At 41.8% G+C, this 116,246-nt stretch overlaps 1 protein-coding gene and 1 pseudogene across 3 annotated transcripts; both read right to left on the bottom strand.

The window, feature by feature from the left end:
• Positions 1 to 11,167: 11,167 nt before the first annotated feature.
• Positions 11,168 to 43,446, bottom strand: LOC139383598 (gamma-aminobutyric acid receptor subunit gamma-1-like; annotated as a pseudogene).
• Positions 43,447 to 52,484: 9,038 nt separating this feature from the next.
• On the bottom strand, positions 52,485 to 73,363 carry LOC139383319 (gamma-aminobutyric acid type A receptor subunit alpha2a). 3 transcript variants are annotated; one of them, XM_071127808.1, is made up of 10 exons: positions 72,856 to 73,363; positions 72,401 to 72,486; positions 71,643 to 71,764; positions 68,545 to 68,612; positions 65,667 to 65,887; positions 65,294 to 65,376; positions 63,573 to 63,716; positions 60,459 to 60,611; positions 55,422 to 55,624; positions 52,485 to 53,750 (listed from the first exon to the last, which is right to left on the bottom strand). In XM_071127808.1, exons 2-10 carry the CDS (start codon positions 72,469 to 72,471, stop codon positions 53,445 to 53,447), a joined length of 1,371 nt encoding a protein of 456 aa, XP_070983909.1. In that variant the 5' UTR covers positions 72,472 to 72,486; positions 72,856 to 73,363; the 3' UTR covers positions 52,485 to 53,444. The 3 variants fall into 3 exon arrangements, with proteins under 3 accessions (XP_070983909.1, XP_070983908.1, XP_070983907.1); XM_071127807.1 differs by having other exon boundaries at positions 52,485 to 53,753; XM_071127806.1 differs by lacking the exon at positions 72,856 to 73,363 and having other exon boundaries at positions 52,485 to 53,753; positions 72,401 to 72,528.
• Between the last annotated feature and the right edge of the window lie 42,883 nt (positions 73,364 to 116,246).

Genomic DNA, 116,246 nt, shown 5'->3' on the forward strand with positions numbered 1-116,246 from the left:
GCTCAAGCAGTGGGAGGCTCATCTAAATCCTGTGAAATCCCATCAGCTCTGAAAGACACACTGAATGAAGCTTGGAAGCTGAACTGTCACCGTTAAACAAGCGTTAAACGAGTCTTGGCATCCAATCTGCCAATGGAGGGATCGTCAAACCGAGAGAGAGTTGTCATTGGAAAGGCACTTATTAGTTTCCCACTAATCTGAACAGTGGAGCTGATTTATAGGGTGGAAATTCTTCTAAGTGTATTAGTCAGGTGTGTTGCATGCCTGACACTCTAGATTGTGTTCATCTCTTTGTCCATCTCTATTTCATTCTTGTCATTCTTCCTATTATGTCTAACTCTCCAGTCTTCCAAGGCGTGGAAGCATGAACCTGTTGAGCCCTGTAGATTCACAAGAACTAACATGTACTAAGTATGCCTGTTACATCCTGTAATGGCATTTTCATTATTACTTAGGTTTTGAAAAGGGCATAGACAAGATCCCTTCCAAATAAAGCAATGTTACCTTTGGGAAACAGACCCACTGTCTCAGTCATTATTTGACCCCTGGTGAGGTTCCATTTCTATCTGATTCAACAGCAGATATGTTGATATGCTGCTCAGGCACCATCTGATCCCCTGCCGATAATTCAGTCTGTCAACAAGTCACTCTGAACCCAAAATGACAGCCGTGATTTGTACCGTTTGGTTGAATGTTCTCTCTCTCTCTCTCATACTTTCTTGCTTTCTCTCTCTTTCACTCGTTCTCCCTCTCCCATGTCATGAGTGAGTCATGTGTTCTAAAAACACTGGGATGGATAAATGGAGAGAAGAGACTGACTGAGTGGCTGAATGGGTCTGTCATTGCCAGGATGGAGATGCATATTTTACAGGCAGGCCCCATGTTAAATTCATCCCAAATTCATCCAGCTCATTGTCCTGCTGCACACATCCACTCTGGGTTGCAGTGGCTTTCCTTTCCTGTTGTCTCTGATTCATCTGTGAATGAGAGATGGAGAGATGTTCAACTGTGTATTCAACACATTTAACAATGTGCCCGTCTGTGTCTAATGACTTGAGGCTGATAGAAATGAAAGCAGTATTATGAAGCAATGGAGCTGAATACTCTAGAGGAGGTGCGGTGGGCCTGGAGTGGCTGGTAGTGAATCATTGGTATATTATGAGGTGTAATGCATGTACAAGTGCACAATTGGAGCTGGACGAAGTGCATTGCTGTTGGATGCTGTGCACCATGGGGCTTATATTGAGGTTATACACAGGTCTGCTAGCCTCTTGCAGTGAGAAAGTATTCATTCTCTTTAGCTTCTAAGATATATTTTACCCCTCTGACTCTGAAGTGTGTTTTCGTGAGGCTCTATGGCTCAGTTTACACAGACAGCAGAATCATCCTGACCTTTTTTTTCACTAATTGGTCTTTTGACCAATCAGAATAGCTCTGAAAAGATTTGATGTGAAAACATCTGATGTGATTGGTCAAAAGACCAATTAGTGGAAGAAAATTCAGAATAAGGCTGCCTGTGTAAAAGCAGCCTATATGTGACTGACTACTTACCCTGACATTTCGTGCAGAGATAACCACAGAATTAAAGCACATTATCAGCTAGGAATAACATTGTCCAAGTAATAGGAATGAACAAGCCAAAATCTGACTGAATAATACATAGAAAGCCATATAAACCCTACAGTCGTGGCCAAAAGTTTTGAGAATGACAAATATTAATTTTCACAAAGTCTGCTGCCTCAGTTTGTATGATGGCAATTTGCATATACTCCAGAATGTTATGACGAGTGATCAGATGAATTGCAATTAATTGCAAAGTCCCTTTTGGCCATGCAAATGAACTGAATCCCTAAAAAACATTTCCACTGCATTTCAGCCCTGCCACAAATGGACCAGCTGACATCATGTCAAGGATTCTCTCATTAACACAGGTGTGAGTGTTGACGAGGACAAGGCTGGAGATCACTCTGTCATGCTGATTGAGTTCAAATAACAGACTGGAAGCTTCAAAAGGAGGGTGGTGCTTGGAATCATTGTTCTTCCTCTGTCAACCATGGTTAACTACAAGGAAACATGTGCTATTATCATTGCTTTGCACAAAAAGGGCTTCACAGGCAAGGATTTTGCTGCCATTAAGATCACACATAAATCAACCATTTATCGGATCATCAAGAACTTCAAGGAGGGCGGTTCAATTGTTGTGAAGAAGGCTTCAGGGCGCCCAAGAAAGTCCAGCAAGCACCAAGACCATCTCCTAAAGTTGATTCAGCTGAGGGATCGGGGCACCACCAGTACAGCTCAGGAATGGCAGCAGGCAGGTGTGAGTGCATCTGCACGCACAGTGAGGCGAATACTTTTGGAGGATGGCCTGGTGTCAAGAAGGGCTGCAAAGAAGCCACTTCTCTCCAGGACAAAACATCAGGGACAGACTGATATTCTGCCAAATGTACAGGGATTGGACTGCTGATGACTGGTATAAAGTCATTTTTCTCTGATGAATCCCCTTTCCGATTGTTTGCGGCATCCGGAAAAAAGCTTGTCCGGAGAAGGTGAGCGCTACCATCAGTCCTGTGTCATGCCAACAGTAAAGCATCCTCAGACCATTCATGTGTGGGGTTGCTTCTCAGCCAAGGGAGTGGGCTCACTCACAATTTTGCCTAAGAACACAGCCATGAATTAAGAATGGTACCAACAGATTCTCCGAGAGCAACTTCTCCCAAACATCCAGGAACAGTTTGGTGACGCACAATGCCTTTTCCGGCATGATGGAGCACCTTGCCATAAGGCTAAAGTGATAACTAAGTGGCTTGGGGAACAAAACATTGATATTTTGGGTCCATGGCCAGGAAACTCCCCAGACCTTAATCCCATTGAGAACTTGTGGTCAATCTTCAAGAGGCGGGTGGACAAACAAAAACCCACAAATTCTGACAAACTCCAAGCATTGATTATGCAAGAATGGGCTGCCATCAGTCAGGATGTGGCCCAGAAGTTAATTGACAGCATGCCAGGGTGGATTGCAAAGGTCTTGAAAAAGAAGGGTCAACACTGCAAATATTGACTCCTTGCATCAACTTCATGTAATTGTCAATAAAACCTTTGACACTTATGAAATGCTTGTAATTATACTTCAGTATTCCATAGTAACATCTGACAAAAATATTTAAAAACACTGAAGCAGCAAACTTTGTGGAAATTAATATTTGTGTCATTCTCAAACTTTTGGCCACGGCTGTATATTAGTCATTAGGATCCTGAAAAGTATTGTTTTATTAATGTCTGCAAATAAATCTGAATGAAGAATGAGAAATTCCAAGCAATTTTATTACATTAGTTTCTAATTGCTTTTGAGAATAAAATGTTAAGTCACTTTTGAAGTGAAAAGTTGAGGTGTTTTGATCTCGTTCATTATAGCTATAATGTCCCCTGGGGAATTTCTATCCTCTTTCCACCCACTGCTTTGACTCTTCCTGGCACATCCATCGAAGTGTGGGAGGATGTCATGCCTGGAAACAGTCAACTTTGAATACGGTTGGAAGAATCTTTTGAACAATATGCAAGTGTTCCTCAATCCGTTCCTCTGGGAATCCTAGATGGTGCTCATTGTTGTTCTATCCCAGCTTTAGCACAACTGATTCAACTAATCAAGGGATTGATGATTAGTTGACGAGCTGAATCAGATGTGCTGGTGTTGGAATCATTTTACAAAAATGTGCACAGGCTGGGGGTCCACATGCATCAGCACGGACATACATTGTCAGTGGCAGTCTCTTCTGTCAGTATAAGTCTTTCCTTCTCCCCCTCTTCTCTTCTATACCTCTGACTTCCACCTTTACATCTCACATGTAGTGACGATTTTTGCATGTAAATCTTGGAGGAGGAAAAAAAAGAAAATGTGGGATGCATGCCAGCAAAGCCACAACACAACACTAAACAATAAATTAATTGCACTATACCACTGCTACACCTGGCTATCAGCGGATCCTTGTCTGGTTTGCGAAACAGTTAATTCAGCCTCATTTACTGCCTTTTAAAAAAACATAGCTGATATGGCTGACTTGCTAAAACATATGTAGTTTCTACTGGCAATTGAGATGTACAAACTATGGCATAAGGGGACATTAATGAGCGAGCTAGGACGGACGTAGTCAATATACGTAGCTGTTTGTTCAGAACTTTTGAAATGTACAGCGCCAGAATTCAGAACATGAACCATTCTTACAGTGTTCTCCCTGTACACTAAGTCAGAACCATACAATAAATAAAGGGGACATAAGCACACAATGAAAGCTCTTGCACCACCAAGTCAGAATTGTAGGCGAAATTAAGAGGTGAAAATAGACCAAATTATTAGGATGAGGCACATGGGCTACTAACAGCTTACTACACAACATACACTTAGTATTACTTTCTTAGCTACAGAATACATATCTCCCTGGCACATTACATCATTTATGCAGCAGCATTCAATACATTTTCAATACTCACCATTGTGATGTGCTCACTTGAACAGGAAGATGATGCTGCAGTCCTTCGTGGGCAAATTTTGTCATGCTTCGTTGACAGTATGGCCAATGTTGAATGTTTATCATTTTGAACAAGGATAAGAGACACTTAATCTTAGACTTGGGACCACACAGCCACAGCCACTCCACTGAATAGCAGACTAATGATTGCTTTGCAATGCTTGCAGTTAACCATTGATTTCTTCCAAACCACAAATTGTTGAATTTGGATTTCCAACTTGTTGTGTAATGTTTATGTCCAATGGCAGATGGGTACTGATACATTTGATCTATAATTTCTCTTCATTATTTCTCTTCATATTACAAAGATTAAAAAGGATTTGCCAGTAGATTGTCGACTTGATTAATGATGATGACTGCTAGTTAAGATTGGTCATGGTCATCAGTCCAATCAAAGCTACTGTATATATAATGTGATTTGACGTAATTTTATCTGTGGCCAATGACCATGAGTCTTCTTGGATGGAAACTAATGTAAATCTATGGCAGCACCCAAGGGGCTAGAATTTTCGAGGTTTACCCTTAGACTTGGCGGTAACGTAGTGTCCCCATGAGTAACAGAACACTGAGCCAATCACGGCGCAACGCTCTGTATTTTCTGCTGGCTTGCCCCACCACAGAAAGAGCTAGGCTGAAACACTTGCATTTTGGAGGTGCCTTACTCAAGAAAACAAAAAAGAGACAACGTTTGTGTGTGACTTTATTAACTCAGTGATATATATATACAGTGCCTTGCGAAAGTATTCGGTCCCCTTGAACTTTGCGACCTTTTGCCACATTTCAGGCTTCAAACATAAATATATAAAACTGTATTTTTTTGTGAAGAATCAACAACAAGTGGGACACAATCATGAAGTGGAACGACATTTATTGGATATTTCAAACTTTTTTAACAAATCAAAAACTGAAAGATTGGGCGTGCAAAATTATTCAGCCCCTTTACTTTCAGTGCAGCAAACTCTCTCCAGAAGTTCAGTGAGGATCTCTGAATGATCCAATGTTGACCTAAATGACTAATGATGATAAATACAATCCACCTGTGTGTAATCAAGTCTCCGTATAAATGCACCTGCACTGTGATAGTCTCAGAGGTCCGTCAAAAGCGCAGAGAGCATCATGAAGAACAAGGAACACACCAGGCAGGTCCGAGATACTGTTGTGAAGAAGTTTAAAGCCGGATTTGGATACAAAAAGATTTCCCAAGCTTTAAACATCCCAAGGAGCACTGTGCAAGCGATAATATTGAAATGGAAGGAGTATCAGACCACTGCAAATCTACCAAGACCTGGCCGTCCCTCTAAACTTTCAGCTCATACAAGGAGAAGACTGATCAGAGATGCAGCCAAGAGGCCCATGATCACTCTGGATGAACTGCAGAGATCTACAGCTGAGGTGGGAGACTCTGTCCATAGGACAACAATCAGTCGCATATTGCACAAATCTGGCCTTTATGGAAGAGTGGCAAGAAGAAAGCCATTTCTTAAAGATATCCATAAAAAGTGTCATTTAAAGTTTGCCACAAGCCACCTGGGAGACACACCAAACATGTGGAAGAAGGTGCTCTGGTCAGATGAAACCAAAATTGAACTTTTTGGCAACAATGCAAGACGTTATGTTTGGTGTAAAAGCAACACAGCTCATCACCCTGAACACACCATCCCCACTGTCAAACATGGTGGTGGCAGCATCATGGTTTGGGCCTGCTTTTCTTCAGCAGGGACAGGGAAGATGGTTAAAATTGATGGGAAGATGGATGGAGCCAAATACAGGACCATTCTGGAAGAAAACCTGATGGAGTCTGCAAAAGACCTGAGACTGGGACGGAGATTTGTCTTCCAACAAGACAATGATCCAAAACATAAAGCAAAATCTACAATGGAATGGTTCAAAAATAAACATATCCAGGTGTTAGAATGGCCAAGTCAAAGTCCAGACCTGAATCCAATCGAGAATCTGTGGAAAGAACTGAAAACTGCTGTTCACAAATGCTCTCCATCCAACCTCACTGAGCTCGAGCTGTTTTGCAAGGAGGAATGGGAAAAAATTTCAGTCTCTCGATGTGCAAAACTGATAGAGACATACCCCAAGCGACTTACAGCTGTAATCGCAGCAAAAGGTGGCGCTACAAAGTATTAACTTAAGGGGGCTGAATCATTTTGCACGCCCAATTTTTCAGTTTTTGATTTGTTAAAAAAGTTTGAAATATCCAATAAATGTCGTTCCACTTCATGATTGTGTCCCACTTGTTGTTGATTCTTCACAAAAAAATACAGTTTTATATCTTTATGTTTGAAGCCTGAAATGTGGCAAAAGGTCGCAAAGTTCAAGGGGGCCGAATACTTTCGCAAGGCACTGTATATTATTTTACATTGTTAGCAAATTGATGAGTGACACGTATTTACGAAAAATGTGGGGCTCAAAATCTGGGTTTGGTGGATGCCAGGAGAAAGCTCCCTGCCCCAATGCATAGAGTCAACTGTAAAGTTGAAGCATGGTGGTGGCACCAGCATGCTGTGGGGATGTTTTCACCGGCAGGGACTGGGAGACTAGTCAGGGTCGAGGGAAAGATGAACGGAGCAAAGTACAGCCAGATCCTTGATGAAAACCTGCTCCAAAGCGCTCAGGATCTCAGACTGAGGCAAAGATTCACCTTCCAACAGGACAACGACCTTAAGCACTCAGCCAAGACAACAAAGAAGTGGCTTCGGGACAAGTCTCTGAATGTCCTTGAGTGGCCCAGCCAGAGCCTGGACTTGAACCCAATCTAACATCTCTGGAGAGACTTGAAAATAGCTGTGCAGCAACGCTCCCCATCCAAACTGGCAGAGATTGATAGGATCTGTAGAGAAGAATTGGAGAAACTCCCCAATTACTGGTGTGCCAAGCCTGTAGCGTCATACCCAAAAGACTCAAGTCTGTAATCACTGCCAAAAGTGCTTCAACAAAGTCCTGACAAGGCCTCCTGGGTTGCATAGTGGTCAAGGGCGCTGTACTGCAGCGCCAGCTGTGCCATCAGAGACTCTGGGTTCGCGCCCAGGCTCTGTCGTAACCGGCCGCGACCGGGAGGTCCATGGGGCGACGCACGATTGGCCTAGTGTCGTCCGGGTTAGGGAGGGCTTGGTTGGTAGGGATGTCCTTGTCTCATTGCGCACCAGCGACTCCTGTGGTGGGCCAGGTGCAGTGCGCACTAGCCAAGGTTGCCAGGTACACGGTGTTTCCTCCGGCACATTGGTGCGGCTGGCTTTCGGGTTGGATGCGCGCTGTGTTAAGAAGCAGTGCCGCAAGGTTGGGTTGTGTATCGGAGGATGCATGACTTTCAACCTTCGTCTCTCCCGAGCCCGTACGTGAGTTGTAGCGATGAGACAAGATAGTAGCTACAACAATTGGATACCACAAAATTGGGGAGAAAAAGGGGGTAAAACATTTTTTTTTTTTAAATAAAAATAAAATCCTGACAAAAGGGCCTGAATACTTATGTAGATGTGATATTTCATTTATTTATCTTTTATATTTGCAAAAATTTCTAAAAACCTATTTTTGCTTTGTCATTAATGGGTTATTGTGTGTAGATTGTTGTGAAAATGGCTTTTAACAAAATGTGGAAAAAGTCAAGTGGTCTGAACACTTTCCTAATGTGCTGTCTATACATACAGGTTTATATTTTCAAAAAGAATAAGGACAATGCAACAATAGTATATTATAACGAGTGGGTTCATTTCAGTTTTCAAGCCTCTAAAGTAGTGGAATCAACTGATATCATCAGTTGATCAGTTGAATTTACTTAATATTTTTTCATCTAAGGCATACTTTATTTTATACCTTCTGTAATTTAGAATAAGTTACAGGTTACAAAACCAGGCGGTAGGAAAACACAACCTTTGGTTCCTAACCGCAGAGGTTAGGAACCAAACATCATGCAATGGCTGGTAGCAGAGTATATGAGCGGAGTGGAGCTGGAGCGAGGAGCAGAGCGTGCCCAATTGGACTGGAGCACAGAGCAAGATTCCAAAACGCTGGAAAGTTTGCCTTCTCCTCCAGTAGCGATTACTTCACGAGCTCAGAGGATGGCCAGCCCAACATGCATTTGTTGTCTACTTGTGTGCTGCTATAGCCTTTTGCTTTAGCTACTGTCATGTTCAATAAATATTTTCATAAAGTAACTGAACACTCAGGTGCTAAATCAAGGTGACTAACAAAGATGAGGACCAAGAGGAAGAGAGGGAGTGTGGTGATGTAGTGTCCACAACTAAAGAATCATTGTGGAATCTGAAAAGTATCCTGAAAGCATGATGGTGTACTTACGACGTGCACATGCTAACAGATAGTAATGCGGTGGAAGATAACTAGGTGTGTCAATGTAGCAAAGTATTTATAAACAAAAAATCAGATCTCTTAAAAGTTTTGTTCATTTTTGTTCTATGATTGATACAATGGGCCATAATTGATTTCGGCCCAATGGGCCTGGCAAATGCCCATGTTCAAGGACATTTCCATTTTGACTGGGTTGTTTTGCCTAAAAACCTTTAGGCCTACCTATAACAAAAAATATATAAACTCTGCATCTCTGCCCAGCCTGGCAAGAGTGGTCAAAAGGCATCCCCAGTGGCTCTGCAAGTGTGTAGAGGATATTTCCCGCTGCTGACCTGCTCTCCTGGCACCATCCCATGAGCCTGAAATCACAGACTGGCCAAACTCGTATTATTTAAAATGAATTCCAAAAGTCACCCGACCTCAACCCAATTGACATGGTTTGGGATGAGTTGGACAGCAGAGTGAAGGAAAAGCAGCCAACAAGTGCTCAGCATGTGTGGGAACTCCTTCAAGACTGTTGAAAAATCATTCCAGGTGAAGCTGGTTGAGAGAATGCCAACCGTGTGCAAAGCTGTCATCAAGGCAAGGGGTGGCTACTTGAATAGAAGAATATAAAATATAAAATATTTTTGGGATACTACATGATTCCATTTGTGTTATTTCATAGTTTGGATGTCTTCACTATTATGCTACAATGTAGAAAATAGTAAAAAATAAAGAAAAATCCTTGAATAATTAGGTGTGTCCAAACTTTTGACTGATGCTGTATATTCAAATACTTTTCATTAAAATCCATATGGTTTGGTTTCAATATTTAAAAACCAAATGATAGGTCCAGGAAGTCACACATATAGATTGATGCTGGTTAAATGGTGATTTTAATGATTGGAGCAACACAAGAGTGGTTTTTAGTGGAGACAATGAGCGGGATTTCCAACTACACAACTCCGATCACATGCTCTGGCTGGTAGGAAGGCCTAAGGTTGCAAAGGGAGGAGATATTACTGGAAACTTTCAAAGTTTACCAGTAAACTATCAGAATTTTGGAATCTTTCGAGTATTTTATGTCATCTATCAAATGTCATCTAGTGGCCCTTTTGGGTACTTCAGATTATCACAGGTGTATACAATTATTTGTGGCCCTCTTTGTGTCCTTATCACATGTAAAATATTTGAAATAATCAAACAAGATGACTTTAAAATAAAATAGAATGACCAAGCTGTAAACATGATCCTCAATATAAACCATCAACTTACTGAATATCATTGGTGTTTATATGAGGGTTTCAGCATGAAATATATTTGAATATTTTTATTTTATTTTACCATGTCAATATGTATTTGCTGTAAATGTTTTGGCGTCAAACTGGTTTCAGTTGTGAAAAAGTCAACAATTGGAAGAGTTAATTGAAAATAATGCCATTGTTTATTAGATGCTTTTCAAATTAATGAGGCTATTTTCTCTTGAAACATATGGTGTCAAGTATGAAGGTAAGACCCAGATGCAGACCACGTCAAATAAACAATAGTTTAATGATTCAATAGGGGCAGGCGATAGACTGGTCAAGACAGGCTGGAGTCAGTAAACCAGAGGTGAGGCAACGGTATCGGATGGCAGGCAGGCTCAGGGTCAGGGACAGGGACAGGCAGAGTGGTCAGGTAGGCGGGTTCGGTGTCAGGACAGGCATGGGTCAAAACCAGGAGGGTGAGAAAAGAGAGACTGGGAAAAAGCAGGCACTGAGAAACAAGACGAACTGGCAACGGACAAACAGAACACAGGTAAATATACACAGGGGATAATGGGGAAGATGGGTGACGCCTGGAGGGGGTGGAGACAATCACAAGGACAGGTGAAACAGATCAGGGTGTGACATATGGTATATCTACAAAACTCATGGACACAGATATAATAAATGAATATTGAATAAAACAAATGTAAGTTATCCAAGTATAAATTACCAAAGTTACGATAGATTGCCATAGATTTTCTGTTAATTACCAAAATTACAGAAGATTCCAGTAACTTTGGTAAATTACTGGTACCTTTGCAACCCTAGGTAGGCCTATGTTCGACCCTGCTGCCTTCATCTGTGAGCTATTGCCTAGAAATATAGTACAGGTACAAACATTGGAGCTGCTCAAATATTGGTGAGAAGAAGCAATTTTACTGGCTTCAAATTATTCACTGGCTTCAAAGTGCAAAGAACTACACCCTCCAGTCTTATCGTCAACAGTGCCAAGAATAGCAAGTAAAGAGAATCAACAAACAATTTGACCTGTTTTCTCTGAAGTAAAAGGCTATTGCTTCTCTTTGCTAAACTCTATTTATTTTATAAGTACAGATACCCGATCCAGTAGACCAGGTTGAAAAGCCCAAAGGCGGTGGGGGAGAATATCCGTGAGTAGGAATCGATCTTCGAGACTCGGACATGCATCAGGTTTTTGCGCCAGGCTCCAGAGCGACAGTCGTCGAAGCAGCAGAAGAAGCTGGTGCAGCCCTTCCCATCTAAACACACATAGGCGTAAACATCCTCGTCTTGGTAGGGGCCGATGTTATTCATCTGGAGCAGTGACGTCACTGGCCTAATGTTCACCAAGCTGCTGGATTTCTGTAGGTAAATATTACAATCATGATTCAGTAATTCATATCTTTCTGGGAATATGCTTCAAGATAGGACTTTTATTTACCATTCACTTTAAATTGTATATATAGCACGTGTGGTTATCTTTCTCTCACAAAATAGCTGCCAGATTTCTGAAGATCATTACCATAAATGCAATATTTCACATTTAAATTCATCACGTGGCTGTGGGAATATGCTAAGAAGAACAGAGTGGTCTCTCCTAAGTAGGAAATTTGGTCTTTTTCACTGCATTTCACGCCGATTGCTTTTCGGAATAGACGGCGTTGCCATTTGTACGGAGCTTACAGGGATTTCCTTTTCTCTGCTCAATATCACAGCAGACCCAGTTGAAGGGATGCGTGATCATTCACAGTGATGACACATGCCGTCTCTGCACTACCACTCCTCTGCCAGGTGTGTGTGTACTCTCCCATCAAAAATCCTTGCCTCACAAAGTCTTTCAAACCCAGGTAAATAATATTAAAGACCACAGGCACTCTGACATTCTAAAGGAAATCTATCTTAATCCCTTAGTTAATGCAAACAATATAATACCTTGAGTTAAAGGCAGCATCATGACTAACAAATTTGATCTTTGAAACTGGAATTTTCAAAGTAATGATGTTAGTGTCAGAGAAAGAAGGTACTGCAGCTCCCTTTCTACTTCCATTTGTTTGGTTGATGTATGCAGATTGACTCATTGTCAAGGTTATATGCTGTTACGCAGTATTTCACAGTTGATTACAAAGAAATGGTATGTGCATGTTCACACAACTTTCATGAGAATCCTCCATTTACATTACTGTAATTTGATTACTTGCCTTGTTTTTAAAACTGGAAAATTGATACATTACCTTTAAAAATGTGCATCGATAAATGAAATGGCAGAACCTACTGGGAAGCAACAGTGGCATCTCTACCTGCTGAGAATGTTTGTCCTTATTCTTCTTGTTCTGCCTGTTGCTGGTGAAGTAGTGTAGAGTCCCATACTCCATCAGAGCAGCAAACATGAAGATGAAGCAGACAGAAACAAACAGGTCCATCGCCGTCACATAGGATACCTTGGGAAGTGACTTCCTTGAGATGGTGCTCAGCGTTGTCATTGTAAGCACTGTGGTGATTCCTGCACAGGAAGTCACAAAGACAGTTGAACAATTTAGCTGGTTGAACTGACTTTGTGTGTTCAACTGACTGAGGCTAATGATTTATCTGTTACAAAAGCTGTTCTTTAGTCTGACATTATTAAGGACCGTAAGAAACTATAGAGGCTTGATCATACCTAAAGAGGTCCTGGCGGGGTGTTACGAATCTCTTTTGGCCCGACAGTCTAGGGGGGAATGGTAGTGAGACCCGTAACATAACTCATGTAAATTATAATAGTGACAAAGTAAAAGTGAACGAAATAACCACGACAACCGAAATAATACCGTCAAACTCAGGGTTTATTTCTAAACACACGGTAATGGGGGGAGCAGGGAAAAGGGCTGAGCTGGACCCAAGGAAAGAAACAAATATGCAAAAACACCCCTAAGCTAGGCTAGCCTATTTCAACAACAGCTAACTAACTAACCAAAAATACAGTGGGTGGTCCGCCCAGTTCTAACTAGTGTGTTTTAACAAAGTTTACCTACGGGTAGTGTATGCCCATGGGCGACTTGTCTTGGGTTCCCCTTTTTCCCACCAGCAAACACCATAAACAAAAACAATACTCACAGGAGATGACAAAGTGATTTGGAGGTGCTCAAACAAAAGAAGAGGTTAATTATTACACAAAGAGCGAAATCTACATACATGGCATTTACAAAGAGATTGTGCTACTGAAATCTATCAAGAGCAGAGATCTACCAACATGTCATTTACAAAGATTGAGCTCTCCTGAAATCTATAAAGAACAGCTATCTACCAACATGGCATTACAAAGATTGAGCTCTAGAGCAAACAAATGATGGGGTTTTTAAACCATGGGAAAGGAACTGTGATAGGGTAGGAAACAGGAGGAGGTGTGTCTTCTGATTGATGGGTTGATTGTTGACTGATTGGGGAGTAATGATTTTCACCTGTGAGGGGAGAAGGAGAGAAAAGAAACACACACAGGATACACAGACACAGGATACCTGTATCCGTAACACTCCCACCCTTAAAAGAGCAACCCTAGGGATTGCGACCACAGTATTACAATTAATACTTACAACAACAACGTCAACCTTGCCAAAACATACAAAAATCATTTTACACACGAGACACAAACTGGTTACCCAATTTTGTCTTCGGTAACGGTCCGACACAATCAACCACCACATGCTCAAATGGTTCACCCATTACAGGTATGGGACAAAGAGGAGCGGGAGGAATAACCTGATTTGGTTTTCCTGTTATCTGACAGGTGTGGCATGTCCGACAGAACTGAGCCACATCTTGTTTTAAACCCGGCCAAAAGAAATGTCGAAGGATCCGATCATACGTCTTTGTAATTCCTAAATGACCAGACCACTGGTGATCATGAGCAAGGGATAACACATTTTGTCGAAAGGCTGTAGGAATCACTATTTGGTAAACAGCATTCCAATCTCCACCCGCGTCAACATGGGATTTCCATTTACGCATGAGGAGATTACCATCAATGAAGTAAGCCACATTCTTCTTCTTCACCTCTTCTAACGAGACAACACTAGAAAAACATTTAGCAAGCTTGTTGTCAACCTTTTGGTTAGCAATCAGCTGCTCACGAGTGACTGGTAATTGTATTGCATCAGCAATAACTTCAACGTACTTTGATTCTTTCCTGGGCTGTTTGTCAGAGGTGATCAGCTTCTCAGAGGTTTCACACAATCCATCCTCTTGATCATCCTCTTTGAACAGAACAGTGTTCGACAAATCTATCACGTCACCCTCTTGTAGTGCCTGAGCACGAGTGACAGCACAAGCGGGGAACACATGTGGATAACTCTGTGCCAACTCATTCGAGAGAGAGTGGTCACTTTTATCCAATACTTCCAATACGGGTACTACCTTTCCTCCGGCAATATCGTTACCCATTATAAAGGTCACACCTTTCACTGGCAACTTAGGACGTACCCCCACTCTGAATATTCCACTGATTAACTCAGAGTGTACTTTCACAAAGTGCAACGGCACTGGGACAAAACCCATTTCAATACCCTGCACTAACACACTGGAACCACAGTATGTATCGTCAGATAAGGGCAACACATCAGACAATATAAACGACTGCGCCGCACCAGTATCTCTAAGGATTTTAACCGGACGCTGAGACGCTTCGTCATTCTCTAGGGACACAAACCCCTCGAAAATGAATGGTTCATAACTGCGGTCGGGGACTGGGTCTTTCAAACTACAGTTACCCTGAGGCACCTGTTTTGTTGCAGACCTCACAACCGTACGAATTAGACCAACACCTGTTGGTGGCTTGGCACGAAGAGGCATCCCTTGTTTGCGTTTAAGCAGGAAGCAATCATTAATCATATGTCCCACTTTATGACAATAGAAACAGGAACGCTCATTCTTCTGGCGTGCTTTATATACTACTGCTGGCCGACTAGGGCTAAAGGTAGGAAACTCAGTGGTTCTACTCTCAGTTTGAGCCGAAAACACACTCTTGTGCGTCAACACAAACTCGTCTGCCAACACAGACGCTTCTGCCAGGGAGGATACTTTCTGTTCGTTTAGGTAAACTACAATGCGTTCGGGTAAGCAATTTTTAAACTCTTCCAACAAGATTAACTCCCGGAGAGAGTTGAAATCAGTTACCTTACTAGCAGCATGCCATTTATCAAACAGATTTCCCTTGTCTCTAGCAAATTCCACATAAGTCTTACTAGAAGACTTTCTATGAGACCTAAATCTCTGTCGGTATGCCTCAGGCACAAGCTCATAGGCACGAAGAACAGTAGCTTTGACCACTTCATAATTCAAACTGTCCTCCAGAGGTAGCGCTGACAAAACCTCTTGGGCTTTACCAGTTAATTTACACTGAAGTAATAGGCACCATACCTCTTCAGGCCACTTCAATGCTACGGCTATACGCTCAAATACACAAAAATAGGAGTCAACCTCCGACTCTCTGAACAAAGGTACTAAGGCAATCTGCCTACTAATGTCAAACGTGTTTGAGGACACAGCAGGTGAGGACGGCTCACAAACAGGCACAGTAGGAACGAAGGCTAGCCTCGCTGTCTCTGCCTCCAGTTCCATCTGGCGCATTTTAAACGTCATCTGCCGCTGTTCTCTTTCTGCCTCAATTTTACACATCATCTGCCGTTGTTCTCGTTCTTTTTCTGCCTCCATTTTACCCATCTCCAAATCTAAATGCCGCTGTTCTTTTTCTGCCTCAATTTTACCCATCTCCAAATCTAAATGCCGCTGTTCTCTTTCTTTTTCTGCCTCAATTTTACACATCTCCAACTGGAGAGTCTCTCGCCTAATTTGGGCTCTCTCTTCCACCTCTAGTTGGAACTGTGCTAAACGGACATCCCTTCTGGCATCACCGTTTGATAGTGGGGAGAGTGGATCAAAATGGGAGAATGTGGCTGGTGTTTTAGCCTCACCCTCATTATCAGATACCAATGGGCTTATAGGAGCAGTTACATCCCCTACAGGGTTAGTAGACTCAGGCAGCGGTAACACAAGCACCTGCTCTTCCAACAATACATTTAACACTAGCTGTTTAACCTCCGCCTTAACTAAACTCTGCGAAAACGATACTGAATAATGGTCAGCCAAGGTCATTAAATCAACTCTACGACATTTATCAAAAACCTCCCACGAAGGATTATCCAAAAAGGACTTCAAATCAAAAGTAGCCATCTTACACTACTTCACAAGAGCCAACGAAAATAGCAAACACTAATGCTACTTCAGCTATGACGCTCAACACTGAACTATACCACTACAACAATCTACATGAGCGGCATGGGTGTCAGTAAAGACAGATCCCGGATGAGCCCCCACTTATGTTACGAATCTCTTTTGGCCCGACAGTCTAGGGGGGAATGGTAGTGAGACCCGTAACATAACTCATGTAAATTATAATAGTGACAAAGTAAAAGTGAACGAAATAACCACGACAACCGAAATAATACCGTCAAACTCAGGGTTTATTTCTAAACACACGGTAATGGGGGGAGCAGGAAAAAGGGCTGAGCTGGACCCAAGGAAAGAAACAAATATGCAAAAACACCCCTAAGCTAGGCTAGCCTATTTCAACAACAGCTAACTAACTAACCAAAAATACAGTGGGTGGTCCGCCCAGTTCTAACTAGTGTGTTTTAACAAAGTTTACCTACGGGTAGTGTATGCCCATGGGCGACTTGTCTTGGGTTCCCCTTTTTCCCACCAGCAAACACCATAAACAAAAACAATACTCACAGGAGATGACAAAGTGATTTGGAGGTGCTCAAACAAAAGAAGAGGTTAATTATTACACAAAGAGCGAAATCTACATACATGGCATTTACAAAGAGATTGTGCTACTGAAATCTATCAAGAGCAGAGATCTACCAACATGTAATTTACAAAGATTGAGCTCTCCTGAAATCTATAAAGAACAGCTATCTACCAACATGGCATTACAAAGATTGAGCTACTGAAATCTATCAAGAGCAGAGATCTACCAACATGGCATTACAAAGATTGAGCTCTAGAGCAAACAAATGATGGGGTTTTTAAACCATGGGAAAGGAACTGTGATAGGGTAGGAAACAGGAGGAGGTGTGTCTTCTGATTGATGGGTTGATTGTTGACTGATTGGGGAGTAATGATTTTCACCTGTGAGGGGAGAAGGAGAGAAAAGAAACACACACAGGATACACAGACACAGGATACCTGTATCCGTAACACGGGGACAGCATCTTTGTTGATCCAAAAAGAGACCCATGACAGCACCATGATCATGCTACAGGGGATGTACGTCTGAATAGTAAAGTAGCCCATTCGCCAACTCAGGTCAAAAAATATTGTCAAGATAACATATTCACCTAGACATCAAGAGAGAAACATACACACATGTAAAAGTTAACTTTTGTCGCATAATGTTGTAAAACTTTAAACCCACTCTCCTCAAACCAGAGGCAAATGTGCACTTTAAAAAAGGATGGATGTCATCCATATCCCTTACCTGACTGTGAATGTGCCACGTCTGATGTGTTTCGTAAACCGACGAAAGCAAACTGGTAGAGTCTCCAGTACCTTTGGTCGGCCACTTCCACAGAACGCTTTTGCCAATGGTACAGAATCTCATTTTTAGGAAGCCATCTAGAGAGGGGTGTACGGTTGAACACACACAACACACACACACATGTAACATTAAGAACCTCTCATTGTCCAGGCTTGTAGAAGCCACAAACCAGAACACAACAGTGAATCTCAGTTCACCACAGAGGGTATACTATATGGCCAAGCAGGGCAGCATTCAGGATGGAATATGTCCTTTAACCATGGGATTCCCTTCAGTCTACGCTGGGGGTTAAGATCATGAGAACGAGACATGAGACGCTGAAGCACAATGCAAGATGGATGGAGAATGTCACAGATAGAGCATTAATCAGTTTGGCGCGTGGGGCTGCATAATTCATTAGTCTGTCAGAGAATAGGGACTTTGTGACCTCCCATCTCCCCTGGTGGAGGAGATGATATACTTTACAGGCTGAAGGGCCAACCTCAAGCAGATGGGCTTGTGGGGTGCTGTGACTCAACTCCTAACGCTGGCCCACTCTGACATTTTGTAATGTGTTTTTTCCTTCCAAACAGAGTTGATCATAACAATTACGAAGTGTTTCCCTCTCCTTTATCTAAACAAATGCCAGGGAAAGCTAACAATGGCTTCAAGATCATGCTTTGACAAATACCTGGTGCCTAAAAGAGGGCTACAAGACAAAAGTACAGATGCACAAACTAGAGCTGAACATAGAACGAGTATTAAACACAGAGTCCTCGAGAACACAGAATGGCAGCAGTCATACTCCTACCTCAGTGTGTACATCACTCTTCCGTTGTTCCACAGTCGCAGCAGACTGTTTGGAGTGGTGATCCAGTTGTCGTCAGACTTTCTTGAATTCCGAAAGAAGGTGTCAGGAATCCAGATCTTTCCCACCATATTGCTGTTGAGCATCAGGACTTTCATGGAGCTGTTGAACTTGAGGCGACTGTCATACCACGTCTGGGCAAAGAAGATGTCTATGGTGTACTCCTGAAACAAGATGGACACATGGGTTAACCCTGCCATGAAACAGTTATTTTACGCAAATGTATTGTGCCACTGCCATGACTATCTACACTACATGGCCAAAAAGTATGTGGACACCCCTTCAAATTAGTGGATTCGGCTCTTTCAGCCCCACCTGTTGCTGACAGGTGTATAAAATCGAGCACACATCAATGCAATCTCCGTAGACAAACATTGGCAGTAGAATGGCTTGTACTGAAGAGCTCAGTGACTTTCAACGTGCACCATCATAGGATGCCACCTTTCCATCAAGCCAGTTCGTCAAATTTCTGCCCTGCAAGAGTTTCCACGGTCATCTGTAAGTGCTGTTATTGTGAAGTGGAAACATCCAGGAGCAACAACGGCTCAGCCGCGAAGTGGTAGACCGCACAAGCTCACAGAACGGGACTGCCGAGTGCTGAAGCGCGTTCTCTGTTGCATCACTCGCTCCCGAGTTCAAAACTGCCTCTGGAAGCAATGTCAGCACAAGAACTGTTCGTATGGAGCTTTATGAAATGGGTTTCCATGTGCGAGCAGCTGCATACAAGCCTAAGATCAATATGCGCATCAGCTGGGTCCAATGGGTCCAGCCAAGCGTCGGCTGGACCCATTGGACTCTGGAGCAGTGGAAACGTATTTTCTGGAGTGATGAATCATATTTCACCATCTGGCAGTCCGATTGACGAATCTGGGTTAGGCGGATGCCAGGAGAATGCTGCCTGCTCCAATGCATAGTGCCAATTGTAAAGTTTGGTAGAGGAGGAATAATAGTCTGGGGCTGTTTTACATGGTTCGGGCTAGGCCCCACTACAGCACACAATGACATTCTAGACGATTATGTGCTTCCAACTTTGTAGCAACAGTTTGGGGAAGGCCCTTTCCTGTTTCAGCATGACAATGCCCCCGTGCACAAAGCAAGGTCCATATAAATATGGTTTGTCTAGATTGGTGTGGAAGAACTTGACTGGCCTGCACAGAGCCTTGACCGCAACCCCATCAAACACCTTTGGGATGAATTGGAACGCCGACTGCGAGCCAGTCCTAATCGGCCAACATCAGTGCCCGAGTTCACTAATGCTCTTGTGGCTGAATGGAAGCAAGTCCACGCAGCAATGTTCAAACATCCAGTGAAAAAACTTGCCAGAAGACTGGAGGCTGTTATAGCAGCAAAGAGGGGACCAACTCCATATTAATGACCATGATTTTGGAATGAGGTGTTTGACGAGCGGGTGTCCACATACACTACAGGGCCAAAAGTATGTGCCACATGCTGGGTGATGTATTCGATTGTTGCTCTCCTGTAATCATTATGTTTCAAAGAAGAGCATCAATGCACTACATACTGTACAAACCCTCATTGAAGTGGAACAACCTATTCAAAAGCACATGACAAGACAGATTTTAAGACAGGATCTTAATTTGACCAGTTTCTCACAGCAGAAAATGTATCCTGCAGCAACAGGAAATATACATTATTGTGTAGATTATAATTAATGGACATTTTTGTACGTGTTGATAAAGTACATTTTTTGTTAGGGCAAATGTTCAAGTGGAAATCACAGACTTTAGAAGCCTTTTTTAACCTTGAATATGCTACAAGTTTACATTAAGTATTTTGTTCGTTTATTGGATAGAGAGAGATAGAGGTGAAAGGTAGGCAGATAACTGCTGAAAGTTGGCTGAATTCAAACCCATGCTGGCAGTGGTACATCGTACTGTACACGGTGGCGACCCATCATTCAGGGCAGGTGGGGCAATTTTTTAAATTAGTTTGTTGCCTGTTTTGCATGTTATTTTGGCATTAATACGTGTGACATATCAGTCACTGCAAACAATGAAAATATATATATATATTTAGTTAGTAAAGCCTCATACAAACATGGTCTCTTTTTGCTTTATTGAGAAAGGCAGTTCCAAAATACAGGTGTTTCACACTAGCTCAGTGCTTTCTGTGTTGGAGGGGCAGCCAGAAGAAAATACAGAGCGTAGGTGTTGGTAATCTTCCCTAGTTGAGCCGCGATTGGCTCAGTGTTCCGTCACTCATGGGGTCACCGCAAAATCTACAGGGAGAGATAGGAAGTTCAAGCCCCCTTGGCTGCTGTCATATATTTACATTAGAAGTGCCCATAAAGAAGGCTCAAGTAATTCGCCACAGATAACATGATGTCAAATCACATTATGTTATCTGTAGCTTTGATTGGCCTGATCATGTTCACATCAAACTTTCTAAATCTTAGCTAGCAAGCTAGACAAGCAGTAATCGTCATGAATCACGTCAACAATCTACTGGCAAATCCTTTTCAAGCCTGTCAAATGAAGAGAAATTATAGATAAAATGTATCGGTGCTTATCGACCATTTGACATAAACATTACGCAACAAGTTCGAAATTGCAAATTCAACACGTGTGGTTTGGAAGGAATCAGTGGCTAACTGCAAGCATTGCTAAGCAATCATTATTTTGCTTCCCCTGCCTGGTATTCAGTGGAGAGGGTTTGTGGTCCAAGTGTGTCTTTTCCTAGTTTAAAAGGATAAACATTCACACACAACACCTTGGGCGTCGGGAACTCTGGTCTCTTTCTAGAACTTCGACCTGAAGACATTTTTCTTATTTTATTTAACCTTTATTTAACTAGGCAAATCAGTTAAGAACAAATTCTTATTTACAATGACAGCCTAGGAACAGTGGGATAACTGCCTTATTCACGATTCATGATTCAACATTGTATTTTCTTAATGATCCCAGTTGTCTTGAAAGCCCCATTAATCCAGAGAATGACATAATTTGATGACAAAGTTTTATGATAAACTTTGCCCACAAGAAGAAGCGCCACACCACCTTCCTGTTCAAGTGAGCACAGTACAAAGGTGAGTCCAAAAATGTCTTGTATGCTGCTGCATAAATGATGTAATATGCCAGGGAGATATGTACACTGCAGCTAAGAAAGTAATACTAAGTGTATGTTGTGAAGTAAGCTGTTAGTAGCCCATGTCCTCTCATCGTTACCTTATGCCATAGTTTGTTCATCTCAATTGTCAGTAGAAACAGCATTTGTTAAAGCAAGTCAGCCATATCAGCCATGTTTTTTCAAAAGCCAGTAAATTAGGCTGAATGAACTGTTTTCCTGCAAGACAAAGCACCGCTGATAGCCAGGCATAGCAGTGGTAAGGATTCACTCCATGGTGCTGAACAGAAAGCTCTGCTGTTGGGACAGATTTATGTATGGGACAGCAGTGGAGAAGGTGGAAAGTTATAAGTTCCAGGGCATACACATCACAGACAAACTGAAATGGTCCACCCACACAGACAGTGTGGTGAAGAATGCGCAACAGCGCCTCTTCAACCTCAGGAGGCTGAAGAAATGTGGCTTGTCACCCAAAACCCTGACAAACTACAGATGCACAATCGGCAACTGCACCAACCTCAACCGCAAGGCTCTCCAGAGGGTGGTGCGGTCTGTACAACGCATCATCAGGGGCAAACTCCCCGCCACCCAGGACACCTACAGCACCCGATGTCACAGAAAGGCCAAAATGATCATCAAGGACAACAACCACCCGAGCCACTGACTGTTCACACTGCTATCATCCAGAAGGCGAAGTCAGTACAGGTGCATCAAAGCTGGGACAGAGAGATTGAGAAACAGCTTCTATCTCAAGGCCATCAGACTGCTAAACAGCAATCTCTACCTCAGAGAGGCATTGAGACATTGAGAACCAATCACTGGACACTTTAATAAATGGATTACTAGTAGAGGTCGACCGATTATGATTTTTCAATGCCGATACCGATACCGATTATTGGATGACCAACAAAAGCCGATACCGGCCGATTTTAATTTATTTATTTGTAATAATGACAATTACAACAATACTGAATGAACACTTATTTTAACTTAATATAATACATCAATAAAAATACATTTAGCCTCAAATAAATAATGAAACATGTTCAATTTGGTTTAAATAATGCAAAAACAAAGTGTTGGAGAAGTAAAAGTGCAATATGTGCCATGTAAAAAAGCTAACTTTTGAGTTCCTTGCTCAGAACATGAGAACATATGAAAGTTGGTGGTTCCTTTTAACATGAAACTTCAATATTCCAAGGTTTTAGGTTTTAGGTTGTAGTTAATATAGTATTTATAGGACTATTTATCTCTATACCATTTGTATTTCATATACAGTGCCTTGCGAAAGTATTCGGCCCCCTTGAACTTTGCGACCTTTTGCCACATTTCAGGCTTCAAACATAAAGATATAAAACTGGGGGGATGGTAGGGGACGCCATGTGTGACTGACGTGTTCTCCGTTTGCTCCCGTGGTATTCTTAAAGTTTATGTGAATTCTGCAGCAGAACCGTATTTATTTTCAAATATTAATTTGGTGATCCCTTTCCGTAAAAACCAAGACTACTTTGCTTCCGAATGTCAGCATGTCGACCAAACATAAGGCCAAGAGCATGACTTTGAGAAAATCCGGCCTACAAGACCCGCTCTCATCACCGCCCTCTCCTGAGTCTGAGGGCCCGGGGACGCACACTTTACCCGGGGGCGCGGCTTGGCCTGGCGGCGCTGAAATGAACATTCTCGAGGCCATCAAACTACTACGCTCTGAGATAGTTGAAATGAAAACACAGGTGGTTGCTACGTTTGAGGCCAGAATACAGGAGGTTTCTGATACTTTAAAAGCAGATTTAACCATCCTGCGGAACGAGACTGTTCCGGCAATTACATTACTCAAAACAACAACTGCGTCACATACTACAACGATTACAGCACTGGAGGCCTCCGCTACTAATGTCTCCGATTTAACTACATCCCTGGAGACTGAAGTTAAACGCCTAGCTGCGGATTTGAAAAAGGTGAGGGAGAGCTGTGTGAGTTTAGAGGGATTCTCTCGCAGTAATAATCTGAGACTTGTATCAGTCCCAGAGTCCGCGGAAATGCATCGCGCCACGGATTTCGTTTCAGGGCTGCTGAAGGATGTTCTTGCCTTAGATGAAAAGCCCCTGATTGATCGAGCCCACCGGTCGCTGCGCCCAAAGCCCCGGGATGGGGAGAGGCCCCGTGACATAATTCTTCGAGTGCACTTTTTTCATGAGAAGATGGAGATCCTCCGAAGAGCCCGCAATACCACTCTGAGCTTTCAAGGACAGAGCTTTTCCATTTACCAGGACTACTCCCCCACTGTTTCCAGGCAGCGCGCAGCTTTCGGACAGGCCAAACGAGTACTTCCCGACCATCCAAGTGTGAAGTATGGACTGCGATTCCCGGCCCGTTTATGGATATCTCATGAGGGTAAAGACCACACATTTGAATCTCCGGATGAGGCTATGGCTCACATTCAACGTCACATCAAGAAGTCTTGAATATGCTCACAGTGTGGATTGTAAGTACCCCACTTGTGGTACAATTATGTTTAGATATAACAGGCTAGTCTTGTATAGTTGGTGAAACTATTCAGGCTTATTTGATGTGATCTAATGTTTTGATTATCTAGTGTGCGTGCCTTATCTCGCTCACCTATTTAGTTTGTTTACACATTGTCTCAGTGACTCAAAATAGTTTTGGTTATTTGTTTACTGCATCCGTTTGCATTGACCCAGTAAACAGTAAATGTCTCCCGAGGCTACACGGTTTCTGGGGCCTCACTTTAATTTTAAAAGTTTTGAGCGTCATTTATGCCCAGCAAACGTTCAACGTTGCGCACACGTAGTTTTTTGGTATTGGTTGTAAGCTGTCTCAGCTTCAACTAGACTACTATTATAATTACTATTATTTTTGATTGTCTAACTACGATTTCCTTACTTCAAATTAGATTTTTGCTGAGAGCCTTTATACATTTCATTTTCTCTCTCAATGCCTGTTATAAGACGGGGAATACAATTATATACATCTACAAGTGGTGCTTTTGTCATTCCGTTTGCACAAGGGATTCGCCTTTTTTTTTTTTTTTTTTTTTTTAAATACATACAAATCTTTCTTTTTGCTGCTTGATCCACTAACAAAACGCGACTTTAAAGAGCGGGACTGTGGGTTTAGGTTTAAGACCGCACTCTCACAGACATACTGTGCGAAGAGAACATGTTCTATTTAGGCTTGTACCTCATTTGGGGAGGTATTGTCTGGGATGGGGGGAGGGGGTGGAGGGGCAGGTTGAATTGTTCAGTTCTAATGTTGTCATTCTGTCTTTTTAGTTTTTTTTTCTGTTTTTTTTTCTGTACTTTTTTCAAACATTTACCACCGTACATTATTACTCTGAGACAAGTTATTCTGGGGGTTTTGGGCGCTCATTACTTTTCCATTCTATGCTCTAATGACAGGGTTGAATAACGGGAATGCCCAGAGGGGCCGAAATAATACGATCAAGTACATTTCTTGGAATACCAAAGGGGTTAACAACCCGGTGAAGCGTAAGAGGGTGTTGACACACTTAAAGGGTTTGAATGCAAATATTGCATTTCCACAAGAGACTCACTTGAGGACTGGTGAGCATTTTAGGATGCGTAAGGACTGGGTTGGTCAAGTGTTCCACTCAAACTTTCATAGTAAATCAAGAGGTGCTCCTATTCTGGTTGATAAAGCTACTCCCTTTGTAGCTTCTGAGGTTATTGCTGATCCTAAGGGACGATACGTCATAGTAACTGGTGAACTGTTTTCTACCCCTCTTGTTTTGGCTAGTGTTTATGCTCCCAATTGGGATGACACAAGTTTAATTTCTTCCTTTCTGTCTGCTATTCCCAATTTAGATTCTCATTTGTTGTTTTTTGGGTGGGGATTTCAACTGTAAAATGTCCCCAGTTCTGGACAAGTCCTCACAAACAAATACAGGCCCATCTAAATGTGCCCTACTTATTCAATCCTTTCTTCAGAAATATGCTATGTTTGAGGCCTGGCGTTTCCTACATCCTACAGATAGACAGTATTCCTTTTATTCTCATGTTCATCAAACATACTCCTGGATTGATTACTTCTTTTTGGACAAAAAACTTCTGCCTAATTTTCGGCAGTGTACTTACGAGAGTATTGTTATCTCTGACCATTCACCATTAGTGCTTGAACTAGAGTTTCCCCAGCGACCTCCTAGGTGTTATCAATGGCGTCTCAACCCCATTTTACTCTCAGATAAGGAGTTTGTCAATTTCATTTCTTCTGAAATTGCCTTATTCCTAGAAACTAATTCAACACCAGGTATGTCCTGCTCTACCATATGGGAGTCTCTCAAAGCATACCTACGTGGCCAAATTATTTCTTATACAGCCAACCAAAACAGAGTTCGCTCCCAGCGACTTCGGGACCTGAGCGAGTCCATAGCCACATTGGATGAGAAGTATGCTACGGATCCTTCCTCTGATCTGCATAAAGAGCGCCAACTACTCCAATCTGAATTTGATGAGCTTTCTACCAGGCAAGCTGAACAGTTACTCTTGCGAGCTCGATACAAAGTCTATGAACAAGGCGACAAGGCCAGTAAACTCCTTGCACATCAGATCCGTAAATCTGAGGCCTCACGGCTAATCCCACAAATAAGGACCCCGTCTGGTGCCACCACAGTTATACATAAAGAGATCAATGATCAATTTAAACAATTTTACTCTGCACTATACACCTCTGAATCCCCTCAAGACCCTTTGCTGATTGACTCCTTCTTTAATGGCTTGAATATGCCTTCAATTGATACAGACTCCCATGACTGTCTAGAAGAAGAATTTACGCTTGAGGAGATTGCAACAGCAGTGTCCGCAATGAAAAGTGGGGTCCGGACGGTTTTCCAACCGAATTTTACAGGACGTTTTCTGGTCTGCTTTGCCCATTCTTGTCCCGACTATTTGCAGAGTGCCTCAATACTTCAAAGCTGCCGCCTAGTCTTTATCAGGCTTCAATTTCATTACTACTAAAGAAAAACAAAGACCCCCTGGATTGTGGATCCTATCGCCCAATCTCGCTTTTAAACTGTGATTACAAAATCCTAGCTAAGCTTTTAGTCATCCGTATGGAAGGCTCGCTACACCAAGTAATACACTCTGACCAGACTGGCTTTGTGAGAAATAGGCATTTATTTTTCAATATTAGGCGCCTTATGAATATACTGTACTCCCCAGCGTCGGGGGACCCAGAGGTGGTGGTCTCACTTGATGCCGAAAAAGCGTTTGACCGCGTTGAGTGGGATTACCTAACAGCTGCCCTTTATAGATTTGGCTTTGGCCCCAAATTCATTGCGTGGATAAAGATTCTTTATTTTTCCCCCATGGCTTCGGTACGGACTAATAACTTGACTATTTTCCCTTGCACCGCGGATCCAGACAGGGTTGCCCACTCTCCCCCTTGTTGTTTGCTTTGGCAATCGAGCCTCTCGCCATTGCACTACGCTCTGATGATGCCATTCAAGGCATAATCAGGGCGGGCTGGGAACAGAAAGTCTCGCTATATGCTGACGACCTCCTTTTGTTTATCTCCAATCCCGATACCTCATTGCCACGTGCCCTATCTGTTCTTAAAAAGTTTGGATCAATCTCAGGGTACAAGCTGAATCTAGGCAAGAGTGAGCTTTTTCCGGTAAACAAGGCTGCTTTAAAGTGCTCTTTCACAAGTTCTCAGTTTAGGATTGTCCAGGATCAATTCACTTACTTGGGAGTAAAAGTGACAAGGAAATATTCAAATTTGTTTCAGGAAAACTTTGTTGCTCTAGCAGACAGATTGAAACAATCTTTTACTTTTTGGAATTTGCTACCCCTTTCTCTTATCGGAAGGATTAATGTCATTAAAATTAATGTGTTGCCCAAATTTTTATATTTATTTCAATGTTTACCCATTTTTATTCCAAAATCTTTTTTTATTTCACTGGATCAAACATTCATGCATTTTATTTGGGATGGCAAGGTACCACGGATTGGTAGAAAACATCTACAGAAGCCTAGGTCATTGGGGGGTTTAGCTCTACCAAATTTTCAGACATACTACTGGGCTGCAAATTTTAGAGCCGTTCTGTACTGGCTGCAGACTGATCCTACTGGCCCTAGACCACTCTGGGTCCAGATGGAGTCTGAATCGTGTAAACCTGCAGCACTTTCCTCTGTGCTGTGCTCGTCTCTCCCAGTGTCCCTAGGCAAAAGGTGTGCCAACCCAATTGTAAAGCAGTCTCTTAAAATTTGGAATCAGTTCCGTTTAGCCTTTAGCCTCCGAGGCTTTTCTCTATCAGGCCCAATCAATCAGAACATTTTATTTCCTCCATCTTTGAATGATGGGGCTTTTGGCATTTGGCACTCACTAGGCCTTTCCTCGCTAGCCCAATTATTCTTTGATGGTACATTTGCCTCTTTTTCTCAGCTGCAGGAAAAGTTCAATCTCCCCCAATCCCACTTTTTCCGCTATCTCCAGACTAGAAACTTTGTCAGGGCTAACACACCTGGATTTCCCAATAGGCCTGCGAATACAGCTATAGAGAGCATCTTGGAGCTGAACAAGCTTCCTAGGGGCGCAATTTCAGATGTATATGCAATCATTCATGACTTACAGAACCCTTCTTTGGTGCCTTTAAAGACTCGATGGGAAAAGGATTTGGGGGAGGAACTTGGGGAAGACGTCTGGGAATCTGTACTGCACAGGGTGCACTCGTCCTCTTTTAGCACTAGACACAGCCTCATCCAATTCAAGGTGGTTCACCGTATCCACTGGTCGGGGGCCAAACTTGGAAGAATATTCTCTGATTTTGATCCTACCTGTGTCAGATGTAAGGTGGAACCAGCCACACTGTTGCATATGTTTTGGGGCTGTCATAAACTGTCAGGTTTCTGGGAATTAATATTTAAATGTTTCTCTGATATATATGACACTGTTATAGAGCCGTCTCCCCTTACAGCCCTTTTTGGAGTACTGCCCATGGGTACCCCCCCTATCAAGAATCCAGTCGGACACTGTTGCTTATACAACTCTTTTAGCTAGACGGCTAATACTACAGAACTGGAAGATGGCAGCTCCCCCATCTTATAAATATTGGGTGAGGGATGTGTTGTGCTCTCTGAAACTAGAAAAAATTAAATTCAATTCACGTGGGAACCCCAAACTGTTTGATGAGGCTTGGGCTCCATTCCGGTCTTACTTTAAACAGTCCATCCTCTGATGGCATTCCAATTAATACTAAAATAAGTCTGTGACTTAAGGGTTGGGGGAATTTCTCTCTGTGTTTTTTGCTGGGGGGGGGGAATTAAGATCCATGTGCTTATTGATTGTGGTCCGCAGATGCCTTGTTCATCTTGCCCAGGCAGAGACTGAAGTGTGAGCTTGTTTTTCCCAGTTATTTTTACATTTTGTTCACGCCTACATGAATAATCATTTTTTATTTTAAAGCATTGTAAACTTTTTTTTTGTCCAGTGGATGGTCGGTCTGTGGCCATGACTCTCTGTGAGTGGTTGCATTTCTCCACCCTTATCCCTTGAACAATGGTGAGATGTTTGCCCTGTCCCTGTACTATAGATTGCCCCTTTAACCTCTGTAGCCTTCTGCCCGGTGTGTTTAACTTGTCTAAAGTATGGTATCTTTAAAGCTATTTTTTTCTTTGTATTTTTCTTTGTATTTTTTATATTATTTTTATTATTTTTTCTAGTTGAGTATATTATTTATATTGCTTTGTCTTGTCTGTGTGTGTGTGTGTGTATGTTCAAAACTTAATAAACAGAGTTAAAAAAAAAAAAAGATATAAAACTGTATTTTTTTGTGAAGAATCAACAACAAGTGGGACACAATCATGAAGTGGAACGACATTTATTGGATATTTCAAACTTTTTTAACAAATCAAAAACTGAAAAATTGGGCATGCAAAATTATTCAGCCCCCTTAAGTTAATACTTTGTAGCGCCACCTTTTGCTGCGATTACAGCTGTAAGTCGCTCGGGGTATGTCTCTATCAGTTTTGCACATCGAGAGACTGACATTTTTTCCCATTCCTCCTTGCAAAACAGCTCGAGCTCAGTGAGGTTGGATGGAGAGCATTTGTGAACAGCAGTTTTCAGTTCTTTCCACAGATTCTCAATTGGATTCAGGTCTGGACTTTGACTTGGCCATTCTAACAACTGGATATGTTTATTTTTGAACCATTCCATTGTAGATTTTGCTTTATGTTTTGGATCATTGTCTTGTTGGAAGACAAATCTCCGTCCCAGTCTCAGGTCTTTTGCAGACTCCATCAGGTTTTCTTCCAGAATGGTCCTGTATTTGGCTCCATCCATCTTCCCATCAATGTTTAACCATCTTCCCTGTCCCTGCTGAAGAAAAGCAGGCCCAAACCATGATGCTGCCACCACCATGTTTGACAGTGGGGATGGTGTGTTCAGGGTGATGAGCTGTGTTGCTTTTACGCCAAACATAACGTTTTGCATTGTTGCCAAAAAGTTCAATTTTGGTTTCATCTGACCAGAGCACCTTCTTCCACATGTTTGGTGTGTCTCCCAGGTGGCTTGTGGCAAACTGTAAACAACACTTTTTATGGATATCTTTAAGAAATGGCTTTCTTCTTGCCACTCTTCCATAAAGGCCAGATTTGTGCAATATACGACTGATTGTTGTCCTATGGACAGAGTCTCCCACCTCAGCTGTAGATCTCTGCAGTTCATCCAGAGTGATCATGGGCCTCTTGGCTGCATCTCTGATCAGTCTTCTCCTTGTATGAGCTGAAAGTTTAGAGGGACGGCCAGGTCTTGGTAGATTTGCAGTGGTCTGATACTCCTTCCATTTCAATATTATCGCTTGCACAGTGCTCCTTGGGATGTTTAAAGCGTGGGAAATCTTTTTGTATCCAAATCCGGCTTTAAACTTCTTCACAACAGTATCTCGGACCTGCCTGGTGTGTTCCTTGTTCTTCATGATGCTCTCTGCGCTTTTAACGGACCTCTGAGACTATCACAGTGCAGGTGCATTTATACGGAGACTTGATTACACACAGGTGGATTGTATTTATCATCATTAGTCATTTAGGTCAACATTGGATCATTCAGAGATCCTCACTGAACTTCTGGAGAAAGTTTGCTGCACTGAAAGTAAAGGGGCTGAATAATTTTGCACACCCAATTTTTCAGTTTTTGATTTGTTAAAAAAGTTTGAAATATCCAATAAATGTTGTTCCACTTCATGATTGTGTCCCACTTGTTGTTGATTCTTCACAAAAAAATACAGTTTTATATCTTTATGTTGGAAGCCTGAAATGTGGCAAAAGGTCGCAAAGTTCAAGGGGGCCGAATACTTTTGCAAGGCACTGTACACCCTGACTCTGCGTGTAATGAACGCAAGAGAAGTGACACAATTTCACCTGGTTAATATTGCCTGCTAACCTGGATTTATTTTAGCTAAATATGCAGGTTTTAAAATATATACTTCTGTGTATTGATTTTAAGAAAGGCATTGGTGTTTATGGTTAGGTACAGTCGTCCAACGATTGTGCTTTTTTCGCAAATGTGCTTTTGTTAAATCATCCCCCAGTGTTGCATCGATTATATACAAAGCAGGACACGCTAGATAAAGTAGTAATATCATCAACCATGTGTTGATAACTAGTGATTATGATTTATTGATTGTTTTTTATAAGATAAGTTTAATGCTAGCTAGCAACTTACTTTGGCTTCTACTGCATTCACGTAACAGGCAGTCTCCTCGTGGAGTGCAATGAGAAGCAGGTGGTTAACTGTAAGGTTGCAAGACTGTTTCCCCCGAGCTGACAAGGTGAACATCTGTAGTTCTGCCCCTGAACAAGGCAGTTAACCCACCGTTCCTAGGCCGTCATTGAAAATAAGAAGGTGTTCTTAACTGACTTGCCTAGTTAAATAAAGGTATAAAAATAAAATAAAAAAGATTTCCGATTGTTATGAAAACTTGAAATCGGCCCTAATTAATCGGCCATTCCGATTAATCAGTCGACCTCTAATCACTAGTCACTTTAAACAATGCCACTCTAAATAATGCCACTTAATAATGTTTACATATCTTACATTACTCATACCACATGTACAGTTGAAGTACGAAGTTTACATACACTTAAGTTGGAGTCATTAAAACTTGTTTTTCAACCAATTCACAAATTTCTTGTTAACAAACTATAGTTTTGGCAAGTCGGTTAGGACATCTACTTTCTGCATGACACAAGTCATTTTTCCAGCAATTGTTTACAGACAGATTATTTCACTTACAATTCGTTGTATCACAATTCCAGTGGGTCAGTAGTTTACATACAATAAGTTGACTGTGCCTTTAAACAGCTTGGAAATTTCCAGAAAATGATGTCATGGCTTTAGAAGCTTCTGATAGGCTAATTGACATCATTTGAGTCAATTGGAGGTGTACCTGTGGATGTATTTCAAAGCCTACCATCAAACCACCATCTCTTTGCTTGACATCATGGGTCAAAAAAAATCTGTCAAATTGTAGACCTCCACAAGTCTGGTTCATCAGTGGGAGCAATTTCCAAATTTCTGAAGGTACCATGTTCATCTGTACAAACAATAGTTCGCAAGTATAAACACCATGGGACCACGCAGCCATCATACCGCTCAGGAAGGAGACACGTTCTGTCTCCTAGAGATGAACGTACTTTTGTGCCGAAAAGTGCAAATCAATCCCAGAACAACAGCAAAGGACGTTGTGAAGATGCTGGAGGAAACAGGTACAAAAGTATCTATATCCACAGTAAATCGAGTCCTATATCGACATAACCTAAATGGTCGCTCAGCGAGGAAGAAGCCACTGTTCCAAAACCTCCACAAAAAAAAAATAGATTACGGTTTGCAACTGCACATGGCGACAAAGATCGTACTTTTTGGAGAAATGTCCTCTGGTCTGATGAAACAAAAATAGAACTGTCTGGCAATAATGACCATCATTATGTTTGGTGGAAAAAAGGGGAGGCTTGCAAGCTGAAGAACACCATCCCAACTGTGAAGCACGGGGGTGGCAGCATCATGTTGTGGGGTGCTTTGCTGTAGGAGGGACTGGTGCACTTCACAAAATAGACAGCGTCATGAGGAAGGAAAATTATGTGGATATATTGAAGCAACATCTCAAGACATCAGTCAGGAAGTTAAAGCTTGGTCGCAAATGGGTCTTCCAAAAGGACAATGACCCCAGGCATACTTACAAAGTTGTGGCAAAATGGCTTAAGGACAACAAAGTCAAGGTACTGGAGTGGTCATCACAAAGCACTGACCTCAATGCTATAGAAAATTTGTGGGCAGAACTAAAAAAGCGTGTGCGAGCAAGGTGGCCTACAAACCTTACTCAGTTACACCAGCTCTGTCAGGAGGAATGTGTAAGGGCGTTCGTCTGTAGGAGGAAGAGAAGCGGACCAAAGCGCAGCGTGGTGGTTATTCATGTTTTAATAAATCGCTACACATGAACAAACTAACAAAAACAAGAAATGTGAAAACGCAAAACAGTCCTATCCTGTGACAACAAACACAGTGACAGGAACAATCACCCACAAACACACAGTGAAACCCAGGCTACCTAAGTATGATTCTCAATCAGAGACAACTAATGACACCTGCCTCTGATTGAGAACCATACTAGGCCGAAAACATAGAAATGCCCCAAAACATAGAAAAACAAACATAGACTGCCCACCCAACTCACGCCCTGACCATACTAAATAAATACAAAACAACAGAAATAGAGGTCAGAACGTGACAGAATGGGCCAAAATTCACCCAACTTATTGTGGGAAGCTTGTGGAAGGCTACCTGAAACGGTTGACACAAGTTAAAACATTTAAAGGCAATGCTACCAAATACTAATTGAGTGTATGTAAATTTCCAACCCACTGGGAATGTGGTGAAAGAAATCAAGTCTTAAATAAATCATTCTCTCTGCTATTATTCTGACATTTCACTTTCTTAAAATAAAGTGGTGACCCTAACTCACCTGAGACAGGGAATTTTTACTAGGATTAAATGTCAAGAATTGTGAAAAACTGAGTTGAAATGTATTTGGCTAAAGTGTAAGTAAACTTCCGACTCAACTGTATGTACTGTATTGAGACCCAATCACTGGACACTTAAATGACTAGTCACTTTAAACAATTCCACTTTAAATAATGCCACTTTAATAATGTTTACATATCTTACATTACTCATATCCCATGTACAGTGCCTTGCGAAAGTATTCGGCCCCCTTGAACTTTGCAACCTTTTGCCACATTTCAGGCTTCAAACTGAAGGTGTGAGCTCAAAGCACAATGTGTGATATCAAAGTGGTTTTACTGAAGTATAAACACTCAGGCTCATGCTCATACTTAAACTCACGCTCACACACATGCCCCCACTTCCCCCGGCCCACCAACCACAAACTCCACACACACACCAATGGCACTGTCGGCACATTAGTGAGAATCCTGAGCCGAACTCTGTTTCAGCTCAATCTTTTTTGTTGTACTGGTCAGATCCTAAAACATTCCTCTTCAGTCGTTGACTTGACCACCTCTCACGTGTCATCATTAAAATCTCATAGTCTCAGAGTCTTTTCTTCAAACAACTGAACCCAGAGGGCTACAGGCTGGCGAATGGCCTCCCAAAATGGCTTCCAAAAATAAGTTCAGCTTGTGTTGTGATCAGGCCGTCATGACACCAACAACACAGAGTTCAGAGATAGGGCAGTTAGCTAAGACACAAGCGTGCGCACACACCTGACTAGTGCACATGTAAGTAAGCATACAAACAACAAGGATCTCTTATACTGACTTTTACTTTTTTAATTGATATTGAGTGACATATCACATAAGTAGTACATACAGTGCCTTGCGAAAGTATTCGGCCCCCTTGAACTTTGCGACCTTTTGCCACATTTCAGGCTTCAAACATAAAGATATAAAACGGTATTTTTTTTTGTGTAGAATCAACAACAAGTGGGACACAATCATGAAGTGGAACGACATTTATTGGATATTTCAAACTTTTTTAACAAATCAAAAACTGAAAAATTGGGCGTGCAAAATTATTCAGCCCCTTTACTTTCAGTGCAGCAAACTCTCTCCAGAAGTTCAGTGAGGATCTCTGAATGATCCAATGTTAACCTAAATGACTAATGATGATAAATACAATCCACCTGTGTGTAATCAAGTCTCCGTATAAATGCACCTGCACTGTGATAGTCTCAGAGGTCCGTTAAAAGTGCAGAGAGCATCATGAAGAACAAGGAACACACCAGGCAGGTCCGAGACACTGTTGTGAAGAAGTTTAAAGCCGGATTTGGATACAAAAAGATTTCCCAAGCTTTAAACATCCCAAGGAGCACTGTGCAAGCGATAATATTGAAATGGAAGGAGTATCAGACCACTGCAAATCTACCAAGACCTGGCCGTCCCTCTAAACTTTCAGCTCATACAAGGAGAAGACTGATCAGAGATGCAGCCAAGAGGCCCATGATCACTCTGGATGAACTGCAGAGATCTACAGCTGAGGTGGGAGACTCTGTCCATAGGACAACAATCAGTCGTATATTGCACAAATCTGGCCTTTATGGAAGAGTGGCAAGAAGAAAGCCATTTCTTAAAGATATCCATAAAAAGTGTTGTTTAAAGTTTGCCACAAGCCACCTGGGAGACACACCAAACATGTGGAAGAAGGTGCTCTGGTCAGATGAAACCAAAATTGAACTTTTTGGCAACAATGCAAAATGTTATGTTTGGCGTAAAAGCAACACAGCTGAACACACCATCCCCACTGTCAAACATGGTGGTGGCAGCATCATGGTTTGGGCCTGTTTTTCTTCAGCAGGGACAGGGAAGATGGTTAAAATTGATGGGAAGATGGATGGAGCCAAATACAGGACCATTCTGGAAGAAAACCTGATGGAGTCTACAAAAGACCTGAGACTGGGACGGAGATTTGTCTTCCAACAAGACAATAATCCAAAACATAAAGCAAAATCTACAATGGAATGGTTAAAAAATAAACATATCCAGTTGTTAGAATGGCCAAGTCAAAGTCCAGACCTGAATCCAATCGAGAATCTGTGGAAAGAACTGAAAACTGCTGTTCACAAATGCTCTCCATCCAACCTCACTGAGCTCGAGCTGTTTTGCAAGGAGGAATAGGAAAACATTTCAGTCTCTCAATGTGCAAAACTGATAGAGACATACCCCAAGCGACTTACAGCTGTAATCGCAGCAAAAGGTGGCGCTACAAAGTATTAACTTAAGGGGGCTGAATAATTTTGCACGCCCAATTTTTCAGTTTTTGATTTGTTAAAAAAGTTTGAAATATCCAATAAATGTCGTTCCACTTCATGATTGTGTCCCACTTGTTGTTGATTCTTCACAAAAAAATACCGTTTTATATCTTTATGTTTGAAGCCTGAAATGTGGCAAAAGGTCGCAAAGTTCAAGGGGGCCGAATACTTTCGCAAGGCACTGTATATAGCCTAACTGTACAGGCCAGCATCACGGAGTCGCCACTTCACTGTTGATATTGAGACTGGTGTTTTGCAGGTACTATTTCATGAAGCTACTAGTTGAGGGGTTGAGGGGTCTGTTTCTCAAACTAGACACTCTACTGTACTTGTCCTCTTGCTCTGTTGTGCACCGGGGCCTCCCACTCCTCTTTCTATTCTGGTTAGAGCCAGTTTGCGCTGTTCTGTGAAGGGAGTAGTAGACAGCGTTGTACGAGATCTTCAGTTTCTTGGCAATTTCTCGCATGGAATAGACTTCATTTCTCAGAACAAGAATAGACAGACGAGTGTCAGAAAAAAGTTATTTGTTTCTGGCCATTTTGAGTCTGTAATTGAACCCACCAATGCTGATGCTCCAGATGTAACAGTATAAATTTAGACCGTCCCCTCGCCCATACCCGGGCGCGAACCAGGGACCTTCTGCACACATCAACAGTCACCCTCGAAGCATCGTTACCCATCGCTCCACAAAAGCCGCGGCCCTTGCAGAGCAAGGGGAACTACTACTTCAAGGTCTCAGAGCAAGTGACGTCACTGATTGAAACGCTATTTAGCGCCCACGCTAACTAAGCTAGCCGTTTCACATCCGTTACACTCACCCCCCTTTTGACCTTCCTCCTTTTTCCGCAGCAACCAGTAATCCGGGTCAACAGCATCAATGTAACAGTATAAATTTAGACCATCCCCTCGCCCATACCCGGGCGCGAACCAGGGACCTTCTGCACACATCAACAACTGTCACCCACGAAGCATCGTTACCCATCGCTCCACAAAAGCCGCGGCCCTTGCAGAGCAAGGGGAACTACTACTTCAAGGGCTCAGAGCAAGTGACGTCACTGATTGAAACGCTATTTAGCGCCCACGCTAACTAAGCTAGCCGTTTCACATCCGTTACACTGATACTCAACTAGTCTAAAGAAGGCCAGTTTATTGCTTCCTTAATCAGCACAACAGTTTTCAGCTGTGCTAATATAATTGCAAAAGGGTTTTCTAATGATCAATTAGCCTTTTAAAATGCTAAACGTGGATTAGCTAACACAACGTTGCATTGAAACGCAGGAGTGATGGTAGCTGATGGGCTTCTATATGCCTATGTAGATATTCTATTAAGAAAATCTGCCGTTTCCAGCTACAATAGTCATTTACAATTTATTCATCAAACATCAATTTTATGTTATTTTAATGGCCAAAAAAAATGCTTTTCTTTCAGACAAGGACATTTGTAAGTGACCCCAAACTTTTGAACGGTATTGTACATCTCAAACTCAAACAAAAATAATTTAGGCTACTATGCTTAGAAGTTGAATATTAATTTGATTTGATCCTCCCTGTCAGTGTATAAAACGTTTTTTGTGAACTGAACTCCTAACAACGACCCAGAGCCTTGCGATCAATCATGATTTGGCTCAGTTGCATTCTAACCACCGTGTGTTATCAATCTGCTTAAATAACTTCACATTGGCCTGCACATAGCAAATACAGGCCATTGCCTTGGATTTTTATTTTAAGAATAACTAGTAATAAACTGGCAATGGGCCGAGTCCTGATTTTGAGATATGCTTGCAGATACAATTTATTCTACGTTGATATACACTCTTGAAGATTACTGGTAACGCTAAACAATGCTGAGTAAGGTAATAATGAAATTATGACATATCACCAGTGTACATAATTATTGGGGAACTAAAATGTATTATTCAAAAAAAGAAAGCAGATTCCCACTGGCTGCTACTACTTGCCTCCAATGTCAGGGCGGAGTTTGTTGTCATAGCCCTGAAGCAATCGATTTACAGTTTTTTCCAACTGCTTACACACAAAATATTTTCATGCCACACAATTTTTGAAACCTCTCACTCAAAGTGCAAAACTACACACCACATATCCAAAACCATAAGCTATTTCTCAGCCTTTGACTCAGTTGTCAATTGCATAAAACAGTTTTTTCAAAACACTACACACAATTCTCTACCTAAAGCACAAAAATCTAACAGGAAGTGACTTGCTTTCCTTTTCCAAACACAACCAATCAAAATGCTACACTTATTCACCAGGTCACACACACACTCCTCACATGTGCAAACACTAATAGCTTAATTGATCACTAACAATCACTGCTTTACTGTAGTATAGGCCTATAAATAGTTGGAAAAAACTGTAAGATCAAGGTGACATCACTCTCATAGACCTTGGGCGATAAAACCCAGGTCTTGTTTATGGGGACGTCTTCATAGTCCTCATCCTGCTTTGTACTGGGTCCAAACGACGCCACACTGTGGAGAGAGGAGAGAGAGTTTGACTGCACATGGAACACTGGAATGACTTCACAGCAATCCATTCAGCCAGGTCATTTGGCAGTAGAGCTGGACATGCATCTGAGGTAGAGTGGAGCTGGGGGTTGTGTATTTACATGAGACACATGTATTGTCAATCAGACTAGTGTCATTAAAACACGTTATAGGGTAAAAGGTGCAGTCTGTCCAGATGTACGGCTTCTCAACAAACAAAAAAATTGGATAACGAAGGACAAAGAGCACACTTTGGAGCAGACAGTAGAGTCTTGAATGTCATTCAGGGAGAAGCTATAAAAGTAGATCTGGGAATTGTACATTCCTTTCCATCTTTCTTATACAGTGCCATCGGCAAGTACAGTATTCACACCCCTTTACTTTTTTGACATTTGTTGTGTTAAAGCCTGAATTTAAAATGGATTTAATTTCGATTTTGTGTCACTGGCCTACACACAACAACCCATAATGTCAAAGGGGAATAACGTCTTAGAAATGTTTACAAATTAATATAAAATGCTAATCTGAAATGTCTTGAGTCAATAAGTATTCATCCCCTTTGTTATGGGAAGCCTAAATAATCTCAGGAGTAAAAATGTGCTTAATCTATGAGAGCCTAAACCCTGTCTAAGCCTGGAGGGGGGAGGGGTTGTTTTAAGAAGATCATAGCAAGGCTCATTTTGCTACTTGATTTAGAATTTTACAACCCATTGAAGTATCAAAATAATATATCCCAAAAATATTTGATTAAAGTTTATTTTGGGCCTTTATGCTATTAGCCCAAATAAACATATTGAATAACAGATTCACAACATGGAACAACAAATAGTCCCCCAAAACATCTAAAGGATGTTTGTTCTGTCCTACATCTGAAACATATAAGAAACATCAGGAAACATATATATTTTTGAAAGTATTTAACCCCACATTTTTGGCACTAAACAGTCTCATATGCAGTATACTTTCATTAATTTGTTCAGCTGGTACTGGGGGACCTTGTGAGGCCTGTGGATGTCATAGAGCAAAACAACTGACATGTACTGTACGTGTTCGTGAGTGTCTCACGTTTCCATAAAGGGGTCATATATGTAGCCCAAACTGTTCGGACGCTACAGACAGAAGTTGGCAGATTGGCTGTACTGACTTCAGATGAGTCCCAAGATGCCTGTGGGCTAGAGCAAAACGGAGAACACCATCGTGTTTGTGAGAGTCTCATCTTGTAGGCCAAACCGTTTGGGACGCTACAGAGATGTCTCATGGTCTGACAAACACAGCTCTAGCTCTATCACCTTTCACCGCATATACGGAAGTGTTACATAGGCAGATGAGGTGGATTGAGACGCATCCAGTGCAAAAAAAGATAGATATCTCTCTAGCTTAAATTGACAGATTTGTATGAATATTTTGTACTATGCTAATTAGATTTTTAGAAGGGCCCATATTGGTAGATGGGTAAAAAAAAAGCAGACATTGAATATCCCTTTGAGCATAGTGAAGTTAATAATTACACTTTGGATGGTGTATCAATACACGCAGTCACTACAAAGATACAGGCGTCCGTCCTAACTCAGTTGCCGAAGAGGAAGGAAACCGCTCAGGGATTTCATCATGAGTTACAGAGTTACAGAGTTTAATGGCTTTGATAGGAGAAAACTGAGGATGGATCAATCACATTGCAGTTACTCCACAATACTAACCTGAACGACAGATTGAAAACCTAAATAGTGTCCAAATGTAAAACTGCTAAAAATGTAGTACCAAGAAATTAACTTTGTTCTGAATATAAAGCGTTATGTTTGGGGCAAATCCAACACATCACTGAGGACCACTCTTCATATTTTCAAGCATGGTGGTGGCTGCATCATGTTGTGGGTATCCTTGTCATTGGCAAGGACTAGAGAGTAAAATAATAATAATAATAATAAATAAAATAGGGAATAGAGCTAAGCACAGGCAAAATCCTAGAAAAAACTTGGTTCAGCCTGCTTTCCAACAGGCAATGGGAGTCAAATTCACCTTTCATTAGGACAATAACCGGAAAAAAAGGCAAAATAATAACAATGAGGTTGCTTACCAAGATGACATTGAATGTTCTTAAGTGGCCAAGTTACAGTTTTGACTTAAAATCGGCTTCAAAATCTATGGCTAGACTTAAAAATGGCTGTCTATTAATGATCAACAACCAATTTGACAGAGCTGGAAGATTTTTCTAAAGAATAATGTGCAAAAGTTGGACAATCCAAGTGTGCAAAGCTCTTAAAGTCTTACCCACAAAGACTCACAGCTGTAATCACTGCCAAAGGGGATTCTAACATGTATTGACTCAGAGGGTTGAATACTTATGTATATAAAATATTTCATTTTCAATACATTTGCATTTTGTAATTATGGGGTATTGTGTGTAGATGGGTGAGAAAACAAATCTATTTACTCTATTTTGAATTCAGGCAGTAACACAACAAAATGTGGAATAAGTCAAGGGGTATGAGTACTGTCTGAAGGCAATGAGATATAATGAGATTCCAACCTATTTTCACACACTCAAAAAGACAGCCCAAAGTTTTATAAATGCCCAATGTATTATCACTATGCTTGCAAACATCTAAAAGCAAAACCAAATTCCAATTCAAAAATCTATAATTTTTTGGTTTAGTTGTCACCTAAATGTGTTATCTGTCATGCCCTGATCTGTTTCACCTGTCCTTGTGCTTGTCTCCACCGCTTCCAGGTGTCACCCATCTTCCCCAGAGGATATTTATACCTGTGTTTTCTGTCTGTCTGGGCCAGGTTGTCTTGTTTGTTCAAGCCAACCAGCGTTTTGTGTCTCAGCTCCTGCTTTTTCCAGTTTCTCGTTTTCCTGGTTTTTGACATTTGACTGTCCTGACCCTGTACCCACCTGCCTGACCACTCTGCCTGTCCCTGAGTCTGCCTGCCGTCCTGTACCTTGGCCTCTACTCTGGATTATCGACCTCTGCCTGACCTGAGCCTGCCTGCCGTCCTGTACCTTGGCCTCTACTCTGGATTATCGACCTCTGCCTGACTTGGGCCTGTCTGCCGTCCTGTACCTTGGCCTCTACTCTGGATTATCGACCCCTGCCTGCCTTGACCTGTCATTTGCCTTTCCCTGTTCTTACAATAAACATTGTTAATTCACACAGTCTGCACTTGGGTCTTACCTTGATTCCTGATAGTTATCACTGCACTTTCAACCATTTAAAACCACAACAAAGTTCAAATGGGAAAACAATGTCAGATATTTTATTTATTTATAACAATGCGTTATCACTGTTTTACATCTAATAGTGCAACCAAATGACCTAGATTGCAGTTGAGATTACATTAAAGCACATAGTGCAAGTGATCAATGCCGTTTGAGATTCTGTGTAGATAATTATAGCAATTGTGAAGATTTCCACAGACATGTGACCCTAAACATGCATGCTTTCTATGATTACATATGAAGACATTTTTTGTTACAGTAACCTCAATGTGGCCATGGAGGTGTTACACATTTTAAGGTTGAATAAAGGCGGTTACATTAGTTTGTAAGATAGCTATTTACTGTCTTACAAAAGTAACAAAATATCAACTTTTGAAGGAGATGTTTCTTTCCAGTTTGTCTACAAATGAATAATGATTTGTTGGACTCGCATCTCCATTTCAACCAAAAATCGAAGTTAAAGTATGGGACGAAATCAAATAAAATCAAACTTCAAATGCACTTTAAATACAGTATGATTTCAGATATTTGATTGAGATGGAGATGTGAATCCAACACATGTATTGTTAAGTTGTAGATTACATTTGAAATCAACTAAAGAGTGAAACCCTAGGCCTATACTGTATGTATTGTCTCGTTTAAGTTGAATCCTGGGCTGAACTTGAACAACAGCTCTTGATGACTTCCCAAAAGCTATGTCGATCGAAAAAGCATCATTGATGATATATGATTGGTAAAGTAAAGTTACATTTCATTTGCTCTGTTGAACCTACCCTTTGGAATGACTTCGATAGCAACAGTGAATCTATTAAGTGGAGATTTCTCAACAATCATTCTCATGATAGCACATTGGTTATACTATAGTTAGTGACAAATATCAAAGCTAAGCAGAGTTGGGCTTGGTTGAAACCCTGGATTAGAGACTAAAGGGATGGCTGTAGATAGAGCAACTCCCCAGTAGGAGGTGCTGCACAGCTTATTGTTTTTTTTCTTCTAGTGGATATTACGTTGAAGATCCGACGTTGTTTCAAAGGTACAAATTCAACATATTTTAAACAAGGTTTGTCAATGTTGAAAATTGATTACAATGACGACATAATCCTGTGTTTGAAATGGTACCCTCAAAACAACAGTTGATTACTTTTTTCAAATCCAATGTATTTTCCACGTAGATTCCATGTCACAATATGTTGACAAATTACATTGGAACAACGTTGATTTAACCAGTTTGTGCCCAGTAGGAATTCTTAGTAAATCCTCCATAAATCCTATCATATAATACATAATATAAACCTGTCAAACAGGTTTGTCCCACATCATGTTTTATGTGAGCTCATAAATCTACCACAACACTTTAATTGAGCAAATTGTATGGTAGCATATTGTTGAGGGCTGCAATAATGTAGGGTGAGCATTTAGTGTCACAACCAAAACACTGCTCTAGGTTCAGCTTACTCTACCCCAGTGTTCCTGGGTTAATGGTTGTGCAGACTTTTGATCCAGTAGCACGTGAAGGTTTCGATGGGAAGTTGAGAAATTGGGTAGGCCTAGATTGTGTCTGGACAGTTACAACCGCTCACAAATCCTTTGCATAGATGCTACGGGTAGCAGCTAATTAAAAACATCCAGTAGGCCTGTCATCTTCAACTCTTTCACCCTTGTTTAGTACCATAAAGGTCCAGTCACCGACTGCCCTAATTCAGAACCACCGAAAGCTCTTTGGTCATGCATATTCTCTCTAGTCCAGTTCAAATTGACCAGACTCCGAGAAGAACGAGGAACAGCCACGCATTCATCGCTTTGCCTATGACATATTGCACCAGAATCCCACAGTTCATTGTCAATTAAAAAATAATAAATAATAATAAATAAATAAATAAATAATAATAGGAAATAGGTCTGGAAAACAATAAAACCGCAATTGTTCCCCATTCGTTATTAAACGCGTATACAGATATAGGGTTACAGATGTTTCCGAATCTGTGGTCAATTCTGCTAATCGATGCATTTGAGTGATGCATACATTATCTTTCTGGTGTTGTGCTCCAGTAAGGTGGGCGATGATAGGGTAGACTCCTGTAATATGACTTGAGAGAGTCTGCGTAGCCTACTCTTTTCCAGATGAAAAGGTCTTCTTCGATTGCTGCCCCAGTGGTTCTTTTACGCTCATCTTGAATCTCTAACCCGCTGACATGGCCGTATAGCCTACTAACTGATTAGCACAAATTAAAAAAATTCAACAACAAAAAATGTTTTGTGAATAAAATATAATAAATACTACACAGTCTAAATACAGTTGAAGTCGGAAGTTTACATACACCTTAGCCAAATAGATTTAAACTCAGTTTATCACAATTCCTTAAATGTAATTCTAGTAAATATTCCCTGTTTTAGGTCAGTTATGATCACCACTTTATTTTAAGAATGTGAAATGCCATAATAATAGTAGAGAGAATTATTTATTTAAGCTTTTATTTCTTTCATCACATTCCCAGTGGGTCAGAAGTTTACATACACTCAATTAGTATTTGGTGCATTGCCTTTAAATGGTTTAACTTGGGTCAAACGTTTCAGGTAGCCTTCCACAAGCTTCCCACAATAAGTTGGGTGAATTTTGGCCCATTCCACCTGACAGAGCATGTTTGTAGGCCTCCTTGCTCACACACGCTTTTTCAGTTCTGCCCACAAACCTTCTATAGGAATGAGGTCAGGACTTTGTGATGACCACTCCAATACCTTGACTTTGTTGTCCTTACGCCATTTTGCCACAACTTTGGAAGTATGGTTAGGGTCATTGTCCATTTGGAAGACCCATTTGCGACCAAGCTTTAACTTCCTGACTGATGTCTTGAGATGTTGCTTCAATATATCCACATCATTTTCCTCCCTCACAGGGCCATCTATTTTGTGAAGTGCACCAGTCCCTCCTGCAGCAAAGCACCCCACAACATGATGCTGCCACCCCTGTGCTTCACGGTTGGGATGGTGTTCTTAAGCTTGCAAGCCTCCCCATTTTCCTCCAAACATAACAATGGTCATTATGGCCAAACAGTTCTATTTTTGTTTAATCAGACCGGAGGATATTTCTCCAAAAAGTACGATCTTTTCTGGCGGTTTTGGAGCAATGGCTTCTTCCTTGCTGAGCGGCCTTTCAGGTTATGTCAATATAGGACTTGTTTTACTGTGGATATAGATATTTTTGTACCTGTTTCCTCCAGTATTTTCACAACGTCCTTTGCTGTTATTCTGGGATTGATTTGCACTTTTTGCACCAAAGTATGTTCATCTCTAGGAGACAGAATGTGTCTCCATTCTGAGCGGTCTGATGGCTGCGTGGTCCCATGGTGTTTATCCTTGGGTACTATTGTTTGTACAGATGAATGTGGTACTTTCAGGCATTTAGAAATTGCTCCCAAGGTTGAACCAGACTTGTGGAGGTCTACAATTTTTTTTCTGAGGTCTTGGCTGATTTCTTTTGATTTCAAGCAAAGAGGCACTGAGTTTGAAAGTAGGCCTTGAAATATATCCACAGGTACACCTCCAACTGACTCAAATTATGTCAATTAGCCTATCATAAGCTTCTAAAGTCATGACATCATTTCTGGAATCTTCCAAGCTGTTTAAAGGCACAGTCAACTCAGTGTATGTAAACTTCTGACCCACTGAAATTGCGATACAGTGAATTATAAGTGAAATAATCTGTCTGTAAACAATTGTTGGAAAAATGACTTGAAGATGTCCTAACCGACTTGCCGAAACTATAGTTTGTTAACAAGAAATGTGTGGAGTGATTGAAAAACTAGTTTTAATGACTCCAACCTAAGCGTATGTAATCTTCCGACTTCAACTGTGTATGCTTCAACAACGATATGCATAGAAGTATCAGTAGTAGGTGTATCAGTAGGCTATGTTCCAACCCTGCCATGACTAGCCTATATTGACTTCGAAGATACAGCTCCTTCAAATTATTTCTATAAACAAAATGTATATAGTGACTTGCGAGCCTATATCTTTCAATGTTTCCACAATTCAAACAATGCTATTTAACAAATTTCCATCAAAGTTCCCACAACACCTGAACCCAACCTACAGGATTGTGTTCTCACAAACCAACCTATGGATAATGAGTAACTCTACTTCAATGTTCCCATAAACCAACTTATTGTAAATTACTCTACTTCAATGTTCCCACAACCCCGCCAAGCTGATGACTATCCCTATGCGGCACTTTGCCACAGGACAGAGTAAAAGATCAGATGTTGATTAAATAAACAAGTTGTAATAGCAGCGATCAGCGATTCAGCACCACTGAAGTGGACAGCGACTTTTTGAGGGGCAGCCATTCAGCCCGGGTGCCAGTATGTTTCTACTCTCTTGCCAACTCCTTATGGAATTGTCAAGCCAAACAATGATTGAGAAGGAGTTAGCAAGATACCAGAAACAAATATTGGAACAGGCTACAGCCCTCCCCAGTAGAATCCCTGAAAATGGAGGAAGGCCAGCCTAACCAAGCAGTGATTAGCCTAGAAGCCTGGAACTGTGAGGCTCACCTATCTGTTCAGCCTTTTTCAGTCATATTGACTTTTTTTAAACAAACCTTAGAATTGTAAATAATAGGGAATAGATTGAAAGCAAAAATGAACCTCTCCATTTCTTTGAAATCCCAGCCGACAACACAAGCAATAGTAATCTGCCTTAAAGCACATTTTCCACTGGTTACATTGGACAGTATCCAACAAATATGTTTTAATTTAACCAGTCTTTAACCATGACAGTCAATTGTGAACCAGGTCATTAATGATAGGCTATGCCACAAATCTTGCATTATACATCAGACATCAAACAGTAACCTAATATTACTGTGGTTTTCTCTGCCAATATCACGCCCTGATCTGTTTCACCTGTCCTTGTGATTGTCTCCACCCCCACCAGGTGTCGCTTATTTTCCCCAGTGTATTTATCTCTGTGGTTCCTGTCTCTCTGTGCCAGTTCGTCTTGTATGTTTTTCCAAGTCAATCAGCGTTTTTGCCGTTCTCCTGCTTTTTGCTATTTTCTTTTTTCTAGTCCTCCCGGTTTTGACCCTTGCCTGTTTCTGGACTCTGTACCCACCTGCCTGACCATTCTGCCTGCCTTGACCATGAGCCTGTCTGCCACTCTGTACCTCTTGGACTCTGATCTGGTTTTCACCTTTTTGCCTGTCCACGACCATTCTCTTGCCTACTCCTTTTGGATTAATAAACAATGTAAGACTCCAACCATCTGCCTCCTGTGTCTGTATCTGGGTCTTGCCTTGTGTCATGATAGCCAATCGCAGTGATGAATAATATGTGCTGCTGAGGCAGGGGAGAGTAAAACGCTAGTCAAATTAGTATGCAGCCAGATGCACTCCAGAAGGTGTCAGTGCAATAACATGAATAGAACCATAGAATTAGGAATAGGATCTCTATGGATAGAACTGCATGTCACCATGGTAATGCCACTCATTAGCATTCCAAACTGCTCTGAGTATCTCCACGCCAAACAAATCTACTGATGTCTGGCCAACAGGTACATGTACTTCTACACTAGGCCCCCTGGGTATGGACAAATAAAAGGGGAGCAGGAGGTGGTCCTGACCCCAGCCTATTAAAATGTCAGCTGGCATGTTATCCGTTCTCCTTTTCTGATTATGTGCCTCTATACAGTGATTTCCTATAGAAAATCAGATCTGCTTTTGAAATGGTTCTGACACCAATGGTCCAATAAGATGTATGTTCTAACAAAAAAACATCCATCTTAATGGATGTCTAATTTCCTTTGAGGATGACCCTGAAAGGGAGGCCATGATAAATAAAAGGCTGAACGAGTCCTCTGAAGATAAGAGTAGCTGACATCACCATGGCTGTCTTAGGATGACTATTCTATACCCACTCAGCAGTCAAAGTGAAGCCTCTCTGTTGGATGGTTGACTTTTTGCCTCTCACGTGTCTTGTTTAATGAAATGATCCTATGATAATCCAGACACGCAATCCCGACTCAAAGGGGGTGTTCACTTACTTTCAACATCAAATCATCTGTTAGAATACCTATCCTCTGTTGCTAGGCAACTGTATCAACACCCTGATCAGCTTGACTGGTGTGTCTTTAAAAGGGAATCTCACATCTGCTGTTTTTTTCCTTCACTGTTTCCTCTTTTTCTCTGTTCACCAGAGCTGTGTCTTTCTGTGAACCCGTTAGGAGACCTGTGAGAGAAGACCTCATTCAAATATAATACTTTATGCTTTCTATATCAGGATAGCCAAGCCTCACATGCAAACACCAACGCAGTCCAATTCCATTCATTCTCAACTTCAGGGTAAAATGGCTGCCAGCCAAGTATTCGGGAAGACCGTGATGAAGTCTGCATTTCTGCAACTCCTAACGCCCATCTCCAGAGAGGAAATATATAAAAAATATTTCTGAACAAAACTTCAGACTACCTTGATTTCTAATAGGCTCCTTTAGAGGGGCAAGAAGTAGATGGGTGAAGGCTGAGAAGGAGAAACTTGTGAAGTGGGAGAGTAGGGTGGAGGAAGCGACTGATAGTACAAGGCAAGAGGGAGGGAAGGCAGATAGCCTAAGTCTTAGTTCACATTCTAATATTCTCCACGGTCTAATTAATCTAAATGAGTTGACTCTGCTGTGACCTTGGCTACAAATAAACAAGTACATAAGAGACTATATAGATGCATATTCTGAATACATTTGCAGTTTTCACACAAAAAGGCAAAGGGTTGATGTTGATTCCTAAAATGAATTTTCTGTTTGGTTTTATACACTTTTTTTCCTTCAAAAGAAGGGTTTCCCAGAGGGCTAGGCAGACGGTAGGAGGTACACAAACAGACTGCATTGAGCTCTCTCAAGCCACGGTTACTCATCTTTGTCTCCTCTGGCAAAGAAGTCTGTTGATTATGTTTGGCAGGATCCTGTCCCAAATGGATCATACTGCACTGTGTCTATGGCCTGTCGACAAAGAGAGCTGAGGCAGAATTACATTTGGTATGTGGCCTGCGCTCATGTTGTTTTCGCTGTGTGGCTGGTATGGATGTTTACTGTGGTCATGGAGGTTTGCGGTTGTGTTCAGTCTGTGCATTATGTGGATGCTATGGTTTGTTGTGGTTGGTTCTGTGATTGTGGTAAACTCATGTGACCTCACCTCAGTTTAAGCAAATCTGTGCATAAACCATAGTGAAATGTGACTTACTTTATTGGAGGACTAAGTTCACCTTAACCTCCCCCCAAAAAGATCAACATTTATATAGGAAAAAATACAGTGGACTCATTTCATGCTCAAAAATCTAAAGACTACTTAATTGTTACATTTTTGCACACAGGAAAACCATTCATTAACTTGTTGTCACAAAGTGTTTTTCAGTAACCCAGCCTAGACCCACAAATTGATTTATCAATCAAGGTTATTGCTTAGTTAGTAACTCCCCTCAAATGAATGCCTAGTACTTAATTGGACAGGAATTGAAAATAAATAACAGAACCAGCTGCCACTCAGCCCTCCAAGATTTGAGTTTTACACTCCTGATTTACATCAAGCTGATAGGACAAGCCCCTATTACTGTAACCAGCCGCTGTGTATTTTCAGTCTAAGACACCCATGCCTTTGAGCTCATATAGCAGGGAGATAAAGACAAGCTCCCTTGACATCTGCAGACAGGCACAGGCTGACTGGTTAAGGGGGCACAGTGGGATGCGGTAGTGGAGATAAAAGTTCTAATGACACTCGACAGTTCTGCCCACTGGCAATGGGCTGGCCTTTAGAGGTCCACCTTAAAATAGATCAGGGAAGAGAGTTTATGCTTCCCCTGAAGGCCAGGTGGCATGGTATGCATGTGTGGACAAATGTAATCTGTACTGCCATAGTGTTAGTGTGTGTCTGTGTAGAGTATATGTCTGTGAGCCTGCATACTACTGTATGTTGTCCTTATGCTTTAGGGTGCCTTCAAATAAAAACATAGTGGGGTGGGGAGAAATTATTCTTTAAAACGCTGTTCTACCTTTTCAATTGGTTGACGGATACGTCCTTGTAACTTTTCTGATGAACAGAGCAACACAACAATAGGCCCTGCCCCAATTGATAACATTGAGTTGTTCTGTTTTTACGCATCAGTTTGTCTAGTTTGAAGGCACCCTGAGTGCATGTGAAAGTGTCAGAGAATTTGTAGAATTTCGACTGTAGACAACAGTCTGGTATCTTCTATCACCCTAACTTAACCGCCGCATGAATGATGTGTTATATAGAGGGCCTACATTATACTCACTGCCCATGGATTAACAACCTCGTCAAGCACCATTTTACTTTCCAACGCAAGCATAGGATATAAGAGTACCGTACAGTTCATCTGAACAGGTCATGAACGCAACATCTGACTTTCAGTTACTTAATCAATTTATGGATAATATCAATTTATGGATAATATTTAGGACTATATGGGTTTCTAGGGAGGTTTATCTTATTGGAGTTTGCAGTTCGACACATTCAAAAGCAGACAAAACCTGAAACAAATAGGTAGAGAGACGATTTGAGGATTAAGGGCGAGCAGAAATGAAGATTCACACAGTGAGGGAATTCTGTTGACATACTGTGCAATGCTTGCTGTTTTCTTTAGAACACTGTACTGTATAGCCTGCTCTTATATAAATTGCGGAAAGTTCAGTAACACCAGGTATTCAGTAGTGTTGGGGTATCGGCAGTGTGGGGATTTCAGCAATACTAGGTATTCAGTAGTGTTGGGGTATCACAGTGTGGGGATTTCAACAACACTAGGTATTCAGTAGTGTTGGGGTATCACAGTGTGGGGATTTCAACAACACTAGGTATTCAGTAGTGTTGAGGTATCAGCAGTGTGGGGATTTCAACAACACTAGGTATTCAGTAGTGTTGAGGTATCAGCAGTGTGGGGATTTCAGCAACACTAGGTATTCAGTAGTGTTGGGGTATCAGCAGTGTGGGGATTTCAGCAATACTAGGTATTCAGTAGTGTTGGGGTATCACAGTGTGGGGATTTCAACAACACTAGGTATTCAGTAGTGTTGAGGTATCAGCAGTGTGGGGATTTCAACAACACTAGGTATTCAGTAGTGTTTGGGTATCACAGTGTGGGGATTTCAGCAACACTAGGTATTCAGTAGTGTTGAGGTATCAGCAGTGTGGGGATTTCAACAACACTAGGTATTCAGTAGTGTTTGGGTATCACAGTGTGGGGATTTCAGCAATACTAGGTATTCAGTAGTGTTGGGGTATCACAGTGTGGGGATTTCAACAACACTAGGTATTCAGTAGTGTTGAGGTATCAGCAGTGTGGGGATTTCAACAACACTAGGTATTCAGTAGTGTTGGGGTATCACAGTGTGGGGATTTCAACAACACTAGGTATTCAGTAGTGTTGAGGTATCAGCAGTGTGGGGATTTCAACAACACTAGGTATTCAGTAGTGTTGAGGTATCAGCAGTGTGGGGATTTCAGCAACACTAGGTATTCAGTAGTGTTTGGGTATCAGCAGTGTGGGGATTTCAGCAACACTAGGTATTCAGCAGTGTTGAGGTATCAGCAGTGTGGAGATTTCAGCAACACTAGGTATTCAGTAGTGTTTGGGTATCAGCAGTGTGGGGATTTCAGCAACACTAGGTATTCAGTAGTGTTTGGGTATCAGCAGTGTGGGGATTTCAGCAGTGTTAGGATTTTAGGAGCGCTGGGATTTGGGTGCCAGATGTCCTACTGCTGACTGTCGTGTGTTGGTTCTGGGAGTGCCGAGGCTGCCTAAGGGAGGTGTGTGTGTCTGTCCATTTCCCTTTCATTTGAGCATTTGGAGGTTTTGTACAGTATGAAATATAGATGCTTTATGAAAGGATGTGTTGGTGAGGTACAGTAAGGGAAATTATTGTTTACTTCATTAAGATCTGTGATTCAGCCACTCCCCCAGGCTTGAAGTGGCACGAAACCAGTAACAGTCAAGGGCAGAGGTCAGGTTGGTAACACCAGGTCATATTACTGGACATGCTAGGTTAACACTTCCCTTCAGGCAGCTTCAAATAAAAGTCTTATGAATTCAGCCATTTTTTCTGAATATATTTTCCTGCTTCATACTATATGTCTACTGGCATAAGTATGGCATTATCAATCCTCAGGCATTGTGTCACTCGTATGGCAGTGTCACAGTGTAGGCTCTGTGTACGGCCTCCTCAAGTCAAGTGAAAAATAACTACTGTCTGTTTAACTGAAGCCAATAGTTTAAAGGAGGATGTCCTCACATGTCTTGTTATCTGATTAATCAGAGGGAAGCTCCAGGGCTACTGTGTGAGAACGCTGACTAAATCCTTAATAGGGGAGCTCAATTCACCACCATTCATTGAGTCACTTCTAACGTTTCTGTATCATATCTATTTGAAATGTTACGGTTGGAAAATCTCCACAATTTGGCACCTAATTACCATTGAAGAATTTTGATTTGTTATTTATTTAACCTTTATTTAACTAGGCAAGTCAGTTAAGAACAAATTCTTATTTACAATGACGGCCTACCAAAAGGCAAAAGGCCTCGGGCGGGGATGGGGGCTGGGAGCTGGGATTAAAAATACAATTTAGGACAAAACACACATCACGACAAGAGAGACACCACAACACCATATAAATAGACACCTAAGACGACAACATAGGGTATCTAGTTGTGACAGCTCATGATAGGTATTTTTCATTGGATTTTTTGTTTGTTATCGCTGCCATGTCAAACTGAAATGCCATTAATATGGTAATGGTAACTCACGGGACACCGCAAGAAACACCTGTTCAGTTCAAGGGGACTATGGCTGACCATGTAAAGCAACACATTTCACTGCACCTAGCCGGTGTGTGACAATAAACATGTATTTTTTTATTTTCTATTTTGTGCCACATCTTTAAATATACCAAATTTGTGTACAACACAGTAACAATTTCCACTAAACTACATATTTACTTTCAACAGAAATGCCATGGTATAGTGCCCTCACCCATGGCTAAAACAGAAATGTGATCATATGATGGAGTTAAAAGAGTGATCAATAGAGACAACCTTGATGCCCTCAATCACACAAAATATACAAAAAAATAAGAACCCATGAATTAACTTAATTGTTAACAAACTATGCAATACTAAATAAAGTGTTACTTGATGGACTTGATGTGACCAAATGTAAAGCATTTAACGTGATGATATTGGGGCCTTTGATCTACATCAGAGAAGAAGGCTACATTGCTCATGAAATTGGAAACAACAGGAAATCACGTACTTCCTTCCAATGTGTGAATTGAGACAATAAACATAAAGAAAAGCTCAAACGTGAACATGTACAGTATGTAAGATATGATGGGCATGGTGAGGGTTAATAATGGAACAAAAACAGGAAATTGGTGTCTGTGCTTTCTAATACAGGAGTCTTCAATAAAGGGTTATAATAAGGATTTGGTCACTAGTTCTCGTGTTGATTCAATCATGGCAGTTGTTTTCTTTAAGGTTCATTAATCAGAACCTCAAATAGAAGTTAGATAAAGCATCAGAGGTTTCTTTCTTTATATAAATATAAAATCCTTACACCACTTTAAAGTTCATGTTAACCTCTTTTACAAGTATAAATGACAATTTAACTAGAAAATTGTTAAAATTTAGCCGCCTATCTCCTTGTAATGAATGCACCTGCAATAGAAAGCAATCATACTGACTCCAGTGCATGCCACAGCTCCATGTAGCCTAACTCACACACAGATCCTCAGTCATGGGCCGGCAGCATAAAGTGAGTCCTGTCTCTTTGCAAAATAAATATTTTGTACTCATTTGGACGGGACCATGTCCTTTATGACTGGTTCTCTGTTCAGGTAGGTGGCCCAGTAGACCAGGTTGAAACCACCAAAGAGCACGGGGAACATAATCCGGGACATACGGTCGATTTTGCTGACGCTGTTGAAGGTCTTCTTGTTCTGCTCTGGCTTGACCTCTGGCTTGGCCTTGTTGGGGTCAGAGGTGGCGCTCTTGGAGATGGTGGGCAGACCACTTTGGTCCTTGGTGACGTTTGGGGCATAGTTTGCCACAGCAACGGCATAGGCGTTGTTCTTCTTCATGGCGGACGCCTCCTTCTTCTGCTGAGGAGAGAAATAAAATACACATTAGAGACTTTGGGGATGTTTGCAAGAAAATGAGAGGCACTAAAAGCAGGAGATGATACTCTGAGACAGTGTTATGACGGCTTCCTGATCCTTCAAGTGTTTGATTGTTACTAGATCATGGTGATGGTTTTCTCAGTACCTCTCACCTCAACAAGGTGTCAGACAGAGACTGGAGATCAAAAGTACAACACTCCACGTCTACTTGACTTGAGAGGCAATACCTCACAATGGGATTTTAATGTCACTCTGAGACACTGTAATAATTAGTCATATATGAAAATGGAGCACATCTGTTGTACAGTAAGTAGCCTATAGCTACTTCACAGTAATTATGATTCTGCCTTATTAACCATCAAAAAGTGTCTAATCTGTTAAATTGCCTGTTAAACCTTATGGGTTTCATCTGAATATCAATTTGGATTGAAATGTACAGTACCTTTGAGGTCCTCAAGGAGTGTGAATCTCTTTGAAGTCTCTCATGGCCATTTTAATTGGCTCCACTTGTCAAATATGTATTATGGCAGGATATATGTATGGCTACAACCAGCACAGATAATAATAGTTATTCTGAAGTAAAAACACAGCCATCACTTTCAATGTCACACCCATTTCTCTGAGTATGTGAGCTGTGGATAGAAAGTGTAATTATCAGATAGGCTGGGAAAAGAATGAGCTGAAATCAGAACTACTTACGGAATGTGATTGTTGCTGTCACATAATTATCTGGCTTAACTTGTCACGCCCTGACCTGAGATATCTGTTTTCTTTATATTTTGTTTAGGTCAGGGTGTGACTAGGGTGGGTATGCTAGTTTTGTATTGTCTAGGGTTTTTGTATGTCTAGGGTTTTGTAGGTCTAGGGGTTTTTGTAATTCTATGTTGGCCTGATATGGTTCCCAATCAGAGACAGCTGTTTATCGTTGTCTCTGATTGGGGATCATATTTAGGTAGCCATTTCCCTTTGGTGTTTGTGGGATCTTGTGTAGTTGCCTGTCAGCACTCGTTTGTATAGCGTCACGGTTCGTTTTGTTATTTTGTTAGTTTGTTCAGTGTTCATTCTTTAAATAAATAAGAATGTACGCATACCACGCTGCGCCTTGGTCCGATCCTTCTAACGAATGTGACTTAACTGTATCAACTATCTCCTCCTTGAGAGATCACAGATCCTTTCTGCCTTTCTCCTCTGTGTTTGAAGCACACACATGCAGTTCCCCATCTCCTTTTATCTTCCATTTCTTTCGTCCCTTTCTTTCGTCCCTCCCTCTTTTAATAAAATACCGCTTTAGATTCAATATCTCAACATGGATATTCAACGAGGTGAACACTTCTGAGTACTAGACAGCTTGCTTTGAGTTTAATTAATCTATTTCTATGCTTCATCTTTGTGCATTTCCTTTACATTTAATCTGTACATTAACTGAATGTATGATATTGTTCAAATTGTCATTTGTCTTAACAGCTGTTGTTCACTTGTTTTACACATGCCTCTTGTCACATCACCAAATGGAAACTGCGGTTAGTGAATTTCAGTAGAGTGATAAAGATGCAGTGTTCTTAACTCAAATGCAGGATTGCATGTGACACTCAATTTAATGAACAGCTCCAAGCACAATACGTCAGTGGTCAGTGTGGTTGCCATAGTTACCTTGACGTTCACCACACTTTTGCCATCCCAGGCCCAGCCTCTTTTGGTGAAGTAGTTGACGGTAGCAAACTCGATGAGGGCAGAGAACACGAAGGCGTAGCACACGGCAATGAACCAATCCATGGCCGTGGCGTAGGCCACCTTCGGCAGAGAGTTACGGGCACTGATACTGAGAGTCGTCATAGTGAGCACAGTGGTCACACCTGTGTCATTACAGGACAAGAAAACCAAAAGACAACAGTTCTTAGAAAATGTAGATCACAAGCTGATCAAAAATGTTGATAGTAAATTAATTTAAATCATTCACAATAGTGATTCCATCTACGGTAAGAGAAGAGTACTGTAGTACTTGTTTTTCTATTGTGTAAAAGACAATGGTATTTCCATCCACATTGAAAAAGCTTCTTGTGGATGATTCTGTGGTATTTTCAGAAATAATGAAATTAAATGCATTTAGATTACTGCATTGCAGGAGAAGGAGAAAGAACAAACAAACCTGGAAAACCTTTGCAGCAGACACACGCATATAATTAAACAGGGAGTTGTCCGTCATTTCCTCCTTCAAACCTCTATGACTAAGATGACACTGAAAGTGAAAGAATGGGGGTATTTGTTTCCCACATGGCTGCTGACGGATACGTTTTTTTTTGCTCTTTTTTCATTCCATTTGAGGGAACATGAAACTACATCAAACAACATCAAGCAGGCTAACGGGGTAAAATAACAATCCCCCGATTGCGAGGATCAAACAGCCAGTGGGGATGTGTTTCAGAGGCTGGAAGTGGTACCTGCATTAATAATTTAACCAGGACAATACCACAGTCCGACATCATAAAACAGAGACAACAGGGAACAAGTTCTAAAAGAAACACTTTACTTTAGATGGCCTTTGCGTTAAGCCCTATCTAGCCATTCCCAACACCTAAATGACATGATACATGACATAATGTTATCTATTAGCATACTGATGGTAGACCTAGGGATCAATCTATAGTGCTAAAGGGCCACGTTACAGCGTGATTGAAATGTTAAGGTCTTTTCCGATTGATCCGACATACTCAGTGTTTACCGTTAATGCAATCTCAGCGAACACGGTAACATTGCCTTTGGATTTAAAATGCGCTGTAGCGCGGATCTTTAGCACTACTATCACGACTCCCGCCGAAGTTGGCTCCCCCGCCTGTTCGGGTGGTGCTCAGCGGTCGTCGTCACCGGCCTATTAGCCGCCACTGATCCCTTTTTCTTTTCGGTTAGTTTTGTCTCATTTGTTACACCTGTTCATATTTTGTGTGTGCTGGATTTGCTTCCCTATTTAGCGTGTGGAACCCGCCCCTTTGTTGTGCAGGATTATTTTGATGTTCACGTTGTGTCGTTGGTGTTGTTTGTGCTCTGGACCGTGTTGCCTGTTGCCCGGTCTCCCTACGGCCCTGCAGACTACAGAGGCTCTGTTTCCCCATGTATTCTGGCACTACGGGGTGCCTGAGGACATCGTCTCTGATCGGGGTCCCAAGTTCATGTCCAGAGTTTGGAGGGCGTTTATGGAGAGGCTGGGGGTCTCGGTCAGGTGGACCTTGGGTTTCTACCCCGAGAGTAATGGGCAGGTGGAGCGAGTAAACCAGGATGTGGGCAAGTTTCTGCGGTCGTATTGCCGGGACCGGCCAGGGGAGTGGGCGAGGTATGTTCCTTGGGCAGAGCTCGCTCAGAACTCCCTTCGCCACTCCTCGACTAACATTTCTCCCTTCCAGTGTGTTTGGGCTACCAGCCGGTCCTGGCCCCATGGCATCAGAACCAGACCGAAGCTCCTGCGGTGGAGGAATGGGTGCAGCGCTCAAAGGACACCTGGAAAGCCATCCAGGAATCGTTGAGACTGGCTGGGGAGCGGCAGAAGAAGAGCGCTGATCAGCACCGCAGTGAGGCCCCCGTGTTCGCACCGGGGGACCGGGTCTGGCTCTCGACCCGAAACCTGTCCCTCCGCCTGCCCTGCCGGAAGCTGGGGCCGCAGTGTGTGGGGACATTTAAAGTCCTGAGGAGGATAAACGGGGTGTGTTATAGGGTACAACTTCCTACTTATTATCGTATTAACCCCTCGTTTCATGCGTTTCTCCTCAGGCCGGTGGTGGCTGGTCCCCTACAAGAAGGTGAGGTGCCTGGGGTCCCTCCGCCCCCTCTGGACATCGGGGGGTCCCTGGCGTACACAGTACGGACCATTCTGGACTCGAGACGCCGGGTGAGGGGCCTACAGTACCTCGTGGACTGGGAGGGGTACGGTCCGGAGGAGAGGTGCTGGGTTCCAGTGGGGGACATGTTGGACCCTTCACCCCTGAGAGACTTCCACCGCCTCCACCCGGATCGCCCGGCGAGGCCGGTGGCGGCGCGCTGCGGATGCCGCGCGTCAGGGGGGGGGGGGGGGGGGGGTACTGTCACGACTCCCGCTGAAGTTTTCTCCCCCGCCTGTTCGGGTGGTGCCACCGGCCTACTAGCCGCCACCGATTTTCGGTTAGTTTTGTCTCATTTGTTACACCTGTTCCTATTTTGTGTGTGCTTGATTTGCTTCCCTATTTCCGCCCCTTTGTGTTGCGGGATTATTTTGATGTTCACGTTGTGTCGTTGGTGTTGTTTGTGCTCTGGACCGTGTTACCTGTTGTTTTGGGTTGGTCAGTGTTTTGCGCCCTGCGTGTTGGGCATTTACTTTTGGTGCCTCATTAAAGTGCATCTTTCCCCTGGACCTCTCTGCGCCTGATTCCTCTCTACACACCTAGCCAGCCGTGACAACTACGGATTGAATCGAGCCCTTCCTGTTACAGTGTATTTGTGAGATATTTGACAGGAGAAAGTCAAACAACATTTGTAGGAAATTGTTTTGTTTTAGCCACAATTGTTTATGTAATTCATTCCTAGCTACCACAGGAGGAGACAAGTGTGCCTTTATAGCATATTCATTACAACTTCATGACACCTGTTCATTCTTTCGATGTAGAATGGGAAGGGAGAGAAGGAAGATGTGTACCAAATCACAATGAAGAGAACGAGAAATCAGCCACAGTTCTTTGGCCCCTCAGAAATGTCTGGATTTACCAGTGAGTATCTGAATATGAAATCTTTAATAACCTTGCACGAATAGATAGACTGTCTCAATGAATGACTCACGAGGATTACCACTGAACATGTTCAGAATAGTAATCAATGTGTTCAATGCACTGGAAAACTGAGGGAGAATTGTGAACAAGTTAAAAGAATAGACTGAAAGTCCTGCAGGTGTTGAATGTGTATGGTGAGTTGACCCCAAAATGTCAACAATAAGAAAAGACCAAGCTCATAATATAAAAGTATTCAAAGGAAAACAAATCTGTTCCATTAATGGGTAGACTATCTCTTAAAATTGCAGAAACGTATAGAAACTATTCTACAATCATTTAAACCAAAATCAAAGCATATAAAGAGAAAATGGTTCAAGTTGTTTTTATATGGGGGCTGTTTAGTTGCAACCAAGGTCATTTAGAATAAGTGATCCTTAATACACCTGTGGTCTGTGTTTACATAATTAGCCCTGATTATATGAGAGGAATCTACATTATGGAGCAGACAGAGATAGTGTATAGAAGCCCCTCGTTAGAGACCTCGGGCCTCAGGTCCAAATGGGATATACTGTATGGATCTAGGCTTTTTTTTAAACTTTGCGGTAGACTGGGCTTCTTGTAATAAGCATGCTGAGGGCTCGTCAGTGTGACCTCTTGGTTTGTTCCCCTCGTCTGTGATGCCCTGGTAGTGTTTTAATCCCAGCCCCCATCCCTGCAGGATACCTTTTTCCTTTTGGTAGGCCGTCATTGTAAATAATAATTTGTTCTTAACTAACTTGCCTAGTTAAATAAAGGTTAAATAAAAAATAAATACATAAACAATTACCCTGTCAGATTTAACACCCTTAATTACGAGAGACTAGTTCAGTCTGAGCTTTTACACTTCATGGGGCTCTCTGTACAGTATGTGCATCATGTGACTACAAATCAAAGAAAAATGTTGGCTCTGATCTAAGAACAGGTGTTTAACCTGACTGTAGAGTAACAGGTGTTTAACCTGACTGTAGAGTAACAGGTGTTTGACCTGACTGTAGAGTAGCAGGTGTTTGACCTGACTGTAGAGTAGCAGGTGTTTGACCTGACTGTAGATTAACAGGTGTTTAACCTGACTGTAGATTAACAGGTGTTTAACCTGACTGTAGAGTAACAGGTGTTTAACCTGACTGTAGAGTAACAGGTGTTTGACCTGACTGTAGAGTAACAGGTGTTTGACCTGACTGTAGAGTAACAGGTGTTTAACCTGACTGTAGAGTAACAGGTGTTTAACCTGACTGTAGAGTAACAGGTGTTTAACCTGACTGTAGAGTAACAGGTGTTTAACCTGACTGTAGAGTAACAGGTGTTTAACCTGACTGTAGAGTAACAGGTGTTTGACCTGACTGTAGAGTAACAGGTGTTTAACCTGACTGTAGAGTAACAGGTGTTTAACCTGACTGTAGAGTAACAGGTGTTTAACCTGACTGTAGAGTAACAGGTGTTTAACCTGACTGTAGAGTAACAGGTGTTTGACCTGACTGTAGAGTAACAGGTGTTTGACCTGACTGTAGAGTAACAGGTGTTTGACCTGACTGTAGAGTAACAGGTGTTTGACCTGACTGTAGAGTAACAGGTGTTTGACCTGACTGTAGATTAACAGGTAGGTTTTTGACCTGACTGTAGAGTAACAGGTAGGTTTTTGACCTGACTGTAGATTACCGGTAGGTTTTTGACCTGACCATCTAACAAGCGTTTGAAAAATGGAACATAGGATGTGTTTGACTTAACCATCAATGTGTTTGACCTGACCGTTGATGAGCACTCGTTACCTAACCACTAAAGAGCAGAGACTACAGTGGATATGTTTTACTTGACTACATAGGAAAACATATTCTGCCTGACTGAAGACAAAATCTTGTGGCAGTAATTGCTATCTGCTATGAGTAAACAATTGTGTTTGAAAGCGATGATTTGAAGTGCTCACCAAAGACAGTTCTGGCGGGTACAGACTCTCGGTTGAGCCAGAAGGAGACCTGGGAGAGGATGACGGTCATGATGCAGGGCAGGTAGGTCTGGATCACAAAGTAGCCAATCTTCCTCTTCAGGTGGAAGTGGGCCGTCATGACAGTGTATTCACCTGCAGAGAGGGAATGAGTAGAAAATATACAGATGAGAATGTGCGTGATAAAATTATATTTTTTACACAAGTGGTTAAAGAGATTGTTGTCTCTGCTTGGTGTCTCTGCTCAGATCCAGTAGTGGCTACTGGTCTAGACTAGGGTTGAATGGTGGGAACCCGGTTACCGAGATTTACCATGATTTACTGCTCAAAACCACTCCCTTTTCCCATGATAAATAACTGCGAGAAACCGGTAAATTATTTATATGAACAGCATGATGTGAAATGGAACTGTTAAATTATATGCAAGGTCTTCTCTACAACCTCCGCATGATGAATCATCAACGCTCAGGGTGGGGACAGACAGCCCATCTCAGATTGAAGGGCAGTTCACAATGCACGTATCTCTATTATCTCATCATGGTTACTTTTTTTCTTGTGACAGGTAGGACAACATTTTCTGCAGCATAGTCTATAATATACAGAACAAATGCACATATATTTGACCCATCTCCATCTGGCTTTCAGTGGTCACCTTGTTTTTTAATTGTAAAGATGTTTGTTTTTTATTGCAGCTGAATAGTTTTAAAATAGACTATTAATCGAATATCATTGCTTTAAATCAGTGCACGCGTGAGCACTCTCTCGCAGTCTTTCTCTCGCTCCATCAAATCCATTCAAATTGCATCACAGATAATCCTGTTCTAGATTGATATACTGTACAGTGCATTCGGAAACTATTCAGACCCCTTGACTTTTCCACATTTGTTACTTTACATAGCTTTATTCTAAAATAGATTAAATTACAAGTATTCCTCCATAATCTACACAAAATACCCCATAATGCCAAAGTGAAAACAGGTTCTTAGAAAGATGAATAGAAATTTATGAATAATACAAAACAGAAATACCTTATTTACAATGCAGTATTAGCCTTATATTTATATAATGTCACAGGAAGGCCACAACCACCTGGGCACTGCCTGTTCACCCTGCTATCATACAGAAGACAATATCAGTACAGGTGCATCAAAGCTGGGACCGAGAGACTGAAAAACAGCTTCTATCTAAATGGCCATCACTAGCACATTAGAGGCTGCTGCCCTATATACATAGACTTGAAATCACTGGCCACTTTAATAATGGAACACTAGTCACTTTAAAAATGTTTACATATTTTACCTTACTCATCTCATATATATATATATATATATATGTAATCTATCCTATTCTACTGTATCTTAGTCTGTGCTGATCTGACATTTCTCCTTCAAATATTTATATGTTCTTAATTCCATTCCTTTACTTTAGATTGTGTGTATTGTTAGATATTACTTAGATATCACTGCACTGTTGGAGCTAGAAACACAAGCATTTCGCTACACCCGCAATAAACACATGTGACACATTTGATTTGATATATGTGTCAGACTACGAATTGTACAAATAGGCCCTATTAGATTTCGAAATTCAAATCAAATTCGATATCCTATATTTGGCCCCATGTGCTCCACCAGAATCCCATGTTCTCCTCTACTTTATCATGGTTTAACATACAGTATAATACAATACAGTACAGTAATACAGTTCACACTCAAAAAGATTAGCCTACTGGAGCTAGTTTAATTTATTTACCCAGGAGAGCATATAGTTAGCTACATCTATGAGCTTTTATGTTTTTCTGTCATACTTAATGTTCAGTAGCCTATGTCATACAGTACCAGTCAAAGGTTTGGACACACTTACTCATTCAAGGGAGATCATCCGTTCACCTACTCTGCGTCTCACAAAGACACTGGTCTAATGTCCATTGCTCGTGTTTCTTGGCCCAAGCAAGTCTCTTCTTATTAGTGTCCTTTAGTAGTGGTTTCTTTGCTGCAATTTGACCATGAAGGCCTGATTCACGCAGTCTCCTCTGAACAGTTGATGTTGAGATGTGTCTGTTACTTGAACTCCGAAGCATTTATTTGGACTGCAATTTCTGAGACTGGTAACTCTAATGAACTTTATCCTCTGCATCTTCCTTTCCTGTGGTGGTCCTCATGAGAGGCAGTTTCCTCATAGCGCTTGATGGTTTTTGTGACTGCACTTGAAGAAACTTTCAAAGTACTTGAAATTTTCCGCATTGACTGACCTTCATGGAATGTTGTTTCTCTTTGCTTATTTGAGCTGTTCTTGCCATAATATGGACTTGGTATTTTACCAAATAGGGCTATCTTCTGTGTACCAACCCTACCTTGACACAACATAACTGATTGGCTCAAACTCATTAGGAAATGAATTCCACAAATGAACTTTTAACAAGGCACACCTGTTAATTGAAACGCATTCCAGGTGACTACCTCATGAAGCTGGTTGAGAGAATGCCAAGAGTGTGCAAAGCTGTGCAAAGCTGTCATCAAGCCAAAGGGTGGCTACTTTGAAGAATCTCAAATACAAAATATATTTTGATTTGTTAAACACTTTTTTGCTTACTACATGATTCCATATGCGTTATTTCATAGTTTTTTGACTGGTTCTGTATATATATTGGATAACGACACAATAATTTGGGATTTTTTTGGGCTTGGGCTCATTAAAGGTCTTTAAAGTAGGGCTCATTAAATGTCTTTAATATATAGCTCATCAGGCTCAGGTAGCATCAGGCTTGAATTTTTGATCAAAGCTCTAATCAAATCCAAACATAAGCCTATTAATATGCTTTATAATGCTTTTGAATGACACTTTCGGTTTTGGCGGGAAATACCGGGTTACCCGGGAGAACAGTGATTCATTCTCAGGATGGAACATTTGTAAAATACAGGGAAAATATAACTCGAAAACTCACACTCACTGCTAAGAGTCAAAATACTATTACTAGTGAGTGTGGTTTTTCATTTTCCAGTTGATTTGCCTTTCCAACCCTTCACCCAAAGAGTTTTGTTTAAAGAATATTTGATTTGAGAATGCTAAATCTCGATCATTCTGGTCTAGACTTACCAGTACTTGATTTAATGGTCTCTGTCCCCACAGTTTGTCCCTGAAGGCGATACTGGTTCAGTCTGGATCCATCTGGTGCTACCTCCACTGACGCTGATGCGTTTCGGGTCCAAATGTACGTCACCTCGGCCATTGTGTAGGCATCTGCAGACAATAAATGTCCATTCAGTTCACACTACATAACAAGGGACAGATAGTGATTATGAGGGCCTCTAAAGAAGGAGAGGTGAATAGAATAACTCCCCATCTACAAAGAATAGTAGGCTTTCAACTATGTCATTATGCACAGCCATGTGCTCAGCACAACATGGGGTATACTTTACATCTGATCCTGTTGACGCAAATATAATAATTAACATCTGTTAGTGTGAAATTTGAAAATTACATTTCACATAGAAAGGAGAGAAATTCAATCACAATGAAATGCAAAACAGCCAATATTTTCTGATAGAAGATCGATAGAACTTGGCAGATAGGTCTTTGTAGAGAGGCACATGATATTGCTGTTTATGAAAATCCAGATATAATGAATCGTTCCCTTAATCCTGGCAAAGAGAAGGTCTGGACCACATTTTCAGCCATTTAAAGGTCAGACTTTTCTTGACCTTTTCTTGTACAGCAACAACCTGCAGTAGCTTTTTATAGTGGAACTTGACTCGTGAACTCAGAATGAATCCAATTAACCTGCCAAAACTAGACGTTTCAGTCTCACAGGCAACCAGTTAAACATAGCTACAACCAGATAAACATAGCTACAACCAGTTAAACATAGCTACAACCAGTTAAACATAGCTACAACCAGTTAAACATAGCAACAACCAGTTAAACATAGCAACAACCAGTTAAACATAGCAACAACCAGTTAAACATAGCAACAACCAGTTAAACATAGCTACAACCAGTTAAACATAGCAACAACCAGTTAAACATAGCAACAACCAGTTAAACATAGCAACAACCAGTTAAACATAGCAACAACCAGTTAAACATAGCAACAACCAGTTAAACATAGCTACAACCAGTTAACATAGCTACAACCAGTTAACATAGCTACAACCAGTTAACATAGCTACAACCAGTTAACATAGCTACAACCAGTTAACATAGCTACAGCCAGCTAAATATAGCTACAACCAGTTAACATAGCTACAACCAGTTAAACATAACTACAACCAGCTAAACATAGCTACAACCAGCTAAACATAGCTACAACCAGTTAATATTGCTACAACCAGCTAAACATAGCTACAACCAGCTAAACATAGCTACAACCAGCTAAACATAGCTACAACCAGCTTAACATAGCTACAACCAGTTAACATAGCTACAACCAGTTAACATAACTACAACCAGTTAACATAGCTACAACCAGTTAACATAGCTACAACCAGTTAACATAGCTACAACCAGTTAACATAGCTACAACCAGTTAGCATAGCTACAACCATCAAAACATAGCTACAACCAGCTAAACATAGCTACAACCAGCTAAACATAGCTACAACCAGTTAGCATAACTACAACCATCTAAAGATAGATACAACCAGTTAACATAGCTACAAACAGCTAAACATAGCTACAACCAGCTAAACATAGCTACAACCAGCTAAACATAGCTACAACCAGCTAAACATAGCTACAGCAAGAAAAAAAATTATGCCGCTAGCTCAATCGGTTCTTTACAGAGTAAAATAAAAGCAAAAATGGGGAGATAAGCTTACAGCTGCCAAACTTCAGTGGACAGGAGTGGGAATCCATGGGGAAATCTTCGAGGTGCATGGGACATTCTGCCTGGACCGTTAACCTGAGTAAATATACAACGACACAAGAGTTTACATCACACCAGAATCTCACAGCTATTCTCACAGTGTTGTTGTTTTATTATGCAACCTTGTTTTCTTTGAATGGCCTCATCACTCCTTGTTTTCAGGCCATGCTGAGACCATGTATTGTACATGTGGTTTTCATAGGGTGACTCTGCCTGCCTGTACAAAAGCAAGTAGATCTCGATGCTGGCGTGGGCTGCTGCACTGACATCACCTTGTCTGAGACCTGAGGACAGCTCTGTTAGCTCTCTAATGAAACTAAGGATACCTCATGGTGTACAGCAGTGTTCCATCCTCCATGATCCGGAGCAGTTTGTTGGGCATGGTCATGTTGTGAGCCACAGATTTCTTCCCGTTGTGGAAAAAGGTGTCGGGCGTCCAGATCTTACTGGCCATCAGGTTGTTCAGCCGCAGGATGTTCATGGGCCCGTTGAACTTCAGCCGTTCGTCAATCCAGCTCTGACGGAAGAACACGTCCACAGTGTACTCCTGACACAGAGAAGAGGAAAAAAGACCGTAGCACAGGTTGGGGTTTTGGTAATGCCCCCCCCCCCCCCCCCTTCCATCACAATATGTAATGAAGAGACTGGAATGGCAGAGGGTGTTATTAAAACATATTTAAACCTACAGCTGCATGTGTTTTGAATAATTAGAATGAAATCCACTTTTATCACCTGGTCAGGCAAATTAAATAGTTTTATAGTCTAGAGATTTCTAGTACAATAGTAATAATGGTTAGTTGTGTCTCACACACACAGAGACAGAGAGACAGAGAAACACCACTATCAGAAAAACACTATCAAAGCAGTGACGGCCCAATAGTGAAATTTTCCACCTTGAGTTAAAAAGATCCTCTGAATTAATTATACATGTGTCATTTCTTCTTCTTTTTTAAGGCGCTGGCTCGGTGGCGACCATTTCCCCTCTTCTTTATGGTTTATATTTGAGAGCAGGCTGAAATGAAGGGCTGAGAATGGAGGGCCAAGAGGGTGAGGGAGGAAACTGAGAAAAGCTTTTAAAGTCCCAGAAGGTACGAAACTGGAGCTTGGAGAACAAGGCCAAAGGAAAGGATGAGACAAAGAGAAAGAAAACATAAAATAATGAGGGACTGATACAAGGAGAGAGTGAAGACTGTGAAAATGATGAGTCTGGTGGTAGTGTGGGGGGGGGGGGGGTCTAGCAGGATGCTATCTAAGAAAATGATTTACCCATTATAGTGCACCTGGGTTTCCAATGGCAACAAAGACAGACAAAGACAGAAGCAGTAGTGATGCTACCCCAAAATCACATGAAATGTTGATGGAACAACCTCAATTTAAAGGGTTAGTCCCTGTCTTACATAAAATGTACGTGAAATATATTACATACAGTTGAAGTCGGAAGTTTACATACACTTAGGTTGGAGTCATTAAAACTCGTTTTTCAACCACTCCACAAATTTCTTATTAACAAACTATAATGTTGGCAAGTTGGTTAGGACATCTACTTTGTACATGACACAATTGTTTGCAGACAGATTATTTCACATATAATTCACTGTATCACAATTCCAGTGGGTCAGACGTTTACACACACTAAGTTGACTGTGCCTTTAAACAGCTTGAAAATTACAGAAAATGATGGCATGGCTTTAGAAGCTTCTGATAGGCTAATTGACATCATTTGAGTCAATTGGAGGTGTACCTGTGGATGTATTTCAAGGCCTACCTTCAAATTCAGTGCCTCTTTGCTTGACATCATGGGAAAATCAAAAGAAATCAGCCAAGACCTCAGAAAAATAATTGTAGACCTCCACAAGTCTGGTTCATCCTTGGGAGCAATTTCCAAACGCCTGAAGGTACCACGTTCATCTGTACAAACAATAGTACGCAAGCATAAACACCATGGGACCGCGCAACCGTCATACCGCTCAGGAAGGAGAAAGGGTTCTGTCTCCTAGAGATGAACATACTTTGGTACGAAAAGTGCAAATCAACCCCAGAACAACAGCAAAGGACCTTGTGAAGATGCTGGGGAAAACAGGTACAAAAGTATCTATATCCACAGTAAAACGAGTTCTATACCGACAGTACCTGAAAGGCCGCTCAGCAAGGAAGAAGCCACTGCTCCAAAACCACCATTAAAAAGCCAGACTACGGTTTGCAACTGCACATGGGGACAAAGATTGTACTTTTTGGAGAAATGTCCTCTGGTCTGATAAAACAAAAATAGAACTGTTTGGCCATAATGACCATCATTATGTTTGGAGGGAAAAGGGGGAGGCTTGCAAGCCGAAGAACACCATCCCAACCATGAAGCGCAGGGGTGGCGGCATCATGTTGTGGGGGTGCTTTGCTGCAGGAGGGACTGGTGCACTTCACAAAATAGATGGCATCATGAGGTAGAAAAATGATGTGGATATATTGAAGCAACATCTCAAGACATCAGTCAGGAAGTTAAAGCTTGGTCGCAAATGGGTCTTCCAAATGGACAATGACCCCAACCATACTTACAAAGTTGTGGCAAAATGGCTTAAGAACAACAAGGTCAAGGTATTGGAGTGGCCGTCACAATGCCCTGACCTCCATCCTATAGAACATTTGTGGGCATAACTGAAAAAGCATGTGTGAGCAAGGAGGCCTACAAACCTGACTCAGTTACACCAGCTCTGTCAGGAAGAATGGGCCAAAATTCACACAACTTATTGTGGGAAGCTTGTGGAAGGTTACCCGAAACGTCTGACCCAAGGTAAACAATTTAAAGGCAATGCTACCAAATACTAATTGAGTGTATGTAAACTTCTGACCCACTGGGAATGTGATGAAAGAAATAAAAGCTGAAATAAATAATTCTCTCTACTATTATTCTGACATTTCACATTCTTAAAATAAAGTGGTGATCCTAACTAACCTAAGACAGGGAATTTTTACTAGGATTAAATGTCAGGAATTGTGAAAAGCTGAGTTTAAATGTAATTGGCCAAGGTGTATGTAAACTTCTGACTTCAACTGTATATCAATATACAGTATATTGTTAAACATAAGCTTATATCAAAACAATTAAATAAATAATGAAATACTGTGTTCATAAATAAAACAAGCTGAATGTATTTTACTAAAGGCTGTGTCACAGTAGTTCATATGTATAATACCTAGTATAACACTTACCATGTCTGTGTCTGACACTGGACCGAAACTTGTGACATAAATATCCGTCTTCACCTCCGTCACCCGATCTGTAAAATATACACAGATTTAATCTTGTTTGATTTTTTTTTTTTCCACTAAATTGCAACAACCCTTTTGAATATTTCATTCATGTTTTATATGCATCTTTGTAGGTATATCTACTCATACATTAACAAGGCATCCACTCGCAAATCCCAGAAATTTTATGTTTCTGAGAACTGTGACGTACATCTGGAAAGAGATGTTGTTGAGAACAATCCAGTCACTGAAAGCCATGATTTCACATTAATTTTAGATGACTGCTGTCATGGCAACGCTTTATCCACGATGCCACATTTACAGTACATGCGTCCTCTTTCCTCAGACTCCCCCATGGATGGTGCCAAGGGAACACACACTCCTGTTAAATCTGAGTGAGAAATCACACTCCCTCTCCTCACTGCCCTTCAGACATTTTAGGAGTATCTCAATTGGCTAAAGTGGCCTCCTTTCCTGGTGTCCAACTCTCCATTCACTAGGAATGAATCTGACCTCTACTGCCTGACACTAATGCTTTTGTCATCTTTATAAATATCAGTAAACGCAATAGTGGGAGCTACATATTGATGGTGGGTAGGGTGAATTAATGCACTCCTATATAATCTAAAAGCAATAGCCCAGAAAAGGCTCACTCCGGCTGACACTTGATACCTAGTGAAAAACACAATTTAAATATAATCTGTTACTAACATCATCAATAGACACTTATAGAAACGCAAGTGTCCACGAAAACTCAGGCCATTACACACATTCACAAACACAGCCACACTCACAAAGAATATGGGGAAGGAACAGCAAACAACTGCCAAAAGGAAAAATGTTCAAGCAGCACCCCAGTGATGAGTCACACTGAGTAGATGTGGAGTAAAAGTGCTACTGAGTTCTTGACAGGCCATAGTTAGGCTACACCACCATCCACACTATTACTGAGCTTGACAGTAGTCCTATTTAGTATAGCCCCCTCAACATTCCAGTCTTATATTGCCATTCTCTATGAAGAACATTGACTGTTACTCCTAATTAAGCTGAAAAATGCATGCCATCAACCACTAGCTAACTAGTTGGAGATGGGAATGACTTGTGGCTATACAACTTTTGAGTGTTAGTATATCAGTTTCAAATCAAGCTTTCTATAGGGCCCTATTCAATCTAAACCAAAATCCGTAGGTTTCTCCAGTGAGGGAAAAAAATTATACCAGGATGCTGTTTGGATTACACAGTATTATCATATGAAATCATGTTTCAGTTTACACTTGTGAATGTGTGGACAGGGTGTAACATCAGTGGAGCCCTATGTTACCTCAACCAGTGTTTTGAATCCCATTATAACTTTGTTTTTTGTATTCTTTGTAATCTCAATGCCCCAGAATTAATGCCTTTTTTCTGTCTGTTATGAAGTCATTTACTGAGCTTGTAAAATTTCTTCTTAATTAAGAATTGATGTCAAGAGTAAAAAACAAACAGAAGCAATGTATTTCGAATTACACTAAATTGTCTACAACTACCAGCCTTGATTTAAGCTAACTCCAAAACTGGGACCTAAACTGATTCTAAAAACTCTCTGTGAAAAAAGAGAACACTTTCCATAAATAAATCAGTACTTTCCCAGTACACATCTGGTGAATCTGTCTTCAATCAGATTCCCATTAGACCAAATAACTCTACTGCCTAACTCTAATGCTTCTATCACCTTTAAATAATATCTACAACTAGATAAACATCAACATAAATCATAGCACCTTGTGGGCTATTTCAAGGATCCATGAAAAGTTAAAACAGCATTAAGTTAAATCCTCATTAAACAAGCCAAGGAAGCATATTCAGCCACACCAACGCCTTCAGTGTAGGCTGTACTGGGAACAGTGATAGGCTACAGTATAACCATCATCGGTCATCTTTAACGGACCAGATATTATAAATGACACCACTCACACCTAGGGATATACTTCGGCTGGCGCAAGTTCCAAACACGTTAGTTTGCCATTTAAACATGTAAGAACTGGCGATCTGGCATTTTCCACCCCATGCGCCAGGTTCAGCAATTTGCCTGTCTAGGATCAGGTCACTTGCACTGAGGTGGGAGGGGTGGAAATATTTGAGGTGTGTCCTTGAAAACATGCGTAAAAGTGACAATTTCATGCAGAGCAGGTCTTAGCGGTAATAAGAGTGAAGATGTGCCCATTCCCTCAGTGATGGCTGTTTTTTTTTGTCCTGCCCAATACGTTCGCCAAGTAGCCAAGCCTATCAATCAGGGGCACAAATTTGGTTTTAGAAGTGGGGGGACATAATTATTATTATTAGAAAATTATAATTTGTTACTTCTGGATGGGTATTTTCAGTAAAGCCTAGTGACTGTCATCATGTCAATCACATTTGTACATTAGGTATTTTTTATTTATTTTATTTAACAGAACTCCCTTGATGTGACTAAGACTATAGACTTAGCTGTGTACACCTTGTCCAGTGTCTATACTGCTCATCAGAACTGGAAAAAAGGGAACCTCTCCTGGGAGCCATTGAGGTACACACTGACTGAGTGTACAAAACACCTAATAGCTCTTATCTCTTCTGTTTACCAGATAATACAGTATGTCTGTAAAGTTGTCCTGGTGATAAGGGGGGTGCACATGCAAGCTCAAACGTATTCTGACATGCCAGACAAGTTATATGTTTGTGTATATATATATATATATATATATATACAGTATATAAACAAGCTTGAAAAAAGAAAATGTTTAATCTCAAAGTAATGTAAAACTTTGAATAAATATATCCTGGAGTGCTATTGGGTAGGCAGGCTTTTGTTCCAGCCCTATTCGAACACACCTGATTCTACTAATCAAGGTCCTGCTGAGCAGATGATAAGCAGAATCAGGAGTGTAAGAGCAGGGTTGGAGTAAAACCCTGCACACCCAGTATCTCTCCAGGAAGATGGTTGGCCAGCCCTGTTCCAAAGTTGATTGAGATTTAAAACCACTTTAAAAAACGCTTCATTTCAATTGCTTTGATACGGTAAGTATGACATGTTAGCTGCTCACCTCCAAGTCCAGGTCGTAATCGGTTGTCATAGCCATCCAGAAGGCGGTCCAAGATCCGGGTGAACAGAGTGATGTTGTTTTTGAAGGCCTCTGAAGCATATGCAGACGATTCCACTATTGATCTAAGTAGGAGAAACATCAATTATCGTGAGAGATGTGTGGGGAAAATTAATTGAAGTAACAAATATGTAATTCAGTCAACCTCTCTGCCAACTTCCTCTTAATAAGATCACTGTGTGTGTTATTTAATTCATGTTGCTCAGTTTGTTTCGTACAAAGACAACCATCCTCACTCATTAGTTCATTATGGAATAGACAGTTCCACTTCGCCAAAGAAAGTTCTGAGCATTTCCGAAGAGAAACTGGAAGATACCAAGGAAATGTGCGTCAATCAAATTATCACATCACTGAGTTTTCCCCCCATTCAGATTAATACCAATCTTCTAACTCCCTGGAGCTGTGCGTAATCTTTACCCTTTCATTTACACGTCACCGCGCAATTGGTGTTTCAGCTCTCCACACAAATTGTGCCATCGTGTTATCACGCTTTTTTTGTGTGCAAAATAGCATTTTCACGGCAATAACAGCTATATTCCAATCTAAGAACCATTTAGATCGGCGAAAAGCTATCGAGGCGATATAGAACGCGCAGACAAATGTGCAACAGTGTTCTTAATACGCACAATCACTGTGTATTGTTTTTTTCTACTGATTTCTATACTGTATATATATATATTTGATAATACAACGAAACTTACCTTGACTGCCACAGTACCATCAACGAGAAGAACACCGCTAGATAATGAGATAAATCCCATCGCTCTCTCATTGCTGAAATCCAAACCTACAGAATCGGATGCCCAATTAAAGGTAATATTCAGAGCACGAAATTCCATTCATGAAGACATTCGATTCAAATGCTGTGCAGTGCCATTTATTCTGAATTATTGCCTTTTGTTAACAAATTCATGTAAACGATTTATATAAACATTTTTCTCTATCCAAAATCTAAAGTAATCGTGCGCTTTATAGCCTACATGCATACTTCATATTTGATGGCAACATGCAAATAAAAATGATTTCAACCACTTCATAAAAAAACAATAGGCCTATACATTTTTAAAAAACTTGTTGAAGTTATTGAAAACTCCATTATTATTTGCTGGAATGAGGAGCAACTAGATTTTTGGAAACGTTTTGGAAATCTCCAAACCTTCAAGGAAAGTGTCGCTTTGGTCGCAGCAAAACAATAAGGCGGGTTGACAACAAGGCAACCTGACTAGTGCGATTGATCTCCTTGTGATTTTCTTCTGACAACCCAGATGTAAAGTTGCGCACAAAAGCGCTGGGCATCAACTAAATTACACAACAGGGATGTGGGAATACATCCGGAGTGGGTGTAAAGATGATAAGGACGAGTTTGACAATATTTAAAACCCTGGGAATCCAAAACACCGATTGTAGATACTGTCCACCCGTATACAAGTGCCGTGGTTCCCGGATAAATTCGTTTTTGGCTCCCGCCTATAACCTGTAACCATGCACACGCGCGCCCAACTCCGTGTGTCTCGAAAGTCTGATGAAGACGAGCAAAACAGATGTACTAGGTCCTATTTATAGCTTCCACGCATTGACCGCCAGAATAAATCCCAGATTTGATATCAAATTAAATGGATGAAAGTTCTGTAAAAGCTGCTTTCTCTGCAACCAAAATCGCATCACTACCCGTGTAGAAACTAGAACTGGTTTTATTAAGTGGAGCTGGAAAGATGCGAAGATGTCATGGGCGGCACTTTTGATGCGCTCACATGCGGCGTCACTTACCTCAGAAATGTATACTGTATGTCCTATATGCAGTAAACCTGCGAAATCTGGCCTTGTCTTTTAGATTTGCAACACGTTGTTAGAGTTCAGTTTATTTTCAAGACGACATTATAGTCACCATGCAATAGCGATTAAATGTGTGCTTTCATGTGGGAAAGTTTGTATTTTTATTGTTTAAATAAATGTATGTTTAAATATAAAGTAGTGGAATAGTTGATATAATGACTGAAAAAACCCTATTAGGCTACTCAGTGATGGATAAAAATAAATAGCTGGTGCTCAGCTAACTCTGAAGAGGAGTGTAAGCTCCTATGTAAATGTCATAATGTCCATGTGATTGAATAATCGCCATTGATGATATAACTAACTCATGATGATAGTCACTTCCTAAATAATTCAAATGCAAAATCATTTTAGCATCATTTTAGCAAGTATTGACTGTTAATAATAATGACACATCTCACACACACTGAGCTTTTACACAATAAATACTAGCACTTTTACTCACGTTCAGACCTTGAGCATAAGAGGTGTGGAACTCACAAAAATTGAAATAAAATGAGCAAGATTAAAATCAAATCACCGCACACTGTAGTCCAGTCTATTGAATGAGCAAATGCTCAGATCAAATCAAATAAATAACACTTAAATCATATGACCACAATTCAACTCATGAAAAGCCTAACAGTCCAATGAAATGCACAACTCTCATATAATGTAATTGGATTTGGAGTGTAAGGTAAAGGCAATACTCAAAGGTAATACTGTGTCTGTTTAGGCTTTCAGACAGTATGTGCCTGTAATATCAACTACATATGTGAGAAAGGCTGGGAATAACACACCTCAAAGATAAAGTCTTTGGCTAATAAACATTCATATATTTTGCCCTTGAGGTGGGGGCGGCCCAACCAAATATCAATTAGGGCACCCGAAAGGCTGCATACAATGGGGAGTGTTATTGAGAATATAGGCCAATAATTGTTCTCGGAGACAGAGGGGTTTGTGGACATTCTGTTCTGCTTTGTTCATAATGTATTTTTGGCAGACTTTGCCATGCCCAGCAGGAGAAAGTGAAGGGGCAATTAACGCACATGGACTATGGGGTGAGACAGGGGCCTGGGAATAATAAGTTGAAGTTTTGCAGGAGATGAGCTTCCTGAAAGAGCATACTGTAGCACAGTGTCCATCTGACGTCTGGGAAAGCATGTTTGTTGAAAAGAGGGTCATTTAGGGGATTGCCAGCCTCCAGCTGAGAATCTACATTAGGTGTGAATGTGGGGTCACAATGACCTACCACAACAGACACTGCACAGAGGTTGGGTCCCATGGGTAACAACAACAAAAATGCAAACGTATTATTACGTTTGGTCACTCACTATCTCAACAGGCCTGTTTTTGAACAACAATTCCCATCATAGAAGACCACATTTTTACCAGCATGTCACATACCAGAGGAAAAAAAACTCTAGGCCACCTTTACTCCACACATAGAGATGCATACAAAGCTCTTCCCTGCCTTCCATTTGGCAGATCTGTTGGGGGTTACCCGGGGAGTCGGGTGTGGGACTACACCAATGCCATGATTACTGTATATACAGTATGTGATAACCTTTGTATGCTTGCAAAGCGCAATGATGGAAAATTACTGGGTAAATGGATATGTACTGCGTTAGTTCTCAGGCTGAGAACTAAAGCACCTGCTGATAGTCACGCAGCCTCAAGGCCGAGATAGTTGAGTGAGAAACCACAGTCTAGACATGTTTTTCTCATCTTAGATACTTTGTATCTAATCCAATGAAACAATGTTAAGATATGATTGACGGTAGGTTGTAAAAAAGAGTGTTGTCTCCTGTTTCACCACACAGATCTTTACTATAGACTAGTGAGGCATTCTGTATGTGAATCTCTGTCTGCAATTGCATTTTATTACTAAAGAGTTTTATACCAAGGTTCCAGTGTCTGTGTCATCTATCTGGAAGACTGATTGTTAACAGCAACGTACATCCCCCCCATGCAAAGAACCACTCAACAAATCTGACCATAATTCTATCCTCTTGATTCCCGCTTACAAGCAAAAACTAAAGCAGGAAGTACCAGTGACTCACTCAATACGGGAAGTAGTCAGATGACACGGATGCTACACTACAGGACTGTTTTGCTAGCACAGACTGGAATATGTTCCGGGATTCATCCAGTGGCATTGAGGAGAACACCACCTCAGTCATCGGCTTCATCAATAAGTGCATCGACGACGTCGTCCCCCAGTGACCGTACGTACATATCCCAACCAGAAGCCATGGATTACAGGCAACATCCTCATCGAGCTAAAGGAGCGGGACACTAATCTGGACGCTTACAAGAAATCCCGCTATGCCCTCAGACGAACCATCAAACAAGCAAAGCGTCAATACAGGATTAAGAATGAATCCTACTACACCGGCTCTGACGCTCATCGGATGTTGCAGGGCTTGTAAAATATTATGGACTACAAAGGGAAACCCAGACACAAGCTGCCCAGTGACACAAGCCTACCAGACGAGCTAAATGCCTTTTATGCTTGCTTCAAGGCAAGCAACACTGAAGCATGCACGAGAGCACCAGCTGTTCTGGATGACTGCTCTCGGTAGCCAATGTGATCAAGACCTTTAAACAGGTCAGCGTTCACAAAGCTGCGGGACCAGACTGAATACCAGGACATGTCCACAAAGCTGCGGGACCAGACTGATTACCAGAACATGTACACAAAGCCTGCAAATACCAACTGGCAAGTGTCTTCACTGACATTTTCAACCTCTCCCTGACCGAGTCTGTAATACCTGCATATTTCAAGCAGACCACCATAGTCCCTTTGCCCAAGGAAGTGAAGGTAACCTGCCTAAATGATTACCGCCCCGTAGCACTCATGTCGGTAGCCATGAAGTACTTTGAAAGGCTGGTCATGGCTCACATCAACAGCATCCTCCCGCATACTCTAGACCCACTCCAATTAATATACAACCCCAACAGATCCACAGATGATGCAATCTCAATTGCACTCCACACTGCCCTTTCCCACCTGGACAAAAGGAACACCTACGTGAGAATGCTGTTCACTGACTACAGCTCAGCGTTCAACACCATAGTGCCCTCAAAGCTCATCACTAAACTAAGGACACTGGGACTAAACACCTCCCTCTGCAACTGGATCCTGGACTTCCTGACGGGCTGCCCTCAGGTGGTATGGGTAGGTAACAACACAGCTGCCACGCTGATCCTCAACACTGGGGCCTCTCAGGGGTGTGTACTTAGTCCCCTCCTGTATTCCCAGTTCACCCACAACTGCATGGCCAAACACGACTCCAACACCATCATTAAGTTTGACCACACAACAGTGGCAGGCCTGATCACTGACAATGATGAGACAGCCTATAGGGAGCAGGTCAGAGAACTGGCAGTGTGGTGCCAGGACAACAATCTCTCCCTCAATGTGATCAAGACAAAGGAGCTGATCGTGGACTACAGGAAAAGGCGGGCCCAACAGGCCCCCATTCTCCTTGACGGGGCTGTTGTGGAGCGGGTCGAGAGTTTCAAGATCCTTGGTGTCCACATCACCAATGAGCTATCATGGTCCAAACACACCAAGACAGTCATGAAGAGGGCACGACAAAACCTTTTCCCCCCAAGCCATAAGACTGCTGAACAATTCATCAAATGGCCACCGGACTATTTGACCTCTGCAGAGGCTGCGATACACATATATTTTATTTTGGTGAGCAGTGGGTGGCAGCACTGCTCCAATTTTGTGAGGCTTGTGCTAGTGAACCACAGACGGGAAGTGGCATGAGCACAGACAGTTGTCTAGAGGCGAGGGCATGCTGCCACTGCACAGCTGTGGCATCCATGTTTGATTTAGATTGGAGGGGGGGGTAACATCCATCAATTTGATTTAATTATTTCTTGCTCAGTGACGCAAACTCCATCTTCCAATGTATCTCCTTCTCTTCATTCAAAGCCTCAATCATGTTCATTCTTACTGACAGTTGTGGCTGCTTCCCGTGATGTATTGCTGTCTCTACCTTCTTGCCCTTTGTGCTCTTGTCTGTGCCCAATAATGTTTGTACTATGTTTTGTGCTGCTACAATGTTGTGCTGCTGCCATGTTGTGTTGCTACCATGCTGTGTTGTCATGTGTTGCTGCCATGCTATGTTGTTGTCTTAGGTCTCTCTTTATGTAGTGTCGTGGAGTCTCTCTTGTCATGATGTGTGTTTTGTCCTATATATATATTTAATCCCAGCCCCTGTCCCTGCTTACCTGTGTGAAAATACATTTGAATGTAAATGTATTTGTCTGGCTACCAAATCAAACTGCACAACAAACTATTTAGGAACATATGCGATCAAAATGGTGGCATTAGAGACGTGCATATGAGTCAATGCTGACCTAGAATCTGCCTCAAACTCTGTCTCTCTGAATGCTATGGCAGTCCATGGCAGAGCTGAAATAAGCTCACAATAGATTCTGCACTCGACATTTACAGCTTCACCTTTTTTGTCACTACTGTAAGCGAATGCTCAAATTACTGTAGTCTGAACAAGTCGTGGCTGTGACACTGTTGCAGAAGTGGGATTACAATTCGATACAAGTACGATACAAGGCACTCAAATCATTCCTATAGATTACACCTTTCACCCTGAGGAATTATTTGAAAGGGAAATTCCCTTAATCCGTATCTGTTCCTGATTCCATTAATGCAGAAAGATAAGATTCTCAGTCTGACCCTATAAGCGAAAGGCTTCTTACCCTCAGGAGAAATGTGTATACAGCACTGAACATGTCACAACTGATTTGAGCTGCAGGAAAGGCAGCTTGGGATATGTTGGGTCTATGAAGTAATAACATCACTGTATACATCTAATAACATCCGACATGTATCTAAATATGACATGATTCAGTATCTAGTTTTGTTTATGGTGAATAGCTGAAAGTAATATATGTAATGTTAGTGATACTATTATGAGGGCTTTAGGGCCTTATGATTGTAAATTACCTAATCTATTTCTAACATTTAATAAGATCAGATTTCTTTCCAATCATATCCGTTGCGTCTGTCTACAAATCCTAGCATGCTTATCTGTCTGTGGAGCACACTGAATATTGAGCAACATTGTCTCGATATCCACACACAGTGCCTTCAGAAACCTTTTCCACATTTTGCTGTGTTACAGCCTGAATTTAAAATGAATTTAATTTATATTTTGTGTCACTGGGTTAGAAACAATACCCCATAATGTCAAAGTTTAATGAATTTTTACAAATGAATAATACATGAAAAGCTGAAATGTCTTGAGTCAGTAAGTATTCAACCCCTTTATTATGACAAGCATAAATATGTTCAGGTGTAATATTATGGTTAACAAGTCATATAAGTTGCATGGACTCACTCTGTGTGCAATAATAGTGTTTAGCATGTTTTTAAATGACTACCTCATCTCTGTATCCCACACATACAATTATCTGTAAGGTCCCTCAGTCGAGCAGTGAATTTCAAACACAGATACAACCAAAACGACCAGGGAGGTTTTCCAATACCTCACAAAAAGTGCACCTATTGGTAGATGGGTTAAAATGTTAAAAAGCAGACATTGAATATCCCTTTGAGCATGGTGAAGTTAGTAATTACACTTTGGTGTATCAATACACCCAGTCACTACAAAGATACAGGCGTCCTTTCTAACTCAGTTGCCAGAAGAGGTAGGAAACTGCTCAGGGATACCAATTTTTTTAATTTAACTAGGCAAGTATTTACAATGATGGCCTAGGAACAGTGGGTTAACTACCTTGCTCAGAATTACATATTTTTACCTTGTAAGCTCAGGGATATTATCTAGGAACCTTTCGGTTACTGGCCCAACACTCTAACCATTAGGCTACCTGCCACCCCCAATGGTGACTTTTAAAACAGTTAGAGTTTAATGGCTGTGATAAGAGAAAACTGAGGATGGATCAACAACATTGTAGTTATTAACCTAAATGACAAAGTAAAAAGAAACCTGTACAGAATAAAACATATTCCAAAACATGCATTGTGTTTGCAATAATGCACTAAAGTAAAACAACAACAAAAATTGTCAAAGAAATTAACTTAATGTCCTGAATACAAAGAGTTATGTTTGAGGCAAATCCAACACAACACATCACTTATTACCATTCTTCATATTTTCTAGCATGGTGGTGGCTGCATCATGTTATAGGTATAATTGTCATCGGCAAGGACTAGGGAGTTTTTTAGGATAAAAAGAAACGGAACAGAGCTAAAAACAGGCAAAATCCTAGAGGAAAACCTTGTTCAGTTTTCCGAAAGACACTGGGAGAAATGTTTTCCTTTCAGCAGGACAATAACCTAAAATATAAGGCCAAACATACACTGACATTGCCTACCAAGACAATATTGAATGTTCCTGAGTGGCATTGTTACAGTTTAGACTTAAATCGGCTTGAGACTTGAAAAATGGCTGTCTAGCAATGATCAACAAGCTTGACAGAGCTTGAAGAATTTTTAAAAGAATAATGTGCAAATATTGTATAATCCAGGTGTGAAAAACTCTTAGAGACTTACAGCTGTAATCACTGCCAAAAGTGATTCTAACATGTATTGACTCAGGGGTGTGAATGATTATGTAAATGAGATATTTCTGTATTTAATTTTCAATAAAGTAAAAACAAAAAGAAAAATAAAGTTAACTTTGTAATTATGGGGTATTGTGTGTAGATGGGTGAGAAAAAAATACAAATAAATCAATTTAATTCATTTCGGATTCAGGCTTTAACACAACTAAATGTGGAATAAGTCAAGGGGTATGAATACTTTCTGAAGGCACCTTAAATTAATATGGCTTTATGACAGTGCGGCTATGATTAATATATGCTTTTATTGGTCAACACAGATTGTTATGATCTTGCTACATATTGCACCCACAGAAACATCTGCTTTCACTTCTGATGCATGAAACATGAGTTATAGAAGGTATTGTGTAGAGGATTCGTTTCTCTCTGATGGCTTGTCTCACATCAACCAATAGTCATTACTCAAGAGACCATGTATATTTAGCATTGTGTGGAAACTGTAAAGCAGTACAATGAAAACTCAAAGTTCATGCCAGACAAATATAAGATTTCTGTTGGAAATCATATATATATATATATATATATATATATATCTTTATTCCACAGCAGTTTTCTTCAATCCTAGTTATGTGGACCCATGGGATGTGGAGGCTCTTGTCTGACTTCCAAACTGTATTACTTTATTTAAGCTTAGTTCATATGAAGTGTAAGAGTATAAATATCATAGAAGTAACTCCCCACACAGCATTCAACGTATCTGGCACACCACGCATACTTTAGTGAGTCCCAGTGAGACGCAAAGAAGCTGATTCCTCATGTGTTCAGGCAGTTCAGATACCCTATTCCCTCCGCCTGAACCTACTCTCAACGCCATAGGCAGACATTTAGGAATAGTTTGATTCTGTTTCTCATGTGTTTATTACTCCTTCCTTTACTACAGCTCAGCACTTTCATGGGACTTGGTGCTTTGCTTAATTATTGGACTGTTTTCACACACTGTACCAAAAAGCTGATGTGCTAAATTTGCTGCTGAATAATTTTCCGATTAGTCCAATTATTGCAAAAGGGGAAACGTGCTGTTTCATTTGGCCAAATTTGTAAAGCAGAAAGGTGGAACAAACAAGTCGGGAGCAGGTTTTCTTACATTGAACAAAGTTCTCTATTGAGATATTTATTTCTTCTCAAACAATTCCACACAATCAAGGATGATTTTAACAGTAAAACACAAATCTTCTTCTTTACAGGAACAAGGAGCACAAGGTGAGTAACTTAACTACTACTTAAAATACGGGTGTGTCCCCGTCTTAACTATCTGTTCGTGGAGAGCTCCCTTCGGGTGGTGGTGCGGATCCATGGTTGCCATTCTCAAGAGGTAGTTTGTCCTCTTCTTCTCCCTTCCGCCTGGTAAGTCCTCTCCTTTGGAGAAGCAATCACTCCTTTATTTTCTCCAGTCTCCCCCACTGCCGGTTCCCGCCTCTCTCCCCCACTGCCGGTTCCCTCCTCTCTCCCCCACTGCCGGTTCCCGCCTCTCTCCCCCACTGCCGGTTCCCTCCGCTCTCCCCCACTGCCGGTTCCCGCCTCTCTCCCCCACTGCCGGTTCCCGCCTCTCTCCCCCACTGCCGGTTCCCTCCTCTCTCTTGTAGGGGGAAGAGAATAGGTCATTAGTACTGTCAGCTGTGCTTAATTGCCTCTGATCACCTTAACTCACATGCCGGGCTGGTCTACTATCTGGGGGATCAGCCTGCCCCCTGGTGGTCCTTCCATAGACATTTGTTGACATTTTATGAAATCTGTTCTGGTTGAGTGACTGGAATGCTAAAACATATTTTACAACAACCAAGACCCTGGCCTGACTTCTACGTTCAGGCATATTAAAGAGGATCAATCAACATGACATAATGATTCATGTCATTTCCTCTACGCCATGACAATTCATACCAGAGGTGGGAACAAGTCATTGTTTTACAAGTCACAAGTAAAGTCTCAAGTCTTAGCACTCAAGAGAAAGACACCCCCCCCCCCCCCCCCCCAATTGCGATCGACTATCACTATGGGGCGCAATCGTGCGATGTAGGCTTGTACACAATTGCCCAACCTTACACACACACACACACACACACATCCTCTCTGTGTGTGGTTACAGTAGGCTAATTTATGTCAATGGTTTCATGAACAGCAGTAACATCAGGCAGGATTTAAGCTTCCGACTGCCTGGCCAGTTGTAGCACAATCTTGTGTGCAATGATCACGTTCCCGCACTGACTGACTGTGTGGGGGCTCATTGATTTAACGTTGCGTTAGCCTACATGCTACACTAGCAAAGTTATATATAGTTGTCGGCTATATTAGCCATGACTTACCATTCTTTGTGCAGCTTCAAATGTCGAACAAAGTTGGAAGTTGTTGCGCCTCCGTCTGTAATTTTCTTACTGCATATTTTGCAAGTTGCAATCTGTTTTTTGATGACTACTGTGTAGTCTTTATATCCGAAAATAATAATTTTGGGTATCATCTTTCCAAGGGCTCCATCTGAAATCACCAACCAACGTTCCTCTGCACTGCCACGCCCAACTTTTTCTCATCTGGCACAATTTGATTGGGTGCTGTCCGATTCAAACTGTAATCCGTTAAATGAAGAGTTGATGCGCAGCACACTTTTTTTATAGCATCATTTTTATTATTTGGACTTGGGGAGGGTAGAGTCAGTTGGAGTCAAAAGACTCAAGTCCAAGATAAGTCACGAGTCAATGGTGTTAAAGTCAAAGTCGAGTTGCAAGTCACCATATTTGTGACTCGAGTCTGACTCGAGTCCAAGTCATGTGACTCGAGTCCACACCTCTGGTTCATACCAATTGACACAATATAGTCTTGAGGCATGCAATTGTTGCTGTAGTCTGTCTCATGTGTTATGATAGGTGTTATGTCACCTGTCGTTGTCATGAGTTGCTATCTACAACCTAAAAGGGTTATTCGGCTGTCCCATAGGAGTACCCTTTGAAGAACCTTTTTGATTCCAAGTAGAACCCACTTAACAGAGGGTTCAACATGGAACCACAAAAAGTTCTACCTGGAACCAAAAATGGGTTTTCCTATGGGGACAGTCGAAGAACCCTTTTGGAACTTTGTTTTTCTAAGAGTTTAGGCATGTAATCATGGAGGGTGGACAATGCTCAAATAATGTTAAATGATTGGTTGACATAGATGAGTCACTGTTTCTGTTAACCACTTGGAGTGGTTGGTTTATGGCAGTTGAGAATTCGATTGCCCTGACCGGAATTCACACACAATTCTGGTGAGATGTTTCGATCTGCACCCAAGAAAGACTTGGTGTCTTTCTTGCAAATAACTTCCAAAAAGTTGATTTGTGAAGCTGCCAAATGAACGACAGTGGGCGAGATTCCAATAGTTCTCCAATGATCTCCACATTAGATCCAGGCCCTAACTCCCTTCCCTCTCATCAGGGAGTCCAGTCTGCCTGCTGCTGTATGGATATCCATTGATGGATGGGTGGAAGGGGACCAGCATGCATGGCGGTTTAAGGGGCTAAAATTATTGTACAGGGCTGATTGAGCTCAGCGCTTGTATAACACTTGGATGGGTTGATTGACGTCATTAGGGAATCCATCCCTTAACCCTTGGCTGTAAGTGTTATGAAAAGGGTGTGGGTGACATGGGTGCCTCTTAAACTGGTTCATTCACTGAATCCTCATGGGATTGGGAGGGCATTTCAGACCACAAGATTTAACTAGTTTGTTAGGGTTTTGAGGATTTTCACAGGTGCATGCTCAGTGTGGGAAAGTGTGCCAAGAAATGTGAAAATATGATTTATTTCTCTTTTCTTAATGCTGCTCCGCTCAGTAATTCAGCAACAACAGTGTGTTCCTTTGTCAGATTTATAGACCTAAAAAAACTTTAATCCAATAATTATAATAAATCACTTTGGGCTGTCCCACTGTGTTCACACTGGTTGAATCAATGTTGTTTCCAAGTAATTTCAATGAAATTGCGTGGAACCAAAGTGGAATCAACGCTGAATTGACGTCTGTACCCAGTGGGATGTGTTTCACTTACAATGTGCCCTATTGTCTGTTAATTCATCATGTCTGTCTGCCTTGTCATCCCTTATTTGTCTGTGTTGTCATCCAATTTCCTACTACATTGGACAATTCAAATGTCAACCTTCAGTTGTACTCAGGAGCAGTGCCGCAATGGGTGTGTCTCGAAGCATCTCACCATGAATTTTTGAGAAGGTATGACCAGACCATGGAGACCAACAGGGAAGACTTTGAAGCATCACAGCAATTACAGTTACAGAGGTCATAAGGAGAAACCCCATTTGTTGACCTGATTGTCAATTGAGTAGTCACCTCAATAATCAATCAAATAATTAAGACTAAAAATTCAAGGGCTGTCTAGTAATGGCTTTAACATTTTTCAAGACATTGAAAAGGCATGTAATTCAAAATGATTAAATTACAATCATTCTGCTTATTAGACACTATGAAGAGTAACAACATCAATGATATCATGCTATTATTAAAACATCTGCACTGTAATTTCCAATGACCATATGCAAATACATCCACACATTTTCTGAGTCTCAACGTCAAGCTGATATGTTTGATGCTGCGTCTGAAAATGTTGTTAATAACTGATGAAATCAAAAGCAAACAAATTCACCAGGAATTAAGAGCTGTGAATACTATTTTACCTCAACGAGCACATTGCTAATCAGTTATGAATAGCTATGGTTGCATATTTTATAGAGGAGTATTAAGCAAACTTAGTTTGCCATCTAATGGGGAAGTTTGGAAGGACAAATATTTCAAAGGATTAAACTTGGGAAATGTGGTTTTGGTGTTCGATGCAAAAAAATGGAATTGCATACTGGTATTTGAATTCTGTATTCAATAATTACATTTAAGCCCAACTAAGTCAAATTTGAACCATAAAATGTTTTTACAGTGTAGTATGCAGTGTAGTATCCACCCTAACCCGAATACCCAAGACTCGACCGGGGACCACGACACCTGCATAGCCTACAGCATATACTTTTTTTTCTAATAAGGTGAATTTATTGACTTACAGAAAGCCTAGCCAACATTTAAAGACCTAGTCGTTAACCAGAAGAGCAACTTGGTTGATAAACATAATTTGTTTGTCATTCTGGTCGAATAATGTCTAGTCTAGACCCAGATCCGTTAGCGTACTGATCCGGCAGATTTCCCAGATGCAGTGTGTGGCCGGTTGCTGTGGTAACCTGTCTGACACCACCAGCATGGCGATATGAGTAACTCTCTGGAGTGAGAATGATGGCAAACAGAGATACTGACAATTTAGATGTCATCCTATCAAACTGAAGAGTTCTCCGGTAGCATTACAAGAGCATCATAAAATCATAACATCATAAAGCTTTCTATTTGAATGACTATAAACAGTAATATTGAAGAAGTGTTTTCTTTATCGTCATCGAATGGAAAACGAATGCGCTCAATGTGTTCACACTTGGCCACATTACAGTTAATGTGTCTTCATACACCTCAGGGAATGGTTTCACCAGATCAGCTCACAACCTGTCCCAAAGCGTTTTTTTCACCTGGCAACGGTGATCGGATCTCACCGGATGTCACAGCTCTGATCACAAGATACATTTCAATAGGTGCTATACTTTCCTACTCGTCTGCATACTAGAGAAAAAAAAAGGAAAAATGTTATTGCAAAAAAGTTGGGCCCGGACCTGAACAGACTTGATTATTGTGATTTTATGATGCTCTTGTGAGTCGCTATAAACCCTAACCCTAAACATTGGAGATGTTTGATATGAGTCTGGAAGGAGAGTTTGCAGTCTAGCCAGACACCTAGGTACTTATAGATGTCCACATATTCTAGGTCGGAACCATCCAGGGTGGTGATGCTAGTCGGGCGTGCGGGTGCAGGCAGCGAATGGTTGAAAAGCATGCATTTGGTTTTACTAGTATTTAAGAGCAGTTGGAGGCCACTGAAAGAGTGTTGTATGGCATTGAAGCTCGTTTGGCGGTTAGATAGCACAGTGTCCAAGGAAGGGCCAGAAATATACAGAATGGTGTCGTCTGCATAGAGGTGGATCAGGGAATCGCCCGCAGCAAGAGCAACATCATTGATATATATAAAGAGAAAAGAGTCGGCCCGAGAATTGAACCCTGTGGTACCCCCATAGAGACTGCCAGAGGACCGACAACATGCCCTCCGATTTGACACACTGAACTCTGTCTGCAAAGTAGTTGGTGAACCAGGCAAGGCAGTCATTAGAAAAACCGAGGCTACTGAGTCTGCCGATAAGAATATGGTGATTGACAGAGTCGAAAGCCTTGGCCAGGTCGATGAAGACGGCTGCACAGTACTGTCTTTTATCGATGGCGGTTATGATATCGTTTAGTTCCTTGAGCGTGGCTGAGGCGCACCCGTGACCGTCTCGGAAACAGGATTGCACAGCGGAGAAGGTACGGTGGGATTCGAGATGGTCAGTGATCTGTTTGTTGACTTGGCTTTTGAAGACCTTAGATAGGCAGGGCAGGATGGATATATGTCTGTGACAGAATTGGGTCCAGGGTGTCTCCCCCTTTGAAGAGGGGAATGACTGCGGCAGCTTTCCAATCCTTGGGGATCTCAGATGATACGAAGGAGAGGTTGAACAGGCTGGTAATAGGGGTTGCGACAATGGCGGCAGACAGTTTCAGAAATAGATGGTCCAGATTGTCAAGCCCAGCTGATTTGTATAGGTCCAGGTTTTGCAGCTCTTTCAGAACATCTGCTATCTGGATTTGGATAAAGGAGAAGCTGGGGAGGCGTGGGCGAGTAGCTTCGGGAGGGGGGGTGGAGCTGTTGGCCGAGGTTGGAGTAGCCAGGAGGAAGGCATGGATAGCCGTTGAGAAATGCTTGTTGAAGTTTCCGATTATCACGGATTTATCGGTGGTGACCGTGTTACCTAGCCTCAGTGCAGTGGGCAGCTGGGAGAAGGTGCTCTTGTTATCCATGGACTTTACAGTGTCCCAGAACTTTTTGGAGTTAGAGCTACAGGATGCAAATTTCTGCTTGAAAAAGCTGGCCTTTGCTTTCCTGACTGCGTGTATTGGTTCCTGACTTCCCTGAACAGTTGCATATCGCGGGGACTATTCAATGTTATTGCAGTCCGCCATGGTGCCATCTTGGAAATAGAACACGTGTATGAATGGGGGTAGGAACAAAACTGACAATGAGCAGACAAAATTGTTTAACAGGGTTAGGGTTAGGGTTCAGGTAAGGGTTAGGTTTGAGCCAGAATGTGGACACCAGTCTAGGATTAGGGTTGAGGATAGGGTTAGGGTTGAGCCAGGATTGGACATGAGTCTAGGTTCAGGGGTAGGATTAGTGTTAGGGTTAGTGTAAGAGTTAACAATATATACAATTGCCGTGGCAAATAAGGAATTCCATTATTTCAGTTGGACCAAATCAGAAAGGACCACCTTAACCATAAATCTCTTTGGTCACACTAATTGTACCGTGGCAATGCACCCCACAAACAAACGTGTTGCTGTTGCACTTCACTTGAACTTCCATTTTAATATGTAATTTAGCTCCATGCTCCAGTTGTTAGTGGTTTTCGGCATCTGACGCTAAGTGTGTGTGTGTGTGTGTGTGTGTGTGTGTGTGTGTGTGTGTGTGTGTGTGGTTGCTCACAGAGCATGCGCGTGGGTTAGTCCTAGGCTGTACATATGAGTGTGTCTTTGTTCTATAAATACACAGTTGAACATGCCTGCCTGTGAGATTCAGACTCTCCTTAGACACTAACACTAATCACAGTTGGCAATTTGTGTGGAGGAAGAGATCAGGAAGACCCCGGAATATGTCTGTTACTTTGTTTATGTCTGCTCTCTCTCTCTCTCGCTCTCAATTCAGTTTCAATTTAAGGGACTTTATTGGCTTGGGAAACATATGTTACATCGCCAAAGGAAGTTAAATAGTTCATAAACCAAAGTGAAATAAACAATAAAAAATGAACAGTAAACATTACAGTCACAAAAGTTCCTAAAGAATAAAGACATTTAAAATGGCATATTATGCCTATATACAGTCGTGGCCAAAAGTTTTGAGAATGACACAAATATTAATTTTCACAAAGTCTGCTGCCTCAGTTTGTATGATGGCAATTTGCAAATACTCCAGAATGTTATGAAGAGTGGTCAGATGAATTGCAATTAATTGCAAAGTCCCTTTTGGCCATGCACATGAACTGAATCCCCCAAAAACATTTCCACTGCATTCAGCCCTGCCACAAAAGGACCAGCTGACATCATGTCAGTGATTCTCTCATTAACACAGGTGTGAGTGTTGAAGAGGAAAAGGCTGGTGATCACTCTGTCATGCTGATTGAGTCCAAATAACAGACTGGAAGCTTCCAAGGAGGGTGGTGCTTGGAATCATTGTTCTTCCTCTGTCAACCATGGTTACCACCAAGGAAACACGTGCCTTCATCATTGCTTTGCACAAAAAGGGCTTCACAGGCAAGGATATTGATGCCATTAAGATTGCACCTAAATCAACCATTTATCGGATCATCAAGAACTTCAAGGAGAGCGGTTTAATTGTTGTGACGAAGGCTTCAGGGCGCCCAAGAAAGTCCAGCGCCAGGACCGTCTCCTATAGTTGATTCAGCTGCGGGATCGGGGCACCACCAGTACAGAGCTTACTCAGGAATGGCAGCAGGCAGGTGTGAGTGCATCTGCACGCACAGTGAGGCGAAGACTTTTGGAGGATGGCCTGGTGTCAAGAAGGGCAGCAAAGAAGCCACTTCTCTCCAGGAAAAACATCAAGGACAGACTGATATTCTGCAAAAAGTACAGGGATTGGACTGCTGAGGACTGGGATAAAGTCATTTTCTCTGATGAATCCCCTTTCTGATTGTTTGGATGCATCCGGATAAAAGCTGAGGTGAGCACTACCATCAGTCCTGTGTCATGCCAACAGTAAAGCATCCTGAGATCATTCATGTGTGGGGTTGCTTCTCAGCCAAGGGAGTGGGCTCACTCACAATTTTGCCTAAGAACACAGCCATGAATAAAGAATGGTACCAACACATCCTCCGAGAGCAACTTCTCACAACCATTCAGGAACAGTTTGGTAACGAACAATGCCTTTTCCAGCATGATGGAGCACCTTACCATAAGGCAAAAGTGATAACTAAGTGGCTCAGGAACAAAACATTGATATTTTGGGTCCATGGCCGGAAAACTCTCCAGACCTTAATCCCTTTGAGAACTTGTGGTCAATCCTGAAGAGGCGGGTGGACAAACAAAACCCCACAAATTCTGACAAACTCCAAGCATTGATTATGCAAGAATGGGCTGCCATCAGTGTCACGATCATCGTAGAGAGGAAACTAAAGCGCAGCGTGGTGTGAATACATGCTTTTAATGATAGACAAAAAAACACAAAGTACACTAAACGAATAAACAAAATAACAAGACGAACGTGACCGCTATCAAAACTGAGTGCAAACCTGCAACATCACATAGACAATAACCCACAAAATACCCAAAGAAGATGACTGCCTAAATATGGTTCCCAATCAGAGACAAAGATAAACAGCTGCCTCTAATTGAGAACCAATCTAGGCAACCATAGACATAATTAAACACCTAGATGGTAAACAACCCCATAAACCTACAAAAACCACTAGACAGTACAAAAACACATACATCACCCATGTCACACCCTGACCTAACCAAAATATATAAAGAAAACAAAGAATACTCAGATCAAGGTGTGACAATCAGTCAGGATGTGGCTCAGAAGTTAATTGGCAGCATGCAAGGGCGGATTGCAGAGGTCTTGAAAAAGAAGGGTCAACACTGCAAATATTGACTCTTTGAATCAACTTCCCATGGCTTGGGGATAGAAGCTGTTTAAAAAACTTCTTAGGGAAAGCCCCCTTTCTTTTAGATTTTTGCCAAAAATGACATACCAAATCTAACTGCTTAACATCTGAAAGGAAACACTTTGAAGTTTGTGTAAATATGAATTGAATGTAGGAGAATATAACACAATAGATCTGGTAGAAGAAAATACGAAGAAAAAAACACCAGTTTTTTTCTACCACCATCTTTGAAATGCAAGAGAAAGGTCCCAGTTCTAGCCATTGCTCTGGTTGCAATTCCGCTGGTGTCCACAAGATGACAGCAGTGTACGTGAAACGTTTCAGATGGATAACTTAAAGTATGAGCAAACTACATGACATTTAGTGTGAAGTCACTAAGGTACATTTGGGCAAATCGTGAAGGAGACAGGTTGAAAATGTCAATGAAGACACTTGCCAGTTGGTCAGCGAATTGCTTGGTGTACACGTCCTGGTTATCCATCTGGCCCTGCGGCCTTGTGAATGTTGACCTGTTTAAAGGTCTTACTCATATCGACTATGGCAAGCGTGATCACACAGTCGTCCGGAACAGCTGGTGCTCTCGTGCATGATTCAGTGTTGCTTACCTCGAAGCGCGCATAGAAGTAATTTAGCTCATCTGGTAGGCTTGTGTCACTGGGCAGCTCGCGGCTGGGCTTTCCTTTGTAGTCTGTAATAGTTTGCAAGCCCTGCCACATCCAACGAGCATCGGAGCACACGTAGTAGGATTCACAATGGTGTTTGTGCTTCACTGGCTGCCCTTTTCTTTTGGCAACAGGTCACAAATATTGCTGCTGTGATTGCACACTGTGGTATTTCATCCAGTAGATCCAGTAGAGAGTTTATCCAAATTGGATTTGTTTTCAACTTTGTGGGTCTCTGTAATCTGAGAGAAATATGTGTCTCTAATATGGTCATACATTTGGCAGGAGGTTAGAAAGTGCAGCTCAGTTTCCACCTCATTTTGTGGGCAGTATAGACATAGCCTGTCTTCTCTTGAGAGCCAGGTCTGCCTACGGTGGCCTTTCTCTATAGCAAGGTTATGCTCACTGACTCTGTACATAGTCAAAGCTTTCCTTAATTTTGGATCAATCACAGTGGTCAGGTATTCTGCCACTCTGTGCTCTCTGTTTAGGGCCTAATAGCATTCTAGTTTGCTCTATTTTTTCTCATTCTTTCCAATGTGTCAAGTCAAATCTTTTTGCTTTCTCATGATTTGGTTGGGTCTAATTGTGTTGCTGTCCTGGGGCTCTGTGGGGTCTGTTTGTAAACAGAGCCCCACGACCAGCTTGCTTAGGGGACTCTCTCCAGGTTTATCTCTCTGTAGGTGATGGCTTTATGGAAGGTGGGAATCGCTTCCTTTTAGTTGGTTGCAGAATTTAATGGTTGTTTTCTGGATTTTGATAATTAGCAGGTATCGGCCTAATTTTGCTTTGTGTGCATTATTTGGTGTTTTACGTACACGTGTACGAGTGTACAAGTACACAGATAATATTTTGGGAGAATTCTGCATGCGGTCTCAATGTGGTGTTTGTCCAATTTAGTGAATTCTTGGTTTTTGAGCGGAACGCAGACTTCACACCCATGAAGGGCAATGGGTTCTGTAAGTGGTTAAATTATTTTGTCCCAGATCCTACTTGGTATGTCAAATTTTATGTTAATTTTGATTCCATAGAAGGCCCTTCTTGCCTTGTCTCTCAGATCGTTCACAGCTTTGTGGAAGTTACCTGTGGTGCTGATGTTTAGGCTGAGGTATGTAAGGTTTTTTTGTGTGCTCTAGGGCAACAGTGTTTAGATGGAATTTGTGTTTATGGTCCAGGCAACTGGACCTTTTTTGGAACACTGTTATTTTTGTCTTACTGAGATTTACTGTCAGGGCCCAAGTCTGACAGAATCTGTACAGAAGATCTAGGTGCTACTGTAGGCCCTCCTTGGTTGGGGATAGCAGAACCAGAGCATCAGCAAACAGTAGACATTTGACTTCAGATTCTAGTAGGGTGAGGCTGGGTGCTGCAGACTGTTCTAGTGCCCTTGCGACTTTGTTGATTTTTTTATATTTTTTATCCGTTATTTTACCAGGTAAGTTGACTGAGAACACGTTCCCATTTGCAGCAACGACCTGGGGAATAGTTACAAGGGAGAGGAGGGGGATGAATGAGCCAATTGTAAACTGGGGATTATTAGGTGACCGTGATGGTTTGAGGGCCAGATTGGGAATTTATATATATATGTATGTTGAAGAGGGTGGGGCTTAAGCTGCATCACTGTCTCACCCCAAGGCCCTGTGGAAAGAAATGTGTTTTATTGCCAATTTTAACCACACACTTGGGGTTTGTGTACATGGATTTTATAATGTCGTATGTTTTTCCCCCAACACATCTTTCCATCAATTTGTATAGCAGGCCTGACCTTGTTGCCAAATTGAGTTAATAGCCTTTCGAAGTCAACAAAGCATAAGAAGACTTTGCCTTTGTTTTGGTTTGTTTATTTGTCAATTAGGGTGTGCAGGGTCTGTCGTACGGTAATTTGGTAAAAAGCCAATTTGACATTTGCTCAGTACTTTGCTTTCACTGAGGAAATGTACGATTCTGCTGTTAATGATAATGCAGAGGATTTTCCCAAGGTTGCTGTTGACGCATATCCCACTGTAGATATTGGGGTCAAATTCTTCTCCACTTTTGTGGATTGGGGTGATCAGTCCTTGGTACCAAATATTGGGGAAGACGCCAGAGCTGAGGATAATGTTCAAGAGTTTTAGTATAGCATATTAGAATTTGTGGTCTGTATATTTTATTATTTCATTTAGGATACCATCAACACCACAGGCCTTTTTGGGTTGGAGGCTTTGTTTTTTGTCCTGTAGTTCATTCAATGTAATTAGAGAATCCAGTGGGTTCTAGTAGTCTTTACTAGTTTATTCTAAAATGTGTGTTTGATCATGTTGTCACGCCCTGACCATAGAGATCTTTTTATTCTCTATGTTTGGTTGGTCAGGGTGTGACTCAGGTGGGAAACTCGTATGTTCTTTATTTCTATGTTTTGGCTGGGTATGGTTCTCAATCAGGGACAGCTGTCTATCGTTGTCTCTGATTGGGAATCATACTTAGGCAGCCTGTTTTGCCACCTTAGTTTTGTGGGATGCTGTTTTTGTACAGCTCTGTGTAGCCTACCGAAAGTTATGTTTGTTTTCCTTTTGTTGTTTTTAGGTGTTCATTTTTAATAAAGATAAAATGTACGCCTACCACACTGCACCATGGTCCGATCATTTAGACGGGAATAACACATGTATATGTTTTTGCTGTTTTTTCTTTGTTATTGGGACAAAAATATTGGAGAAGTGGTTTATCTATATATCTCAGTTTTGGATAGATAACTCTTCGTGTTTGTTTAGTGTGTTCCAATTTTCTCAGAAGTGGTTAGATTCTATGGATTCTTCAATTACATTGAGCTGATTTCTGATGTGCTGTTCCTACTTTTTCCATAGTGTATATTATTTCTTAATATTATTCAGTTCCTTTGGCTTTGATGCCTCATGATTGAGTATTTCTCTGTTCAAGTAGACTGTGATTATGCTGTGATCTGATAGGGGTGTCAGTGGGCTGACTGTGAATGCTCTTCGAGAGTCTGGGTTGAGGTCCGTGATAAAGTAGTGTACAGTATACTGCCAAGAGATGACCTATAGGTGTAACTACTGTAGGAGTCCCCTCGAAGCCTACCATTGACTATGTACATACTAAGCATGCGACAGAGCTGCAGGAGTTCTCCACCTGTTTTTGTTAGTTATGTTGTCGTAGTATTCCTAGGGGGGCATATGGGGGAGGGAATGCTGTCACCTCCAGGTAGGTCTTTGTCCCTGTGTGATGAGGGTGTCAGGTTCTTGCCCAGTTCTAATATTTAGGTTGCCACAGACTAGTGCATGTCCCTGGGCCTGGAAATGATTGATTTCCCCCTCTAGGATGGAGAAGCTGTCTTCATTAAGGTATGGGGATTCTAGTGGGGGGATATAGGTAGCACACAGGAGGACATTTTTCTCTGTTGAGATCATTTCCTTTTGTATTTCTAGCCAAATGTAAAATGTTCCTGTTTTGATTAATTTAATAGTCAGTTAGGTCTGCTCTATACCAAATTAGCATATCCCCTGAGTCCCTTCCCTGTTTTACACCTGGTAGTTTGTTGGATGAGACTACTAGCTCTCTGTAAACTAGAGGGCAACAAGTGGGTCCATCTCCTCTATACCATGTTTCTTGTAGGATTATAATGTCTATATTTCTGATTTATTTGGTGAAGTCCATGTTCCTGCTCTTTAGGCCGATGAGGCAGATGACCTCAGGCCTTGGATATTTCAGGATGAGATAGTGAAGGCTTTGTGTTCCATTAGGTGTCCAATGTTGTTAGTTGTGGGGTTTGACCTCAGACCAGTAAGTGTGAGAAGAGCCTGCTGAGCATCTGGTACATGTCATTGGCTTGGGCTAGTGTAAGAGCGGGTGTTGGACCTGTTTGCATGCCCATGGCCTGGGCTATGTGTGGCTTTCATGTTGAGGACCTCTTTGTGGGAGTGGATGGCATGGGGTGGGAAGGAGGGACATAGGTCTGATCTGAGGGGGCCTATATAGGGTGTGGGCATGGTTGGTTTTGGGGGGGTATTGATTGGTTGGAGTGGGGGTGTGGATGTGGCTGGTTGTGCTGTGGTCTGGATGTAGGCCCTCTGTGTGTAGGTCTGTCTGTTTGGGGAAAAGTTTATTTTCTTGTATATATTTCCTGTTTGAGTCCATAAGGAGTACAATCTGTGGCTTGTGTATGTCCTCAGTGGGTGTGGGTGGGTTGTCAGGAGGGCTATCAGGGGTGCTGACAGGGGGGGGGGGGCCTCTGGGCTTGGGGTTCTTCATTTATCTGTCCTGCTGAGACATTGAGGCTATGGTCAGGGGTGAACTGTTCTGCTGTGGTGTCAAGACTTTGGTCAGGATCTGAGGTGGGCTGTTCTGCTGGCTTCTCTGCAGGGGTGGCCAGCTCTCTGATGGGTTGTTCTCTGTCACACATCATCTTTCTCACCTTCTCCTCCAGCACGCTCAACTTCTCCTCTAGTGCTCAGTTTTTCTCCTGCCGCTGGGCCTTCTTCTGCCACTCCTGCTCTTTCTCCTGTTGAAGTTCTCACCACAGTGTAGACATGTGTCTCTCCCCCTCCAGCTCTCCAGGTCTGTTGTTGTGCTGGATTGTTGTCTGGGTCTGTGCTAACTGGAGTGTGTTCACCTGCCTTACCCCCAACTTAGTGAATGAATCATTTTTTAAAAACCTTTATTTAACTGGGCAAGTTAGTTAAGATCAAATTCTTATTTTCAATGGCGGCCTAGGAACTGTCTTGTTCAGGGGCAGAACGACAGATTTTTACCTTGTCAGCTCTGGGGTTCTTGCTTAGTTGCTCTCCCTCTCTTTCTCTTGCTGTCTTGCTCTTTCTCTCTTCTTCTCTATCCTTTGCTCTCTCTTTCTCTATCACTCTCTCTTTTTCTCTTTCTCTGCCCCCCCTGTCTCTCTCCCCCTTTCTTGCTTAGTTGCTCTCCCTCTCCCTTTCCCTCCCAGCCCTCCTTACTCTCTCTTTCTCTCTCTCTCTCTCTCGCTCACTCTTTCATTCCCACACAAACACAAACACACACACACACACACACACACACACATATTCTTCATGCCCATAGATTTGTCCTGTTTTGTCATTTTTCAGATGTTAAATCAATTAATGAAACTCATTTTGAAGCCCACGTTTCCTCATCATTATTTATTTAAAAAAGGATCTGTCAGCAGTATTTTGTGGAGGGGGCACAATGACTGGATCGGGCAAACCAACCCATTTCAGACTATAAATTAAGTTTGATTAGATTGTCTAACTATCTTAGCTGGCATGACTGCTGGCATGGTTGCTAGACTTTAGAAAATACAAAATGGATTTATTTCCTGGGTTATGATTCTATATACCAGTGTGGGAGTTGTACTAAACTCCTAAGGCATAAGAGTTCATAAAGAAAATGTGTGCATAACGCCCCTGCACATACACACACAATGAAGCACACATTCTATTTTAAGAGTGGACTCACACAGTTCACTCATACAGTCTTTCTATGTTTCATGTCATTGAGGACTCTAAGGAAGTACAGTTTTATCATACCCTTTTTACAATGCCGTACCAGCCCTAACTGTAATGTGCTGGCCCAGATATGTTATTTTCACACTGTCCTTCACAACATGATTCCAGAAATGATGGAAGCGTAACCAGGCCAGTGCAGAAAAGCTTGGCTTCATGTAGACATCAGATAACTAGACAAATGTTTTTCATGATGTCATCCAGACATTAGGGAAAGACGCCATATTTGTTAATTCCTCATTGAATACCCCTGACCTTGGGAAACACTGGTCTGGAGCGATTGGTTTTAAGTGTATGACAGGCAATGTACACTGTGCTTAAGGTTGTAGGAAGCACATTACTCAACTAGATGGCGATAGAGGTCAGACATTATTTCTCTGGAACTAATCTTGGCACGTTCTTGAGCATTGATTCAGAGTAAGTAATAGGAGTAAGGGCTCGATTCCATCTATATCCATTAGTTTAAAGGCAATATTCCCGCGTTCAAGGAGACTGCGTTTGGTCATTCTACGAAAATGGTGGCTTTCCTGTCCCGGCCTTATTCACCAGGAAAGATAATGGCACAACAAATAGTTTTGGGGTTTTAATTGAAGTGTTTTATTATTGATAAAACATATGTAAGACAGTTATATTGCAAACATTTGTTGTATATATATTGTAGATCACAGTCAGTACAATGAAATTGGCTTGTCCCTCGGGTCAGGAGTCATGGTTTAGTGACATATTTTGAGTTAAAATATATATTTTTTGCCCTCTTTAAATGTCATAATACAAAGGAAAGTATTGTAGTTATTCAGTGGACTACTTAAAAAACAAAAATATTAAATAAATATTACAAATCATTTACAAGTAACAGCTGTCCCTCAATTTCATGTCACTGGTGTTAAAATGTATACAAAATGCAACTTTGAAAAAATGCAACATCCTTGCCAAATAATTCCTGGGTCAAAGGTTCATTGGAGACTGGACTGTTTTGAAAAGCACATGGTGAGTGTGCACTCTCTCTTCATATGTTAACAATGTGATGATTAACTTGGTAATTTCATGTGAGGACCTAAGATGTTTCACTGGTGTTATACAGTTTATAGTAAGAGGAAAGGAAAATGGATTAAAATGATTGATAAAATTGCATGATTAAGTGATTTATTTACAATTTAAGAAATGTGGTTTGAGCTACAGTGGCTGCCATCTTAGATATGCCATATTGTCTGCAGATATGTCACTGGTGTTATCGTCACTGGTGTTACTGTTCTTGCTGGTAACACAAGTGACATGACGAAAACGCCAGTGACAATCAATAACACCACAAACATTTTTCTCAACGTAATGTTTTATAAACCCTCAACAATTATATTTAAAAAATACTTATTACCAATTTACTACTGTTTCAATATTGTAATCACATAAAATGACTTTCCTTTTGATAGATATGGTGAAATTAGGTGCTGCTGAAAAGCAAAGATTCTACAGACAGCGCAGGGATGCTGACCCACACCACAGAGCAGCCTACCTTAAACAAAAACACCAGACTTACTTAAAGAATTTAGAGAGTCAAAAAAGAAAGAGAGTGAAGGATGTCACAGAAAGGGAAAAAAGCCAGGAGCGAAGGAAATGGCAGATCAGACAGGCAAAACACAGTGAGAGATTGAGAGCAGGAATGACAGTGTTGACCCCCCCCATCCACTCCAGACAGTGAACCCAGTATTGCAAGGTCAGAATTAAGACAGTGTCTGTAGGAAGACATATGTACTCTGTATCTACAGAGTTATTTAAAGGGATAAATCACCCAAATTACAAAATTACATATTGGTTTCCTTACCATGTATGCAGTCTATGGACAAGGTATGACAGCAAGCCAAGCTTTTATTTACCTGGCCACTGTTTCAAATGCTAATTATTTTGCATTTGTGGCACAAAACCAAAGCATTGATTGCTGTCATACATTGTCCATATAATTTTTACATGGTCAGGAAACCAATATGTCGTTTCATAACTATCCTTTTTAAGTAGGCCTACACAATATTTGTCACATGGCACGATAGTTGATATATGCTGTTTTAACAAGCTACATCTTTTTGTGGATAGACATGACAGAGTAGGAAAATCATTGTCATTAAAATATTACTAATAAATTTATCAAATTTGTTTGAAATAATCTTATGTTTGTCATTGGTTTCACATTGTGTCACTGGTGTTACATTGTGTCACTGGTGTTACATTGCGTCACTGCTATTACTCACTGGTATTACTGTATGGAGTGTTGTTGTTCTGGCATCAGTTGCCCAATTTAATTGGAAATGTTTTTTGTATCTACCTAACTGTTGCTACATTCATTACTAAACATGATAAGGATATGATCATTACATGTTGATGACTCAGCCTAAATTATTTCTAATGTTTCAACAACAACAAAAACAATAGTATAAATGGAAAAATGTCAGACAATAGAACTTTGCACATGCAAGTTTTAAAGTAAAATATGACTAATCCAAACAATTTCTTAATATTATCATTAACCTTTTCTCCCTTTGATTATATATGCAAATTAAATACTAAAATTACATTCTAGAAAGCCTGAATTGCCATCTAAAATATAGGTAACACCAGTGACAAAAAGGCAGCACAAGCATTTTTTTAATGTAATGTAGTAAAAATATGTTAAGCTGTCATTTATGTTGATTTATTATGTTAAGGTTTTCTTTTAACCTTTATTTAACCACTTAGGCCAGTTGAGAACAAGTTCTCCTTTATAACTGTGACCTGGCCGAGATAAAGGAAAGCAGTGTGACAAAAACAACAACACAGAGTTACACATAAACAAACATACAGTCAATAACACAATAGAAAAAAATCTATGTACAGTGTGTGCAAATATAGAAGAGTAGGGACGTAGACAATAAATAGGCCATAGAGGCGAAATAATTACAATTTAGCATTAACACTGAAGTGATAGATGTGCAGATTATGATGTGCAAGTAGCAATACTGGGGTGCAAAAGAGCAAGAAGATAAATAACAATATGGGGATGAGGTAGTTAGGTGTGCTATTTACAGATTGGCTGTGTACAGGTACAGTGATCGGTAAGCTGCTCTGACAGCTGATGCTTAAAGTTAGAGAGGGAGATATAAGTCTCCAGCTTCAGTGATTTTTGCAATTCGTTCCAGTCATCGGCAGCAGAGAACTGGAAAGAAAGGCGGCCAAAGGAAGTGTTGGCTTTGGGGATAACCAGTGAAATATACCTCTGCGTGTGCTACAGGTGGGTGTTGCTATGGTGACCAGTGAGCTGCGTTAAGGCGGGGCTTTACCTAGCAAAGACTTACAGATGACCTGGAGCCAATGGGTTTGGCGACGAATATGTAGCGAGGGACAGCCAACGAGAGCATACAGGTCGCAGGGGTGGGTAGTATATGGGGCTTTGGTGACTAAATGGATGGCATTGTGATAGACTGCATCCAATTTGCTGAGTAGAGTGTCGGAGGCTATTTTGTAAATGACATTGCTGAAGTCAAGGATCGGTAGGATTGTCAGTTTACGAGGGTGTGTTTGGCAGCATGAGTGAAGGAGGCTTTGTTGCGAAATAGGAAGCCGATTCTAGATTTAATTTTGGATTGGAGATGCTTAATGTGAGTCTGGAAGGAGAGTTTCCAGTCGAACCAGACACCTAGGTATAACTATTATCTGACTATAAGTTTTGATTAAATTTTTAAAAAAAAGTTACATTTGTAATAGTTGGCTGTTCAAAAAGCCACCATTTTCATAGAATGACCCATATGTCTGCTTAATCGAAATTACCTTTACATTGAATTAGTTCTATAGTGCTGAATTTCCACGATATGGATTGAATTGGGTGCGTTTTGAAGGTGGAAGAAACACAATTCAAATGGCAATTCAAAATATTACCTAAATTTAGGTCAATTCATGATGACTTTAATGACATTCAGTAGCATAAGCACTTTTAGAAGATAATTTGAATATGACAGTTCAAATCTGTTTACATGCATTAATCATCTTCAAATCAGATTTTATTGGTCACATACACATGGTTAGCAGATGTTAACGCGAGTGTAGCGAAATGTTTGAGCTTCTAGTTCCGACAGTGCAGTAATATCTAACAAGTAATATAACAAATTCACAACGACTACCTAATACATACAAATGTAAAGGGATGAATAAGAATATGTACATATAAATATACTGTATGGATGAGCGATGGCCGTGCGGCGTAGACAAGATGTGGTGGACGGTATCGAATACAGTACAGTTGAAGTCGGAAGTTTGCATACGCTTAGGTTGAAGTTATTAAAAATCGTTTTTCAACCACTCCACAAATTTCTTGTTAACAAACTATAGTTTTGGCAAGTCGGTTAGGACATCTACTTTGTGCATGACACATGTCATTTTTCCAACAATTGTTTACAGACAGATTATTTCACTTAAAATTCACTGTATGACAACTCCAGTGAGTCAGAAGTTAACAGGTTACTGTGCCTTTACTGTGCTTTTAAACAGCTAGGAAAATTCCAGAAATGTTGTCATGGCTTTAGAAGCTTCTGATAGTCTAACTGACATAATTTGAGTCAATTGGAGGTGTGCCTGTGGATATATTTCAAACTCAGTGCCTCTTTGCTTGACATCATGGGAAAATCAAAAGAAATCATCCAAGACCTCAGAAAAAAAATTGTAGACCTCCACAAGTCTGGTTCATCCTTGGGAGAAATTTCCAAACGCCTGAAGGTACCATGTTCATCTGTACAAACAATAGTATGCAAGTATAAACACCATGGGATGACACAGTCATCATACCGCTCAGGAAGGAGACGCGTTCTGTCTCCTAGAGATGAACGTACTTTCGAGAAGTGCAAATCAATCCGAGAACAACAGCAAAGGACCTTGTGAAGATGCTGGAGAAACAGGTACAAAAGTATCTATATCCACAATAAAACGTGTCTTATATCGACATAACCTGAAAGGCCGCTCAGCAAGGAAGAAGCCACTGCTCCAAAACCACCATAAAAAAGCCAGACTACAGTTTGCAACTGGACATGGGACAAAGATGGTACTTTTTGGAGAAATGTCCTCTGGTCTGATGAAACAGAAATATAACTATTTGGCCATAATGACCATCGTTATGTTTGGAGGAAAAAGGGGGAGGCTTGCAAGCCGAAGAACACCATCCCAACCGTGAAGCACGGTGGTAGCAGCATCATGTTGTGGGGGTGGTTTGCTGCAGTAGGTACTGGTGCACTTCACAAAATAGATGGCATCATGAGGTAGAAAAATTATGTGGATACATTGAAGCAACATCTCAAGACATCAGTCAGGAAGTTAAAGCTTAGTCGCAAATGGGTCTTCCAAATGGACAATGACCCCAACCATACTTCCAAAGTTGTGGCAAAATGGCTTAAGGACAACAAAGTCAAGGTATTGGAGTGGCCGTCACAAAGCCCTGACCTCAATCCTATAGAAAATGTGTGGGCAGAACTGAAAAAGTGTGTGCGAGCAAGGAGGCCTAACTAACCCGACTCAGTTACACCAGCTCTGTCAGGAGGATTCGGCCAAAATTTTCCCAACTTATTGTGGGGAGCTTGTGGAAGGCTACCCAAAATGTTTGACCCAAGTTAAACAATTTAAAGGCAATGCTACCAAATACTAATTGAGTGTATGTAAACCTCTGACCCACTGGGAATGTGATGAAAGAAATAAAAACTGAAATAAATCATTCTCTCTACTATTATTCTGACATTTCACATTCTTAAAATAAAGTGGTGATCCTAACTAACCTAAGACAGGGCATTTTTACTTGGATTAAATGTCAGGAATTGTGAAAAACTGAGTTTAAATGTATTTGGCTAAGGTGTATGTAAACTTCCAACTTCAACTGTATATACAGTGCCTTGCGAAAGTATTCGGCCCACTTGAACTTTGCGACCTTTTGCCACATTTCAGGCTTCAAACATAAAGATATAAAACTGTATTTTTTTGTGAAGAATCAACAACAAGTGGGACACAATCATGAAGTGGAACGACATTTATTGGATATTTCAAACTTTTTTAACAAATCAAAAACTGAAAAATGGGGCGTGCAAAATTATTCAGCCCCCTTAAGTTAATACTTTGTAGCGCCACCTTTTGCTGCGATTACAGCTGTAAGTCGCTTGCGGTATGTCTCTATCAGTTTTGCACATCGAGAGACTGAAATGTTTTCCCATTCCTCCTTGCAAAACAGCTCAAGCTCAGTGAGGTTGGATGGAGAGCATTTGTGAACAGCAGTTTTCAGTTCTTTCCACAGATTCTCGATTGGATTCAGGTCTGGACTTTGACTTGGCCATTCTAACACCTGGATATGTTTATTTTTGAACCATTCCATTGTAGATTTTGCTTTATGTTTTGGATCATTGTCTTGTTGGAAGACAAATCTCCGTCCCAGTCTCAGGTCTTTTGCAGACTCCATCAGGTTTTCTTCCAGAATGGTCCTGTATTTGGCTCCATCCATCTTCCCATCCATTTTAACCATCTTCCCTGTCCCTGCTGAAGAAAAGCAGGCCCAAACCATGATGCTGCCACCACCATGTTTGACAGTGGGCATGGTGTGTTCAGGGTGATGAGCTGTGTTGCTTTTACGCCAAACATAACGTCTTGCATTGTTGCCAAAAAGTTCAATTTTGGTTTCATCTGACCAGAGCACCTTCTTCCACATGTTTGGTGTGTCTCCCAGCTGGCTTGTGGCAAACTTTAAACAACACTTTTTATGGATATCTTTAAGAAATGGCTTTCTTCTTGCCACTCTTCCATAAAGGCCAGATTTGTGCAATATACGACTGATTGTTGTCCTATGGACAGAGTCTCCCACCTCAGCTGTAGATCTCTGCAGTTCATCCAGAGTGATCATGGGCCTCTTGGCTGCATCTCTGATCAGTCTTCTCCTTGTATGAGCTGAAAGTTTAGAGGGACGGCCAGGTCTTGGTAGATTTGCAGTGGTCTGATACTCCTTCCATTTCAATATTATCTCTTGCACAGTGCTCCTTGGGATGTTTAAAGGTTGGGAAATCTTTTTGTATCCAAATCCGGCTTTAAACTTCTTCACAACAGTATCTCGGACCTGCCTGGTGTGTTCCTTGTTCTTCATGATGCTCTCTGCGCTTTTAACGGACCTCTGAGACTATCACAGTGGAGGTGCATTTATACGGAGACTTGATTACACACAGGTGGATTGTATTTATCATCATTAGTCATTTAGGTCAACATTGGATCGTTCAGAGATCCTCACTGAACTTCTGGAGAGAGTTTGCTGCACTGAAAGTAAAGGGGCTGAATAATTTTGCACGCCCAATTTTTCAGTTTTTGATTTGTTAAAAAAGTTTGAAATATCCAATAAATGTCGTTCCACTTCATGACTGTGTCCCACTTGTTGTTGATTCTTCACCAAAAAATACTGTTTTATATCTTTATGTTTCAAGGGGGCCGAATACTTTCACAAGGCACTGTATGTTATGTATGAATGGAATGCATTATAAGTGTTTAACTCAATATGTTTAGAGTATAATAAGTCTTTGCATCGGTTAGTTACCATACAGTATACAAACCCGGAAGCTTACAGTATATCACAAAAGTGAGTACACCCCTTACATTTTTGTAAATATTTGAGTATATCTTTTCATGTGACAACACTGAAGAAATGAAACTTTGCTACAATGTAAAGTAGTGAGTGTACAGCTTGTATAACAGTGTAAATTTGCTGTCCCCTCAAAATAACTCAACACACAGCCATTAATGTCTAAACCGCTGGCAACAAAAGTGAGTACACCCCTAAGTGAAAATGTCCAAATTAGGCCGAATTAGCCATTTTCCCTCCCCGGTGTCATGTGACTCGTTAGTGTTTCAAGGTCTCAGGTGTGAATGGGGAGCAGGTTTGTTAAATTTGGTGTCATCGCTCTCACACTCCCTCATACTGACTGGTCACTGGAAGTTCAACATGGCACCTCATGGCAAAGAACTCTCTGAGGATCTGAAAAAAAGAATTGTTGCTCTACATAAAGATGGCCTGGGCTATAAGAAGATTGCCAAGACACTGAAACTGAGCTGCAGCACAGTGGAGAAGACCATACAGCGGTTTAACTGGACAGGTTCCACTCAGAACAGGCCTCGCCATGGTCGACCAAAGAAGTTGAGTGCACGTGCTCAGCTTCATATCCAGAGGTTGTCTTTGGGAAATAGACGTATGAGTGCTGCCAGCATTGCTGCAGAGGTTGAAGGGGTGGGGGGTCAGCCTGTCAGTGCTCAGACCATACGCCGTACACTGTATCAAATTGGTCTGCATGGCTGTCGTCCCAGAAGGAAGCCTCTTCTAAAGATGATGCACAAGAAAGCCCGCAAACAGTTTGCTGAAGACAAGCAGACTAAGGACATGGATTACTGGAACCATGTCCTGTGGTCTGATGAGACCAAGATAAACTTATTTGGTTCAGATGGTGTCAAGCGTGTGTGGCGGCAACCAGGTGAGGAGTACAAAGACAAGTGTGTCTTGCCTACAGTCAAGCATGGTGGTGGGAGTGTCATGGTCTGGGGCTGCATGAGTGCTGCCGACACTGGGGAGCTACAGTTCATTGAGGGAACCATGAATGCCGACATGTACTGTGACATACTGAAGCAGAGCATGATCCCCTCCATTCGGAGACTGGGCATCAGGGCAGTATTCCAACATGATAACCACCCCAAACACACCTCCAAGATGACCACTGCCTTACTAAAGAAGCTGAGGATAAAGGTGATGGACTGGCCAAGCATGTCTCCAGACCTAAACCCAATTGAGCATCTGTGGGGCATCTTCAAACGGAAGGTGGAGGAGTGCAAGGTCTCTAACATCCACCAGCTCTGTGATGTCGTCATGGAGGAGTGGAAGAGGACTCCAGTGGCAACCTGTGAAGCTCTGGTGAACTCCATGCCCAAGAGGGTTAAGGCAGTGCTGGAAAATGATGGTGGCCACACAAAATATTGACACTTTGGGCCCAATTTCGACATTTTCACCTAGGGGTGTACTCACTTTTGTTGCCAGCGGTTTAGACATTAATGGCTGTGTGTTGAGTTATTTTGAGGGGACAGCAAATTTACACTGTTATACAAGCTGTACACTTACATTGTAGCAAAGTGTCATTTCTTCAGTGTTGTCACATGAAAAGAGATACTCAAATATTTACAAAAATGTGAGGGGTGTACTCACTTTTGTGATATACTGTATCAGAGTAGATTCTGATTCAGATTTACAGAATAATTAAAAGGAAGGGGAAATATTCAGTGTTTTTTCCAACGATAACTCATTGAGAAACTCACACAGTCTGCAATGGCCCAAAGGTGTTTAGTCATTGGAAACAGCAGTTATATATTTATCACTATGACAGAGAAAATCCCTGCATGTATTGGTCATTCAGTATATGTCTCTGCATATCACCATTAACTTATGTCTGTTTTGAAGTTTGGGAGTTATCTGACAAACATAGAAACAAGACAATTAATTTGTATGGTGTCTCTCTGCAGATTAGTTATTGAAAGGATAGAAGGCACTGACAGAAGCCATTATGAATTAGCCCTGTCAAAAATGTGCACATTGGCCTTCTCTGCAGCTGTTGTGATGACACTTACCACAGAGATGAAACCTAGCTGAGCAAATAATGCACATCATCAGCGCATCCCAGAGAAAATATAGCATCAATTACAGAGAGATAGCAAACAGTGCACTGCTTTATCCAATTATTCACTGAAGACCATCAATCTTGTACACATCCATTCTAGAAAAGGGGGTTAGTCTGGAGACACATGGTGTTTCCCATAAGAGCTGCAATGGAAAACCACAATGAAAAAACATTTGTCTTTTCAATCAGTTTTCATCATAATTTGACATGGTGAAAGGACACAAAAAGTCACAACCCAAGGACATAAAGATGTAACTTCGACTTGTAAGACCCTCTTAGCTCCATCTTTCTTTATTCCTGATATGAACAGCAAGTCTCATTATACACTTTTATTGGTCCATTTTCAGTGTGACATGAACAGTTACTGACATTCTTCTCGATTGTTATCTAGTCTTTGCTCAGAAATCAAGGGCAGGAGAGGGCAGATGCCCTGCTACTGTACTCTACAGTAGGTAGAGTACATTAGTAGCAGAAGAAGAGGAGGAAAGTTAAACATGCCAGCATAATTGCATAATTAGGGTTGTATATACAGAATTGTTGTTTCTCCTGATTGCTGTTCTGTACTCTGTTTATTGACTACAATTCTAAGACATTAAGGTGACTCACAGATCCATGACTCAAACTGAAATCAAATCAACTGAGTCAGAGATTAGAAGAACAGAAAAAAAGGATCATAATACAACCATATTTTTTTTTACAAATGTTGTTTTTTGTTGAATATCACATTATCGTAGAGGTACATTGCAAGGCAACTGTTACACAAGTAACCCTGCATGGTGTAACGTTTACTTTTATCACAATCAGACATAATGAAGCAAATGGAACATGACTATTAGAAAATGTCTAGGAGCCCTTAATTGACCTACAGTACTAACCAAATCTCAAGCTTAGAAAAGAACATGAATTGAAAGTGTATCAAATTATTTAATTAAAATGAGCTGTAGAGTCAGGAGCACTGAGTGTTAATGAAGGTGTGTGGCCCGTGCTAGGGCTCTGTGTTTTGATCGCGTCATATGACCTGGACTTTAACCTTCATTTTAAGCATTTTCCACAAATGAGAATTACACCAAAAATGAAAGCAATTGTCTGAGGATGGCGCTGGAGGATGGTGCTGCAGGATGGCGCTGCAGGATGTCGCTGGAGGATGGCGCTGCAGGATGGTGCTGCAGGATGGTGCTGGAGGATGGCGCTGCAGGATGGCGCTGCAGGATGGCGCTGCAGGATGGCGCTGGAGGATGGCGCTGCAGGATGGCGCTGCAGGATGGTGCTGGAGGATGGCGCTGCAGGATGGCGCTGCAGGATGGCGCTGCAGGATGGCGCTGGAGGATGGCGCTGCAGGATGTCGCTGCAGGATGTCGCTGCAGGATGGCGCTGCAGGATGGCGCTGGAGGATGGCGCTGCAGGATGGCGCTGGAGGATGGCGCTGCAGGATGGCGCTGGAGGATGGCGCTGACGGATGGCGCTGGAGGATGGCGCTGCAGGATGGCGCTGCAGGATGTCGCTGCAGGATGGCGCTGCAGGATGGCGCTGGAGGATGGCGCTGGAGGATGGCGCTGGAGGATGGCGCTGCAGGATGGCGCTGGAGGATGGCGCTGCAGGATGGCGCTGCAGGATGGCGCTGGAGGATGGCGCTGCAGGATGGCGCTGGAGGATGGCGCTGGAGGATGGCGCTGCAGGATGGCGCTGCAGGATGTCGCTGCAGGATGGCGCTGCAGGATGGCGCTGGAGGATGGCGCTGGAGGATGGCGCTGCAGGATGGCGCTGCAGGATGGCGCTGCAGGATGGCGCTGGAGGATGGCGCTGCAGGATGGCGCTGCAGGATGGCGCTGGAGGATGGCGCTGGAGGATGGCGCTGCAGGATGGCGCTGGAGGATGGCGCTGCAGGATGGCGCTGCAGGATGGCGCTGGAGGATGGCGCTGCAGGATGGCGCTGGAGGATGGCGCTGGAGGATGGCGCTGCAGGATGGCGCTGCAGGATGGCGCTGCAGGATGGCGCTGCAGGATGGCGCTGGAGGATGGCGCTGGAGGATGGCGCTGCAGGATGGCGCAGCAGGATGGCGCTGGACCTTCTGAAATAAAAAGAAAGGGGAAAAGTTCAATGGAAAAGCTTTAAATAAAGGTTCAAATCCATGTCATGTGACATGACCAACCAAAACACAGGGCCTTTCAGCCTCACAAGGGGCCATACATTTGAGTCATTTAGAAAACACTCTTATCCAGAGCAACTTACAGGAGCAATTAGGGTTAAGCGTCTTGCTCAAGGGCACATCATAGAGGTGGAATGGCCAAGAGGCTGCAGAACGGAGTGCTCGGGTTGGGGTGTAGGGTTTGAGCATAGCCTGAAGATAGGGAGGGGCAGTTCCTCTAGCTGCTCCGTAGGCTGGCAGCATGGGATGCGAACTTCGACTGGAAGCCAGTTGACTGTGCGGAGGAGCAGGGTGAAATGGGAGAACATGGGAACGTTGAACACCGGGCGGCTGCTACGTTCTGGATAAGTTGCAGGGGTTTGATGGCATAAGCAGGGAGCCAGCCAACAGAGAGATGCAGTAGTCTAGACGAGAGATGACAAGAGCCTGGATTAGAACCTGCGCCACATCATGTGTGAGGAAGGGTCATACACTACGGATGTTGTACACATACAGTACCAGTCAAAAGTTTGGACACACCTACTCATTCCAGGGTTTTTCTTTATTTTTAGTAAGACATAAAAACTATGAAATAACACATATGGAATCATGTAGTAACCAAAACAGTTTTAAAGTAATCAAAATATATTTTATATTTGAGATTCTTCAAAGTAGCCACTCTTTGCCTTGATGACAGCTTTGCAAACTCTTGGCATTCTCTCAAGCAGTTTCATTAGGTAGTCAGTCACCTGGAATGCATTTCAATTAACAGGTGTGGATTGTTAAAAATTCAGTTGTGGAATTTCTTTCCTTCCTAATGCGTTTGAGCCAATCAGTTGTGTTGTGACAAGGCAGGGTGGTATACAGAAGATAGCCCTATTTGGTAAATGACCAAGTTCATCTTATGGCAAGAACAGCTCAAATAAGCAAAGAGAAACGACAGTCCATCATTTCTTTAAGACATGAAGGTCAGTCATTCCGTAAAATTTCAAGAACTTTGAAAGTATCTTCAGTCGCAAAAACCATCAAGCGCTACGATGAAACTGCATCTCATGAGGACCACCACAGGAAAGCCCCAGAGTTACCTCTGCTGCAGAGGATAAATTCATTAAAGTTACCAGCCTCAGAAATTCCAGCCCAAATAAATGCTTCACTGAGTTCAAGTAAAAGACACATCTCAACATCAACTGTTCAGAGGAGACTATGTGAATCAGGCCTTCATGTTCGATTTGCTGCAAAGAACCACTACTGAAGGACACCAATAAGAAAAACAGACTTGCTTGGGGCAAGAAACACGAGCAATGGACATTAAACTGGTGGAAATCTGTCCTTTCGTCTGATGAGTCCAAATTCGAAATTTTTGGTTCCAACCACCGTGTCTTTGTGAGACGCAGAGTAGGTGAACGGATGATCTCTGCATGTGTGGTTTTCACCGTGAAGCATGGAGGAGAAGGTGTGGGGATGCTTTGCTGGTGACACTGTCAGTGATTTGTTTAGAATTCAAGACACACTTAACCAGCATGGCTACTACCACAGCATTCTGCAGCAATACGCCATTCATCTGGTTTGCACTTAGTGGGACTATCATTTGTTTTTCAACAGGACAATGACCCAAAACACACCTCCAGGCGGTTTAAGGGCTATTTGACCAAGAAGGAGGGTGATGGTGCTGCATCAGATGACCTGACCACAATAACTGACCTCAACCCAATTGAGATGGTTTGGGATGAGTTGGACCGCAGAGTGAAGGAAAAGCAGCCAATAAGTGCTCGGCATATATGGGAACTCCTTCAAGACTGTTGGAAAAGTATTCCACATGAAGCAGGTTGAGTGAATGCCAAGAGTGTGCAAAGCTGTCATCAAGGCAAATGGTGGCTACTTTGAAGAATATAAAATATATTTAGATTTGTTTTACACATTTTTTGGTTCCTACATGATTCCATATTTGTTATTTCTTAGTTTTGATGTCTTCACTATTTTTCTACAATGTAGAAAATAGTAAAAATAAAGAAAAAACCCTTGAATGAGTAGGTGTGTCCGAACTTTTGACGGGTAGTGTACAGTTTACAATAAACACACCAGGTCTGGCCAAGGTGCAGTCTACATCATGAAGAAAAACAAATAAGCTAACTGTGGACTACAGGAAACGGAGGGCCGAGCACACCCCCGTCCACACCACAAGGCTATAGTGGAGTGGGTCGAGAGCGTCAAGTTCCTCTGTGTCCACATCACTAAGGAATTATTGTGATCCACACACACCAACACAGTCATGAAGAAGGCACGACAACGCCTCTTCCCCCTCAGGAGGCTGAAAAGATTTGGCATGGGCCCTCAGATCCTCAAAAAATTCTACACAGCTGCACCATTGAGAGCATCTTGACTGGCTGCATCACCGCTTAGTATGGCAACTGCTTGGTATCCAACCACAAGGAACTAGAAAGGGTCATGCGTACAGCCTAGTACATCACTGGGGCCTAGCTCCATGCTATCCACCAGGACCTCTATGCCAGGCAGTGTCAGTGGAAGATCATAAAGGTTGTCAAACACTCCAGCCACCCAAGTCATAGACTGTTCTCTCTGCTACCGCACAGCAAGCAGTACCGATGCACCAAGTCTGGAACCAACAGAACCCTGAACAGCTTCTACCCTCAAGCCATAAGACTAGTAAATAGTTTGTCTGGGTAACTATTGGTTAACTATTTAACTATCTGCATTGAACCTTTTTTCACTAACTATTTTGGCCCATTACACGCTGTTGCTACTGTTTATTATCTATCCTGTTTCCTAGTCACTTTATCCCTACCTATATGTACATATCTACCTCAATTACCTCAGTTCACACACCCACATACACACAGGGATACCCCCTTCACTAATCCAATATTTTGCCATGATAAATACGAGTTGTCATTTGATGGTGGCCAATTATCCACAAATCACCCATTTTCAATACACCACTAATTATGATTGAAATAATCATGTGGTCTAGCACATGGTGACCAGAAACAGCAATCGATTTGACAAATTAGTCAGAAGTCTGTCAATATCATCACTAGACATAGCAGAACGTGTATTATTATTAATTATGTGGTATATAGCACGTCATGCTGCTGCACGTCATGCTGCAATTGAGCATCTGTGGGGCATCTTCAAACGGAAGGTGGAGGAGTGCAAGGTCTCTAACATCCACCAGCTCTGTGATGTCGTCATGGAGGAGTGGAAGAGGACTCCAGTGGCAACCTGTGAAGCTCTGGTGAACTCCATGCCCAAGAGGGTTAAGGCAGTGCTGGAAAATGATGGTGGCCACACAAAATATTGACACTTTGGGCCCAATTTCGACATTTTCACCTAGGGGTGTACTCACTTTTGTTGCCAGCGGTTTAGACATTAATGGCTGTGTGTTGAGTTATTTTGAGGGGACAGCAAATTTACACTGTTATACAAGCTGTACACTTACATTGTAGCAAAGTGTCATTTCTTCAGTGTTGTCACATGAAAAGAGATACTCAAATATTTACAAAAATGTGAGGGGTGTACTCACTTTTGTGATATACTGTATCAGAGTAGATTCTGATTCAGATTTACAGAATAATTAAAAGGAAGGGGAAATATTCAGTGTTTTTTCCAACGATAACTCATTGAGAAACTCACACAGTCTGCAATGGCCCAAAGGTGTTTAGTCATTGGAAACAGCAGTTATATATTTATCACTATGACAGAGAAAATCCCTGCATGTATTGGTCATTCAGTATATGTCTCTGCATATCACCATTAACTTATGTCTGTTTTGAAGTTTGGGAGTTATCTGACAAACATAGAAACAAGACAATTAATTTGTATGGTGTCTCTCTGCAGATTAGTTATTGAAAGGATAGAAGGCACTGACAGAAGCCATTATGAATTAGCCCTGTCAAAAATGTGCACATTGGCCTTCTCTGCAGCTGTTGTGATGACACTTACCACAGAGATGAAACCTAGCTGAGCAAATAATGCACATCATCAGCGCATCCCAGAGAAAATATAGCATCAATTACAGAGAGATAGCAAACAGTGCACTGCTTTATCCAATTATTCACTGAAGACCATCAATCTTGTACACATCCATTCTAGAAAAGGGGGTTAGTCTGGAGACACATGGTGTTTCCCATAAGAGCTGCAATGGAAAACCACAATGAAAAAACATTTGTCTTTTCAATCAGTTTTCATCATAATTTGACATGGTGAAAGGACACAAAAAGTCACAACCCAAGGACATAAAGATGTAACTTCGACTTGTAAGACCCTCTTAGCTCCATCTTTCTTTATTCCTGATATGAACAGCAAGTCTCATTATACACTTTTATTGGTCCATTTTCAGTGTGACATGAACAGTTACTGACATTCTTCTCGATTGTTATCTAGTCTTTGCTCAGAAATCAAGGGCAGGAGAGGGCAGATGCCCTGCTACTGTACTCTACAGTAGGTAGAGTACATTAGTAGCAGAAGAAGAGGAGGAAAGTTAAACATGCCAGCATAATTGCATAATTAGGGTTGTATATACAGAATTGTTGTTTCTCCTGATTGCTGTTCTGTACTCTGTTTATTGACTACAATTCTAAGACATTAAGGTGACTCACAGATCCATGACTCAAACTGAAATCAAATCAACTGAGTCAGAGATTAGAAGAACAGAAAAAAAGGATCATAATACAACCATATTTTTTTTTACAAATGTTGTTTTTTGTTGAATATCACATTATCGTAGAGGTACATTGCAAGGCAACTGTTACACAAGTAACCCTGCATGGTGTAACGTTTACTTTTATCACAATCAGACATAATGAAGCAAATGGAACATGACTATTAGAAAATGTCTAGGAGCCCTTAATTGACCTACAGTACTAACCAAATCTCAAGCTTAGAAAAGAACATGAATTGAAAGTGTATCAAATTATTTAATTAAAATGAGCTGTAGAGTCAGGAGCACTGAGTGTTAATGAAGGTGTGTGGCCCGTGCTAGGGCTCTGTGTTTTGATCGCGTCATATGACCTGGACTTTAACCTTCATTTTAAGCATTTTCCACAAATGAGAATTACACCAAAAATGAAAGCAATTGTCTGAGGATGGCGCTGGAGGATGGTGCTGCAGGATGGCGCTGCAGGATGTCGCTGGAGGATGGCGCTGCAGGATGGTGCTGCAGGATGGTGCTGGAGGATGGCGCTGCAGGATGGCGCTGCAGGATGGCGCTGCAGGATGGCGCTGGAGGATGGCGCTGCAGGATGGCGCTGCAGGATGGTGCTGGAGGATGGCGCTGCAGGATGGCGCTGCAGGATGGCGCTGCAGGATGGCGCTGGAGGATGGCGCTGCAGGATGTCGCTGCAGGATGTCGCTGCAGGATGGCGCTGCAGGATGGCGCTGGAGGATGGCGCTGCAGGATGGCGCTGGAGGATGGCGCTGCAGGATGGCGCTGGAGGATGGCGCTGTAGGATGGCGCTGGAGGATGGCGCTGCAGGATGGCGCTGCAGGATGTCGCTGCAGGATGGCGCTGCAGGATGGCGCTGGAGGATGGCGCTGGAGGATGGCGCTGGAGGATGGCGCTGCAGGATGGCGCTGGAGGATGGCGCTGCAGGATGGCGCTGCAGGATGGCGCTGGAGGATGGCGCTGCAGGATGGCGCTGGAGGATGGCGCTGGAGGATGGCGCTGCAGGATGGCGCTGCAGGATGTCGCTGCAGGATGGCGCTGCAGGATGGCGCTGGAGGATGGCGCTGGAGGATGGCGCTGCAGGATGGCGCTGCAGGATGGCGCTGCAGGATGGCGCTGGAGGATGGCGCTGCAGGATGGCGCTGCAGGATGGCGCTGCAGGATGGCGCTGGAGGATGGCGCTGGAGGATGGCGCTGCAGGATGGCGCTGGAGGATGGCGCTGCAGGATGGCGCTGCAGGATGGCGCTGGAGGATGGCGCTGCAGGATGGCGCTGGAGGATGGCGCTGGAGGATGGCGCTGCAGGATGGCGCTGCAGGATGGCGCTGCAGGATGGCGCTGCAGGATGGCGCTGGAGGATGGCGCTGGAGGATGGCGCTGCAGGATGGCGCAGCAGGATGGCGCTGGACCTTCTGAAATAAAAAGAAAGGGGAAAAGTTCAATGGAAAAGCTTTAAATAAAGGTTCAAATCCATGTCATGTGACATGACCAACCAAAACACAGGGCCTTTCAGCCTCACAAGGGGCCATACATTTGAGTCATTTAGAAAACACTCTTATCCAGAGCAACTTACAGGAGCAATTAGGGTTAAGCGTCTTGCTCAAGGGCACATCATAGAGGTGGAATGGCCAAGAGGCTGCAGAACGGAGTGCTCGGGTTGGGGTGTAGGGTTTGAGCATAGCCTGAAGATAGGGAGGGGCAGTTCCTCTAGCTGCTCCGTAGGCTGGCAGCATGGGATGCGAACTTCGACTGGAAGCCAGTTGACTGTGCGGAGGAGCAGGGTGAAATGGGAGAACATGGGAACGTTGAACACCGGGCGGCTGCTACGTTCTGGATAAGTTGCAGGGGTTTGATGGCATAAGCAGGGAGCCAGCCAACAGAGAGATGCAGTAGTCTAGACGAGAGATGACAAGAGCCTGGATTAGAACCTGCGCCACATCATGTGTGAGGAAGGGTCATACACTACGGATGTTGTACACATACAGTACCAGTCAAAAGTTTGGACACACCTACTCATTCCAGGGTTTTTCTTTATTTTTAGTAAGACATAAAAACTATGAAATAACACATATGGAATCATGTAGTAACCAAAACAGTTTTAAAGTAATCAAAATATATTTTATATTTGAGATTCTTCAAAGTAGCCACTCTTTGCCTTGATGACAGCTTTGCAAACTCTTGGCATTCTCTCAAGCAGTTTCATTAGGTAGTCAGTCACCTGGAATGCATTTCAATTAACAGGTGTGGATTGTTAAAAATTCAGTTGTGGAATTTCTTTCCTTCCTAATGCGTTTGAGCCAATCAGTTGTGTTGTGACAAGGCAGGGTGGTATACAGAAGATAGCCCTATTTGGTAAATGACCAAGTTCATCTTATGGCAAGAACAGCTCAAATAAGCAAAGAGAAACGACAGTCCATCATTTCTTTAAGACATGAAGGTCAGTCATTCCGTAAAATTTCAAGAACTTTGAAAGTATCTTCAGTCGCAAAAACCATCAAGCGCTACGATGAAACTGCATCTCATGAGGACCACCACAGGAAAGCCCCAGAGTTACCTCTGCTGCAGAGGATAAATTCATTAAAGTTACCAGCCTCAGAAATTCCAGCCCAAATAAATGCTTCACTGAGTTCAAGTAAAAGACACATCTCAACATCAACTGTTCAGAGGAGACTATGTGAATCAGGCCTTCATGTTCGATTTGCTGCAAAGAACCACTACTGAAGGACACCAATAAGAAAAACAGACTTGCTTGGGGCAAGAAACACGAGCAATGGACATTAAACTGGTGGAAATCTGTCCTTTCGTCTGATGAGTCCAAATTCGAAATTTTTGGTTCCAACCACCGTGTCTTTGTGAGACGCAGAGTAGGTGAACGGATGATCTCTGCATGTGTGGTTTTCACCGTGAAGCATGGAGGAGAAGGTGTGGGGATGCTTTGCTGGTGACACTGTCAGTGATTTGTTTAGAATTCAAGACACACTTAACCAGCATGGCTACTACCACAGCATTCTGCAGCAATACGCCATTCATCTGGTTTGCACTTAGTGGGACTATCATTTGTTTTTCAACAGGACAATGACCCAAAACACACCTCCAGGCGGTTTAAGGGCTATTTGACCAAGAAGGAGGGTGATGGTGCTGCATCAGATGACCTGACCACAATAACTGACCTCAACCCAATTGAGATGGTTTGGGATGAGTTGGACCGCAGAGTGAAGGAAAAGCAGCCAATAAGTGCTCGGCATATATGGGAACTCCTTCAAGACTGTTGGAAAAGTATTCCACATGAAGCAGGTTGAGTGAATGCCAAGAGTGTGCAAAGCTGTCATCAAGGCAAATGGTGGCTACTTTGAAGAATATAAAATATATTTAGATTTGTTTTACACATTTTTTGGTTCCTACATGATTCCATATTTGTTATTTCTTAGTTTTGATGTCTTCACTATTTTTCTACAATGTAGAAAATAGTAAAAATAAAGAAAAAACCCTTGAATGAGTAGGTGTGTCCGAACTTTTGACGGGTAGTGTACAGTTTACAATAAACACACCAGGTCTGGCCAAGGTGCAGTCTACATCATGAAGAAAAACAAATAAGCTAACTGTGGACTACAGGAAACGGAGGGCCGAGCACACCCCCGTCCACAC

The sequence above is a fragment of the Oncorhynchus clarkii genome, chromosome 25, assembly GCF_045791955.1.
Source record: "Oncorhynchus clarkii lewisi isolate Uvic-CL-2024 chromosome 25, UVic_Ocla_1.0, whole genome shotgun sequence".
Taxonomy (NCBI): Eukaryota; Metazoa; Chordata; class Actinopteri; order Salmoniformes; family Salmonidae; genus Oncorhynchus; species Oncorhynchus clarkii.

Excerpts from the sequence above, each read along its gene's own strand:
- LOC139383319 (XM_071127807.1), bottom strand. The coding sequence starts at position 72,471 with ATGAGAGAGCGATGGGATTTATCTCATTATCTAGCGGTGTTCTTCTCG. Across the intron at positions 65,377-65,666 it reads ACACTGCTGTACACCATGAG|GTTAACGGTCCAGGCAGAAT; the intron begins GTATCCTTAGTT and ends ATATTTACTCAG. Across the intron at positions 63,717-65,293 it reads TCCACTGAAGTTTGGCAGCT|ATGCCTACACAATGGCCGAG; the intron begins GTAAGCTTATCT and ends TATTGTCTGCAG.